Here is a 144,179-nt window from a genome sequence, read left to right as displayed (position 1 = left end):
AAAGAGATCTGGAAAAAATGGGAAAAACCAGTAGTGAGGGATATCATGAGGAAATTATATCTTGCAGACGGACTCACGGAAAGGCCCATAGGACTGCTAGAAAAAGTTGTTGTTACTTCTTGCAAATTGAGTATGAGAATACCTTTGCTATTGTTGACTTCGATAGGAAGAAAAACTATGACATCAATAGGAAGACCATTCATGAGGCAACTAAAAATGGTCTAGGACTAGGGTTATGACCATAACTACCTGAGACACATGGAAACCACAATAAGGATAAACTTGAAGGACCATAGTTAGAAGGACATGAACCAAACCCCTGCGGAGGAGTTTGATTCCGCTACGATAGCAGGACCAAAACTTCCAGCATGGTTGGGTAAGCCTAAAGAAATGTGGATGTGTGGGGCTTTGCAATGCAAAAGCTTAAGCGAGAGGAATGTATCCTAGAAAGTGAAATTGAAGATAAAGATTATATCCTAGAACCATTTCTTGAAGAGGCTTTAGAACCACTCAAATGGGAACACATCTTGGCTACTCTGGATGTGTGCGCTATTCAAGACGGTCCAACAACAAAGTTTTGTGATAAAGATGGCTATGATGTTGTTCCTTACTTTGCAGTGAGTGTGATTTACAAAAACAAAGAGAATCATTCATCAATAAGTTCTTGAGATGAAAAGAGAACAACGGAATGTCATGAATTAAAAGAAAAAGAAGAAGCCAAGTTCTATGAATTCAAAGAACACTTGGAGCTTCAAGAAGGTGTTGTTGATAATGAAAATCTAGACAACACAATAGATGACATAAAAGACACTTCAACAAATGCATGGTTTTATGATTTTCGAGATCAAAAACCCAAGAACCGATGTCACTACTACAAGACTAAAGTGCATCAGAAGTGGGTTCCAAAATCCTCGTTGGGAACACAACTGCAACAAGCATCCTCGTACATGGCTCCTATATAGGAAGAAAAGACTCAACTAAAAAGAAGACGGCCATGTCCACGGGATAACAATGCGCTCATCAATTGGATAGAAAAGTCATCCCAAAAACAACAATCTAGAAGCAAACCGATAGTAACTCTCCATAACCAGCCAAACCACCAAGGGAAAATGCTAGAATGCAACCTTGTTGAGTATAGCAGCGACAGTGATGATTCTTTGACATCCCCTACGAGAAACTCAGGTCATCACCCTCACTAGCATCGTCTGTAACAATCAAGGAAGGCCAAAAACAACTCAAAACCAAAAAATTTGACAAATCTAGATATGTTAGCAGGTCGCCGTGACGGATGTTTGCAGCATAGCTCTTTTGTACTAACATAATGTCAATATGCAAGGAAGCGACTCGGGATGGGGCAGGGAGACTTAATGAGAGTTTCAATATCACCAAAGTGAACTCAGGGGCTACTCGTTCTACGACAAAAGCAAATCAACCACTTCCTAGTCACACAATCAGTATGCGTCCAATCTCACCACTTAACATCATCACGCCTTTTTGGTATCCAAATGAACCCGGAATGCCACAAAACTTTTAACTGCAAGGATTCTGCTGCTGCTCTAGATGCTTCTTTTTTGTTGTCTTCTAACTCCAGCTCCCTTAGGTTGTAAAGAGCCCTTTGACATTGGAAATGCAGTTTGATCTGCTCTAAGTGAGTGTCAATGTCAAATGACTTAACTATCTCCGCTCCTTCTTTCATGGACGCTTGTGTGCGTGGCGATCTTGCCTATGTTGGTCTTTTCGGCTCTGATCCAATTGCTCAGCCACCTCAGCTTGCTTTTCTTTTTATTTCAAATCTTTTAGGGCATTAGAGGTTGTGGCAGGCTTTGTCCTGCTAGCATTAATGTTAGACCCTATCTTTAGAGTGTCACCTCGTGCAAAAAGGTGTGGAGCCTTGGTTAGCTCAACTCATTTGGTGTGTTGACCTTACTCTAAAGAGATCAAATCTTGCCGAGCAATTTTGGGCAACACGGGCGTACGTTAAGACAGATCAAAATTCACTTGTGTGTCGGGTCCTTTCCGTAGGAGCGTGTTCACATGATGTGTCATCACATCCCCTTTCCAATACAAAGAGGACGCCATAGCTTACATGCATTGAAATTAAGGTCTTTTTCGAGTCCATAGCTACCTATCCCGTGCTATTTGAAGGCACCCAGAGCTAAGTGCCTCTTACGTTAAGCCCCCTTTCTCACATGCTACATATCAAGCATCATCCACTACTCCGAAGCACTCGTTCTTGCGACCTTGCTTCCTTTGAACTTTAAGACCCTCAAGCTTGGAGTTCATTCCTGCCTACAAAGGTACATAAAAAAGGCTTGAGACTCATAAGAAGAGGCTCAACAAGTTTTCAAGAGGCCTTCATAAGCAAGTTCAAAAGCATCATTAGCACCAAGCATTAGCACAAAGCACATTTGATATGTATGTCGCATTTGTGTCCAAAAGCACAATGTGTACGGGTTTTAGACATTGCCCAAAGGAGCCCTTTGAGGTAAGACCGGCCATAAGCACACATAAGATGCACACCACATTTGCAATCTATGTGTGTTTTGCACCACTAGCCATGAAGGCCGCATCCTCAACAAATCGGACCAACAACATAATGAAGTTCAAAGAATTCAACATTACAAATGAAGATGAAGAAGATGACAACATGACAACAACAACAAATAAAGCCAACAAAATGAAGTTAAAGACGAAGAAAAATTTGTAAACACCATTAACAACACATTTGACTCTCTGACACTGGAGGAAAATAGACAAAATATATTTGAAAGCACCTTTTGTATTTTGCCCTACCACTTAGTTGCCTACAAATCTCTAGGGGAGGTGCACACTTTGATCCTACACCCAAATGACAATTCTATGGGGAGGATGTTGTGACTTTTAGGTTACAGACAGTTTTTTGACAAGTCTTTGGGAAGACACTTTTGTATTTTGCATGCTACATTTATGATTCCCATCTACACATGAACACAAGAAATCTTTGTAAACCCCAAGTTTGGAAATGACGTGTTCCAATAGCAAGAGGATGAAACCCACCTACCCAATGATTGTAAAGCACCAAGCCTATATAGAGATTGTTTTCTAATTAATCAATTGCACTTTGACTCTTATCAATTGTGTCTATACTCTCTCTCTATGCTCTTGACTTTGGCATAACCTAACCCTAATCACCATCTCTCTAACACTAACCCTAATACCATGGTTAAGCTAAGGCTTCACCCTCCATAACCTAATGCTAATCATCAGTGATTAGGGAGCAGCCACTAACCTATCAAATGAGAGTTTCTATAAATCCCCCACCTACAAAGAAAAAGATATTTTCTCATAAGGTGAGATTTTTGAGGGAGATTAGGAGAGCACATAAGTCCCTTACAATCGAAATTCCTATTATATTCTTTCAAAGGCTCTGCAAGCAAGTAATAGATCAATTTAAGATTGATATGAGGGGGACATGCAAGAGGCTACCAAAGGATTTTAATTGCGCTCTTCCAAGGTGCCTACATATGTGCAGCCCACTCTCATAGGGTCATCCTTATGGACAAAGATATAATTATCTTGAGGAGATTGAGCTCTTCCAAGTGACGGCCGGTTTTCGAAATCGTGGCCGCGAGAATCAACCCTACTCGGGGGGAGCCTAATAATAAACGAAAGGAAAAAAACCATTTTTTACCTGCCACCCCGCCACCTTCTTCCCTCCCATGCATGCGCCCACAACGGGCCGCCTCTCAGCTTGGCCACACTCTCTCCATCTCTCCTCCATTATCACCAAAGGACAAGCTCTCTCTCTCTCTCTCTCTCTCTCTCTCTCTCTCTCTCTCTCTCTCTCTCTCTCTCTCTCTCTCTCTGCGCCCACAGCGGGCCGCCTCTCAGCTTGGCTACACCCTCTCCTCCATTATCACCAGAGGACAAGCTCTCTCTCTCTCTCTCTCTCTCTCTCTCTCTCTCTCTCTCTCTCTCTCTCTCTCTCTCTCTCTCTCTCTCTCTCTCTCTCTCTCTCTCTCTCTCTCTATTCACACACGCACACACACACAGTCTCTCACCTTCCTCCCTCATCTCTCCCCTCTCGTCCATACTCTCTCATCCTCATCATAAAATATCTCTCTCTCTCCCCCTTGGCTTGCACCCTCTCCCACACACGCTCCCCTTCCCTCTCTCTCTCCCTCGTTCAGCCCCCCCCACCCTTTCTCCCTCTCTCCTTCTCAAAATGACAAAACTCCTCCCTCCTTCTTTGGCTCCCTTGTTGACCCTCTCTCTAACTCTCTCTCCGTGTCTGCCCTCGGCAACTACGAGCCAACAGGAAAATCTCTCTCTCTCTCTCTCTCTCTCTCTCTCTCTCTCTCTCTCTCTCTCTCTCTCTCTCTCTCAAAAAACGCAGCCGTTTTTTGACCTAGTGACAGCACTCCACTCTTTTGATCATAACTTCTTCATCCGAACTCCGATTTGGGTGATCTATAGCCTCAATCGAAGAGCACGAAGTCCTCTACACATTGATGTAAAGACAGAAATTTTCAAAGTTATGGAATGCGTTTCTGTAGTAGCATTTCCGAAGTGAACAGGTTCAACAAAATTGATTCTCATCTCTTATTTTACATACAATGTCTTCCGGCACTCGCAAGGGTTCTTCTTCTTCAACAAGGTCCACAACCATTGTGGAAAATGATCCAAAATCTCCTAAGTGTGGAGATAGAAACACAACCACCCAACCAACGACATCGGAAACCATGATCATGGCATACTTGGTATCATTGCAAGAGACAGTAAACAAACAAGGCGAAGACTTACGAGCACTTGCAATGGAGAATGGCATACTAAGGGTACTTGTGGTTGAGAATGAGAATCTCAAGAGGACACTTGAGATGCAAACAACACGTTTGATGCAACTTGAAGAGGAAGTCAAGGAATGTAAACGCTCTCTTGTGGACTTGAATGCTTTGAAGGAGCAGATGAGCAAAGTAGAGCATGACCATGTATTAAAGAGGAGAAATTTGACACTATGAGCCGGGATGTATGCGACATGAAAAATGTATGCACAAACAAGTCTTGGGCTGATGTATGTGGTAGCAATGTGGTTTCTAATTCCTCACTCATGCAAGCTATGGTTCAAACAAAGAATGTTGAGAATGTGGATGTGGAGGAGTTGAAGGAACGGGAGCGACATTCCAAGAACATTGTTATTCGTGGAATTCCCGAAGAGAAGTTAGAGACACCTCCTTCTCTTGCCATTGTTATTGAAGATTTCTTCAAAACCCACTTTGGCATGTCCGGAGTTATGGTCTATGGAGCACATAGAGTGAGGAAGCAAGGAGCTCCTCGCTCGGGAGAACGGCCAATTGTATGCACCATGCCGGATGAGACCAAGCGAAAGATTATCCTTGATAATAGTTGGATCTATTTGAGGGATACAAAATGTTTTGTATGTGAAGATCGCACTATTAAGCAACAAAATATGCGTCGCAAGGCATATGAGGAAAAGAATAATAAAAACAAGGAGATCTCTCATGAAGAAAATGTGCCCAAGGAGGAGGCAAGTCTCTCAAGCAAATAGGGATGCGTGACCTATGAGACCGAGTTACAATTGAAAATATGCTTTTGGAATTGTAATGGATACCCATGGAATGCGGGGGTTGGCATTGATGAACTAACAAGCAAAGCCGATGTTGTACTTCTTGTTGAAACTTGGGAGCATGATACACAAAGGATTAACGGCTTGGAGGATTACAATGTACATTCATTGATGTGGTCAAAGAATCTCAAGCAACGAAGAGGACAAGGAGGGTTAGCATGTATGGTTAAGAAAGGATTGGAAGATTTTGTATCAATTGTGAAAGATGACAAGTACAAACGTTATGTATGGCTGAAAATTATGACACCAAAAAGAGCACCCATTTTTGTAGCCGGTTGCTACATTCCTCATCATGATTCTCCCTTTTATGCTTGCATGGATAGAGATCAACCATTTTCTGATTTGGAAGAGGACATTGCTTATTTCAAAGGTGAAGGTGATGTTATTGTATTTGGGGATATGAATGCTCGCACAAAAACATTGCAACATGATACTCAACAATTTGATATGCCATACATTTCAAGGGAGTTGGAGGAAGTTCACTTGTATGATCATACTTCAATGGATGAGAAAGACCCGGATCACTATGGAAAGTTACTTTTACACATGTGTAATAGCACGGGTATGCTCATTGCCAATGGTGTATCTTTGTGGAGTGGAACCAATGGATTTACATGTAGGAGACATAATGGGGATAGTGTGATTGACTATATGCTACTCTCTGAAGCCATCATCTATCGCATAAAGAGTTTTATGTTTGGTCAATGGACCCCGGAATCCGACCATCGCACCTTATGTATTGACCTTTCATGTGGAGAAGCAACTAAGCATGATAATCTCAGCCAAAGGAAAGAGAAGTTATCACTATGTATAGATTTCAAACGGGCACCAATGTACATTGAAATGGTTGAGAAAAAATTATGGATGACAAAGCTTCAATGTGATGCACCATTGGAAACTAAATGGGAAGCTTTCAAGAAAGCTATTTGTTCTTGTGCGGAAGAATGCTTTGCTATAAAGCATCTCCATGGTATCAACAAAGATAGATCATGCAAAAGGTGGTGCGATAAAGAATGTCAAGATGCTCGAAAGTCCTTGATAAAGCTTGATGCAACTATGGACAAAGACAACTATCAAAGTCATTTGCATACATACAAGGCATTGATTCAAAAGAAGAGAAGATGATGGGAAGTAAAGCAACAAGAATTTCAAGTCCAAGAAAAGGCACATGCATGTGGAAGATTTTGGAGAAACTTGAGAGGCAAGCGGGTTGAGAATTTTGGTAACTTGAGTCTAGTGGATATGTACACACATTGTAGGCAATTATATGAGCAAGTAAATACTGAAAAAATGCCATTTTATGGTTCACTCCCATGTATGCCGTCTTTTTTTACTATTGAGGATGTATGCGGTGGGCTTGAAAAGTTGGCCACTCGCAAAGCGGGAGATCTTCAAGGTATCAAGCCGGAGATGATCAAATGGACGGGAGATTTTACCCATGAGTGGATGTGTGATATGTTCAACCTTGCACTTCAACATGGTATGCCTTATGATTGGAGTACTAATTGGGTTAAGCCTTCGCATAAAGGAGGGGATGTAAAGAATGTAAGCAACTACCGGACTATAATGATTGGGTCTCTTATGGCAAAGTTGTTTGGGTGCATAATGGAGATGAAATTGAGTGATTGGGCTGAAGAGAATGACAAGCGTGCAAAGGGACAAGCGGGTTTTCGTCGATGCCATAGCACCATTGATCATCTTGTCACTCTTCGTGTTCTCATGGAGGAAAGTCAGTTGAAAGGCAAGCGATTGTATTGTTGTTTTGTGGACTTTAAGAAAGCCTTTGATATGATTCCACGTAACAATTTGTGGAGAAGGATGGAAGAACTCCAAGTGCCAAGTGAGTTTATGCTTGCGGTTTCTCGAATCTATGAGAAGGTGATTTGTCAACTGCGCATGGGAAGAGAAATTTCAGAAATTTTTATAAGCACTATTGGGGTTAAACAAGGATGTCCATTGTCACCAACTCTCTTTGGTATATGCATCGATCAATTGGAACAAATGGTACTTGACTGTCACTATTTGCAATGCGGTAATCATGCTTTTGTTGTATGCGGATGATGTAGTGCTTCTAGCACACACTTTAGAAGATGCACAAAAGCTTATGGTTGTCCTTGAGAACTTTTGCTTGCATAGTGGGCTGATTGTAAATGAATCCAAAACAAAGGTTATGCTTGTGAAAACCAACCATAAGGAGAAGCCATGCATTGTGTACAACAACGAGACACTTGAAGTTGTTGAGAGCTTTAAGTACCTTGGCCTTGAGGTTCCATCCAATCACAAGTGGCATGAATGTGCTATGCATCGTTTGGAAGCGGGAAAGAGAGCATATTATGCATTTGAGAACATGTGTAATGTGGGAAACATCAAGTGTTGGGTTCTCAAGAAGTATCTTTTTGATGCATTGGTGACACCGGTTCTTCTTTATGGAGTTGAAGTGTGGGGCGGGAGCATCTCAAAGTCTACTTGGAAAGAGTTTGAGAATGTCCAAAAGAGTTTTCTTACAAACTTTCTCCAAGTTAAGACACAAACACCATATATGCTCCTACTTCTTGAGTCGGGATCTCTTCCAATTGAGGTTATGGGCATGGAAAGGGTTGTGGAGTACATGATAAAGATGCGTCAAAACCCCTCACATCGACTTCCTACAATTGCATGGGAAGCAAGCAAAAAAGTTCAAAAGACGCATAAAAGCAAGATCTTGAGCACGGGATGGATGCAAGACATAAAGAAGTGGTTTGGGAAATGGGATGCATTACACTTGCTACATGATGCTTCAATTGACTCTCAAGTGAATGAAGCTTTTCTACAACGCCAATGTATTACGGCTTGGGAGAAATCCGGTGGGTCACGCTTCATACATTACACCACCTATATTGCCCCCAACTACAAAACCATGTTCTTCGCTGAGAGAGGAAACCGTACTCACACTTACATGCTTGAGCCTATTCCCTTGTCCGCGATACGCACTATCGCAGCAATTCGGCTTAGCTCCCATTTCCTTCGATGCGAGATAGGGCGTTGGGGCAATGAAGAAGAGTCAAATCGATTGTGCACATTATGCTCACTGCAAGTTCGAGAGTCTGAGTACCACACACTACTAGAGTGCTCAGCTTTTGATCACATCCGAACTTGCTTCTCTCACATTTTCAGCCATAACTTAGACCTACACACTTTCCTCTCCCAGCCAAAGTGTGGGCTCTCCAGTGCGACTCTCATCACTACAATTTTGGAGCATCGAGAGTCACTCATCAGCCATACACATACTACATCACATGTAACTTTGGTCCCATAGGTCATATTTGACCTCCAAGGACAATAATAAAATCTATCTATCTCTCTCTCTCTCTCTCTCTCTCTCTCTCTCTCTCTCTCTCTCTCTCTCTCTCTCTCTCTCTCTCTCTCTCTCTCTCTCTCTCTCTCTCTCTCTCTCTCTCTCTCTCTCTCTCTCTCTCTCTCTCTTTTCCCCCTTCATGTGTAAGCCGCCATGCGCAAAAACCTTCTCTCTTGCTCGTTTCTAACACACACACCTACACACATACCCCATCCCATTCCCCTCACCCCCTTAGCCCCTCGCTCTCTTCCCATCTCTCACTCCCGCCCTCTCTCTCTCCTCCCCCTCGTTCAGCCCGAAGCTACAGCCAGAGAAGCCTCTCATTATCTCTCTCTATACACATACCTACACACACAAAGATGCACCCATACACACCCATACACACCCACACACTCACCCCAGCCCCTCTCATCCCTCAACCTCTCGTTCTCCTCACTCACGCCCTCTTCTCCCCTCATTCTTTGTGGCTTGCACGTAAAAAATTTATTATAAATAAATAAATAAATATATATATATATATATACATAATAAATATATATATCTCTCTCGTTCCCACACACACACACACTCGTTACACACAAACACTCTCACACACTACCTACTCTTGCCCACACACACACACACACACACACACACACACACACACACACACACACACACACACAACCCCATAGCACATACACACTCGCACACTTACAAGCACACACAAACAGTAACATACGCACTTACAAGCATGCACACATACACGCATGCACACATTCAAATAAACACATGCACACCATACGCACGCACAAGAAGTAGAAAGAAAATACCATTAGAAATCGACATCGACGAAAAAGAAACACCAAAAGCACGAGAAGGCAATGCCAAATCAAGAAGTGATGCCGAAGGCATGCCGCCCCGAAACTGGCGAACGCGCTACACCGACGCACATCAAAGCTCACAATTCACCTGCATCTTGTCCACGACACATCTCCATAGTAAATATCCGTAGGGTTATCTATTTTCCCGGTTTCAAGCCAAAATCTTGTATAAAAACCCAATTGTATATTATCACCTCTCTCTAGGTGATGGTCACAAAGGCCCACCTAGGAGATATCATTTTAAAATTTCTCCTAAGACAAAGCAAGGGTCAACCATCTGGGACCCAACTCCTTGCTTTGTCTCTCTTGATTAGGGCCCTAACCTAATCAGATTATTCTAAACTAATGCAACATGCACCTATAAAAGGGCACTGAGAGGTCACTATCAGGGGGTGGCACTTGAGCACTGGGGCTTGGGAATTTAGCACTATGAGAAGGAAGTTGTGCACACACCCTGACTCCAAGGGTCGCCACACACAAGAGTAGAACCTCCGGGTATATGGAATTTCCTCTAGAGAAGGCACTATAAGCTCTCTATCTCTCACTATCTCTATCTATCACCACAGTCGCCATCTTGTCGTAGCTAAGGTTTCTATAAATATCACTTTGAATCAAGTTTCCCTCACATCTTGAGGGGTTTTCATCACATCTGTGTGTGTGTGTGTGTGTGTGTGTGTGTGTGTGTGTGTGTGTGTGTGTGTGTTTGTGTGTGTGTGTGTGTGCAGTATTTGTGCTATTTTAAATTAACGTTGTCCGCGTCGTCCTAGTCGCTCAAAGCTAGGTGGTGTCCCCTTTTCATTTCCCGTGATGAGCTTGACATGCATGGTCCTGGCGCACACGCCGTTGGGGTCCGTTTTGTGCTTTGCACTTGTCATTTGGTGCCCCCACTAAGGAGGGATTCTTGAAAACCTTCAATTTACAAGATTGAAACGATGCGCATCATCAATCATGGACGAATGGCTGCAAGAATTCTCCAATTGGAGAACGAAGGAGGAGAAGATTGAAGAAGCACTGACCGCCTTCATCGAAGTGATGTTGCCAGAATACACTGTCGTAAACATCCAAGAGGTAAATTCTCCGTCTCGCATCTCTCGCTGTAACCACAAATCAAGAGCCACCCGAGGGGGGGCTGCAGGCTGCTCTCATTGTCGTTGCTCATCGTACTCTTTCAATGAGTGCCATCAATGGAGGTAAAGAACAAGCGAAAATTCTCTACATTGACATCCACTGCAAAGAGGTCATCCATATCAAGGAAGGAAAAAGGTTGGTGAGGCCTCTCTTCCCCAAGGAATCTACAAACAAAGGTATAGCCTCTTCTCCTAAGTGGCCAAAAGGGGTTGCTCGTGCCAAAGGGAAGGAAGGACTAGGCCATTCCTAAATCACATGACCCCAAAGGAAGAAACACCTGACCACATGACTACTTCAAGTTTGGGAAGCAGAATCGTGCCTAGTTTGCCAAAAAGAAGGTCATCCGAGGCGAAGCGGTGGAAGGTTGGATTACCACCACTCTTTCAATGTTTCCATTTTTATCCTGTTTTAAATCTATCCACCCAACCCTCTAAGAAATCTGCTATAAGTCGATGAGTCATCTGTGACATACACACACACACACACACACACACACATACATATATTTTTTTATTTTTATTTTTTTATATTTTATTTTCTCATTGATTTACCACCATGGCAAGTGTCTCTTTTCCCACATTCAGTGGAAAAAAGGGAGAAGATATCACCACAGATTTTCTGGAGGACTTTAACATCGCTTGTGTGGTTTCTAACAAGGATGACAATGCCTCATGGCTATGAATCTTTCCTTTACTGATGAAAGTAGAGGCCAAGTCTTGGTACAATTGCCCCAAGCTATCCTTTACTAATGAAAGTAGAGGCTAAGTCTTGGTACAATGCTTTGCCCCAAGCTACCAAGAATGCATGGGACGTACTATGTGCTACCTTTGTGAAGAGGTTTGGTGGAGGCACAACCTCAAAAAAGTTATGGCAGCTGCTAACAGAGTTAAAGCAGGGAGGTTTGCTAGAGTATGCCACTTATGAATCCAAGTTTGTGGATTTGTGAGAGCGATGGGTTGCCTCCCTGGAGGAAGGTGAAGGAGAACCTAATTTCTTGATGAAGGACCATTTCATTGCTGGCATGTGGTCGTCGCTTAAAGAGAAGGTGAAGGAGCGATTCCCTGCAACGTATGAGTTGGCAGTGGAAGTAGCCTGCCTTAAAGACGAGAAGCTGCACATGCAAGCAAGAGTCAACGAGTCAGATGAAGTCAAAGGAATCGAGCTCGGTCCGACTAACCCCAGTGACTACAATAGCAGCTCAGAGAACCCAACCACGAGAGGCATTAGAAGAGCAGCAAGACATGTTGAGTCGCATCACTATTCAGCTTAAAATCTATCCGTGCATCTGGTGCAGCAAGGACATGCACCTATCAGAAATCCAGAGCAAGGGAGAGGACAACAAAGGAAAAACCAAGAATACCACTGCTACAATTGTGGGGAGGACAGCCATGGTATGTATTACTGCCCACATCCAAGAAGGCAGAACTTCAATAGAGGAGGAAGACAGAATCAAATCTCTCCACCAAGGGCAAGACCACCACCACCCAGGAAACCAGGGCCAATTCCACCGGTCCAAATCCTTCGACCACCTGTACAACCACCACCACCACCACAACCTCTCATTCCACTGCTACCTCCACCACTTGTTGAAAACCAAGCAGTGAGTGTCATTAGATTGGAAGCTAAAGGGAAGGCAAAGGTAGAAGAGCCGGTGAGAGATAATAACAAAGGAAAATGAAAAGTAGAAGAAGTGGATGCCATGGGAGTGAAGTGTGCCAGGCATGAAGAAGCCTCTCCAAGGGAGGAGACGATAAAAGGAAAAGGTGATTCTAGCAAGCATGCATCTAAGCCTTGGTGGAAGATCGACATTGTGGATTTTTCACCGGGTGAGTATGCTAAACCATATGACCTAGTTCAGGATGTATTGATGCAGGGTCCGAAGATAACCTGGCCCCAATTACTCCATCTTGCACCAAGTATGAGGAGACAATGTACGAATATGGTAAGTACAATAAAATCAAGACCAAGGATAGCTAGGGCTATCTTTGGGAGGAATCTTGACAAAATCCTACCGATCATGGATTCCCACATCAAGGGGAAACATATCTCAAATGTCTACATAGATGGTGGCGCATAGATATGCATCATGGATTAGAAAATGATGCACCATGTAGGCCTAGAGGTAAGTAGTCCGACACCCTACTGAGCTAAAATGGCAAATAACGTCAGAGTGAAGTGCGTAGGCATTGTGAATGCAGTCAAAGTGAAGGCATTCAACACAAAAGTGGAGGTAGACATTGTTGTCATGCCACACAAAGGAGAGGGCTACCCTATCGTTCTTGGAAGACCATGGCTCATGGCTATGGAGGCTAAGCAAGACTGGAGTACCGTCCAAATGAAGGATGCTAAAGGGAAGTCCATTTTCTACAACATGAGGACTGGGAAGCAACACAGCATGATCTTGGAGGCATTGAAAGATGAGTTCACCAGTGACTCTTTGACCACCTTTGGAGAAGAGATGACAACAACTGAAGAGAGTGACAGTAGCATCAAAGTGATGGGAGTCATCCTCAAAGACCCAAAAATATTGACACAATCTAAAACACCACCGGAGAACCAAGAGGGACCATCAGGTACGCAACCCTTGGTGGATACAAGTAAGTTACATCGGATGCTCTCCAATGAGTTAACTAGTGAAGAGAGAGAAGAATATATCTCTATGCTAGGTAACTTCACCACATTTTTCATTGATGGTTATGACAAGACCACAGGCATCACAGTGGTACAACACCACATAAGACTCAAGGAAGGAAGTAAGCCTGTAGTGCAAAAGCTTAGAATACTTGGGGTAATTCAACAAGAGGCATTGCTCAAAGAGGTAAGGAATTTGCTACAGGCAGGTTTCATTTACCTCGTCGAGGACTCAGAGTGGGTCTCTCTAGTGGTAGTCACACCAAATAAGAACGATAAGTGGATGGTTTGTGTAGACTACAAACCTCTCACTGCAGCAACAAAGAGGGATCATTTTTCCCTCCCATTCCAAGATGAAATTCTCAATGAGGTAGCAGGTCATGAGAGCTACACAGTATGTGATGGCTACTCATGCTACTTTTAGATTAGCATTGCAGAAGAAGACCAAAAAAGGAAAACTTTCATAACACCATGAGGATGTTTTGCTTACAGGGTGATGCCTTTTAGCCTCACCAACCCTCCGGCCACATTCCAACGCTATGTAACTTTTGCCTTCCAGCCATACTTTGGTAAGTCAATACGAGTTTTCGTAGATGATTTTTGCATCTACAATTCTCACTCCCTCCATTTGAGCAAGGTCTATGATGTCTAGGCTATGCTACAAACCTTGGGTGGCCAGATTAACATAGATAAGTGTCACATTGGTGAAAGCAAGGTCACTCTTCTTGGCCATGTAATTTCAGCAAAAGGAATTGAGGCTGACCCTAGCAAGATTCAAGCTTTGGTATCTTTGTCATCACCCACCACAGCTAAGCAATTGGTCTGTTTTCTTTAGAAGGTAAGGTATTTGAGCAGGTTCTCAGGTGGTTCTCCCTCTACAACAAGTCACCCATAAAGATGTCTTCCTATGGAGTGAAGAAAATGAGCAATAGTTTAGCGAAGTGAAACAGATCTTGGCTACACTTCCCACCATTGCACCCCCTAGATAAGAGAAGCCATTTTATGTTAACCCCAGTGTAGGAAGTGATACACTTGGAGCCGTACTAATGCAAAAGGACCCCTAAACCTCTTTCATGCATCCTATCTACTTCTCTAGTCGCGTCATGACCCCATCAAAAAAAGGATTCACCGTAGTAGAACACATGGTGCTTGCGTTGATGTTTGCCACTACAAAGTTCCGGTCTTATCTATTTCCTAGACCCTTTGTAATTCTAACAATGGAAGAGGTCTTTTCGTATGTGATGCAACACATGGATGTCTCATTTAGAATCTCTAAGTCGCTTTGTTAGATTACAAGAGTTTGATTACACCATGCAGGTAGAAAACTCCACTAGGGCTAGTCTAGCAGGTATTCTTACTCATTGTCACTATGCGAAGAAGCTAAAGGTCAACACAGAAGGTAAAGAAGTGACACCAATGGTAGAAATTCCTAAGCTAGAAAGAGCTCATTCTCTTTTCTTTGATGGAGCATACAAAAGAACAGTGGGCGAGCAGGCTGCAGCTGGCATCATCATTTTCAATGAGCAAAAGGAAAAGGTATTCTCTATTAAGCAGCTGTTACACTCCCACTCCTACAATGAAGCAGAGTACGCGGCTTTAATTCTTGGATTAGAACAATGTGTTTTGCAAGGGGTTCAATGCCTAAATGTGTTTGGCGATGCCATGCTTTTGATAAAGCAAATAAATGGAACTTGGATTTGTAAAATTCAATTTTTGCTTGGCCAATTACGCCAAGTTAAGGATCTTTTGAGAAAGTTTAAAGTAGTGCAGTTATTTCATGTCCCTAGGGTAGAAAATCAAGAGGCAGTTGTTGTAGCCAAGGAAAGAACACAAGATGTTCCCATAGGAGCAATCAAACTGAAGTTGCCCCTCTTTCAGGGTAGCGATGCTATGCCTAAAATCATCATCTTCTTAGATACAAGAGAATGTCTTGAAGGGTATACCAAGGGCCAGAAACAATGGCTTGTCCGAAAGGCAACAAGATACCACCTTGTAAACAGCAACTTATATTGCAAGGGCAAAGACTAGATTCTCAGGCGAGTGCCAATCTCCAGTGAGATCACGGAGGTAATCTCAAGTTTCCATCATGGTGTTTGCGGTGGCCATTTTGCTCTAGATATTACCAATAGGAAGATTCTACAGGCAGGATTCTTGTTTGAACAGGGATGTTCATCATTGGTGTAAAACATGCAAATCTTGTCAAGTGTCCAGTGATCATACATTAACCTATGAGCCACAGACTCTTATCATCTCATATGGCCCGTTTGAGAAGTGGGGAATAGATGCAATTGGTCCTTTACCAAGGGTCCAATCAGGTAAACTATACATTCTAGTTGGTGTAGACTACATGACCCGATGGGCGGAAGCAGTAGCCACCACACGGATTACATCCCAAGAAGTACGAAGTTCATATTTGAGCACATTTTTTGCCGCTTTGGCACACCTCTGGAGATAATATCTAATAGAGGGCCAGGTTTTAGAGGCGATTTGGTGGGAGAACTGATGAAAATTTAGTCATAACACGCCGACACTCCACCCCATACTATCCACAGTGCAATGGTCTAGTGGAAAAGGTAAACGACATGATCTGTAAGATCATCACAAAGCAGGTGAATAACCACACAAGTGATTGGGATAAGCATCTCATGGACACTCTTTGGGCCTACCGAACGACATTCCAAAACATCACTAGGTTTCGCCCCTTTTCATTTGGTATATGGGAAAGATGTCATTCTAACCATTGAGGTACAGATAGCCAGCTTGCGAGTTATGGCTAGTCAGTTACAGTGCCCAATTGCCCATCTCTGCAACCACACCTTGAATCTAGAAAGGCTTCAGCTAGATAGGAAAGATGTGATCAATCACTATGTAGCGCAAGCAGAGTGACGCCAATTATCATTCAATCAAGGGCTTCAAGAAAAGGGTCTGAAGAAAGGCATGTTAGTGTTGAGATATGACAACAGATTTGACACTAGGAAAGATAAGAAGTTTCAACCCAGATGGGAAGGACCATTTATTATCAAAAAGTGATATGCCAATGGCAGCTACAAATTGATGGAAGCGGATGGTCATGGTCAAATTCACAAGACCAAAGTCAATGGATGGAGGCTCAAAAGGTACTTCATAATATTTAATCCAGAGTTCATGCTAGATATTCCAGAGGAGGGAGAACCCTCCAACTCCGCTGTTAGGGAATCAGAAGCAGAGCTAGAACCATGAATGCCTCTAGCCAGAAAGGAGGGCTAATGACGGCCAGTTTTTGAAACCGCGCCCACGAGAACCAACCCCACTCGGGGGGGAGCCTAATAATAATAAACGAAAGAAAAAAATCATTTTTTACATGCCACCCCGCCACCCTCTTCCCTCCCATGTATGCACCCACATTGGGCCACCTCTCAGCTTTGGCCACACTCTCTCCATCTCTCCTCCATTATCACGAAAAGGACAAGCTCTCTCTCTCTCTCTCTCTCTCTCTCTCTCTCTCTCCCCCCCCCCCCCCCCCCCCCCTTGTTCCTGTGTCACCAAGCCCATAGGGCACATAAAACAAGTTGCCTCCCTCTCAATCGTCAACCCACAAGGCGAGCCTCCATGCATGGGAAAAGAGTCTCTCTCTCTCTCTCTCTCTCTCTCTCTCTCTCTCTCTCTCTCTCTCATTATTCACACACTCTCACACCTTCCTCCCTCATCTCTCCCCTCTCGTCCATACTCTCTCGTCGTCAGCATAAACTATCTCTCGCTCTCTCTCCCTCGGCCCGCCATGCATAAGCTGAAATAGCTCTCTCTCTCTTTCTCCCATCCCTCACCCTCTCCCACACACACTCCCCTTCCCTCTCTCTCTCCCTCGTTCAGCCCCCCCAACCCTTTCTCCCTCTCTCGTTCTCAGAATAAAAAAACCCCTCCCTCCCTCTTTCGCTCCCTCGTTGACCCTCTCTCTAACTCTCTCTCCTTCTCTAGCCTCAATAGCTGTGGGCCAGCAATAAAATCTCTCTCTCTCTCTGTCTCTCTCTCTCTCTCTCTCTCTCTCTCTCTCTCTCTCTAAGCACCCACCACACACACACCCTCTCCCTCCCTCTATTCCCCTATCACTTTCACTCACGCTCTCTCTCTCTCTCCTCCCTTCCTATGTAAGCCACCATGCACAGAAACCTTCTCTCTCGCTCATTGCTAACACACACCCCTACACACATACCCCATCCCATTCCCCTCGGCCCCTCTCTCTCTTCCCATCTCTCACTCTCACTCACTCTCTCTCTCTCTCTCTCTCTCTCTCTCTCTCTCTCTCTCTCTTACCCACACACACACTCGTTACTTACACACAAACACTCTCACACACTACCTACTCTTGCCCACACACACACACACACACACTTACACACACACAACCCCATAGCACATACACACTCGCACACTTACAAACACACAAAATTCTCAGTTTTTTAGTGTGTGTAACTCAATTTTGGTTTGATTTGATGATGTTGTGCAAGTATTTGATGCTAATGTTGAGTTATGAATACCTCAAACCCCTAATTTCACTAATTTCATACTAACCCTTGCTAATTTTGCTTCATTTCCATGCTAATTGTACTAATTCCATGCTAATTTTTACTAATTTTTTATTAATTTGCTAATCTAACCGCTAACATTGAAGTGTAATGTATGTTAAATCTCCTTTTAAGAGGTGGGATCATCACTCTAATCAAGTTAATTGTACTAATTTATGCCTAATTTGATTATTTGAGCCTTTGATTTTTTGCCTACAATGGTCAATTTTGGAGCCGATTTGATGGTGAGCACACTTGTGTGTGCACTGATGCATCTTCGCGTGGAGCAAAGGAATAGCTTGGAATGTGATTACGATGTAAGTGCACTCACTTGCTCATGTGAAATCTTGATTGATTAATGTGGTTCAATGTTGCTAATTATTTGCTAAAATTAGGTGTGTAAGTCAATTGACCTACACTTTGCACCTAATTTGATTCACTTGGAATGAAATTGATGGTCAAACTTTGACTACTGAACCTTGTGTGTATCAAAATAATGCTTAATTTTCATCAAGAATTCATGTGTGTGGATAAAAATCATTGTGTGTATAATGCACCAAAGAAGGAAAAAACTATCATCTTAAAGCACACACCTAAAAATACACCTATAAAAGCGTGCACACAATCCTTTGATGATGGCATACCCACTTGCAGACATTGTACCCGTTATCAGTGGCCCTTATTGCTTGGCTCACCGCGCGAGCTCATTCACACACACGCGCATGCGCACGCTCGTGATTACTGGTCCCACCCCGCCGTTGTTGCATTCATTAGCCACTGTGTGCAAACCCCACAAAAAGATACACACACACACACACACACACACTCTCTCTCTCTGCTTTGTCACGTTTGATGCTTGTCAGCTTGACTCGGTGTTGATCATAGGATCCCCCCCACTCACCAAATCCACCATTTGCCTCAAACGCCCGATTTTTATGCACTCATTAATGCAAGTCCACACCCACTTTTGGCAGGTTTTACTTTTTGCTACAGTTTTGTTTGCTTTTGCCCCTGTCTTTAGCTTGCAAACAAAGCTCATATACTCCTATCACATGGAGTTTGGCCCACAAAATCAGTATTCTTAGAAGTGAACGGTGGCTTAGCCTCTCTGTTATAGATTTTAGTAGACCCACCATCAAACAGACATGCCAAATTGTTGTGACCCCAGTAGCCAGTGCCAGTACCAATACCAATACCACTACCAGTACCAATACCAGTATCAAAGAAGGTCAAAACCAAGCGAAGGGAGACATTGGGTAGCCTCTAAACCCCCTATTCGCCTAGTCTTGACCCTGCTGCAAAACTGGCATCCATTAAAAAAAGGTCAGGACCAAGCAAAGAGAGACATTGGGCAACCTCTAAAACCCCTATTTGCCTAGTCTTGACCCAACTACAAAACTGGCATTCATCAAAGAAGGTCAGAACCAAGCGAAGGGATACATTAGCCAGTCTCTAAAACCCCTATTCGCCTGGTCTTGACCCCGCTGCAAAACTGGCATTCATCAAAGAAGGTAAAAACCAAGTGAAGGGAGACATTGGGCAGCCTCTAAACCCCCTATTCGCCTAGTCTTGACCCCGCTACAAAACTCGCATTCATTAAAATAAGGTCAAAACCAAGCAAAGAGAGACATTGGGTAGCCTCTAAAACCCCTATTCGCCTAATCTTGACCCCGCTGCAAAACTGGCATAAAAAAGGTCAAAACCAAGCGAAGGGAGACGTTGGGCAGACTCTAAACCCCTATTCTCTTAGTCTTGACCCCGCTGCAAATGGCATTCACCAAAGGCATATCAAAGAAGGTCAGAACCAAGCGATGAGAGACCTTGGGCAGCCACTAAACCCCCTATTCGCCTGGTCTTGACCCCGCTGCAAAACTGGTGTTCATAAAAAAAGGCCGGAGCCAAGCGATGCGAGACCTTGGGCAGCCACTAAACTCCCTATTCGCCTGGTCTTGACCCTGCTGCCTGGAAAACTCTTGGTGATATGTTTGGGCATCTTTTGAGAGTTATATTGCACATGCAATAATGCTTAATCGAGACATTCTATGTACTAAAATTTGGGCTTGACATTGATTGTACATTTTAGTGCTTGTTCTAAATAAAAAATCCTTGCATATCACTAAAGTTGAGATTCTCTGAATGATCATGGGAGAGCAGTAAAATTTCGAGCTTGTGATTGACTGCTAATTCCTTGAGCGCTTATGTTGAATTTTCAGAGGCTTAAGAGCACTGATGATTTGAGTTGTTTTGAAGGGTTGTGGGCAAAAGTGTACTTTCATTGATCCAAGAAGGGGTCATCATTGCAATATTGGCTAGTTAGAGCCATTCCAATTATTTGGATTAAAAGTTGTATACATGCTAGCTCATAGCTTGGTCTAAAAGTGAAAATGTTTTTTGAGCTAGTGTTTAGCCAACTTTTTTGAGAGATTTCAAGTACAAATTTTGGCTATTGAGAGCCGTTTACTTTCATTCCATTAAAAGTTGAAGTCATCTCTAGCTCATAGCTTGCTCTTAAATTGAAAACTTTATGTGAGCTAGTTGTTAGCCAACTTTTTGGAAAGCTTTAAATTGGAAAATTTGGCTTTCAAGAGCCGCTTCATTTCATCAAAGTTGTATTATTTTTATGTTCTTGGCTTGTTTTAAATTCCATATTTCAAGTGAGCTAACACTAATCAACTTTTTGAATCATACATGAGAGGGTTTTACAAGTAAATTTGCTTATGTAGAAGCATTTTATCTCTCATTGTTGTTATGTATGCATAAATTTGCTACTTTAGAGCATCATGTGCATAACCAAAGGCACTTTTTTCCTTCAGGTTTTTTCCCTTTGGAAAATTCGGGTATGCAAGACCCTAATTTTAGGTTTTCATTAATGTTTTTCTTGTGTGTGTTTTTTGTGTGGCTTTCAATAAATGGCCTTTAGAGCTGGTGTTTACACTTAGCTTCAATCAGCTTGGATTGTAATAAATAGATCAAGAGACTTCTCTACACAAAGGATGCTTTCTCAAGGATGCACAAAAAGCATGAATAGGTGTAATCCTTCCATGATTTTTCTCTTTTGTTTATCTCTTCATTCTCTTGCTTGGCTTAAGTGAAATCTTGCTTCTAAGCTATGGTTCTTTCATGTTCAAAAGCTAGGAATCCTAACGTTTCAACACTTTTCTTTGTGAAAATTAACTCATCAAAAATTTAGGTTTTATGTATGTTAATCATAGGTAACTGGCCTTGACTCCTTAGGTTAATGTAGGTTCATTTCTCATTAGTCATAGACTCTTAGTGATAGTCTTAATACTCCATTCATTTTTAACATGACATAGGGCTATGATTAGGCTTTACTCCTTTAATCCAATTTCCATTAGCATCTCATAATGGAAGCAATAAAAAAGTGCTAACAAATGAAACAATGAAGCAAAAAAGTGTCAAAAAAAAAGTAGCAAAAATGCTACTAGACACATGAAAAGAAAATTTCTATGTTATGTTGTGTCTTGTGAGGCATAGCGCCTTACTGGAACTTAGCAGACAAGGGCAATCACCTCCGCTCGGTTGGTCAAGGCCCTAAACCAATGCCCTGGGCTGATAGGGGTTAGCCATCGCCTTGGTAGGCTAGTAGGCTTTTGGAACACCTTCTTGAGGGTTCAAGGAGCCGAGAGTCGCACCTAAACTTGCCTTGGGGTGGTAGCCTTGTGTTGTGGTTTACTTTTTTCAATGAATAACAAAAACAAACTTCCATGAGCTTCAAAAAGCTATCACAATGTACTAATAGATTAGGAGCTTTTTTATAGCCCGTAGACACGATAGACTTGAATGATTTATTAAGATTGTTCACATAGTTTTTAGGCTAGTATGTTTATGAACTTGCATTAGCCTAGGGTCATAATTGATTGCTTGTGTTTCATGCATAAAACTGAAATTTCAAGTGGTTTAATCTTCATGATAGTTTGAGTGTTTTTTTGCTTTGTGTTGTCTAGTTTTTGACTATGATTCACCCATCTTTTAGAAGCAAAAAATTCACTTTGCACATGATTGTTCATTGTGCTTCATGCTTTTATCCTTGTTGGCCTTTGATGCTCATTACTTGTTCTTATGTTTTGCAGCTCAACATTTTTTCCATGGACTTGCTTTCTACCATGTTATCGTGTTTTGCTTCACCGGCACACGAGGATGTGCGCCAAATTAAGAAGGGGAAATATGAGCAGCGGCTAACACGGGCTACACCAAATATACATCAAGCGGGAGATATGGTATGGATGTGCATAATATTTCCAACTCACTTTGTATAAGTCTTGGTCTCATTGAGAGTTCCAAAGTTGTATATGCTAGCTAGAGGGCTCAAACTTAAACCCATAGTAGAAGGGATTGTGGTGAAAGTCTTTAAAAGGAAGCCTTTATGCAAGAGAGGCTTCATTATTAAGTATCCACTTTTGAGAGCTCCCTCTCTCTTGAGTGTTATTCTATGGATGGCCTAGCCTTGAGCTTAATGCCCATGCTTAAGAGGCTAGGACCAATCCATTGTAATTAGAGAAGCTTGATTAATTTAGTTCATATTTTCTCATTAGTCTACTTCTTCTCTACATTTCATTATGTCATGAAGTAGTATTACACTCTCATTATTCTAGATTTGAGAGAGGTATGTACTTCTTGCTATGAACCACTCCTATTCTTCTATAAGTATTCAATTTGTGATATATAGCATCACTAGTTAAGTTGATTAAGTTGGGTCTTAATCTTGTAATTAGTGTGTGTGCCCTATTGTTTGCTTGTGTGTAGATACGTTTTATGAAACTCTAGCACCATTCACCTCGTGTGTAGATATTGATGAAGTGCCTTCATTTGGCATGTGGTGATTAGAGAGGCCAATACCAATGCAACTTATCATTATTGTGCTTTTGGGTTTCTAGTCTATGGTAAGTCGGACTTTGATGGGCTTGATGTGTGTAGGATTTGATTGATTAGTGATTAGAGTATGATTAGAGTTAGTCTTGCCATAGCTAATCTCTACTTACATTGGATGAGCATACTCATGAATCCTCTTATTCCATTCATCTGATGCTCATGCTTCCATGCCCTAGCTGGGTTGCCAATCCACCGATTTGATGATTTTGTGTGGGTTGTGATTAGGTCGTTGCTACAAAGCCTCCCAACAAGAAGCCATGTTATCCAACAATTTCTAATTACTTGAAAGATCTTCCTCTCACAAAGGCTACATGAGAACCATAATATTTTTTCCGTAAACATTTCCCTCTTTTCATCATTGAGGACAGAAATCTCTTTGAAGGGAGAGAGGATATTAGGATTAAATTTTAAAGGTTGTCAAAAGTACTGATGATTTGACACAAGCATGGCAGGCTACCAATTTTGTTAGGAAATAGGACATAACTAAGTAGATTTTGGAGTAGTTTATTTGATGGAGAGAGATAATTTTCGCACACAAGAGATTATAGAGTAGAGGAGAGAGAGAGAGAGAGAGAGAGAGAGAGAGAGAGAGAGAGAGAGCACATGAAATATGTGGTTCGCCCAATGTGGGCTACGTCCATAAAGCAGCCACTCAATGGCTTTAGTTTTTCAAACTAGAAGTAGGTTACATAGGGAATATACCCTTAATGGAGCTCCCGCCTTGCTTCACTCTCACCACCTCACATACACCTTGTTTCATCAACTTCACAATGCATTTTTTGTGTAGAAGAGGCCTCCTTTTATAGGCCAAAAGGGCTTTCCTCTCTCATGAGAGGCCACGTGTAGCCGCCCTTGTGTAGACAAGTTTGAATTGAATTCTCCCATGCGCCCATGTGTGGTTGCCCTTGAGAAGACAAGTCCACCTAGAAATTGGCCACCATCGGTCATTGACTATCGGGCACTAGCCAACCGATGGACGATTTTTCGATCACTTTTCGATCGTTGTCTGGCCATAATATTCCGGTGAAAAGGGAATATTTCGGTTAGGACGTGAATTTTTTGTTTTTTGACGAGTAATTTTTATTACTCACGATGGCTTCTCCTCATAATGGGAGCCTTACAAATGTGTTTTTTTTAGACTAAAAGTTATAAGAGGTAAATCAGACTCCATACTTAACAATCTCCCACTTGGAGACTGATCTCTACACCAAACGTGTGACTGCTTACCATCTTGGCTTCTTATCCTTGAATTTCAATTGCAGATGAGCAAAAGCTCAACTTCTCCCTGTTTACCACCTTTGTAAACATGTCTGCAGGATTCTCACTTGTGCGCACCTTTCCTAGCTTTAGAAGTCCCTCTTCCAAAAGAGTACGTATGAAGTGATATTGCACCTCAATGTGCTTTGTCCTTGAGTGAAATGATAAATTCTTCACAAGATGAATGGCGCTTTGACTGTCACTGTACAAGACAAAATTGTCTTGCTTCCAAGCTCCTCCAAGAATCTGTGAAGCCACATAATTTCTTTGCTTACCATCCATGTCAGTACACATCGTGCAAGACACGTATGGCATCTGCTCACATTAAGGAGACTGTCATTGAAGCCAAGGACTTATCACACTATTTTTTTGATATGCATGCAAGGCAAAGCCAGTATTGTGGACTCATTCCATGAAAGCATGGTTTATGCTTCCACTATAACATTAACTACTCTGTTCAAAACGAGTTGATGCTGGTATATTTGCTTGTGATTGTTATGTATGGCTAAAGTGGTGGACAATTTCTATGCACAAGGTTTTGGCAATACATATGATGCTTTCTGTAGATAGCAAGTAGGCATGGCCTCGCTATCAAGAAAATAATTCATGGATGACATGAATGGACTAAGAGAGCCTCAAATCAGAGGATCTCTTGTTTGAAAACCCAAGAAAGTTTAGTATGAGAAACTTCTTTGTTGTGTTAGACATCTTTCTCTTCTATTGATGGAGAGTTAAGATTATTTCACGATCTAGTTGCCAATAAGATTCCAATTGATAAGATATGTTGCGTAGTTGCAACAGTGATTATGTCTCTACTAGGAGTGGTATTTTCAGGGGTATGACTCAACTAATATACAATCACTCCTTAGGTGTTGATGATCACAGTTTCATCTCATCATAGTTGTACTTTCAAGGAAAGAAATCTGCAATCTACCAAGGGGTAGTGGACAAGTTCAACTTCCCTAATTGATTCCAATCACTATTAGACACAGTAGATTGTGTTGGTCACCATTGGCTACTAGTTTGAGCAGTTTACATGCAGAATCTAATCAAGGGGTTTATATTTTCAAGGAAACACCCAGGGTTACCAATTACATGTTGTACTTTTCAGATTATACCTTTGAGGTTTGGCTAGCGCACTGAACTTCGGGTAAGTGGATACTATCTTTATTCTCTAGGAAAGCCTATATTTTGATTTCATTTCATTCTTGCATATGATTTGATTAAGTTTTTCAAGTGGGATGAATATGCTAGAATGCTTTCATCCACTTTTTTCTTAAGACACATGACGTCATGTAGGAGAAATAATTTTGGGATAATAGTGTACTCAATACATTTTTGCATCCTGTAGTTATAGACCTACATGGTAGGATTTGTTTGGCACATGTTGTCACAAGGGGTGCAACATGGTCTATAAGCTTATGGAGTTTGGTTTAGCCAGTGTGGAGCAAAGTTTATGAGGGTCCCTCTCACTTATGTCACTAAGTGTTTACAATTACCTCCATACATCAGTACTTCTCGTACTTCATGAATATAATTTTTTGGGACATCTTTCTATGAGACATATTCCACATGTGGAGAATATGAGTCTCTGGGACTACCACTGGTGCCCATTACTTCAATTATCTGTCACGACCAAGTCCCTAGCTGCTGGTTGGATCCGTTTGTTGGACCAATCTAAGCACATTGTATCATGAATAATTTCAGTGGCAATTTCACGATACCTAGGAAGACTTGTTAAGGTTACAAATATTGTTAAACAACTTTAACGGATGGTTGCTCACACATGCAGCAAAGTTATGCTTTGTTCATGAGTGAATATATTATATTGTTGGCACCTAGATGTGATTAATTTTCACATTCTATTATGGTCCACGTAAGTTAGCACAACTTTCACATCATTGCAGGGGAAAGTATTTAGTACTGTTGGTTATCTAGAGAGGATAGCCAGATTACATTGAGTGTTAAAACTGTGTTAAAGGATATGCTAAGCAAATATGTTAGCTCTAAAAAATCCAATTGGAATGAATATCTCTCTAGTTGGGAGTTTCTTACCATAAGGCAAAGCATATTTGCGACTAAGCTTAGTCTCTTTATGTTTAAATCAGGTTCTCAACCTTGAACACAAATTATGTTGGGGCTGCCTACAGATGAAGAATGATGACAATTCAGGGACTTATCCTTTGCTGATGAGTTATGTCAACCAGTTGCTTTCATGGAAAGTGAGAAGAGGTATTCTTTTGGAAACCTCTTAGTTGTGACAACTCGTTTAGAATACTCAAATGAGCTCAAAATGGAGTCTATATGCTATGTTGTATATGGACCGGTTACACAAGATGGTTGCAAAGGGACAACAATATGAAAAATCAAGATGTTCTTCTTTATTTCATTGAACCTCCTACTGAATCGTGTTTTGGTCAAATGGACAGCTGAATCCATGGAGGATTCCACTGTGGAAAACATTAGTGTTCTTACAAAGATATCACCACTTTTATTTTTGGAGGACAAAAATGATTCTCCAAGGGGGGAGTAATGTCAGACCTAAGGTAGGTCTGGATAGTAGGCCAAGGGTCGAGACGTTCATACAGGTTCACGGGGCTATATTTTACAGGCCAAGGGTCTATGTATAGCACAATTGGGTGGTGCCATAAATGTGAGCTTATATCCTCTTTTACTGCCAAGCATATGTGCCATTATCTTTGATCCTAAGTCAAGGAATAGTATTGTGGCATGGAATATAATCCTTCCTTCATTGTAAGTCTGTCAAAGCACTTTTCTTTGCACAACAGAGAATCTTTTTTCAAATGAAATGTTAAAGACAAAAATACAAGTAGAACTTGAAATTGTATAACCTTGTTGCCCCTCTGAGAGCAGTTGCCTTCGCTTAAATGTGGCTTGTAGCCATGTATGCTAAGAAAATTAGAGCTATCGGATGTACCTTGTATGCCTTTGAGGCTTGGTTCATACTGACCTCCAATAAAAAACACGTAGACATGTTGCCAAGTTTTCCCAAGTTTGTATGTTACTAGCATATTCCAACCTGTGAAAGTTTCTAGGAAAAATGTCTCAAAGTGAAGCTTTTCTTCACATAAGTTCATCAAGGAGATGAGACATAATTGAGTGTGATTGCTCTTAGCTAACAGGTGCTCTGATTGACACACAAATGTCAAAGCAAAAAAATCATGAGATTGACCAATATTAAAAGATAAAGCTTAGCAATCAAATTTCATCGAACTACCAAACTCTGCTTGACCGAAGCAACATTTCCTTGTTAAGTTGGCATTGTAGAAAATCCTGCAAAATGGAATAAGTTCAAAATTGAAACTTAAATTTAAGGTACTTACTATTTTTTTGTAATCACCACCCCTAGCATCAGAAGTCGGAGCATCCTATGGCATGATTGTGCTTTCAATGTACTTCGTGTACTTATTTTGCTTGCACTCTGGCAAGTTGTAATTGCTTTGGAAAGATTATGCATCAAATGCATATACATAGATATGGAGTCGTGCTCCTGGAAGCCTTGCTTTTCTCCTTCGCTTGATAGCACAAGGAGGGCATATGAAAGGGGTACTAGCCAACAAAATCTATGGCCAACTAAATCTATGGAGTGTTGCTCCTCTTTCTTGTATGACCAAAACTAGCAACAGATCTAGCAGTGACAGCAGATAGTTACTTGCTAAAATCCATTCGTAGAATCCTGTAAGAAACCCTTAGAAATGAAATAACATACCTGATGACCATAATCATTTTTACTAAATCGAGCTCAACAAAAATTGCATGGGAGCCTTGCCCTAGCAAAAGTGAAACCTCAAATTCCGAGGAGGTAGAGAAATATATATGTCTGCTTCTTGAACAGAAAGAGCTGCGATGCCAAACATCTGGCACCCCCCATGAAGGCTAGCAATAGGCCTTGCCTTTGCATCATCATATCCTTGTCATGCTTCCACTTTGGATATTTTTGCATTAATGTTTTAAATGCAAAAATGAAATCTCTAATTTAAACGTACTTACCGTCCATCCTTCAAATATATGAGCTCTGCCCTCCTTGAGAGCGATACTGAGAAAAATTTATGCTTGACAAGCTGTTACTTCGCATTGTACTTCTAATCTTGTGAAATCATAAGAGTTTCAGAACAGCCTGGGCTTGCGTATGCAAACAAGCAATGCCACCATCTGCAAAATTCGACATCATCAAAAAAAAAGATTTCTAAAGGAAATGTGTCTAATGGGAATCAGTTTGATTCTAGTGCTTCATTGAATTCCGTAGATTGACAGCCTTTGCATGTCCATCCCTATTTACGACCACCACCATGCCTTGCATGGATCCGCAATTGTGGATTGTTGTAAAAAGTTGCATAAGATGTTTTGCTTTCAAAATTGCCACATGAAAGTGATTATGGTCTTTGCCATTGCACAACCGACATGCTGTCCATTGTCGGCACCTTGCCCCGTTCTTTTCCATTATCGACTACTACTACGCTTCATGTACTCCTCGCCCACAACTTGGTTGGCAGTTGTCATGTGGAACAAGCCTCATAGATTTGTGTGTGTCTCTAAAAATATGAACTTTAAAAAAAAGTGTCGCGATGGCGGCAGCAACGAGCAGAGCGAAGAAGAGCGCCTCGCACAGAACCATGCCGCCCGCGTTTTAGGATCTGCTCCAGAATCGAGAAATGCTCCACTCGGCAGGACGCTTCTCTTTGGAGCTAGTTCCATCGAATTCCATGCAGGTCGCCATGCGGCCTTCAAGAGCCGGTTCCCCTAGCTTCCTCTTTCCACAATTGCCTCGTTGTGGCGAACTCTGTGTATTCAAGGGAGCTCTCCCGCTACCGTTTTGCCCACCACAGCTGCTCGAAGACGAGAGTATAAAGAGAGAACGAGATAGATAGATCCCCAAGAGAGGCCATGCTTCATGGAGAGGGAGAGAGAGACCAATCGAGAAAGAGAAATCCTTCACGCTTCCTTCCTCTTTAAAACGCCATAGCCTTCTATGGACGAGAGAGAGAGAGAGAGAGAGAAAGAGAGAGAGAATCCATGCACCACGCCCCCCACGCCGCTTCTCCCCTCCTCCATGGCTGCCTTGCTCCACCTCGCTTTGATAGTAATATGAGACAGAGGGAACTGATGCATGCAACTCTCCACCCAACCACGCTATATATAGGCTCTTGGCTTGTCAAATATAGCCCCCTAAACCGCATGAGCGTCCCTGTCCTTGGCCTACTACCTATATCTACCTTAGGCTTGAGAGACGCCGCACAAGCTATGTCAGGAAAACATCGTGCATGATAGAATGGGAATGAGTGAGGACATCCTAGCAAGAAATATGAAGGGAAAGAGCACAAAAAATGATTTTTTTTTTAAGGGAAAAATAAGGTTAATAAATGTGGTAGGTAAGCTGCAAGGGAAAATGTAAGAACTGCAAGGGTTAATTCCCATCAGCTCCAACCTTCAATATGCTCAACAAAAGCCAGCAGACTTCTAGATCTATATTACGCCACACTGAGTCGGTCAAAAAAACTAAATATTCCATTGATAGAATTATTCGAGAAGTAAAAGTGAAGATGATGTCAAGTGCAAATAAACCAAAGTTATATGCAGGTGAAAAATCATCAATTCCAATAAGTATAACAGAAGCAAGGGAAACGGCACGAACCTTAAGCTACAAAACAATACTCATCAACTTCATCATGTAACAAGTGAGCAAGTGAATCCTCGTTTAACATAGGTGCATCAATATAATGTGTGTGTCTCAAGGATGAAGAGTATAGTGACCATGTGTGTGCACGCACGCTCCCACACTTACCGAGGCACCAAACTCAATGTTAAGGCAGCATTGAATATGGACCTATTGCCTCATCAAATTGATGAGAGTCAAGTTTAAAACTCATAAGAGATGTACCACATCAATAATGTCTTCACAAAAGACTGGAGTCCGATAGGAGATTTAAGATTGTGTTAGCCACTAGAAAATAGTGTAATGTCGTACGTAGTTTTTAGTGAAAGTTTTCTATAATTTTTGCCTATTTCTCACGATCATGGATAATCTTCACAAGAATGGTCCGTTTAAAGGTGATATATTTCTAAAATCAAAATAATCTAATTACTTACACATGGATAAGTAACTTTGGATTAAACTCCAACCTAAAACCAACAAAGTCAAAGACTACAATAGTTGTGAGCAAGAACTCCTTCTATAGACAAGGAAAGAGCACGTAACAATTGTCAACCTAGCAAAGAATTATAGACAATGGGTCAATCATAGCCTAAAGACAAAAAATAATATAAAGCAAATGCCCCAATCCACCCAATTACCTGAGAGGACCTTGTGTTTAGGACGTGTTACTGCACAAAACATAATATATATACACAAAAGAACATAATGTTAAAAAAAAAATTGGCTTTAGGTAGCTAGACAAAGATTTGTACAAAAATGACTCAATCAATGTGTGTCAAAGATGCAACAGTCATAGCAGAGTAGAGTGATCATGTGTGTGTGTGTGTGTATGTGTGTGTGAGAGAGAGAGATCATTGTCAAAAGTCGTGTAGCCATTGCAGGATAGTCTACTTTTACTCAAACCAATAACATCTTATAAAATCCAAGGAATGTTATATATGATTAAACATCCTCAATACATGAGTTTTACATAAAATTCCCAAGGAGCCCGTTCATCATCCAAATAACATAATGGAAGGTGTGGATAGATTCGTCTTAACATTAAGATGAAGTCAAGGTGCATCTAACTCAGTTGATATAATCGAACGTCTTCTCAAAGATGGATCTAAGATGGAGGCATTATTAAATAAGCAAAAAGGAATGAGGTATCTGGAAGACATCCTTCAACCCAAGTACCCCAAGAGAGTATGTCTCAAAAAGACTTCCCATTTGTCATTTGAGTTATGCAAGGAAACTTGCAGGTGCAATTGTTTGAGGGGGGGGGGGGGGGGGGGGGGGGGGGGGGTCTTAGACTCCGGGCAATATGCAACTTAGCAATTAATGAGGACCTAAACCATATTTAGAAACCAAGTCAACCATCTCATGGATTAGGCTCTATTAAAACAAAAGTAGGTTAAAAAGTAGTGACATGTTGTGGTGAGGAACAATGGAAACTGGATTATCTTAGATGTTGACCAACATAGGTCACCGTAATCATGATTAAATCAAGAGTCAGAGTACAGCCAAAACAGTTTGAGATGCCCAAAACATCCCAAACCAAGAACACGTCTTTGTATGAGTCAGGAGAGATCAGACTAGCCAAAATCAAAATTCGGATTAGGCTTTAGTTCCATTAAACCAGGACCAAGTGCAGACCAAGTATTCTCAAAGTTGGTATATTCCACTGTACATTTTATTTTTTTTAAGTCAGTCAGCATCAGAACAAATCCACATATGTAACCCAATCAATGCTCAAAACATAAGCAGGTATGTGTATTAAAATACAAAAAAGAATAGAGCTTAAAACACCGTGACCAAAAAAGTTAAAGCTTAAAAAGAATAGAGCTTAAAACACTGCATTAGATTTCAAGGAGGTAACCCACACAAGACACCAAAATAACTGGTCCAGCTGTGTATCTTTTAATTAATATACACAAACCAGTCAAGACCGTAGAGCGCACCGGTGGCAGCTTAGATTCTAAGAGTTATTGTAATACAACATGTTCCGGCTCAATAATGCTGCCACAAATTATATAAGTCTGAATCAGAAAAAGTATCAAAAACAAGTATGATAATCTCAGTAAGAACAACACCTGGACCAATTGTACACAAAATCAAGTAGGATCAATCCCTAACAAGCCCTCATCCCAACAGGGCAGGATTCAGCCCAACATATTTTAAAATTGAACCAGGAATTGAATAGTACCGGTTACAAGCCCTAGTCCTGCAAGTATCCAAAGATAAGTCCATCTTATACTGCAGAGATAATGATAGTCAATTTCCAGTAAATGTATGAAAAACCACTTTAAGTTGTACAAAAGGCTCAATCAACAATAAGACAATCATCAATCCGTAATGTTCGTTTTGTAAGCTGTGATACCCATGCTGTGTATTAGTATTTAAAACATCAAGTGGTACGAACCAAAGGCCATATTCAGCCAGAGAGATATTTCTTCATCATTTAAGGGCCATAGAAACTCCCCAACACAATATGACCACACAGTAATGAACAATCTGAGCATGAGATCGCATTATGGTATTCCCATAAGCCCAGTGAAAGAAATAATAATAATAACTCTGCATGTACCTTTGAAGAGGTCGCCACAACCAAATCCCCTTGTTTCGCCAGTTGATGACGACCCTCAGTGTGCTATGGATTTAAAAGTGTTACAAAAGATTAAGTGAGCAAGTGTTGCTTACCCTTTTGTAACCGGAGCCATCTACAAAAGACTAAGAAGCGAGCTCCTAAGTCGTAACCCTCGTCATCCTCATCATCACCATATGCTATACATAGGACTTACCAGCAGCGCAATCAAGAAACATCTAACATACAGGGATGAATTCACCTTCTCCAACTTCCATGTGATGAGAGCCCTTGATATGTTATGTTGGCGCCAACATAAGCCTAAAAGCCACAGACATTTATAAGCAGTCGACTAAGCTCATCTCCTTCTTTAATGCACCCCCAAGGAGCCACTTCACAACGTCCACTGCCGAAGCTTCTAGTGCTGTGGGATTCTCTGGCATCTCTACAAATGGAGATCGAAGGCCTAGAAGCAAGTATAGCAAAGCTCCCTTCAAGCCCTTCTTCTGAGACACTACTTCCTTGTTATCAACCATGTGTGGAAAATCACCGACTCCAGTGATGATAATCATCTTCTTCTTGTCCACTAAACCATCAGACCGTAGCTCATCCACACGATTCAGCCACTCCGCTACTGCAACTTTGGTCCCTCCAACAGAGAGCCCCCTCACATCAAGAATCCACTCAGTGCCATTCTCTGTCGGGCAAGTGCTTGCAGCACATCCTTTCCTTGCTTTCTCCAGAAGAATCTGAGCAGTTCGCTTCAGACCTCTTTGCCAGAAACAATCAAAAAAAGCATTGTAAATGGCACGTGTATTTGCATTCTCATTACCAGCTTCCACTCTATCAAAATAATCCCCTAGAAATTTCTGAAGACTAGAACTCATCCTAGGCCCTTGCCTTGTAATCAGAGACAGAGAATTGAGCAACTTGCACAAATCGAATTTACTGGATTCAATTGCCTGAACCAAGGGAGCCATGTCCTCATTAACATCACCAAATGCTCGAATCAAAACACCATGTGCAGCAGTATCAAGGTTAAATCCCTCTCTTTCTAACCGCTTGAATGTAGTGGCCGCATGTTCATACCATCTGCCTTCAACATATAGTGCTAGGACCGTAGAATAAGCAGTCTCTGTCATCTTAATCCGAGCCTTTCTCATTGCAAAATACAACTGTAGCCAAACATGTAGCACTTAGAAACTTTGCAATGTCCTTTTGAATAACTTAATGCAATTCAAAATCTCTCGTGGCATGCATGCAAAAGATACCTCACGTCCAAGTCTTGTCTTCTTGCACTTCATATAACAATGAATCATCGTTAGATATATATGTAAGTTTGGTTGAATGCCCTTGATCAACATTCTTTTGTACAACTGCTCTGCTTTTTCAAACTTTCCAACAGTGACCATGGCTGATATTACGGTGCAGTAGCTTACAACATTAGCCTCCAGACCAGAGTTGCATAGAATCCCATAGTAATTCAGTACTTCTTCATGAAGACCATGCTTTCCACAAGCATTCATTATCATGTTGAAGTTTACTAGTGTTGGTTTAGAGCCAGTTATCTGCAAAAAGATGAGGAAATAACACATTGTTAGGTGAGGACCACGAAGCAGCCATACCTATACTGGTAGTTGTATGCAAGGACACTCAACTATTAACAACAGTCTTTCTGCCCCTTCAAAAAAAAAGTAAGCATAACGAGCATTGACTGCATATAAAAGGAAATTACATGTGTGTGTGTGTTTGTGCACTCGACTATTTACATCAATCTTTCTGCCCCTTAAACAGATAACGAGCAGTGACTGCATATGAAAGAAAATTGCAACGTGCGCGTGTGCGCATGTTCATGCATCCGTGTATGTGTGTGTGTGTGTGTGTGTGTCTATGTGCACGCACACATGTCTATGGGAAAACTCTGCACTCCTAAGCACTTTGGCAGGTTCAATATCTTGGACTTGCACATGCATGTTGTTGCCAACTCTAGTGCAATAAACTGAGCCTTGGACTCTTATGATTGCCTCATTGTGCCAACATGTTGTTACTCCCTCATTTGGTCATTGGCAATCATCTCTATGGGAGGTCGTGTTTAGCAAGATGGAAGAGCACATTCCTGGTTGTTCTTTTTGTAATGTGCAACGAATGATGGTGTAAGCTCAGTATGAGTGATCAGTGAGTGCCGACACCAGATGGAGTCCCAAACCCCCCTCCAAGGGTCCCCCCTCTCTATTGCTAGAGAGGTATTTGCTATGGATTGCACAAGGTCTGGTACGATGCTTCTAGATGTGGTACTTGACGACAATGATGTCGACGATGGCTAAGGGCTGAAAATGAAAAACGCTAAGGCTGATGCTGGCTGAAAACTGATCGCTGGTCTAGGTCTGAATCTGCAATTGTGCCGGTGGCGACGACGATGACGATGACGATGACAACGGCCACGACGACGAGGCTATGCAAAAACGCAGGTGGCTGAAATCTGAAGACGCTGGCTGGTTTGACGGCGATGGGCTGATTTCCGGCGAGGAACTGGTACGGGAAATGGGTGGATCTATGAGGCTAAAGGCTGAAAACTGCTGGGGATCTGGCATTTTGCACAAGGCTGAAAACGCTGGGCTGATCCTTGCAAAAACGCTAGGGCTGATGCTGAGAAAACGCCAAAGGTGCTGGTCCTGCGGTGCACTGCTTACATGTGCTCCTTGGTCTTCTGACTCGGTATCTTCTGCCTCTAGATGGTGCCCCCTGGCCTCCTTATATAGCTGCAGCAAGCTGGGTCAGGCAGCCCTATAAATCCCCCCACAATTCAGTAGAAAAAAAGTCACTTATTAATAAATAAGTGCCAAATAAGAGGTGGTTCATATGCAGTTGCAAAAAGGGGTTCATGCGGTAGAATGTGTTCATGCTGGGTACTAGGTATTGATGCTAATGACATGGGTTGTGCAATCAGAGGGTATGCAGTTACTCTAAGTGCCTAGACATGCACGTCCTGGGTACAGGCTCACAAGGGTGCCAGAACACTTCCTAGGCTACCTAAACCCTAGAAGTAGGTATAGCTTGTCCACATGCACATAGGGTTAGATGTGAACGTGACATCCCCCTCTTTTCAAGGTGAGGTATTGGTACCGAGCTGTATGGCTTCCATATTGTCCGCCAACAACTTATGGGAGTCTACAAAGTACTCTTCGCCAGCCCACTCTGTGGCACGGGTCCCGCGATACTTGAACTTCAAGAAATTCTGTAGACTTGCTTCTTTGGGCCGCGCCGAAAGCAACACACACTAAGATGTTGCGGCTCCATGCCTGCTACTTCCTTTACGATCTCGGGTTCAACTTCTTCAAGAATCTCCTCTGAGCAATATCCCTGAAACCATTTGAAACACAAAACCATAAACATATATGTTCCTTGTCGAGTGACTGAAAAAAGACTATTCTTCCTAAATGACTTCGCATGAAATGCAGATGAACAAAGTGACGGAGTGCCAAAATGTTCACCAAATACATTCCAAAAGTGAGACCTAAACTTGACCTGTCGTCCGAAAGCTATCAATTGTGGTAGACCATAACAAAAATGCCAATGCTTGATGGACAATCGTGCTCGTGCTTTTTCTATGACTGTGTCATGCCAAGGAATGAACATGCAAAACCGACGGACAAAAAGGACAATCGTGAAACATTGTGAATTCCTAGAATGCAAACTTTTTATCTTTTCTAGAGTTATTTGCATACATCCGTGCTCATCCATGAGTGTATCATGTGCATCGTGCAATACGGCATGCCGATGAAAAGGTAACACATAAAGACACAGATGAAAATACAAGAGATCTTCACGAATGATGACAAACTCGAAAAATGCGTACTGACTAATCATGCGAACACAAAATACTTCCTGAATGGGTTCATTGGACCTCGACTCGAGAGCCAAGATCGGTCATGCGTGACTAATCGTAACTGCAATGAGGTTAGCTGTACTAAAAACACAATCATTGAAACCACCAAATTGCTCGACAGTAAAAGCGGTCGAGACATTCTTTTCTTGGCATACTTTGAGGAGAGATGTGGATGCCATTGTGCGAGCATGCGTGATTTGCCAAAAGGTCAAGTTTGACAGGCAAAAGGCACCAGGCTTATTACAGCTACTGCCTATTCCAGATAAGCCATGGGAAAGCATTGCTATGGATTTTATCTTTGATCTTCCAAGAACGCCGACAAAGAATGATAGTATATGGATCATTATTTGCAGGTTCAGCAAGCACGCCCATTTTATTCCTATTAGGAAGAAGATAAAATCTGACCAGATGGCACGGTTGTTTATGTACTGTCACGTGACACATCCAACCCTATGTGTCTATGGACAAGCTACAGCATGATCAGGGTTTAGTCAGTCTAGTCAGTATAGATTTAGAAGTGATCTGGCACTTTTGTGAGTCTATTCATAGACCGTGCATGCCCAGTCACTTAGTGTAGATGCATATCCTCTGGTTGCACACAGCATGATCATCAATATTCCCTTTAGAATCCATCAGATTCAGTCAGGGGAATTTTCCAGTACACTTAGCCTATTTTTCCTATTTTTGGTATTTTTCGCTTATTATTTTTAAGTGACTTTCCAACAAAAGTAGATAGGACAATTTTGCTAAGAAAATATATAAGCAAACCCAAGTTAGCACTTTCTGACAGAAGAGGCAGCAGGAGCTTCCCGCTCAACAGGCACCTTCTCAGCAGGAACCCCCATCAGTACCCCCAACGTTTTTGGTTCTCTTCATCGCCAAGACTTCACTCAGTCTAGCGTTTGCAAATTTCCTTCATCGCCACAGATACACTCAGCCCTAGCGTTTTCACATATCGCTAGCACTTCCACAGCCTGGCGTTTTCAGCCTCCCCACCATCTCCAGCATCTCCAGTTGCCTAGCGTTTTTGCTAGCACCACCCAGATCTGCCAGCGTTTTGGTTTTCAGCCCATTCTGCAACAGAAGAGGCAGCGTTTTCAGTAGTTAAACACAGCAGCAAATTCAGCCCTAGTTGGTTGCAGAAGATAGCCATTTTCAGCCCTCGAAAACGCAGCCAAAACAGTCATTTTCAGCCACCGAAACAGCCCTGGAATTCAGCAGTTAGAAGATCATAGATTTCAGCCCTAAAGTCGTCGTCGTCGTCATCGGCATAGTCCCAAGTTGCATCAGTCCATTGCATCCACATTGTACCACTTTGTGCAATCATAAGTAGACCACTCTCGCCGACGAGAGTGGGGCCTTCGGAGGAGGGTTTTACAACGGATGTCGTATCTCTCTATCTCTCACTCTCATTCACTTGCACACACAATGTCCATTCACTTTGTTTGTGATCATAGCACTTTCCATTAAGAACGGAAGGCTCTACCTTCCATAAGAACTAAAAGGAACCTTGAGCACAGTTCGGAGCACTCATCTTGAGCAAAGCGCAAACAATCATTCCGCTGCACCTAACATTGGTATCAGAGCTTTGGCACTGTTCTGTATCACTCAAGGAAAGAACCACAAGAACCACAAGAATTTTTTTTGCTTGTTGAGGTCGCACGAACCCAAGTTCGCTTGGGCGTGTCGATTCCTAATCGTGTTTTGTTGAAGAGTGACAGGAATCCCAAGAAAGAAAGGCTTGTCCAGCCTCCCCTTGTGTCTCTTTTCACTCATTGAGAGCAGACCGTGCACTTAGCGGCCGGCCAATCGACGTGAGGTGGGAAAAAGCAACCTTGGTGTGAGCGCAAGGCCGCCAAGGGTTACGCCCGCAGAAAGAAGTAGAACTCGGGTGAAAAGAAGATCCTTCTCAAACACGGTTTGCAAGCGAAAGAAAACCTCAAGAACCTCAAGAACTCAAGAATCCAAGTTCCTTGTTAACTTAAGAACCCAAGACCACAAGAACCCACAAGAACCCACGACTTCAGAATGATCATCACTCGAAGCGGAATGGATGCTTCGCTTGGAGGTGATGAGCATGAGAGAGGCGAAGAAGAATTTTTCCCACCAGGCGGTTTTTCCGACCCTCCCCCTTCCCCATCTACGACACCGATTGCACTAACTCCAATGGAGGAATTGGAGCTGTTGTTTATGGAACAGAATTCACAACGCGAAGCAAGAAATGCCGCAAGAATGGCAACCATAGCGCGTGAGCACGAGCAAGCACGCTTGGAAGCCAAAGAACGACAAGCCAAATTGGATCGTGAATGCAAAGAAAGAAAAGCAAAAATGGAACGCAGACACGCAGAAGACAAAGCAGAAATACAAGAAGAGAACAAAGCAAGACAAGCAGAATTTGATCGCGAGATCAAAGCAAGAAGGGAAGAGTTCTTGCGACTCTTTTCTCAAGCTCAGGCACAGATGCAAGAGATTCGGAAAAAGGAGACTCTCTCAATCTCTTCTTCTCCAGAGCATGATACACAGGCTTTGCATGATTGTGTAGAGCATGATGATGATTTGATTGACAATGACTTGCATGATGTTTTGATTGACAATGATAAGCACAATGATTTGCATGATGATAAGCATGATGATTTGAATGACAAGCATGATGATTTGCATGAAGATGATGTGATTTCTCACAAGCATGATGAGTTGCATGAAGATGATGTGATTGTTCACAAGGATGACGTGTTAGTGGATGCTTTTTCTAGCGAAGCTAACCTCGTAGATTCGATCAATCACGAAGAACCCATCTTGGCTTTCGAGTCGAGGTCCAAAGAACCCCCACAAGACGATTCGATCATTCAGGAAGAACCGATCTTGGCTCTGGAGCCTTGGTCCAAGGAAGCCTCACAGGAAGTGTTATGTGTTCGCATGATTGATACGCACGCATTGTTCGAGTGTTTCATTCGTGATCGTTTCCTGTATTTAAGTCAGCGTCTTTATGTGATCCCTTTTCCTGAGCATGACATATTGTACGTTGAGCACGTTTCACTCATGGATGAGCACGAATGTATGCAGATTTTTCATGAAAAGCTGAAAAGTATGTATGTCAGGAAGTCACATTCCATGTCTCTTCCTTGGCATGACACAGTTTCCGAACAAGCACATGAAAGTATGAGCACCAAGCATGGGCATTTCCGTTGTGAATTGCCACAGTTGATTGCTTTAATTCAAAAGAGAAAGACTCGATCTCATTGTTTGCATGTGTGTGGTGAACAGTTTGGCACTCCGTCTATTTGTTCATCTACATTGCATGCACAGTCTATTAGAACGACAAAATTTTTTTCACTCACTTTACATGGAATAGGTATGTTCATGTTTTTGTGTTGGAAGTGGTTTCAGGAATTTTCACCCTTGGAAATTCTTGAAGAAGGTGGACCTACGTCCATAGACAAAGTTGAAGCATTGAAGGAGCCACAGGAGACTTTGTGTCGCTTTCGGCGCGGCCCAAAGAAGCAAGCATTGCAGACCTTTATGAAGTTCAAGTACCGCACGACCCACACATCAGAGTGGGCCCGCCAAGAGTCCCTTCCAGGATTCCGGATGCTATTGGCGATCTCCCTCGACGCCATACAGTTCGGTACCAGTACCTCACTTTGAAAAGGAGGGGATGTCACGTGACACATCCAACCCTATGTGTCCGTGGACAAGCTACAGCATGATCAGGGTTCAGTCAGTCCAGTCAGTCTAGATTTAGAAGTGATCTGGCACTTTTGTGAGTCTATTCGTAGACCGTGCATGCCCAGTCACTTAGTGTAGATGCATATCCTCTGGTTGCACACAGCATGATCATCAATATTCCCTTCAGAATCCATCAGATTCAGTCAGGGGAATTTTCCAGTGCACTTAGCCTATTTTCCCTATTTTTTGTATTTTTTGCTTATTATTTTTAAGTGACTTTCCAACAAAAGTAGGTAGGACAATTTTGCTAAGAAAATATATAAGCAAACCCAAGTTAGCACTTTCTGACAGAAGAGGCAGCAGGAGCTTCCCGCTCAACAGGCACCTTCTCAGCAGGAACCCCCATCAGTATCCCCAACGTTTTTGGTCCTCTTCATCGCCAAGACCTCACTCAGTCTAGCGTTTGCAAATTGCCTTCATCGCCACAGATACACTCAGCCCTAGCGTTTTCACATATCGCTAGCACTTCCACAGCCTGGCGTTTTCAGCCTCCCCACCATCTCCAGCATCTCCAGTTGCCTAGCGTTTTTGCTAGCACCACCCAGATCTGCCAGCGTTTTGGTTTTCAGCCCATTCCGCAACAGAAGAGGCAGCGTTTTCAGTAGTTAAACACAGCAGCAGATTCAGCCCTAGTTGGCTGCAGAAGATAGCCATTTTCAGCCCTCGAAAACGCAGCCAAAACAGTCATTTTCAGCCACAGAAACAGCCCTGGAATTCAGCAGTTAGAAGATCACAGATTTCAGCCCTAAAGTCATCGTCGTCGTCATCGGCATAGTCCCAAGTTGCATCAGTCCATTGCATCCGCATTGTACCACTTTGTGCAATCATAAGTAGACCACTCTCGCCGACGAGAGTGGAGCCTTCGGAGGAGGGTTTTACAACGGATGTCGTATCTCTCTTCTCTCTCTATCTCTCACTCTCATTCACTTGCATGCACAGTGTCCATTCACTTTTTTTGTGATCATAGCACTTTCCATTAAGAACGGAAGGCTCTACCTTCCATAAGAACTAAAAGGAACCTTGAGCACAGTTCGGAGCACTCATCTTGAGCAAAGCACAAACAATCATTCCGCTGCACCTAACATGTACAATGTGTTCAAGTACCATGGTATGCCATAGTCTATTGTCGGTGATCGTGATCCTCGTATGAAGAGCCTGTTTTGGAGAGGCTTGTTTGAAACCATGGGTACCACGCTTAAGTTTTCATACTCATTTCATCCACAAACTAATGGACGGTCAAAAGAGGCTAATTCTACTGTCTTAGATCTGTTGAAATGCTTTGTCTCAAAAATAAGGCCAAGTGGAAACTATATCTACTCATGCTTGAGTATGCGTACAACAATACGGTGCATTCTTCAACAGGCAAGGCAAAAAGGTTCCTCCCATTTTGCACGCAGAGGACCAAATTTTCGATTGGTGAAGTTCCGGAACTATCCCCCTATGGATGCAAAGTGGATGGAAGAGTGAACTGCTAGAGTCACCGAATGTATTGTAGCTTTACCTTGAGGCTTTTGGGTTACAACCTATGTATGCCCCAACCCAACATGTTCGAAAGAGGGGTGATGATGGAGCTAGCTCATCAAATGTACATACAGATTCAGTGCAATAGAAGTCGACACTGCTCTACAAATGCTAAAGGTATTATGCTCACTTCTATCGTAGATAAGAATGACAAAAGTATGAAGGTTTCATTTAGTCATTTGTATTTATGTTTCATGACCTTTAGGGTGCTAATCACACTAAATCATCTATGGCATGTATGTCTGGCATGCAATCAAGGACCTTTCTGGACATCATCCAGGGGGAGGAGGACCATAGAGGGCAAAGATTTAACTTTGCCAATGCAATTCGTTGCTGCTTGTTCTAAACTAGAAATAAAGCGTAGTACGGTGGCACAAATCTATAGTTTCAAATAAAAAAAAGGATAAATTGTCAGAGATAGCATAGTCCGATGAGGCAGTACATAGACATATGTTTGGAGTTGGAGATTCCAACCGAGGAAAGATTGTCTCACTATTTTTTGAGGTTGTCCAATCACAAGTGGCATGAATGTACTATGCGTCGTTTGGAAGCGGGAAAGAGATCATATTATGCATTTGAGAACATGTGAAATGCGGGAAAAATCAAGTGTTGGGCTCTCAAGAAGTACCTTTTTGATGCATGGTGACACGGGTACTTCTTTATGGAGTTGAAGTGTGGGACGGGAGCATCTGAAAGTCTACTTGGAAAGAGTTTGAGAATGTCCAAAAGCATTTCTTACAAACTTTCTCCAAGTTAAGACACAAACACCATATATGCTCCTACTTCTTGAGTCGGGATCTCTTCCAATTGAGTTTATGGGCATGGAAAGGGTTGTGGAGTACATGATAAAGATGCGTCAAAACCCCTCACATCGACTTCCTACAATTGCATGGGAAGCAAGCAACTTACTACAACGTAAAAGTGAACGAATTTTTTTCGTGATTGTTTTGAATGACTGTCCTTTCTCAACAAGTAAAGAAATAAAATGGCACGACTGAACAACAAAATCAGATTTACGAGAACAAAGGTGAGAAAATCTAAACAGTTGCGAACAAATGACACCATATTTAGCAAAAAGAGAGATGTTCAAAGAAATGTGAGGCATACTGATAATATTTAAATTCGTATTTTCCAATTCAAGGCATTTATCATAGATATCTACTTCCAAATGCAAAGGAGTTTGAAATATCTTAAGGTCTAAAAAGCCACAACAATCACTATTTGTGGTACAATTATGTTCACAAAACTCCTTGGGATAACTTCCTCCACCTATTGAACTTGAATCAAAGTACATAGAATCTTGAGAAAAAAAAAGTCATGAAAAAAGAAAACAATGACTAAGCCATTTGGAAACCTTTGTTAGAGAGGTGTTACATGAAGCAGCTATGAATCTAGGTTTAATAGGATTTTTGTGGAACATCCAAATAGTATACATAAATGGTAATTTAGGATGGCACTTAAAACCAGAAGACGTTGTGAGCGGGATGAAAACACACACAGCGCCTCTATAACGACCCGACACACACTCTTGGGAAGATACACACACACTATGGGGCACCACTCGGCTTACACAACACACCTGGCCGAGACAGGGAACACACCTCTGGAGTGAGAGGAGAGAGACTATCCACTTGCCCACTCCACACAGACACACACATACACACACACACACCCAAAAAACTCAGCTCAAAAGAGGAGAATTTCTTATGTTTAGATACAAATGAGCTTGGGCCAACACCAATGGGGCAAACAGCTCACACAATATGGGTAAAAGATACCAGATACAATCACAAATTGGAGAAGAAGCTTCACTCACCGGAGAAGATTACACAGAAAAACAGCAGAAAAAGAGTGAGGAATTTGGCAAAATGGACAGCGCCATCGCGTCCGGAACGGCCCAAAACCCCAGTCTACAATGTCAAAGTGCTCAAATCCGACCTTGGATGAGCAGTTTACGGCCAAAACAGGCTCCAAAATGAGCAAAAACACACCTGCGGCTGTTCCTCCTCTCTTCTCCACGTTTTTTCTGGTCTTCTCTCTCTTTTTTCAGTTCCCACACTTAGATTTTTTAGTTGGGCACCCTTGGCCTTTTAGATGACCTCAAACGGACCCCGAACAGGCCAAAAACTGACCTCGCAGTGCATAGTTGTCACCTTTTTGCATCATTCGCACACCTGGCACTCAGCTTTTTTCCAATAATGCATCTCGCCACCACGTGAAGTGGCCCCAAAAAAAGGTCCTCATTATGACCTTTTTGCATAGCTCTCACCAGAAAACACCCACGTTGTGTTTGTCCTCATCCGCGTGCAAATATTGACCTCGTTCGCCCTCCTGACGCCACTAGATGCCATCTGACGCACCTGCTGACCTCACGTCGTCGACCCGCGGATAGCTTCCTCGAGAAGTTTTACGTGCTATAAACTCCTCATTATTGTAGAAAAAACACACTGGTACTGGTAATAGTGAAAATCGATGAACTATGTACATGCTGTCCTACCTGTACACATGTGGGCCCCACGTAACCACCTGGCTCTGGAAAATGGGCAATTCTTTATTTGATGCACCATGCATGTGTATGTACATATGCGCAATCCCTTGCTCCAAAAAACTCCTGACATAATTTGCCCACCCCCTAGCCTGCTAGAGCATTCATGCTCAGCAGCAGTAACACTAGTAGATGCTCATTCCACCTGGATCCCACACAAAAACACTTGGCATTCCTTGCATCAAAAGCTTAATCAAACTTTCACCTGGTTCCCAAGGAAAACCTGTAGAGATGCCATTTATCAACCTCCCATCAAGAAAATCATCAATTACTTTGGCATAGACCTGCATGTACAAATATATCTCCTTCTCCATAGCTGAGAGGTCTCCATTGATCATTTGTGTCATCAATTCCTGCTTCTTTGAAAACTCAACCTTGGTTTGCATCAGCCCTTCAATCACTTCATAAGGCCCTTCACTTTCATCCTCATTCGCAAATGCAACTAAACCATCCTCCTGGATTTCTTTGTCCATAAAAAGAAATGAAACATCAGCATCCTCATCACTGCTGGTAGTGCTATCACTATCCTCATCTGTCACCGTGGAAGAGTCTTCATCACTAGAATCATCCTCATCTTCATAAAGCTCCTCTAATCGTTTCCTTGTGTCCATATTATAAAGCTTCTTGGTACCTGTCTTTCCATAGAGGCTAATCGAACCATGTCGCCAATCTTGAACAGCTCCCACTGCACGTAACCATGGTCTGCCCAGTATAATAGGATATGCTCCCAACCCTGCTGGCATCACATGAAAATCAACCACTGCCTTTGCATCATATGCCTCCACTTCTAAGCTCTTTACAACACCCAAGCATTTTACTTTTTGATGGTTTGCCAATCTGATCCGAAAACCTGACACCCCAGCCACTGTGAGACCCATCTTCTCAACGCATGAGTGTGTTATGACGCATATTTGGGCTCCGCCATCCACATAACCTTGTCCCAAATTTTTCCTTTTATGCCACACATCTACTATTGGACAAATGTCTGGTAGCTCGTCCATTGCCAACACCTTCACTGAACCTCTCTCTGGCTCTTTCTCCATTGGGTTAACCATCCTCTTCCACTGTCGCTTTAGCTTAGGCACCATCTCTATAAGCTGTCCAAAAGTAACATCTGCCTTCCTGCTCGTCAGATCCTCCTTCAAGTCATAGCTTAATTGCCCATCCCCTAGTGGAAAATCTGAAACATGAAACTTTCGACGAGCTCTCCTTTTCCTCTTGGCCTTGACATCCTCGCCTTCATGGCTCTTTCCTTTCTTCTTACTAGGACCTGGGGCACTTCTTCCTTCCTTATCCTCTGTGGTCCTCTTCCCAATAGGCATCACTAATGTATCCTCTAGCTTTGATGCCTTCTCCAAGGTGACTACACTTAGCACTTTTGTCTTTCCCTTTTCCTCCTGGGTCAGTCCACTGGTTCCTTCGTCTCCCTTAATTTCGATGCCATAATCATTTGATCTAGTTAGCACCTGTCTTGGCAATGGATACATGTCTCCCCCCATCCTTGGTGGCTTATCACATTGCGGGCTGATGTGACCCAACTCTCCACAATTATAACATGTGGGCATCTGCCTCCAAAACCTACTATTACTTTGTCCAACACCATTCCTAGGTCTTTCTTCACCTCCTGGCTGATTTGCAAACCGCCCTCGACCTCGATTATTTCCCACTTGACCTAGCATGTTTAGGCTGAGATTCTTCATCAGATCAACCACTTGCCTCATGTCTTGCCTTAGGCCATCATCTTGCACTGCTGTAGTGACCACTGCTGGCATAACCTGAGTAGTAACAGGAACCACTGGTTCATGATGAACCCCTGACATGCGCCCTTGTAAAGACTCTATAGGCTGAAATTCAGACCTCATTGGCAAAGACTCCACCCCTAACTGGCTCATTTTCCTCAGCTTCCACTCTTTGTTCCTTGCTACCTCTAGTGCATCTTCATATGTCCTAGGCTTCTTTAGCTCTACTCTCCAACGTATATTCTCCCAAAGACCAGCCAAGAACCTGTCCTTCTTCATCATGTCAGGCGGGGGTACCTGTGGTGCTAAAGCCTTGCACATTCGCTCCCATGCCAATGAAAACTTACGTATGTACGCATCTACTGGCTCACCTTCCTTTTGTACCAAAGCCTGTACTTCTTGCCACACTTTGTCAGGATCTTCTATCTTCACAAACTCCACTTCCAATCCATGCCTTAGATTGTCCCAACTCAATCTTATAGGTGGATCAGCCATACGCAACTCCTCTTCAAATGCTTTGGACCAAGCTCGTGCATCACTCTTCAAACAAATTTGGAGAAGGCGTAACATTTGCGTAGGGTCATGAATCTGGTTGCTAATGCAGACAACCTCCATCTTTTCCAGAAAGTCCTCCACATCTTCATCACTTCTTCCATGAAACTCCGGATAAGAGAAAGCCATGGCTAGAGAACCCCTTCAAACACACGTGCAAGAACCCAAAACTTTTCACTACCCAATCCCCAGAAACTTCAATGGAGCTCAACTTTAGATGAGAACAAACACATGCACATCAAATGAGTTTTCATAGTTGATCATCGGAATGACAACAGGCAAAGGACATTCCAGGATCTCTCTCAATCTTCTTGGCCCAAACATAAAGACTATGCGCTGCTGGAAAAAGATCTTCCTGGACACATGAACATTAATCTGAATTCTTTGAGTTAAATGAAATGGAGTGAATTGAGGGCCATTTTGATCGTCCATTAAAGCCAACCATGAAGCTCCCAAGAAGGCACACCTGACTCAACCTCTGATTTTGCCAAAATTTCAGCAGCATAACAGCATAAATGGCTCAAAATACCAAAAAACCAGCCATCATAACTTGGGAAAATTTCGACAGAGTTTCCCCAGAAGTAGAGCAGTAGGAACCCAAAATATAGACTGTCTATGTACGCATAAACTGTCAAGAATAGAATCCAAGCATCAAGTAGGACTCACTAGTACATAGCCTATGGCGAGGTCACGAAAAGGGTGCTCCAGCTACCTGTATCACCGAAAGGATCTCCACATTTGAGAATCCCCCAGCTCAATAAAAACCTCACGCTATCGACCCTCACACGAAAGCTAATGCAAATCGCGTATAGTCAAGTCTCAGAAATGACTATCTTCCAGACCAAGTCTCAGAAATGGCTGGGACTGCCAAATAAAACCATATATGGCTCCACAAAGGCGTACAATGGCAGTTTCCACAAGTAACGTACAATCCAGCAGACAATGCGCTCACATAGGCGCCAAGTGATGCATTCCCACAACAACTGCAAGTGACATCATTGCTAGTATATCACTGTACTCCAGCTACCTGTACCTGTGTGAATCACCTGTACCTGTACCTGTCCCTGTAACCTGTAACTTGTAATCTGCAATCCCGAAGCTCGAAGCTCGAAGCTCGAAGCAGAAGGTACTCGAAGAAGATCCTCCGTGGGGGCGCCAAAAGAATGTGAGCGGGATGAAAACACACACAGCGCCTCTATAACGACCCGACACACACTCTTGGGAAGATACACACACACACTATGGGGCACCACTCGGCTTACACAACACACCTGGCCGAGACAGGGAACACACCTCTGGAGTGAGAGGAGAGAGACTATCCACTTGCCCACTCCACACAGACACACACATACACACACACACACCCAAAAAACTCAGCTCAAAAGAGGAGAATTTCTTATGTTTAGATACAAATGAGCTTGGGCCAACACCAATGGGGCAAACAGCTCACACAATATGGGTAAAAGATACCAGATACAATCACAAATTGGAGAAGAAGCTTCACTCACCGGAGAAGATTACACAGAAAAACAGCAGAAAAAGAGTGAGGAATTTGGCAAAATGGACAGCGCCATCGCGTCCGGAACGGCCCAAAACCCCAGTCTACAATGTCAAAGTGCTCAAATCCGACCTTGGATGAGCAGTTTACGGCCAAAACAGGCTCCAAAATGAGCAAAAACACACCTGCGGCTGTTCCTCCTCTCTTCTCCACGTTTTTTCTGGTCTTCTCTCTCTTTTTTCAGTTCCCACACTTAGATTTTTTAGTTGGGCACCCTTGGCCTTTTAGATGACCTCAAACGGACCCCGAACAGGCCAAAAACTGACCTCGCAGTGCATAGTTGTCACCTTTTTGCATCATTCGCACACCTGGCACTCAGCTTTTTTCCAATAATGCATCTCGCCACCACGTGAAGTGGCCCCAAAAAAAGGTCCTCATGATGACCTTTTTGCATAACTCTCACCAGAAAACACCCACGTTGTGTTTGTCCTCATCCGCGTGCAAATATTGACCTCGTTCGCCCTCCTGACGCCACTAGATGCCATCTGACGCACCTGCTGACCTCACGTCGTCGGCCCGCGGATAGCTTCCTCGAGAAGTTTTACGTGCTATAAACTCCTCATTATTGTAGAAAAAACACACTGGTACTGGTAATAGTGAAAATCGATGAACTATGTACATGCTGTCCTACCTGTACACATGTGGGCCCCACGTAACCACCTGGCTCTGGAAAATGGGCAATTCTTTATTTGATGCACCATGCATGTGTATGTACATATGCGCAATCCCTTGCTCCAAAAAACTCCTGACAACGTCTTCATGATTACAAAATCACAATGAAATTTCCTAAGAGAATGATAATCACAAGAAGATAAGCTATTCCTTCTTGACGAAATGTTCTTAGAGCAAGAAGCCAATTTCAAAGAAACTTTCTTGAGGACGGCAGACTTCCAATATGAACAACCACCTTGAACTTCTAAAGACTCCTCAAGCTTTACTAGAAACTAGTAATTCCCTTCTCTATGGCTTTGAGAAGGCAAGAGTCATCCGAGGAAGGGAGCCAATATTTAGTACTTCTAGAGAAGAGGTCTTTGAGGTAATCAAAGGAAGAATAAAGCAATCGACAGTAACTACATGACCCAAAGCTCCATTCACGTACGAAGAAACGGCAACTTTACTATAAGGACAATCAATACCAAAGATTGCTAGCCTCTCTTGCGCTTTCAGATTACGCTCAATGTCATTGTGGTTAAAAGCCTTTTGTCCTAAAGTTTTCACATATTTGAAAGCTACGACGCGATGGTTCCATACCTTTCTCACACAAGGAGGGAGAGCATCCAAAGCTTCTTGAGATCTCAAAATAGAGCTTCATCCAATCTTGTCTAAGTCACAGGAGATAAAGATCGTTATTAACAAATCTTTCTTAACAACCAAGCGATTCTTCAAAAATTTGCCTAACAGTACTCGTAGTTGAGTGCTATGAGGCTTTCTTGATTCTAAATCTTCATGAGAGTAGTTCTCAAGGGTGTACAATGAGAGTAGTTCTCAAGGGTATACAAGAGCTTAAAGAGAATGCTTGTATTATACCTCTCAAACTCTTTATAAGAAAAAGAACCAAACTCCATTACTCTAGATAGGTGAATCATCTTTGTTTGTAATCCTTGTATGCAAAAACTCTATGATGCCAACACTCTCAATCCTAGAGTTTAAGGTCCTACGAAAATCTTGCACTCTGTAAGAAATAGTGCTATGAAAGAAAATTGGATTGATTTGAGGGATAGAAGGTGGATCTAAGCAAGAACCTTTAGGAATCCAAGCTATTTTAGACTGCATTTGCTAAAGCATAGGTTTCTTGTGGTAATTTGTCTTATTTTTACGTAAAGAAGCCTTTCCTTCCAAGTTAAAGGTTGGGGGCCACGTTGATTTATAAAACTCTTTAGCGTTTCTAAAATTTTACCCCCTATGTGCTCAATAGGAAAACAACGGAAAGATTCAAAGTCATGTTTTGCTATCGCCGCATACAAAGGTTTCACACTTTCATGTAAAGTGCTTTTACTTTGAGCTTTTCTCGCTTCTCTTACGTGTTCCTGAAAAGGTTTGCCCAGCATACATCATAGACTATCATGATAGCAAAATGCCACTTACGCTTTTGCCATGTAGATATGCACTTACACTATTAGGAAACAACAGAAGAGGAGAGGCCAGCCAAAAAAATAACAAGCATTCATAGCTTTTCTATACCAGCCATCTCATTTTCAATAGGAGTAATATACCTTCATCTGCTACTCACAAAGAGCTGCAATTCACTATCAATTATAAGAGTAATACTCTCTACCTCATGGTACATACATTAGGAGCTCACAAAGACTTCCAAAGAAAACGTTCTCCATGTGACATACCTTTTGAATATTCTTGAATGATTCTTGAGCCTGCTTCAACAAACCAGCTTTGCAATACGAATGCAGCAAAAAACCGTATGCGGTTTGAATCTGTTGGATGCCCAAGATTCTCAGCAAGTTGAAAAGCTCCAAATTTCTTTCATAATTTCCTTTGCGCCCATGAAGTTGCATCAGCTTATTTATAACCTACACAATGATGAAATAATCCATTCACAAGGTTTGAACTAACAAAAAAATTTCTTTAAGCTAACACAATTTCATAAAACAAAAGATCATGCAATAAAACGAAAGAGGATAGATTCACTTTCAGTGTTTGAAATGAAACGAAACAACATTAACATACAGAGATTGGAAACTTAATAAATACAACTTTTATAACAAATCACCTTTAAAATTATTGAGAAGGACAAACATAAGACGAGAGAAAATTTTAGCCTAAAATAACCTATTGACTAATATAACATTCTACAAAGTCCAAACCTGGAGAGAAGTGATACTCAACCAAATTGAACACTGTTAGGGTAAGCCCAACTTGTGGCACCATGTGGGAAAGCCCTCTAGCCACCTAGGAAGAGATAATTGACGACATGGTCCAATAGCAAGAAGGTGCAACCTCTCTAGCCAATGATTGGAAAGCACCAAGCCTATATTAGAGGCTATTTTCTAATGACGCATTGCACTTTGAATCCTATCATTGTGTCTATACTCTCTCTCTCTATGCTCTTGCTTTTGGCGTAACCTAACCCTAACACCATGGTTAAGCTAAGGTTACACCCTTCATAGCCTAACGCTAATCATTGGTGATTAGGGAGTACGCTTCCGCATCGACTAACCCATCAAGTGGTATCACATTTGACAATTCACTCCCAGGCATTAATCTCTATGCTAGATTACATTGGCGCCCTCTCTCTCTTAGTCATCTTTGCATTGCACATTGCATACACTAATCCTTCTCTTTTGAACTCTATTAATGATGGGATACGTACTGTTGAAGGTCACCACCCACATTGATAGAATTAGAAAGAACATGATTAGGCTCCTTTTCCATCATTAAATAGATCAATTTTGCACAACAATTTCACTAAATTTCTTGCATTTTTGCACTAGCAATTAACCTCTCCTTAGTTTTTCATTTCCTTTTGTAATTTGTATGTGTTAATAACCCTCTGCATAAGCTTTGTTTGGACTCCTTAAACTCCCAAAAATCCAATTTGATTAGCCTACCTAATTGTCTTGCCGAGTTTAGGTGTGTGTGTGTGTGTGTGCCCGCATATGAGCTCTTGCTAGCCCGGGTACAAAATTCCATTCTTAGGAAAAGCTCCACCTGCAAGCAAGGTAGTCATGATGGTTAGCCTACCAAATACAATGCATTTGTTGACTTGATGGAGGTTCAAAACCTAGCAGGCTGTTTTTGGTAAACATGGACAGACCCGACGTCCGAATTCCAAAGTAATTAATAGTGCAAGGCAGGTCTGCGAACGGACCTCACCTGACCGGCCGCCCGTAGATTGGTCTTCGGTCACCAACCGACGACTGCCGGTGCTTCTTGCAGCCGATGCGCCAACCCACCTCCCCGACCAAACCAGACACCTCCGACCGCCTTTGGTCCACCCCGACCTTTGGTCCAAGCCCGCCCCAAAGGGCTCTTCCCACGGGCTTCTTCTCCAAAGATCAAACCCCCTTACCAAGGGGCAGTCCCCGCGAGCAAAAGGGCAGCATCAGCAAAAACTTCAAAGGCTCCTCAAAGCAAAAAGCCTTGCACTCCAAGACAACAATAAACCTTCAAAGACTTCTCCTGAGCACCTAAGCAACATCAAGCAAAGAATTCTCTAGAGCTCTAGGAACAACAAAGGCCTTTCATCTTTAAAGCTCGTCCCCTTTCATCTCTAAAGCTCAAGTCCAAAGTACACTTCAACATATATAAATCACATGTGCACGAAGCTCACATTGGAATTTATGGAATTTATGCACGAATCCATGCTTTGGCATCTATGCACACTTTTGTAGACGGGTACAGACACTGCCTACACTATGCGTGTATGGTAAGATCGCCCCTTGCCATGAGCACACACACAAGCGCACAAAATGATGTGTATGTGCGCGTTACAACATTGGCCATGAAGGCCGTATCCATGACATTTCGGACCAAAAAAAATCAAGAAAACAAAGCACAACATCGAGTTATGCATGAAGATAAAGAAGAAAACAACAACATTAAGATGAAGATAACGACAACAAACAAAGAAACCCGTTGCAGATTTGTGTGGGGGAGAAATTCCTCCAAACTATAAACAACAAATAACCATGTGAATCTGTGTGCACTCAGTTGTGTGTCACCCTCATTTGTGATAGGAAAGCTTTGTGTGTCTACCCTTGTGTTTGGGAGACTTGTGTGCTTACCGTTTTGTGCCAGTGGAGACTTGTTAAGGTGCGGGGTTTGTTGCACCACAGGAACACACCCTGATGTTTGTGTACCTACACCCTTTGTGTCTAGGGGAGACAAGTTTGCGTTTGAGGGGAGACAGATTATGTGAGTGCAATACCTTTTGTGTTATGTGCGACAATACCCTTATCTGAACCTGTGTGTCAGCCATGTGAACCAAAATACATGAAGTCTTCGTAAAACTCCAAGTTTAGCTTAAGGGGACGATTGTTAGGGTAAGCCCAACTTGTGGTACCATGTGAGAAAGCCCTTCTAGCCACCTAGATAGAGATAATTGATGACATGGTCCAATAGCAAGAGGGTACAACCTCTCTAGCCAATGATTGTAAAGCACCAAGCCTATATTAGAGGCTAATTTCTAATGAAGCATTACACTAGAGTCCTATCATTGTGTCTATACTCTCTCTCTCTCTCTCTACGCTCTTGCTTTTGGCATAACCTAACCCTAATTACTATCTCTCTAACCCTAACCCTAACACCATGGTTAAGCCCTCCATAGCCTAATGCTAATCATTGGTGATTAGGGAGTACGCTTCCGCATCGATTAACCCATCAAACACAATCTTTAAACCTTAACACCATTGCTTGTCCAAACCGAAAGAATAAGATCATTATCTTTATCGTGCATCAGTTGAACCTTAGCTATGCCATCCATACTCAAATCATCAGAGCCAAGGAGTAGGAGTTGGAGTAGGTGTAGGCGCATATATATTTTGTTCATGATTACAATGATATCAAAAGAACAAACTGAGTTTCTATTGCACCCATGGAGGTGATGGGCAAACTCGCCCATCATAAAGGTTAGCAGTTGCCAAGTAAAAGCCAATATATTAAAAGTACAAAAACAACAAAGACAGCTGAATACAAAAGAGAGTGTCAGTAAGCTAAACAGTTAGTGGGCTTTTGAAGTCCCCCTTCTATTGTATATACTATGGAACGTATTGAACCTTCCACAAGAAGAAACATAGAAAATAAACTTCTTACACAAAAAAAACGATCAAGCTGTAGTTAGAATGCTTTTCAACAAATATCCTTTTTCAACAACTAAAGAATTAAGCGACACAATTCAACAACAAAAGCAGAATTACAGAACAAAGCTGAGATAATCTAAACTACTGACAGAAAATAACATCATTTTTAGGAGAGAAATGTTGGAAGTGATGCCAAACATACAAATCATCTAGAGATTGGCAAGGATTGGGTTTAAGGCCTTTAACATAAATATAACTTCCAATCTCAAGCAGCTTAAAATATCTTTAGGTATAGAAAAGCTGGAGGACTGGAAAGCTATGCCAGATTCTAGAAGAATTGAGCCACGAAGGAGAAGATAGTTGCAAAATAAGCAAAGTCAGAACTAGAATTTGTTTACTAGACATGCACCCTTAAATAGGCTTTCCTCCAAAGTCTCAACGGAACTACAACTTTCCTAGACAGGTACATCATAGATGGCATACTAGGATATAATTGGATAGGGGGAGTCACATAAAGGGACAGGTCAGGCTCACCCAACAACCACAAGGATTCTACAGACTACAAAAATAACATGAGTAGCCATAAGTAAGTCCAACCGACTACAACACCATGGCTAACCTGATCATAATGCCTCCTACAGTAACAAAAAAGGTAGGAAACAGTGGATTCTCACAACAATAGGAAGAGTAATAATGACACGAGAATGTGTAGTCCCCACAACAGTGACACCCGAATAACTACAGCCACTCATTACCACAGGATCAAGCGGACTACGATTGCAATTTATCAGGTTGTACTACCCCATCATATAGATATGCATGAAGATGGGAAATACAAACTTACTTGAGAGTCAGCCAACAATGGCATATAATTGCATTGTTGTTTTCGTTTCGTTTTTTGGTTGGTTGTGTTTTATATCGTATTTGTGTCCTAGTTCACCCATAGACTAGGTGGTGCCCCCTTAAGTATGTTTTGAGGCTGTTTGAGGGCCAAGCTTGCTCTTGAGCTCACACATGGGAGCCAACCTAAACATAAACTTAATCTCAAACTTTGCTGTAAAATGCAAACTGCAACTAAGAAATAGAGACCAGCCACTTCGGCTGCCTCTGACCAGCACCAATGCCATATTCCGTACCGCAGTTTGCTAACGTACTAGCACATGCTACACATTTAGGTTTGTGTTGGCTGGTAGGATGGACGTCTAGCCTAATGTGAGGGAGAAAGAGGAGACCGGATATAATTGTCACCTGTCAATATGTGAGCTTTAAAAAAGCCCATGTTGTGACCTAATGCCCATTTCCGAGACTCTCCTCCTGCTAAAACCTGACATATTGTCCATTTTTAAGACTTCTGTCGCCAGAACCAGACGATTTGTCTTTTTTCAAAAGGCTGCAATCACTCTACAAATTGCATGGCATCTCAAACCACAGGTACTAGATCAATGCCAGCCTCATTGGCTGAGATAAAAGATCTGTGCAAACACTTTCACCCAGCAAAATAATCTCGGACTGCAGAATCGATGTCAGTTCTTACTGAAAGGACCTCAGAGCTTCTTAAACTCACCCGACTGGAACAAGCACCGCAGTCTCCAAGGGAGGAAAAAAGATAGAATGTTACCAGTCTGAGAACCTCAAAATATTGTACAATCGTCTGATGAGACCGCCAAAATCACAGTAAGTAACAAACAGCAAATGCATGCCAATGCCAATAAAGTAGGGAATACTCAATCCCCATATTAATATGATTGTAAATGCAAGCCATGGTGTGACTTATGGCACAGCATGCTCATTTCCACTTGTAAAGAACCCAGGTCAAAAACAAACAATGAGACAAACTACCCAAATCATTTCCCCTTGCAAGAGCTGAAATTAAAAAACCATGACTACAAAGCACCACACTCACTTCAGGTTTTAAGTGGAAGGCGAAAGTTATCATGCCTTCGAGTCGGGAAGGTAGCCTGCATCCTGCATTGAAACAAAAACTCTCTCGGCTCCTTCTGCGTTGTTTGCTTCCCAAAACCCATTTATAAGCTTTCTAAATATATTTGCACTGACAGGCATTCCTTCTTTCGTCATGTTTTGTAAAAGACTTTCCGCCTTATACAAATCAAGGGCTTCTCCACAAAGGTAACCAGTAATAAGCTGTTGGAACCCAAAAAAAAAAACATAATACCAAATCAGACTTATTTGATTTCAATCACATCACCAATGCACAGATATAATCAATCCTACCAATGGTACACCTAAACATATAGCTTGTCTGATTCGAGAATCGCATAAAGCATGCACAGATATAATCAATCCTACTAATGATACAAGTCAACGTACTAGGCCCATGGGAAATCCGCATGTTTGATCTCAGCAACTGTCATTATGGTGATGACCTGCTGTTGATGTATTCTTTAACAAAGCTACATATAGAATGTGTGCTAATGGTGTATAGTTTTGTTAATGCGTTACTTTGTCCTTTGATATACTGATATTACTTTCACAGCCACCACAGGCCACTTCTCAGCCAAAGATCTAAATTCTATGACTGCATCCAGAGCAGCTCGGAGATTGGCTTGGTTGGCAGTGCTTAGATGTCGGGGAAAGCTGCGAGCCCAATGAGCCTTTAACGTGATCCATAACATAAAGCAGCAAATCGTGGTAAAAAATGTATCCTGCAGATGGAGATCAAACAGATGTGCAATGGGTGGAAGCATATCAAGAGTGCCTCATCTGTAGCCCAAAGATGTGAGTAAGAAAACTGGATCTATAGGAGAGCCCTCAAATAAAGTGTGTGAGCCCCGATACGCAGTAGACTTGCAATTGCTCCCCACGTCACAAACCCGTCGGGAATGCCAACTCTGATAAGTAAACAACATACCGCTCGCCAAACTGGCTATGGGCATATCCAAAAGCAATGGTGTAGGAACTCTTTTTGCAGTGTATTATATCGCTAACATGTCCATTCGTGTAGAGGCTCTCTGGACAGAGAGCTTGGACAGGCAGGATTCTCTTGCTAACAGAGTGGCCTCAGGACTAGCTCAGATTAGTCGTTTCTTTCTCCAGGAGTCTTTGGCTCGCCGGGCTGCAGCGAGAGAGGAGGAGCAGCGTCTCAGACAGGGCATTGCTTCGTTGCAGAGGATGCAGGAGCAACATCCAGACAGTCCTTGGTCGGAGGAGCAGCTACAGCAGGCTCGCCAGGAGCTTGTTAGCACAGAGGAGCGGCGACATGAGTTTGCTTTCCACCGACGGGCATCTCAGCGGACACAAGTGGGCGACAGAGTGACTGGTGCTTTCTTTGAGGCAGTGGGACCTCGGCATTCGCATGCCAAGGTCAGCCAATTGCGGAGGCCCGACGGGTCAGTTGCTTCTGAGCCCGAGGATAAGTTGCTTCTGAGCCCGAGGATATGCGTGCAGTTGCTACTGACTTTTACCGTGAGTTACTGTCTGCAGAGCCTCAGTCGGAGCGTCAGGATGCATGCAGGGAGTAGGTTTGGGCACAAATGCCTTGCCTTCTGACTGAGGAGATGCGTCAGAGGCTTGAGCTGCCACTTCAGCTTGAGGAGTTGCACACGGCTCTTAGGGCCCTCCCCCGTGGTAGCTGTCCAGGTGAGGATGGGTTGACTCCCAGTTTTTTCTTGGAGTACTGGGACCTGCTTGGCCCAGATCTCTGTAGTGCTTTTCACTACATTTTGCACACAGGAGTGATGCCTGACAGCATGAGTGAGGGCTTGATCTACCTCATTCCCAAGGAGGGTGGCTCCTTGGATGAGATTCGACAGTGGCGCCCCATCACCATCCTCAACTCAGCCTACAAAATTCTTGCCAAGGCTCTGAGTTTGAGGATTCAGCCACTTCTAGAGAGCCTTATACATGGGACTCGGGCTCTTAGGACCCTCCCCCGTGGTAGCTGTCCAGGTGAGGATGGGTTGACTCCCAGTTTTTTCTTGGAGTACTGGGACCTGCTTGGCCTAGATCTCTGTAGTGCTTTTCACTACATTTTGCACACAGGAGTGATGCCTGACAGCATGAGTGAGGGCTTGATCTACCTCATTCCCAAGGAGGGTGGCTCCTTGGATGAGATTCGACAGTGGCGCCCCATCACCATCCTCAACTCAGCCTACAAAATTCTTGCCAAGGCTCTGAGTTTGAGGATTCAGCCACTTCTAGAGAGCCTTATACATGGGACTCAAACAGGTTTTGTCCAGGAACGCAGTATCCTTGACAACATCTTTACTTTTTGGGAGGCTTGTGTCCTAGCACGGCTCCGTGGTGAGGACCTAGTGATTCTTCTCGATTTTGAGAAGGCATAAGACAGAGTTGACTGGGACTTTCTAGAGGGCACTCTACGCAGGATGGGCTTCTCCGATGCTTGGATCAGAGGGGTGTCAGCTTTGTACAGACATGCTCACAGTCAGGTACTTTTGGCAAGAGGTAAAGGTGATCGCTTCATGCTCACACGTTCGGTCAGACAGGGCTGTCCTCTTGCCCCCTTCCTCTTTCTGTTCTATGCGGAGGCGATGAGCAGGTTTTTGGTGTCGCAGCAGGTTGGTCTACGGGGCTTAGCACTCCCTATTCGGGGAGATGAGCTACTAGACGCTGAGTTTGCCGACGACTCAGCCTTGTACTTAGATGGCCAGGAGGCCAACCTTCACAAGTGTGAGCAGGCTCTGGAGACCTTTTGTTGTGCATCGGGCGCACTGATCAACTGGAAAAAGACAATGGCTTTCTCGATTGGTAGTGCTCCTGTGCCCGATTGGATGCCAGGAGAGGGTTTTAGGTGGATTCCCCCAGGGACTGCAATTCGGTACTTGGGTTGTCAGGTTGGTTTGGACTTGTCTCCCGAGCAACAGATTGCTCCCCTCCTCCTGTCTATCAGGAGGAAGTTGTTACATTGGAGCTCAGCACGACTTTCTTTGGCTGGCAGAGTAGTAGTGGCCAACCAGGTGTTGTTGGCGACTATGTGGTACATCACTTCTTGCTGGATCTTCTTGAGTTCCTGTATCAGCCAGGCAGAGAGGCTGATCAGGAACTTCCTTTGGTCAGGACGTGACACTCAAATAGCCCGAGCCAAAGTGGCTTGGCAGGTCATCACTCTTCCTTGTTCACAGGGAGGGCTTGGGATCATTGACCCAGCACAGCTGAGCAGAGCCCTTCTTGGGAAGTTCATAATCAGAAGACTTCTTCCAAACGAGGAGCCCTGGAAGGAGTTCTTGCTACAACGGCTTCGTGCTAGGGTGCCTCAGGCTGGAGGCCCCTGGCAACCTTCGACCAGATGGATCTTCACAGAGATGCGCAGAGTTGGTTTGAGCAAGAGACTAGAGACCGCTTCGCTGTGAGTTTGCTTCGATCTTGGGAGCTCTTGCGGCGAGGCCTGGAGCAAAGACAGCCTACTTGCACGGAGGAGCGCCTACGGCAGCCCCTTGTTTGGAACCCCATGGTTAGCACTCAGAGAGGCCACTTGGTTGGTAGTCGACCTCATGTTTCCTAGGGTCCCATGGCAGCGGGTCCAGCACGCTCTTTAGGTGACTGGTTAGAGTTTTCAGGCTTGTCAGAGGAGGTGCAAGGTTTCCAACTACAGGGCATGAGAGGGGTGCAGAGCATGTGCCAGGACATCTCAGAGGCAGTTCCAACTGAGTGGCTCGCGCCTCTCGAGCCAGTAGCACCCAGGTGGATAGGAGCCTTGTCACGAGTCTGTGGCAACTTTACTTGTTGATTTCTTTTTGGGGGAATTTTATTTGACTTGTTTTAAAGCACCCCTCTGGAAATGACAATGCCCGAGTTGCATGGTGTGAGGCGGACAATGAGAGTCTAGGCCGGACGGCCAGTGAGCATTGAAGTTGACCAAATGGACTAAGGTTAGCCACGGTGGGGCTACGAGTGTAAATCACCTGATAGCTGGCCGACATTGCATTTTCCGATGTGGTTCCAGTGGTGATTGATGGTCAGACGACCACTGTGAGTGCCGTGGAAGCATCTCCTAAAATTTAGGGAACTGCTATTTTGGGCCGTGAAATGTGTTCGCGTCATTAGCTCTGGAATGACAAGGGGAACATTTTATTGCTCTGTTGCCAAGTCAACTGACGCACTAGTTGAGATATTTTTAGGCAAATTGGCCAAAGTCGGAAACTGGGCGAGGTGTCAGCTCCTGAGCAAATCTGCCACTATGGGAGAGCTGGGCGAGTTGTTTATCAGCAAAAGGGGCGCCATTTTCAGCCACAGGCGGATTGCAACAGGTTGAGAGCTATGGAGTGCTTCCTTTCCCTCTTATGTACAGTGCGGTGCCAGGAGTGATGCCCTGCACGCTACGCATTGCTCTCTCTCTCCCCTATGAGCAGTATGTTATGCCCCTCTAGTGCGCTTTTCATTTGACCAATGTACAGTTATGTGGGTTCATGCGCGATTGCCGAGGGAAGAGCCTCTTGCACAAGTACTGGATTAACTAGTTGCTAATCCCCCGCAGGTACAGGTGAATTTGGAGAGGTTTCACGTGAGAAATCTCGTCCGATTCAAAGGGCAAGTAGCCCTACAGGTGCGGGAGCTCGAGGACTTGCTACGGATGCGACCGGCACGCGAAACGGAGCCCGAAACAGGGAATTACAGCCTGCTGTGTATTTTTGCAGGTTTAGGGTTTCGGCCCTAAACGGACCCTAATACCCCTAGGAGGTTCGGGGGCGCGAGGGGACCACTGAAGAGGTGATCTGGCGCATTTTCGGGGCAGAAAACAGAGAATTCAGCATGCTGCAGATTCTCGCCAGGTCTTGCAAAGTGTCCGTATGCGTCGGGAAAGTCATCTAATGCGTGGGGATACTGACTGTGAAGGATCCTAGTACAGTTATGTTGCCGAATCGGGCCAGAACAGATGGAATTCAGCCCGGATTGTGCGGGGCAGCTTGTAGGGAACCACAGGTTTTATTCCCTCTAATAAAGAATAAAGAAATACCGAAAGGGGCGCCAACCTTTGGGGCCTACAGGTGTCACTGTCTGCTTGGAAGCATTCTAGCTTCCTGGCCGTGCTATTTGTTTTGAAGTGTAATCCTATCCCCAGATACAGGTTCCTTTTAAGTCATTGCCTTGTGTCGTAAAGTTAAGTGTTAAAGAATCGGGTGAAAGCTAACGCCTACCGCCCCACGGGCCGGTTTCATGGTTCTGTTGCCAGGACAAGATCACTTTTTCCTTAAGAAGTGAACCTTGGTTGGTTTGAGGCGAAGACACAAAGCACAAGAACTTGGAATTACACTATGGCTGACAAGACAGACAATGCTAGAGAAGAGGGTTCCTCTTCCCAGGGTAGACAGGCTACTCCTTTACAGCATGAAGTTGGCGAGAGTTCACGACCGCCACTGTCTACGACTTTTGTTCGTGTGAATGCACAGCAAGAACAAGTTCAAGGTTCATGATTGGGCACTTTGAAGAGGATGCGTTCAAGACACAATTAGTTGTTGCTATGAATGTCTTCACTCAGTTGGTGCAGAAGCCCAGGTTTATGGATTATCTGCAAGCACCATTAAAGTCACAGCAGGCAAGGGAATGCCCTCAACGTACAGAGCCCGTTGAGGCTCAAGCCCGGGTCCCCCATGCGACTGAGCACGATAGGGAGCATTCACATGTTGCGGAGTCACGTCAGGCTCCTAGACAGGTCCCTCCTGACCATGAACAGGTGGCGAGGAACCCTACTCCACAGGTTTTGCCAGTTCAGCCCGCCACCTTTCAGGGTCAAAATGTTGCATTCAAAGGACAGGGAACCAATCTCCAGGCAATGCGTCAGGTTTTTCCACCACCCACGGTACATCCTGGGTATTTCGGGGGTGGATCCGTGTTCCAAAGTATGGCTGGTTATGCGCCTGGAAACCAGCAGTACATGCCTAGAACAGTGTTTGGGGGTATGCATGGCATGACGCCAAACCCCATGTATGGTAACATTGATATGCAGCAAGGCCTTCAGAGCAATCAGGACCAGTTTGGGGTGCTACAGGTCAATTTTGGAATGGTTGGTTTTTTTGGACAGCAGCCAGATATGACACCTTTAATGCAGAATCTCAATGACCAAGTGTCACGTGACACATCCCAACCCTATGTGTCCGTGGACAAGCTACAGCATGATCAGGGTTCGGACAGTCAAGACAATCTAGATTTAGAAATGATCTGGCACTTTTGTGAGTCTATTCGTAGACCGTGCATGCCCAGTCACTTAGCATAGATGCATATCCTCCGGTTGCACACAACATGATCATCAGAATCCATTAGCATCAGTTAGGGGAATTTTCCAGTGCATTTAGCCTATTTTCCTATTTATTGGGATTTTCACTTATTATTTTTAAGTGATTTTCCAGCAAAAGTAGGTAGGGCAATTTTGCTAAGTTAATATATAAGCAAACCCAAGTTAGCACTTTCTGGCAGAAGAGGCAGCAGGAGCTTCTCGCTCAACAGGCAACTTCTCAGCAGTACCCCCCCAACACACCCCAACGTTTTTGGACCTCCTTTGCGGGGATTCCCATCAGATTCCATCGCCAAACATCCCCCTTCATTGGCGTTTTCATTCCCAGCAGATCAGCCTTATCCGTGGAGTTTTCCCGCGACCAAACCATCTCAGCCTTAGCGTTTTTGTTCCAGCAAAACTCAGCCTTTTTTGCAGCATCTCACTAACGCTAGGAACTGCATCAGATTCAGCGTTTTGGGATCTCAAGGCCTCAGCATTTCAGCGCTTTGCAAGCATGGAAAACACTGCTGATCCAGCGTTTTTCAGCATGCAACAGTAGCATTAAAACGCAGCCTAGACAGTCAGCAACATCAGCGTTTTCACCCTCAGCATGACCCCCGACCAAGACAGTCATTTTCAGCCATGAAACAGTAAGAAAAACAGTCATTTCAGCCCCGACACAGCCACCGAATTCAGCCCATAGAAGATCACAGTTTTCAGCCACGAAGTCACCGTCGTCGTCATCGGCATAGTCCCATTGCATCAGTCCATTGCATTCGCATTGTACACCTTTGTGCAATCAAAGTAGACCACTCACGCCGACGAGAGTGGGGCCTTCAGAGGAGGGTTTTACAACCTCTCGGTGTCGTATCTCTTCTCTCTCCTTCTCTCAGTCTCATTCACTTACACGCACAATATCCACTCACTTTGTTCGTGACCACAGCACTCTACAAGACGGAAAGCTCTCTCTTTCCCTAAGAACTAAAAGGAACCTTGAGCAATAAAGATCACTAATCTTGAGAAAATACAACATTCATTCCGCTGCACCTTACACCAAGGGGCACAGATGGTCCCTACTACAGTGCCCATGCTACAGATGCTTCCCTATGACAATTTGGGGCCAATAGAGAAGCCAAAACCATACAAAGAAGGAGGTGCAGCAGTGAAGTTCAGCACCTTTAGTGGCTTCGAGGATAAAGCAAAGGCTCTTACTTTCCTCCAACAGTTTGATACAACTTATGCAGGAGGGAATTTTGCGGAGGCCTCTAAAGTAAGAAAAGCTGCCACTTTCTTAAAGGACAATGCGCTCACATGGTGGACGATATTGTTAATGCAAGGACACGCACCCCCCACTTGGGTTTACGTCAAGCAAATGTTTGCATCTGCTTGGCTGTCAAATGAATTTGAAGCGGACGTGATGACAGATTGACACCAGCTTACTTCGGCTACATGCAAGAGCTTGCTGGAGTACAATAGGAGGTTCTGTAAAGCGTTACTCTCAGTGATCTCCTACAGATTTGTGCCATTGACAAAGCAGATAGAGAAGTACTGTCGTGGGTTACCTAAAGGGCTTCGCGATTACTGTACCAAGAACAGAGTGGCTACCCTCACTCAGCTTATGGAAGTTGCTAACACTAGTCTTGCCTTGTTGAAAGGAGAAGACAGTGGGTTTCGGAGCAATGAGAAAGGAGGGCAGCAAAAGAAAAATTCAGCAAAGCAGCCCTTTACGAGAGCGGCTCCGGAAGCGTCCCAGGAGCCAGCTAGGTTCAATAAAGGCAAAGGTTCAGCCGAGACTTCTAGAGCGTAGGCAAGGAAGCACAAAAGGAAGCCTTTTATGCGTAAGACGCCCGAGGAAAAGGTCTTGATGGCTGAAAACAAGTGCTTTATATGCAAGCAGACTGGTCATTTTGCAACCACAAAAGAAAAGGCCAGCTAACTCAGATGACAAAGAGGACAGGAAAGGAAAGAAGCCTATGCCCTCGACAAGTTTAGTGCCAGACATGTTGGGCGACAGGCCTAGTACAGATGCCCATGAGCTATGCAGACCGTGGGGTAAAGTTAGAGACCAGATGGCACTTATCTTCTTTGATCCAGGTGCCAAAGCGAACTTTATTACGCTAGAATTAGCTATGAAGCTGGGCATCAGAGCTGAAGAGATGGGGTATACCGCAGAGGCAGGATTGGCATGTCCTGGCCACTCAGAGTGCGTTACTCCCATCATTGGAAAGCTGCGTCTGCATATTCAGTCGTATGTGGACACAGAAGAGTTCTACATCATGCCGCTGGAAGGATGTGATGTCTTGTTGGGGATCCCGTGGATGTTCCGAATGCATGGAGTCTTGGATGCCTACAACAAAAAGATCACTGTACAGCATAGGGGCAAAACTCACATCTTGGATGTAAAGCTAATAGGAGAGTCAGTCCCTATTGTATTTGCTTCTGCTATACTTCTGTAATAAAGAATCATCTTTCTGCGTACTTGGTTTTTGCACGTGATGTTTTAGATAGTTGCCAATCAAATTTATCTGTGTTAGATAAAGACAGGCTAGCATTTTTGCAAAAGTTTAATGGCTGTTTTTCTGATTCATTTCTGTCTCAACTACCGCCGGAGAGGCCCGAGGATCATGCGATTGATTTCGTGCCAGGTTGTAGCCCACCAAATAGGCCACCGTATAGGGTTAGTGAGGCGCAGGGGAAAGAGATTATGAGCCAAGTGGAGGAGCTCTTAGAGAAAGGGTTGATTCAGCCTAGCTCGTCACCCTATTGCTCTCCAGTGCTCTTAGTACAGAAAAAGGATGGCTCGTGGCGCATGTGTATTGACTACCGTGCATTGAATAAGAATACCATCAAGAATAGGTTTCCTATTCCAAGGATTGATGATATTCTTGACCACCTAGAGGGTGCAGCAGGATCGACCTTAAAAGTGGGTACCATCAGATTCGAATTAGGCCTGAGGATGTGCATAAGACTGTGTTTAGAACGACATTTGGTCTCTACGAGTTCTTAGTGATGCCATTTGGTCTTACGAATGCTACTGCTACGTTCAATAGGATCATGGATATGTTCTTCCGTCCATATCAGAACTTTGTTGGCACATTCTTTGATGACATGATAGTCTACTCGAAGAATGAAAAGGAGCATAGGCATCACTTGACCATTGTGTTCAAAGAGTTGCGCAGGAACAGATTGCTCATCAATGGCAAGAAAAGCGAGTTCTTCTTGGAAGAGATCTTGAAACCGGCCCGTAGGGCGGTAGGCGTTGGCTTTCACCCGAAATTCTTTACTTTAGACACACACAAAGTACTTTGCAAAGGTAACCTGTAACGGGAATTAACACTTAATCACACACACGGCTCGGAAGCTAGAATGCTCCGAGCAGACACCGACAACCTGTAGGCCCCAAAATTGGCGCCCCTTTCGGTATTTCTTTATTCTTTATGAGGGTAAATTACAAGGTAAGGTCCTGGGAATCCTTCACGCGTATCCACCTAGATACCATTCGATTTGGCCAAATTTCGGCAACATAACAACCCCGAAACTTGCGCGAAACCAATTCCCTTGCTAGAACTCACTTGCATTGGCGTATACCCTCTGATTCCTGCCCAAAAACAGTAAATTCAGCACGCTGTATTTATTGGTTTTTGCCCTGTTTTCAGCCCCAAACAGTCCCCTAACTGTCCTCTGCCAGAGGGGCACGATTCCCAAGTGTCCTGGCGTCCGTATGGCTGAAAAACAGTCAAATTACAGCACATACACAGCGCTGATTTTGCACCTGTATGGTGAGGTTATGACCCTCACCAGTGTCTGCTTTGGAGTAGCAATTAGCTACGCCTGTTCCTGCTCAAGGAGGCTCTTGCCTCAGCACGAAAGCATGAACCCACACAGCTGTACATCAGTCAAATGAGGAGCCCTCTTGTGGGGCATCACATAACTGCACGTAGGGGAGAGAGAGAGCAGTGTGTAGCGTGCAGGGCATCACTCCTGGCACCACACTGTACATGAGAGGGAAAGGAAGCACTCCATAGCTCTTAACCTGTGACAAAAGCTAAAATGAGGCCTTTCCCAGCTTAAAAATCAGCGCCCATTTTTCTATAGGAGGAAAGTCCATGAAAAACTGACACTTGGCGCATTTTCAAGCATTTTCCCGTTTCGGGTTTGCCGCTTAAAAATATCTTGACCGGTTGCCCAGTTGACTTCGCGGCAGAGTTGTAAAATGTTCCCCTAGTCATACCAGAGGTAATGACGCGAACACATTTCACGGCCCAAAATAGCAGTTCCCTAAATTTTAGGAGATGCTTCCGTTGGGCTCCCACTGGTCTTCTGACCATCTATCCTCATTGGAACCGCATCCAAAAGTGCAATGTGGCCCAACTGTCGGATACTTTTAGTTGGTAGTCCCACCTTGACTTTACGCCTTAATTGAGTTCACTTCCTGGTATCCACCAACTTGCTAAGTGCGACGGGGGGACCTATATGATCTTGCTCTGAGCCTAGACATCCTCTTACCATACGAATTCCAGTGCCGACCACTTCCCGTCTGCGGGTGAAACTACCGTTCACAGTGGCCATACAATGTCCGACCGTTTGCTACTTCAAAAAGAGGGTCTCAAAACAAATAAAATAAACCCCATTGGAAAGAAACCAACAACCAAGGTTAGCAGTAGCCACATCCTTGTGACATGGTTAATAACTGCCACGTCCTCGTGACATACCCCCCTCTTGAAATCGCAAACGTCCTCGATTGCATACCATAAGCACACGCCACTGATGATCTTGTGTTATTAACACCCTTTTATCATCGCATGTATCTGCAAGAAAGGTCGTAACATACATGGATACAAATGACTTAATGAGACCTTCATACTTTTGCCATTTCCATCTATGGCACTGAATTCATATGTACATTTGATGTACTAGCTCTATCATTACCCCTCCTTTGCACACGTTGGGTTGGGGCATAAGTAGGCTGTAACCCAAAGGCTTCAAGGTAAAGCTGCAATACATTTGGTGACTCTGACAGTTCATGCTCTTCCATCCACTTTGCATCCATAGGCGGATAGTTCTTGAACTTCACCAAATAGCGTCTTGCAACTTGTCCTTCAACTTTTCTGTCCTTATGTGCCAAAACTTGCTCAGGTACCAGGATCTCATCAAGTTCCTCAACTTCTGGCTGATCCTCAACTGGCATATCTTCTGGCACATCACCCACGAAGGGTCTTAGAAGACTCACGTGAAACGCATTATGAATCTTCCATGCATCAGGCAATTTCAGCCTGTAAGCCGCATCGCTGATCTTGTCAAGCACTTGAAAAGGCCCATAGTAACGCATGCTGAGCTTAGGAAACAATCGTTCCTTGCCCTTCATCTTCTTTAACCTTGCCTTTTCGAACCTTAACAGAACCCAATCACCAGGTGATAACAGCAATTCACGACGGTGACGATCAGCAACCTTTTTCTGCTTTGCCTGAGTCTTCTCCAAGGCAACTTTAATTTTCTTATACATCTCATCCATGTTCTCAACATATCGATCTGCCTCAAAGATCTTGTCCTTTGTATGCAAAATGGGAGGAACCTTTTTGCCGCCTTCAACAATCTCAAAAGGTGCTTTGCCAGTAGACGAATGCACCGTATTATTGTACGCATACTCAAGCATAGGCAAATACTGTTCCCACTTGCCTTTATTATCTGACACATAGCATTTCAGCACATCTAAGATAGTAGAATTAGCCTCTTCTGACTGTCCATCAGTTTGTGGATGAAACGAAGACGAAAACTTGAGCGTAGTGCCCATGTTCTCAAACAATCCTCTCCAGAACAAACTGGTCATGCGAGGATCACGATCACTGATAATCGATTGTGGCATACCATGGTACTTAAACACATTGTACATGAACAAGTGTGCCATCTGATCAGATTTTATCTTCTTCCTGACAGGGATAAAATGGGCCTGCTTGCTAAACCTGTAGATAATGGTCCATATACCATCATTCCCTGTTGGCGTCCTTGGAAGATCAAAGATAAACTCCATAGCAATGCTTTCCCATGGCTTATCCGGAATCGGCAGTGGTTGTAACAACCCTGGTGCCTTTTGCCTGTCAAACTTGACCTTTTGGCAAACTATGCATGCTCACACAAAGGCATCCACATCTCTCCTCAAGGTAGGCCAATAGAAGAATGTCTCTACCGCTTTAACTGTCGCATCAATGCCACGATGCCCTGCATACGGTGGGACATGACTCTGTGCCATGACCTTATGTCGCAGTGGCCTAGTGACACAAAGTCTACCATGCATCATCATAAAACCATCTCTAAGGAGGTAGTGCTCGTGATGTTGCCCCTCTTGGAACTGTTCAAAGATCCTTGCAAAATCTTCATCAGCAATATATTGTTCCTTCATGTCATCTAACTCATGATGATAGGGAATTGACACAGCTGAAATTTGTGGCTTTCTTGATAACGCATCAGCCACAACATTCTTCTTGCCTTCCACATGCATAATCTGGAAGTGGAACATGGAAAGAATGTTTGCCCATCGCATATGCTTTTCGGATAACTTTGACTGTGTCAAGAAGTATCGCAAGGTCTGATGATCTGTTTGGACAACAAAATCAGCACCTAAGAGGTAGTGCTTCCAGCTAGAAAGCGCATGAATCACGGCCAAGAGCTCTTTCTCATAGAGTTGCATAGTCCTCTCTGGCCCTTGCAAAATTCGGCTTTCATAAGCTACTACCCGTCCATCTTGCATTAGCACTGCTCCGATGCTACTGCCACACGCGTCACACTGGACCACAAATGACTTCCTGAGATCTGGCAAAACAATAACTGGATCTGAAGTCAACTTTTCCTTTAAGAGACTAAAAGCTGAAATCTCTTTTTGGGTCCATCTGAAAGTGACCTCTTTCTTTTGCAATGCGTGAAGAGGCGATGCTATCTCTGCAAAATTTCTGATAAACCTTCTATAGTAGGAACACAATCCCAAGAAGCTTCTGACATCGTGCACAGTCTTCAAGTCTGGCCATGTCTTGATAGCTTCGACCTTTGCGGGATCCATTCTAACACCATCCTTTGAGACTATGTGGCCCAGAAAGTGGATCTCTTCGAGGAAGAATTCACTTTTCTTAGGATTGACAAGTAACCTGTGACTGCGCAGCTCTTCAAACACAATGGTCAAGTGACGCCTATGCTCCTCTTCATTCTTCGAATACACTATCATGTCATCGAAGAACGTTCCAACAAACTGTTGATGCAAGCGGAATCCGGTCTATCATTCTGTTGAACGTGGCAGGAGCATTTGTTAGCCCAAACGGCATCACTAGAAACTCATAAAGACCAAATGTCGTTCTAAACGCAGTCTTGTGCACATCCTCTGGCCTTATACGAATCTGATGGTACCCACTCTTAAGGTCTATCCTGCTGAAAATTGCAGCACCCTCTAAACGATCGAGAATATCATCAATTCTAGGAATAGGAAACCTATTCTTGATGGTATTCTTATTCAACGCACGGTAATCAATACACATGCGCCATGAGCCATCCTTCTTCTGCACTAGGAGCACTGGGGAGCAAAAGGGTGAAGAACTAGGCTGAATCAGCCCCTTCTCTAATAACTCCTCAACCTGGCCCATAATCTCTTTCTACTGCGCCGCACTAACCCTGTAGGGAGGTCTATTTGGTGGGCTACACCCTGGCACCAAATCTATCCGATGGTCCTCAGGTCTCTCTGGCGGCAATTGCGACGGTAATGAATCAAAAAAACAATCACTAAACTTTTGCAAAAATGCTGACCTTTCTTTATCTAACAGAGATAAATTTGACTGATCACTATCTAAGACATCACGTGCAAAAATCAAGTACACAGAAAGATGATTCTTTATTACAGAAGTGATAGCACAAGCAGATACAATAGGGACTGACTCTCCTTTAAGCTTTACATCCAAGATGTGAGTTTTGCCCCTATGTTGTACAGTGATCTTTTTGTTGTAGGCATCCAAGACTCCATGCACTCGGAACATCCACGGGATCCCCAACAAGGCGTCACAACCTTCCAGCGGCATGATGTAAAACTCTTCAGTGTCCACATACGACTGAATATGCAGACGCAATTTTCCAATGATGGGAGCAACACACTCTGAGTGGCCAAGACATGCCAACCCTGCCTCTGCTGTGTACCCCATCTCTTCAGCTCTGATGCCCAGCTTCATAGCTAACTCAGGTGAGATAAAGTTGGCTTTGGCACCTGGATCAAAGAAGATGAGTGCCGTCTCATCCCTAACTTTACCCCATGCCCTGCATAACTCTGCCTCTGCTGTGTACCCCATCTCTTCAGCTCTAATGCCCAGCTTCATAGCTAACTCAGGTGAGATAAAGTTGGCTTTGGCACCTGGATCAAAGAAGATGAGTGCCGTCTCATCCCTAACTTTACCCCATGCCCTGCATAACTCACTGGCATCTGTGCTGGGCCTGTCACCCACCATGTCTGGCACTAAACCTACCGTGGGTTTTGGCTTCTTGCCTTTCTGGTCTTCTTTATCCTCTGAGTCAGCTGGCCTTTTCCTTTGTGGACAATTGATAGAAAAGTGACCAGGCTGCTTGCATATAAAGCATTTGTTCTCAGCCATTAGGACCTTCTTTTCCTCGAGCGACTTGCGCACAAAAGGCTTCCTTTTCTGTTTCTTTGCCTGCGCTCCGGACATGCCGGCTGAATCCTTGTCTTTGGTGGCCTTTTCTGACCCCTGTGACGCATCAGGAGCCGTTTTCACAAAGGGCTTCTTCGCTGAATTTTTCTTTTGCTGCCCTCCTTTGTCACTACTCGGAAATCCACTGTCCTCTCCTTTCAACAAGGCAAGACCAGTGTTTGCAACTTCCATAAGCTGAGTAAGGGTAGCCACTCTGTTCTTTGTACAGTAATCGCGAAGCCCTTTAGGCAGCCCACAACAGTACTTCTCTATCTGCTCTGTCAATGGCACAAATCTGTAGGAGGTCACTGAGAGTAACGCTTTACAAAACCTCCTATTGTACTCCAGCAAGCTCTTGCACGAAGCTGAAGTAAGCTAGTGCCAATCTGTCAGGACGTCGGCTTCAAATTCATTTGACAGCCAAGCAGATGCAAACATTTGCTTGAAGTAAACCCAAGTGGCGGGTGCCTGTCCTTTCATTAACAAGTCGTCCACCATGTAAGCGCATTGTCCTTTAAGAAAGTGGCAGCTTTCCTGACCTTCGAGGCCTCTGTAAAATTCCCTCCCGCATAAGCTGTATCAAACTGCTTGTAGGCTGGCTGTGGGGATATGCCTCTGATGCTGCATCGTGGAGCATCTCTGTTAGAATCTGGGTGAGCTCATTAACGTCTTCAAAAGGCCAAAATGACCTATGAGACCAAAAGGTTACATGTGGTGAATCTAATACCAGGTCTAGGTACAAAAAGTACAAAGAACTGAAAAGAAAACAGTGGGTATGGGTGGGGTAGAAAGCTCATACAAAGGGAAGACAAAGGGTGAGCTGATACAATGGACCTCTCTCTGGCTGAAGCTACTGGTGACACCGATCTTCATGTGACTAGAAGGCGGGAGTCCGTGCAAGTGTAGTCATCGCCACACAAGCAGCCTCCTTGCTGTCCTTCCCTAAGTACTTATCACTACTTTCCTCCTATTGCTTGCTTTTACTTTGTACTCCGTAGAATCTTTGTCTTTGCCTTTGGATTTGCAATCCTTGGTCAAATGACCACGCTTTCCACATTTGTAACAACGGTACTTCCTCCTCTTTCTGGAATCCGAAGCAGCAAGTGCTTCACTATGTGTTTCCACTGTCTCAAAAATCTGAATTTTGCCTTGAGTTGCCAACACGGCTTCCTCCTCAATGAGAAAAGAGTTGAGATCATCAGATTCCGGCTTTTCCTTCGTGACTTGTAGCCGAAGTGTCCTAGCCAACGTTTCATACTCTTAAGGAAACTTTGTGAGAACCAAAGCAACTAACTGGGTACTCATCAGTGCACTCTTCATAGCCGGTAGTTGATTATGAATAACTTCGGTCTTCATAAGAAATGATTGCATGGAACTTCCTCGGGGAAAGTGTATAGCAAACAACTGTCCAAGAAGGGTGACTTGTTAGGTGCAGCGGAATGATTGTTTGCGCTTTGCTCAAGATGAGTGCTCTGAACTATGCTCAAGGTTCCTTTTGTTCTTATGGAAGGTAGAGCCTTCCGTTCTTAATGAGAGAATGTTATGATCACAAACAAAGTGAATGGACACTGTGTGTGCAAGTGTATGAGACTGAAAGATAGAGAGAGAAGAGAGATACGACACCAGAGACGTTGTAAAACCCTCCTTCGAAGGCCCCACTCTTGTCAGCTAGAGTGGTCTGCTATTGATTGCACAAAGTGGTACAATGACGATGCAATGGACTGATGCAACCTGGGACTATGTCGGTGGATGACGACGACGACTTTAGGGCTGAAATCTGTGGTCTTCTATCTGCTGTCCATAAACACGCTATGGCTGAAAATCTGGGACTGTTTTCAGTGGCTGAAAATGACTGTTTTGGCTGCATTTTTAATGGCTGAAATGAGGTTCTTCTGCATGGGACTAGGGCTGAATCTGCTGCTTCTAATGCATGCTGAAAACGCTGAGCCTTCTGCTGCAAAAGGGGCTGAAAACCAAAAACGCTGGCTGGCTGCTGTAGCGTTAGTAAAACGCTGGGCTATCTAGGAATGACGGCAACACTGTCATGCTGAGATCGCCAAGGCTTGGTGCTTGATGCGGTGGAAATTGCTAGGGACAGAAAACGCTAGGGTAATGAGGGTGTGGGCGATGAGGAAAACCAAAACACCAGGGGTATTGATGAGGTTCTTGCTGAGAAGGTGCCTGTTGAGCAGGAGCTCCTGTTGCCTCTTCTGCCATTTAGTGCTAACTTGGGTTTGCTTATATATTAACTTAGCAAAATTGCCCTACCTACTTTTGTTGGGAAGTCACTTAAAAATAATAAGTGAAAAATGTCAAAAATAAGGAAAATAGGCTATATGCACTGGAAAATTTCCCTAACTGATTCTAATGGATTCTGATGGGAATACTGATGATCATGCTATGTGCAACCAGAGGATATGCATCTATACAGAGTGACTGGGCATGCACGGTCTACGAATAGACTCACAAAAGTGCCAGATCACTTCTAATCTAGACTGACTAGACTGACTGAACCCTGATCATGTTGTAGCTTGTCCACGGACACATAGGGTTGGATGTGTCACGTGACATGACTGCTCGCATCGTAGAATCCCGATCAAACATACCTACGAGCTTGAAAAACATTTCGTTGGCAATCTTCAAGGTCTAAATAGCTGGAGATAGGTCCTTCGTAAGAGATTCCGCAATGGCCGACATTGCCTTTGCATTAGCCGCACCCCAATCGACACACGATTTGAGATATTCGTCGTCTCGAAGGCGACTGTACTTGTTGTGGGGATCCCTCGTGGGACAAGGCTCCGAGCCGTCAACAACATCCCATAAGCCTTTCCGTGAGAACCATAGTCACATAATCAAATTCCAATGAGTGTAGTTATTCCCGTTCAATTTGTCGTTGGAGCTCAAGCAAGGGGGGGCCATGGTGAAGTTTGCAAAATCTAGTAATCTGGCACCTTGCACGAATCCCAAGCCGCAAAATAATCTCCAATCTCCTCGCCTCTTCCAAGCCGTTCATGTCCTCCTCTTCGTCTCCCATTAAGTGTCTTCATAGCGTTTTAAAAACGCTAAGTAACAACAAGGGAAGACCAACTCACTTTCAGGAGGGAAGGAGGGGGTTTGCTGTCAAGTGCGGTGTTTCAAAACGCGGGGGAAAAAAGGGAACAATGCACGTCGTAGGTGTTAGGAGCAACTGGCCGGCAGACAGCGTTTCAAAACACCATGAGGCAAGGGAGGTGTTGTCGCTAGCGAAGGAAGGGCGACACTGTCCACATATAGCAAACATGCTAGCGTTTTAAAACGCAAGCATGACACACTCAATAACCGACAGTAGGGTATGGAAGTGCGGTTCTCCACAGGTGGCGAGTTAAAACGCTGCTGCATGAGAGGGGGGTTCCAAAACGGGAGGCAACGGGTGCTCTCCGGCGCCGGGGGTATGCGTTTTAGAACGCCGATTAGGGGGGAGTGGACACTGGCGACAAGATCTCTTCTTCTCTTCTTTGCTGCTCCTCCACCAAGGGCTCTTCAAGCACCGAGCTTTACCAACAGCTATGATACCATGTCAAAGTCGAAGATGCAAAAGCGTAGAAACCAAGGGGAGTGAGCACGAGAGAGAGAGAGAGAGAGAGAGAGAGAGAGAGGTTCGGCTGTCAGTAGAACCTCAGGCATCCTAGCGTTTTCTCAAGAGAAGACCAGCGTTTTCATCAAGAAGACCAGCGTTTCAGTTTTCAGCCCTTAGCCTCGCGAGAACCTGCAGGGTCTGTTGCATATCCTCGCCGTCACGACCCCAACACCCAGATCAGCCTAGAGTTTTCAGTTTCCAACACAAACCAGCCAGCATTTTGCAGATTCAACCCAGATCAGCCAGCATTTTCTGTTCTCAGCCTTTAAGCAGTCAGCGCTTTTGCAGTCCTCGGCCTTGCAAGCCTCGACGGTAGCAAATCAACCCTTGCCTTGTAGCAATAGCAGATCCACAATAGTAGATCTCAGCATTTTCAGATTTCAGCCATTGTCGTCGACATTGTCATTGTCGTCAACATTATCGTCGTCGTCAAGTACCACAACATCTAGAAGCATTGTACCAAACTTTGTGCAATCTAAAACAAATACCTCTCTAGCAATAGAGGGGGGCCTTTGGAGGGGGATTTGGCATAGTTACCCGGAACGCGGAACGGGAACGGCAACGGGATCCCTGCGGAACGGGGGAACGGCTAGGGGTCTGAAACGGGAACGTCGCGGAACGGGAGGTATAAAAAACACCCAAATAGTGCAATTTTTAGCTCCTTGTGTTTAAATACAAGGAGTATTAGAGTGCTTTGACTCTAATACTCACAAAAAACTCGTTTTGAAGACCATTCAACCTTGCTATGACTAGATGATGAGAGAGAGAGAGAGAGAGAGAGAGGGAGAGATTTGAGAGAGTGGGAGGGAGAGGAAGAGAGCTTGAAGGCTGGAAGCCTTGAGCCTTGAGAGAGTGAGTCTTGAGAGGGAGAGATCTTGAGAGTGAGAGGGAGAGAGCTTGAGCCTTGAGGATTAGCTTGTGAAGAGAAAGGGGGAGGGGGGTGCATTTTATGAGTCCTTGAGGCCTTGCACACTTTCAAAAGAAGCCCAAACATTTACTTCAATTTTTTCAATTTTTGCCAAATTTGTTTGTAGCCGTTGGCCGTTCCAGGGGCATTCTAGAACGGTCCGGGGGCGTTTCGGAACGTTCCGGAACGGCCGTTCCAGTTTGCATTGGCCACCCGGAACGTCAGACATTCCGGGACGTTCCGGAACGTTCGGGAAGGGAACTGCCCCCCGGAACGCCGGAACGGGGGCTAGGGGGCGTTCCCCGGTAACTATGGGATTTGGGACCCCATCTGGTGTCCTCTCTCTCTCTCTCTCTCTCTCTCTCTCTCTCTCTCTCTCAAGTTGTATTCCACTCTTGTTTTGGTCATTGCACATTCTCTCATTATGTCAAGGAAGGCTCTCCCTTCCCATCAATAAAAGGAACCTTGAGCACCCACTAAACACTCATCTTGAGCCATACATATTACACCATCATTCACTTCCACTGCACACTACACACAAAGTTTGGTACAATGGTTCTAAATGTTGTGATGCTTGACGATGATGATGTCAACGACGTTGTCGAGGGTAATGGCAAGCATCTGCACCAAGTACCCATTAGCATCTCAACGTCTCATCATTTGGCATCATTGTATCAGCATTTGTGCAAGTAATAAAGCAAGTACTTGCTCTGCTAACAGAGCAAGGGGGCCCTTGAGGGTGGTTGGGACCCAACATAAGGTGTCGTCTCTCTTTTCTCTCTCTTTGCGTCTCTCTTGTTCATCGTGTTCAGTTCAATTTCTCTTTGTGGTTTTGAGTTGTGGAGTTTGGTGATTCTTTGTCTTCTCCTCCTCCTCCTCCTCCTCCTCCTTAGTGTTTTAGATTTAGTTCTTTGTAACTCTGTAATTTCCGTACTCAGACATGGTATCAGATTCACCAATTGTAACTTTTTGGTCTCATAGGCCATTTTGGCCTTTTGAAGATGTTAATATAACATTTCATTTCATTCTCTCTCTCTCTCTCTCTCTCTCTCTCTCTCTCTCTCTCTCTCTCTCTCCGCTTCTGCACAAGCACACTTTCACATGGTATCAGTCACCTAGACTGGCCCCAGCATTTTTGCTTGGGGATTGTGTTTTTTGCCAAGAGGAGAGCACTTCCGGCCTATTGAGATTTACCCGCTTCTGATCTAGCCAATTTACTCTCCTTGTGCCTGTTCAGCATCTAGTGCCTTTACCAGACGAGGTTTTCATTTTTGGCACTACTAACCATACAAGAATGCCAATAACCATGAAGCAACTGACCATGAAACTCTAACAGCTTCCACCAATTCAACCGTCGCGTTCCCTTCCTATTGTCTGGTTCTTTCACTTGATGAAAGCAATTGAACCAGAAAGAGCAGAATACCTTGATAGAGGGCTAGCGTTCCTTGGGTTCTCATGAGATTGTCAAGTGCAACTAGAGAATGGTGGGGCACAACCACATCTTGACATCTAGTGAAACCAAGCTTGGTCATGCGATTGCTTCACCATTAGACTACATTTAAAGCTCAGATGTCTTTACCTTGTTAAACTTGTCTACTAACACTCCTCACACCAACACCTTCTTTTTCCTCTGTATAAAGGGGAATGCACACTCACTGCTGTGGTCTTAACATAGCTACCAAGTAAGTCAAAAGAAATAGCATCAACAATCAAAGCACAAATGGAGACATATACCAACTCATGAGTCAGCTGGTCCGGTCTGATGCCAGCTGCCTCCATGTCAAGCAGACCTTTTGATATTTCATCCACCTGTCCGTGATCTGCATACAATGTGAAGAGAGCATTGTAGAATGCAGTATCACGAGGAATGTTATTTTCCTGCATCTGCTTCTGGAGGGCTGCAATCTCTTCTTTTCTTTGCTTCTTGGCAAGGAGTCTTACTAAAGTGGTGCAAAGTTTCGAGAGGACAGGAGCATTATCACCCGCTGATTCGCTCTCATGCAACAGCCTGTGCCAAAGAGGACTTTTTTGCTTGAAGGTGTAGAAGACTCGAACAGAACTACTCCAGCTTCGGGAGCCGACATCAGCAATGAGAACGTTCCAGTCTTCTGCAGTGAGGAGCGGCAGCCATGGATCTAGAATGACCGGCACCTCTGCAGAGGAGGCAGAAAGGAGCTGAGAGAGAAGAGGGGAGAGGTGCGAGAAGCGCTTTGGGACTGACGCTGAGCTGCTCAACTGAGAGTCGACAGTGCATGGAATGGAAGTGGAAGCAGCAAGCATCGACATTGTCGACTTGGAAAGAGGAGGCTTCCAGGCAAAGAAGAAGCTGCAGTTGACGCCATGGCCACACCAAGCTTGGTTGATCAACGAGCTCGCCATCTCCTTCCCCCCTCTCTTTAGGAAGCTAGATATATAGTGGAGACATTAGCATATGTTCCTCGAGGTTTTTATACATGAAATTTCATGTTCAAATGAATATAAACATGATACAAATCAACCTCATCAATTGGTGTAAATGTAGATCACAAATCTATCTTTATGTGAAACGACAATGTTTTGCAACTTCCAAGAGTATGCATATGACATAAGAAAGAGAGTATGATTGCATACCAATGCATGAAGCTTGGTCCTATATAGTAGATGATTGCCCTATCATCTCACTTTCCTTGGAGAAATAGGTGTTTTTGAAACAACTTGTCTTAAGAATGACCAAAGCAATTCCTTCCTATTCCATTTAGACTCTTCAAAGCATTTCCTTCTTGATTTCTCAATCAAGTACATGGTGTTCTTTGGAAGTTATACCTTCCACTTACAACATGTTTTATCATTTGTAAGGTATTTATCTATTATAAAACAGATGCAATGCTATAACTTTAAAGAATTTACACTAAATGTAAAGATTAATAACCCGCATTGGGTTGATCCAAAGTAGGAATTTGTTGCGACATTTGTGCAAGAATGCTTTCATCGGTGGGGACACTACTTTGACTAGTCTCGTAATCATGCATGGCTCTAGTCCTCTTCAGGGAGACCTCCTTCACTAAATGAAAGCTCAAACGTGTCCTTTTTGAAGCCATATCTACTATTCTTTTTTTTTGTTAGCTCAATAGATTTTTTCCTATCATAGTGAGTTTGAGTATATTCTCTAAATCTAGAGAGGGTTTTGACAGGGTCTTTGAATCTAAGTAGCTTTGTGAGACTTGATGGCCTTTTATAGTTTTCTGTCGGTAAGCTCGGGCCAAGTTGAAGCTGGCCCTAAGCTTCTCTAGCACCCCCTATTGCTACATTTGGCCTATACATGACTTGTTATCACTCCCTAGTACCTGCCCAACTTGAAAATGAAGCCATGCTATCTTGGTTGCATTCCCTACTTTAACTTAGAATAACAGCCCCATGTGATCAGGGCCATGTGTTTATGATATCTACTAAGGTCTCAAATTATGTATATATCAATTTTTTTAATTTCTAGAGGTTATTTAGGGCTCGAGCTACGCTTGATTTTGATTCAAAAAATTCTTAGCTAAGGTAATATTGCGCTTAAGATTCAAGAAATAACAAGTGCGATTACTTTTATGATGAGGATTTAACAATTTTTGAACCTAATATTTTTAAATAGGATCAGAACACATTTTTCTTATATAACGATGGAAACCTTACAATGATCACATAACAATACATATCCTCCGACAGGTAGCCACCAACGCAGCCATGTCCTCCCTCTCTCTGTACTCTGCCATGAGTCAACGCAATCACGTCGTCATTTTCTCTCTTCTCTCTCTCTCTCCTTTGCGCGTCGATAGCGCACGTGGGAGTGGTCCTCTCTCTCTCTCTCTCTCTCTCTCTCTCTCTCTCTCTCTCTCTCTCTCTCTCTCTCTCTCTCTCTCTCTCTCTCTCTCTCTCTCTCTCTCTCACACACACACACACACACACGGGACGCCACCAACTCCTTCTCTCTCCTCTCTCCTCGTCGCATCCGCAATTCACGCGCCTGCGCAGTGCACCCGTGCTCGACAATGCACCCTCTCCCTCTACTCTCTACGCAATCATCGTCGCCTTCGCCATCGCCATCAGGTAAGTAGCCAATAACCATATCAGTTTAGTTTAGTTAGTGTAAATTTCAATTTTTTGTTTTTTGTTTATTTTTATTTAATAAAACCCCCACCAATTAAAACAAAAGAGGGAAATAATTCTTAAATTCAATTTAAAACCAAAAAAATCGTTTAAAAATTTATTTAAAAAAGGAAATAAGAAAATTTCATTAAAAATTACAAAAAATAACTAGAAAAAATAAAAAATAAGTAGGAAACAATCCAAAAAATAGGAGAAAATCTTTGAAAAACACAAAAAATAGTAAAAAGCCATTAAAAAATCATAAAAATAAGAAAATTAGTTTTAAAATTCACAAAAAAAAAGCAAAATATTTAGAAAATTCATAAAAACCTTATAAAAATCCATTTAAAATGTATGTAGAAAAATCACAAAATACCAAAAAGACATAAAATTCAATACTTTCACAAAAATAATTTAAAAAAAGGAGGAACGTGCCAAAAAAGCAAAAAAGTCACAGAGGAACTCACGAGCCATGAGAGCCAACCAAAGAACGCCTACAAAAGCGAGAAAAAGAGACCGAATCAAAATCGAGCCTTGAGACGAGCAGAGAATTCAAAATTTGTCAAAAATGAGTAAAAACGAAACCACAAAAAATGGAGAGATCGAAGCTGTGTCAAAAGCCAACCGGCTACGACACGTTCACACGAAAACTCAATTTAAAATTGAATTTCAGTACAATCCAGCATTAATGCAAAATTCATGAGCCAAATTTATGAATCGGGGCTGAGATTAGCAGGTTTTGGAAAGAACTGGCTGAATTTGCATTGTAAAACTCGCTCACATTCAAAAATTTGACCTAGAGTTAGGGAAAACCCTTGGAAACTAGAACCTAATCATTTCGGCCAAGAACATCAATGTTTTATCCAAATTCGGAAAGTGATTTCACAGTTCAGCCAAAGAATGCCAGAGGTTAGAAGTGATCGTGTCGACAATAAAATGGTGAGTGCAAGCAATTGCATTGCAAATTGAGCTTAGGATCGGATGAATAGGGGCACAACTCACATTGGATTGCAGACTAGGCTATTCAAAGCACAGATTTTCATGATTTCAAAAGGCTATAGTCAAGTTTGACACAATCGAGCTACAATCAATCAACTCTTGTGAGATTGAAGTGCATTCAAACGCCAAAATTGCTTTGGTCCAAGCAGTGTTGTCAACCCGAGCAGGAGAAATTCTGTTGAGCAATATTAGGATTTGCTAGCTTGACAGTTTTAGAGACCAAGCCAACATGGACACAAGTCGACCCGAGAGTTTGAATACACCAAAAGTAGCCAGTAGCAGTGGTAATGAGCAAATTTTATAGGTCTATGGCTACATTGGAGACAGAGTCTTATATGCAAATTTGAAAGGCCATAAGTATCTAATGAGCAGCAAAAGTAGCATAGGAGCCAAGATCTTATTGATCAAAGTAAAGCCAGATTCAAATAACTCGCAGTTGTTTACAGATTTCAATGGATTCAGATATTGCAAGCTCACAGATGAGGTGCAGATAGAAGTTCATAAAGTTGATCCAAGTGTTTATCCATAAATTCTGCACAAGCCAACAAAACCATATGGTTGGTGCATATGCAATCAAGATAATTGTACATGGATTACAGTGGTCACATCTATAGTGGAAAGCCAAAAATAGAAAATCCAACATATCAATTAATAGAAGCAAGTCTTATCGGAGAACCAAGTCAGAGGCAATACAAAGGTCAAGATGGAGCAATCTATAGCCTAATGCTTAGTGTTCCAACAATTTAGCCAACAGAAGCAGAAACTTTTCAACAAGAGCTTGAGATGGATGAACCGATTGAAATACCACCCATGATGGTGTACTCCTTAGATTGTGGAAGGAAAGGTGGACATTTCCAGAGGATTCTTCAAGAAATCCGGACAACTGGGATACAACAACTGCAAATCAAAGCATAGAGAAGTCTGAAGAAGAAAATTCCGATGTAAGTGCATCTAACTTATCATTTTTTGTGCAATCGTATGATTCCGCATCACCATTAGAAGCACTAGTAAAAGCACTACAAAGTCAAAAGTTGTATGAAGATGCACGGGCACCTGAAAAGCTTACAATTGATCCTTTGGAAAACAAGTTCCTGCGTGAATTTAGCCAAAGTGTCCAGTTAGCACCAAAGGTCGAAAAGTGTTAGGTTTGCAAGAGATCCTGCATCCACTGCCACTAGTGTGCAATCATTCATGAGTCTAAGGGACACATCAAAGAGAATGTTGTTAGCATTGTATGGTACACGTAATTCCTATGCACACTATGTAGACTTATAAGGGAAATTGTACAAAAAGAGCCGACCCAGTGTTTGAAAGGCCCACATGCCAGCTCATAGAATTGTGCCCAGTGTTAGATCAGGAAGGATGGTTCATTTCAGAGGAAAGAATCTATTACAATCCATCCTCTCTAGAGCTGAGTGACATAACGCGAGTGAACCCAAAAATTTGTTCAGAGCCAAACTCTCATCCATCAGAAGTCAATCTTTGATGTTGTGACCAAATGAGCATTCATCCTTGGGTCCTGAAACCACAGAAGCTCATATCATAAGAGATCTACGAGATAGACAATATCAAGGTGAAGATAATGCTATCTACAGCTTGACTTAGGGAATAACTTTTCATGTGTCATGGAGGTACATAAAAAACTATGCAGAAGGTTTATAGATGTCAAACATCAACAATGCTTCCCACTATGTCTTTGCAGTCCCAAAATGTGAGACCAAATCAAAGTCAAACAGTCTTTAGCCAAGCTCATAGAGAAAGCTACAGTGATCACCCTAGGAAGGGGGGAGCTACAAATCCATTAAACTTAGCTCTTGTACCACGAATCACAATGCCAATTAGAAGTCATAGACCTTCTAGCCAGACCCTTCAAAGCAGAAGCAAGTAAAGGATCATATGGTTGTTGGAAGTTTCCATTTGATCGAGATTCCATCAGAATATGTAGACAAGTGCCAGTATGAAGATCACAAAGGAAAAAGGTTCCAACTGATCTCCACAAGTGAAAGTCAAAAGCCAACCAATCCAATAATGTTCAAGAAATTGCATGTGACCAAGCTCACATATGCATATTGAGATGCAGATGGCAATGAATACCAGCAAGTTCATGACCTTGTACAAACCCCTATGGATGGTAAGTCAAAAGTCAAAGACCACTTCAAGATGGTGCAAAGCCTCGAATTGCTAGAATAGGTGAAGAATAGCTCAGAATCAACGGAAGCTAAAGCTCAGAAGGTCACAGAAAGGTCACCACCAAAATCTCCTCCAAAAAGAAAGATTATGCCAGAAAGTATAGTGGATCTTTTAAGATCAAAGGTTACTCAAATGCAGTCAGACAATGCTCAACATTTGCAAGCAAAAGGTGTAGTATCACAACCAAATGAGTCAACATCTATTGAAGTAGGTGTTCAAAGCAAAGAAGATAGAGAAGGAGTTTAATTCGGGGACACCGCCACAGCAAGATCAATCAGTATAGAAACAAATCCTAAGAAGATCAAGTGCAACATTACTGGCGAAGACGAAGAAAAGTTGTCAAGTGAAGTGAAGCTAGACTTTCATCTAGACAAGAACCTCATGTCTTTTTACACTTGGAAAAAATGTGGCCAACCACAGCTGGAAGATGCTCCTGATGCATATATATATATATATATATATATAGCATATCTAGAAACAAACTAGCAGGATGCTAGGGAATCATTACCATCATCATTAAATAGGTTCAAAGACCCTTATGGCTCAATTTCATGTGATGACAACAAAAGATATAATGGAAAAAATCATATTGGGAATGCCACTGGCCCAAAAGGTTCTAAGAGATACAAACTTCAAACAAGATGCAGTCTTCAAAGACAACCAAGAATGGAGACTAGTCATCGACAAAAAACAACACAAGTACAGTTAAAATGGAGATCGATGCCAAAGCACAGTGTATTGAAGATGTTTCATCTCAAACCAACAAAACCTTCGAAGAGCCTAAGGAAGATCTGGCATCAAGAAGTGCAATTCAAATAGAGCAGACAGCAACCACAAAAGCCAATGAGATGGAAGTAACATCAAGATAAGAAGTAAAGAAGATTGAGGTTGTAGACAAACATGAAGTAATAGGAAGTCCAAAGGTCAATCACTCATTGCCAATTGAATCAGCAAATGGAAGTCGGAGTGGAAAACAAAGTCTCAAATTACCTTCTTTAGAGACCAAGCTAGATCAAGACGAGACTATGGAAGAATCTTCAAGAGAACCACCAAAGATAATATCTATAGTCCTCGGCAGTGAAAATGGAGTCAAGAGGATACAAAACAAAGATGGATTTCAAAGAATATTCCTCTCGAACAAAGGCTATACAAAGATTTGGGTACCAATCAATCAAAGGCCAACTGCAATTACGACAAAATTGCATGAAGATCTCAGGGATTTGGATTCCTAAGTCTTCCAATGCTCCTAGTCAGAAATTAGATGCTCACACTCAACAAAGGCCTACAACAACATCAAAGGCTCCTTACAATAGGCCTAATTGGAGAATCAAACAAACAATGGAGTCTTCAAATTCAAAGAAGGACAACCCAACCAATGCATATGCAAATTCAAAGATGATAAAACAAGTATGTGAAAAGAAACCTTCAATGTCAACTTGGTCCTTCACTAATCAACTCTTTGAGAATTCAAGCTTACTTTCACCTGAAGAAATTTTTGTAGTAAGCACAAGAATGTAAAAAGTCCAAAGTTTCTAGGGTGCAAAAAATACTCTTTAGCATAGTTAGAGCTGGGTTGTTGAGCCATTAAATGAGCAAAGTGTTAGTCTCAAGCTTCAAGTTGTAATAAACTATGTGCTAAGAGTCATAGTTATTAGGCTTACGCTCAGCTGGAAGAGTTGAGCTATCGAAGTGTCGCTCATGTTGGATGAAATGAGTATAAGAGTCAAAGTCTATTAACTTAATCATGGTGGAGTGACGTAGAGTCCAACATTCATGCACAGTGCACAGTAAGATGAGAGCACATATCCTCGACAACAAAAACCCTTCTTAAAGGGGCGCCAGCTTGTAAAGCCACATCATACTCTTTCATAGCTATACATTATGTATAAAGAACCCCTCAAAAAATTTTCTGGAAGCATATTGTTTTCCATACATTCCTGTGTATGCATATATAGGATGTCCCATCATTGGATATATGCATTAGACACTCTTTTTTGCTTCCATCTATGCACCTTGAGTGAACTACAATAGGAAAACCAACTTCCCATATTGCTACCCTCGTCTTTGCTACCCTTTTATTTCCACATCCATCAGCGAATAATCCCTTCAGTACTTTATTAATATTTCCCATGCTAATAAGTACTCCAATGATGTGCAAATCCAAAGGCAATTTTTTCCCACTGGTTTTCTCCCTTTGGTCATTCAAATATTAGACCCTAATTTAGATCCTCATCGTTCTACTTCCCTTTGTACATACTCTTAATAAATAAACAAAAGCCTCACCATATGCTACTACAACGAACAAATGCGAAATCATCTCTCACATCAAAGACAATTTCGGACCAATGAAGATGCTACAGCGGAATAAACCTCATCAACAAACTCAACAACAAATGAAGACAATATAGCCCATCGACAACCAATCAAAAAACTTCCACGGCCTCCATGGACACTTTTCAAAAGTGCTCGAGGACGGGCATTAAAATTGGAAGGGGGGGATGTTAACTGAGCTGACCTCAATTAACAAAAGCTGCTAAAGGCCCAAGCCTTACGAGTACACATCAAAGATGAATACGAAGAAGTAGTAAAGATTGGGTTACACATTTTTTACGTTTCTCAAAATGGCTATGTAATGTAATTTCCCGACTTATTTCGAGCCATTGTAATAATTGTAACGTGTTATGCGTTCAATGAATTCTGCCAATTCAGTGTGGCTTTATAAGTGCGTATCAACGGCACTCCCAGAATTATTGCCTCATTAAGGTCTGTATCTGCAACTACATGAAATTGACGAGGATAAACATTTCCATCAACAGTTATTGTTGGTAAATTGACATGTCCCAGGTTGTTCATTGTTCCTTGGCTGGCCACCTTGAACACAATAGTATTTGGCGTTAGAGGTTCCCTTGTCAATTTTAAAAATGTTGAGTAGTTGACAACATTTGCTCGTGCCCCAATGTTCACTAATGCGCGCTCGCTGGTACCATCTTGTAAAATTCGTAGATCTATGCCACCTAACCATGTAGGCTCCATTTGAATTGATGCTTTTGGAGGAGGATTGATGCCTTTGTTCTGTCGCCAATTTCCCTGAAGGTTTGCTTGTTCCTTTCGCTTTAATATTCTGATCCTGACTTCTTCTTTAGCTTGTTCCTGAATAGCATGAATTGGTTGGAGCTCTTCTGGTGTCAATGGGAGAAGATATTTTTTTAACTTGCATCCACTTATCCAATTAGGCATCTCCTCACCTGCCAATGTTGCAAGCTTGATGGCACCACTTTGCGATATATCATGTATTACAAATGGCCCCATCCCTCGCTTTTTGAGTTTTTTGGAGTGTTGCTTTAAGGTATACACCAATACATAGTCCCCTTTTTGGAAATCCTTGCTAATTACATGTTGGTCATGTAAAGCTTTTATTTGTCATATTTTAGCATATATTCTTGCTACCACCCTCATTCTAGTTTTATGTAATTGCTCCAAGATGTCTAGTCTTTTAGATAGTTCATCTCATGTCCATCCTAACTGTGTCGCGACTCAGTGTGTTAATCAAGAATTCCATGGGTAGAATTGCATTAATCTCGGAAACAAGGTTAAATGGAGTGGTTCATATAGACATTTTAAATGCTACCCTGTAAGCCCATAATGTTGAGTGTAGCTTTTGGGCCCAATGAGTTCTTGAGTCACTCACTATTTTGGTGAGCACCGTGCATAAGATTTTATTGGTACTCTCGGCTTGTTGTCCATTAGCTTGGTGCTGATTTGCGATGAATCACCATGAATTTGTCGAGTAAGCTTTCAAGTACACAAGTGCTGCTTCTAGATATACCTAGTAAACTAGTTCAACCATGGTAGTTTATGGTTAATTATATCAATGTTCCTTTGCTATCATAGCGAGCAAACTAGCTTCATTGTATGGCGTAACTGGTCTTATAGCTTGCTCCTCCACTTGTCTTTCAAGATGCATATACTTGAATGGTGTTGCATTGTTTCTTGGGAGTGGTGGTTGTTGACCTAGCACAAGTTGTGGTCTCTCCATAGCCATGTATGGATTTTGCATTTAGCCCATGTTAGGTGGATACCTATACATAGGTTGTTCCTGTGGTATCATGGATACATAATAGATATTTTTGTCGTAATTTTGTCTATTATAGCACTTTTTTGTCTCATAGTTTGTCCACTTACTCTTGATATCACACCCTCGTTGGTCCCATGGGTTGTCCTTGTGATGTACCTTGTCTTGGCCCTCTCAATGGCATTCTTTGCATGTTATCATCATGTTGTTGATTCATTTGAGCATGTCCTTTATGATGTTTTGAGGTGCTACCATAGTTGGACCTACTTGTGCGGGCACAATAGATGTAGTTTTCTCACTCGCAATATCTCTCATGGTGCTCTCGTCACTAAAATTTCAGTCTATCACATCAAGGATATGCGCTTAAATGGTAGTATGTTTCTTGCTATAAAGAAAAACATGTTACTTCTTGTTGAGTTGACCTTCAAGGAACAATGAGACGAGTATTTCCTCAGCTAGTATTTCCAACTCTAGGCATCTATCAATATATTTCCTCATTATGCTTACACAATCTCTCACGGGCTCTTCGTGTTTTGGTTTAAAGTTATAGATTTTTGCTAACGAACTATGCTTGATTTCCAGTTTTGAGCAAGCAAAAATAAATCTCTTAGCCAATGTTGGTAAGCTTGTAATTGAACAAGGAGGTACGGTTTGAAACCATGTCAAAGACTTACCTTCTAAAATTATTCTAAATCACTCAGTATGGAAGTCAAAAATTCTTTCTACTCTTGGCACTTGCTTGAAGCTAGCTTAATGGTTGTATGGATTCTTAGATCCACTATATTTTCTGATCGATTTTTGAAAATTAGCTAGGCTGACTCTTTGATTATGCTTGGCACCTTCTGTTGGGGTATAAAGCCCAATGTGGTCGCCCAGGTAAGTGGGCGGGCCGCAAGGTATGTACACATATTCTTTTGTAAAAACCTAATAAGAACTCACTATGCTCTACACATTACAGTAGAGCGAGTTCACCATATCGTCGTGCTCTTCTTCTCGCACTCTCTCTCGCGTCGCACTTCCGCTCGTACTCCTTCAACTGGTATCAGAGCTCAGATCGAGGCTCAGGGCAGCACTGCAGGAGGCTAGAGTCACCAGCTCATATTGGAGTGAAATTCGACAGGCGAAGACACGGCCCCAAATCTTGTGGGTGTCCCCAAAGGGCTCGGTGTTCTCAGAATTTCATTCTGAGGTCATCTCGGCCACCGTTCGGCTTCGACAAAGGTCTGCGCAGGCCATTTTCGACTACGTGGTCTTGGCGGGTGCAGATCCGACTCTGCAAATTTGGAGTTTTTCGGCCTACGACTGCAAGTGCTGAGGATATCAACACTCCCAGAGTGTTGATTTGTGGCTGTCTACACATCGAAGGACGGCTCACAGTTCTTGGAGGCGTGTCACATACGACACGGGCGCATCTACACACAGACTGTAGGCGACATCCACTAGTTCATCAAGTAGCTTGTGTTTGCTGCTTGATATTCTAGATTTCATCCTGACATTGCAGGTACTTCCACATGGGATGTATTGTCAGAGATGATGTATGTCTGTTGAGGGTTTGCTGGCTGTGAGTCACGCAGCAAACAACCGCCGCAGCGGTTACAGCATACAGTGGGAAATTTGTGCATGTATGACTTTGTGGGAAGTCTATGTACTGTCAGATTTACTGCAGCCTTTGTTGAGGGTCGAGTGAGGTTTTATTGAGCCGGGGGATTCTCAAATGTTGAGATCCTTTCGATGATACATGTCTTGGAGCGATCCCTCGAGCACCCTTAGATAGGCAGCTAGGATGTATTGATTGTGAGTTAGACAGTTGGGATTGCATCTTTGCTTTACTGCCGTTGAGGCATTGTCGCAGTCTATGCTTACAGGACAGTGACAGGACAGTCAGAGACAGTACAGGTGCAGGATAGGTTTACCCGCAACTTACAGTGTCAGAGAGACAATGTGTTTTTTGAGCTGTTTTTCAGTACACCATAGCCATTTTACAAAGGAGACTCTGCCGAAATTTATGCAGAATCTGAAGCTTTCTTGGTTCATTTGACAGGTTGATATTGGTTCAGAGGTCAGTTTACAGGGGAAACTCTGCCGAATTTTTCCCAAGAAAGTAAACTACTGTGAAGCGTAGCTATGGTTGGATCACAGGACACTGCTCTTTACAATATCAAGAAGCTGGATGGAACCAATTTCCCATTGTGGAAGAAGCATATTTGGCACGTGTTGGTACAAAAGAAGCAGATAAAACCTATAAAGCTCAAGGGGATAAAACCACAAGATATGGACGAAGATGAATGGAGCGAAATGGATGAATTGGCACTTTCTACCATTATACTGACTTTGGCAGAAGCGTTTACTTCAATGTAGCAGACGAGATGTCGGCTTATCAAGCATGGTTAAAGCTGAGTGATCTTTATGAGAAGCAGAGTGCAACTTCACAGGTATACTGGCTTAAGAAGCTTGTTGACTTGAAGATGAAAGAAGGGACACCTATGTCGAATCATCTGAATCAATTCAACACAATCTAGAGTCAGTTGTCAGCTCAAGGTGTCAAGTTTGATGAACCTGTTAGAGCTATGTTCGTGTTGATCACATTGACGGAAAGTTGGGACACTTTTGACACAGCTTTGAGTAATTCTGCACCTCCAGATGGTTTGACCCTAGCAGGTGTAGAAGGCAGTCTGCTTACTGAAGAAACCAACAGAAAGACAATGGACAAAGGCAAAGGAACAACCTTAGTTGTCAGGGGAAGGACCAAAGAAAAGCACAAAGGTGGAAAGAGGGATCAGTCTCGTAGCAAGTCCCGCAATGCTAAAGGCAAGAGTGACATAGAATGCTACCATTGTGGCAAGAAGGGTCACATGAAAAGAGACTGCAGAGAATGGAAAGCAGAAAAAGGCAAAGAGAAAGTTGAAGACCATGGTGAGAAGAACAAGTCCTCAGTGAAGATTCAAGAAATAAATGTGACAAACACTGTTGCAGAGGATGACAGTCTAGTGTCAGGAGACATGTGCTTCTTGAAGAATACACAGGACTCAGCTCTTCTTACAGCATCTGATGGAAATGCACTGTGTGACTGGATAATAGACTCAGGGGCATCACTTCATGTGTCTCCAAACAAGGAGTGGTTTACTTCTTATGTGACCACTAAAGATCATGTTCGGCTAGGCAATGGGCAGACATGTGAGATCTTAGGTGTTGGAGATGTTCAATTGAAGTTTCAGAATGGCTCTTCTTTCACGCTGAAGAATGTGAGACATGTTCCCGCAATTACAAAGAGCTTGATCAGCACAGGTTTACTTGATGATGCTGGCTACGTCACCACTTTTGGACAGAACATGTGGAAGATATCCAAGGGTTCTATGACAGTAGCACATGGAGTAAAGTATGGAGGACTTTACATGATTTACGTATCAAATGTCTCTAAAACTGTAATCAATGTAACCGAGCAGCCGAACGTTTCTTTGTGGCATAGCCGGTTAGGACATATGTCCAAGAAGGGAATGGAAATCTTGTCTCGTTCTGGTTATTTGCCTGGCTTTTCATTTAATGATTTTGAATTCTGTGAACATTGTCTGTATGGTAAGCAAACACAACAGCCACATAAGCATAGAAGCAGTAGAAGAGATACACAGTTGGCACTTGTTCATAGTGATTTGTGTGGACCTATGCCTAACCTATCTCTAGGGGGAGCTTCTTACTTTATGACATTTATAGATGATTACTCGAGGAAAGTATGGGTTTACTTTCTCAAGCACAAGGATGAAGCGTTTAGTGTTTTCAAAACGTTTGTGACACTTGTGGAGAATCAGAGTGGCAAGAAGCTTAAATGCTTACGCACTGACAATGGTGGAGAGTATGTTTCAAAGGCCTTTCAGGACTTTTGTGAGTCAAAAGGTATAAAACGTGAACTTACTGCTCCTTACAATCCTCCTCAAAATGGTGTTGCTGAGAGGATGAATAGGACCATACAAGAGAAGGTCAGAAGTATGTTGTCTAATGAACAACTGCCAAATGGGTTTTGGGCTGAAGCTGTATCAACAGCTGTTCATCTTATAAATAGATCTCCTAGCAAGGTTTTGTAGAAGGATTCAGTCGGATGCGCCAATAATGGGCCGGAGAAGTCGGGCAAGTGGACAGTGAGCAATAACCTTTTTGTCTTCTTGGGTTTGAGAAAAAACTCACTAAGGAGGCATTCCCGCGATGAACTCAAGATTGGGCTTTCACAATTTTGTTCTCCATACACATAAAAGATTGAGCGAGAAACGGGCTAAGCCCAATTTTTTCATATTTTTGGTTAATTATTGATGTGGAAACTCTATAGATCATGGTCATGTATTCAATTTCAATGCACTTTTATGCCCAGCTTGATCACTCATATGAAATCGAATGTACAATTACCCAATTTCCGATTTGAAACCAATGCAATGTACATACACAAATTAAGTTTTGAAGTCCATACATTCTCTCTTTTGCTCCGGGGCGGTCACTTTTAAGAATGTGTATGCTATCACGTGAGTTAACCAGAGAGGATTAATAAAAGATCAAAATGTATACATACAGAGGGGGGGTGGGGTTTTTTAAATAGGCACGTAGTGTAAATATAGTATGTATATTGAGGTATTATTAATTGTTGGGGTATAAAGTCCAATGTGGTCGCCCAGGTAAGTGGGCGGGCCGCCAGGTATGTACACATATTCTTTTGTAAAAACCTAATAAGAACTCACTATGCTCTACACATTACAGTAGAGCGAGTTCACCATATCGTCGTGCTCGTCTTCTCGCACTCTCTCTCGCGTCGCACTTCCGCTCATACTCCTTCAACTCGTATCAGAGCTCAGATTGAGGGTCGGGGCAGCATTTGTAGGTAGCCAGAGTCACCTGCTCATATTGGAGTGAGACTCGACAGGCGAAGACACGGCCCCAATTCCTGTGGGTGTACCCAAAGGACTCGGTGTTCTCAGAATTTTATTCTGAGGTCATCTCGGCCACCGTTCGGCTTCGACAAAGTTCTACGCAGGCCATTTTTGACTACGTGGTCTTAGCGGGTGCAGATCTGACTCTGCAAATTTGGGGTTTCGGCCTACGACTGCAGGTGCTGAGGATATCGGCACTCCCAGAGTGTTGATTTGTGGCTGTCTACACATCTAAGGATGACTCACAGTTCTTGGAGGCGTGTCACATACGACACGGGCGCATCTACACACAGACTGTAGGCGACATCCACTAGTTCATCAGGTAGCTTGTGTTTGCTGCTTGATATTCTAGATTTCATCCTGACATTGCAGGTACTTCCACATGGGATGTATTGTCAGAGATGATGTATGTCTGTTGAGGGTTTGCTGGCTGTGAGTCACGCAGCAAACAATCGCCGTAGCTGTTACAGCATATAATGGGAAATTTGTGGATGTATGATTTTGTGGGAAGTCTATGTATTGTCAGATTTACTGCAGCCTTTGCTGAGGGTCAAGTGAGGTTTTATTGAGCTGGGGGATTCTCGAATGTTGAGATCCTTTCGGTGATACAGGTCTTGGAGCAATCCCTCGAGCACCCTTAGATAGGCAGCTAGGATGTATTGACTGTGAGTTAGACAGTTGGGATTGCATCTTTGCTTTATTGCCGTTGAGGCATTGTCGCAGTCTATGCTTACAGGACAGTGACAGGACAATGAGAGACAATACAGGTGCAGGACAGGTTTACCCGCAGCTTACAGTGTCAGAGAGACAATGTGTTTTTTGAGCTGTTTTTTGGTCTGTTTTGAGTACACCAGAGCCATTTTACAAAGGAGACTCTGTCAAAATTTCTGCAGAATCTGAAGCTTTCTTGGTTCATTTGACAGGTTGATATTGGTTCAGAGGACAGTTTATAGGGGAAACTCTGTCGAATTTTTCCCAGGAAAGTAAACTACTGTGAAGCGTAGTTATGGTTGGATCACAGGACACTGCTCTTTAGAATATCAAGAAGCTGGATGGAACCAATTTCCCATTGTGGAAGAAGCAGATTTGGCATGTGTTGGTACAAAAGAAGCAGATAAAACATATAAAGCTCAAGGGGATAAAACCACAAGATATGGACGAAGATGAATGGAGCGAAATGGATGAATTGGCACTTTCTACCATTATGCTGACTTTGGCAGAAAGCGTTTACTTCAATGTAGCAAACGAGATGTCGGCTTATCAAGCATGGACAAAGCTGAGTGATCTTTATGAGAAGCAGAGTGCAACTTCACAGGTATACTGGCTTAAGAAGCTTGTTGACTTGAAGATGAAAGAAGGGACACCTATGTCCAATCATCTGAATGAATTCAACACCATCTACAGTCAGTTGTCAGCTCAAGGTGTCAAGTTTGATGAACCTGTTAGAGCTATGTTCCTGTTGATCACATTGCCGGAAAGTTGGGACACTTTTTGCACAGCTTTGAGTAATTCTGCACCTCTAGATGGTTTGACCATAGCAGGTGTAGAAGGCAGTCTGCTTACTGAAGAAACCAACAAAAAGACAATGGACAAAGGCAAAGGAACAACCTTAGTTGTCAGGGGAAGGACCAAAGAAAAGTACAAAGGTGGAAAGAGGGATTAGTCTCGTAGCAAGTCCCGCAATGCTAAAGGCAAGAGTGACATAGAATGCTACCATTGTGGCACGAAGGGTCACATGAAAAGAGACTGCAGAGAATGGAAAGCAGAAAAAGGCAAAGAGAAAGTTGAAGACCATGGTGAGAAGAACAAGTCCTCAGTGAAGATTCAAGAAATAAATGTGACAAACACTGTTGCAGAGGATGACAATCTAGTGTCAGGAGACATGTGCTTCTTGAAGAATACACAGGACTCAGCTCTTCTTACAGCATCTGATGGAAATGCACTGCGTGACTGGATAATAGACTCAGGGGCATCACTTCATGTGTCTCCAAACAAGGAGTGGTTTACTTCTTATGTGACCACTAAAGATCATGTTCGGCTAGGCAATGGGCAGACATGTGAGATCTTAGGTGTTGGAGATGTTCAATTGAAGTTTCAGAATGGCTCTTCTTTCACGCTGAAGAATGTGAGACATGTTCCCGCAATTACAAAGAGCTTGATCAGCACAGGTTTACTTGATGATGCTGGCTACGTCACCACTTTTGGACAGAACATGTGGAAGATATCCAAGGGTTCTATGACAGTAGCACATGGAGTAAAGTCTGGAGGACTTTACATGATTTATGTATCAAATGTCTCTAAAAATGTAATCAATGTAACCAAGCAGCCGAACGTTTCTTTGTGGCATAGCCGGTTAGGACATATCTCCAAGAAGGGAATGGAAATCTTGACTCGTTCTGGTTATTTGCCCGGCTTTTCATTTAATGATTTTGAATTCTTTGAACATTGTCTGTATGGTAAGCAAACACAACAGCCACATAAGCATAGAAGCAGTAGAAGAGATACATAGTTGGCACTTGTTCATAGTGATTTGTGTGGACCTATGCCTAACCTATCTCTAGGGGGAGCTTCTTACTTTATGACATTTATAGATGATTACTCGAGGAAAGTATGGGTTTACTTTCTCAAGCACAAGGATGAAGCGTTTAGTGTTTTCAAAACGTTTGTGACACTTGTGGAGAATCAGAGTGGCAAGAAGCTTAAATGCTTACGCACTGACAATGGTGGAGAGTATGTTTCAAAGGCCTTTCAGGACTTTTGTGAGTCAAAAGGTATAAAACGTGAACTTACTGCTCCTTACAATCCTCCTCAAAATGGTGTTGCTGAGAGGATGAATAGGACCATACAAGAGAAGGTCAGAAGTATGTTGTCTAATGCACAACTGCCAAATGGGTTTTGGGCTGAAGCTTTATCAACAGCTGTTCATCTTGTAAATAGATCTCCTAGCAAGGTTTTGCAGAAGGATTCAGTGCCAGAGATGGTATGGTCAGGCAAAATGCCCTCATACAAGCATCTCAGAGTCTTTGGCTGTGAGGCATATACTCATGTTCCAAAGGAATTTAGGAACAAACTTGAGCCAAAGAGTAGAAAGTGCATCTTTCTAGGCTATGGTAATTCTGGTGAGATGGGGTACAGACTTTGGGATCCCGAATCCAGAAAGGTTGTCCGTAGCAATGATGTTCACTTTAATGAATCTAAATATCATTCTAAACCAGAGAGGGTTGATGAGATTAGAAGAGTTGTCTTCCAAGAAGATGGACCTGCACGTGCAAGACAAAATGTCAGGGCTCAAGAGGAGCCAGGACAGGATAGAGTGGAACCACAGGTTGTGGCTGAGCCTGAGCCACCTATTGTGCGTAGATCTGGACTTGTCACGCGACCTCCTGATAGGTTTGTTCCATCTATGAACTATGTCATGTTGACTGATTGCAATGAGCCTTCATGTTACAAGGAAGCAATGCGAATGAAGGACTCCGGGAATTGGCAATTGGCCATGCAGTCAGAGATGACAACTCTACATAAAAACCAGACATGGAAGCTAGTTAAATTACCACGGGGAAAAAAGGCTCTACCTTGTAAATGGGTTTACAGGTATAAGATCACCGCTCATGATAGTCAGCCAAAGTACAAAGCAAGGCTTGTTGCCAAGGGCTTTAAGCAAGAACAAGGGATTGACTTTGATGAAGTCTTCTCTCCGGTGGTCAAGATGACTACATTGAGATGCTTTCTTGCATTGGTTGCCATATTAGATTTGGTGTTGCACCAAATGGATGTCAAGACACCGTTCTTGCATGGTGATTTAGATGTGGAAATTTACATGCAGCAGCCAGAAGGGTTTGTTGAGAAAGGCAAGGTAGATTGGGTATGCCAGTTGTTAAAGAAGATTGGGTATGCCAGTCTTTATGGCTTAAAACAATCACCGAGGGCATGGTACCATAAATTCCACAAGTTTATGCTTTCTCAAGGCTACAAACATAGTGAGTTCGATCACTGTCTATATACAAAGAAGGCTAAGGATGGTAGTTGGCTGATCCTTATTTTGTATGTGGATGACATGTTGATTGCTGGCAAGCACTTGGAAGAAATTTCAGCTTTGAAGTCAAAGATGGCAAAATCGTTTGACATGAAAGACATGGGTGAGGCAAGTCATATACTTGGTATGCGCATTGAGAGAGACAGATCAAATAAGTTGATTTGGTTATCTCAAACAGAGTATATTGACAAGGTTTTGCAACGTTTCAATATGGAGAAGGGAAGGGCACTGAGTGATCCATTGCCACCATATGTGAAACTTAGCAAACAAGATTGTCCTGTGTCTGAGGAAGAACAGGCTGAAATGGATAAGATTCCATATGCGTCTGCAGTGGGTAGTTTGATGTATGCAATGATTGCTACTCACCCTGACATTGCATTTGCAGTGGGAGTAGTAAGTCGATACATGTCAAACCCAGGCAAGAAACATTGGGAGGCAGTGAAAGGAATATTGAGATACCTGAAAGCTACAAAGAGTATGCGTATATGCTATGGGAGTCAGGAGCTAAGTGTAAAGGGTTTTACAGACTCAGATTATGCAGGTGACTTAGACAACCGAAGGTCTACGTCAGGGTATGTCTTTACATTGGCTGGTGGAGCAGTATCATGGCGTTCTAGATTACAAGATTGTGTTACTCAGTCTACTACAGAGGCTGAATATGTTTCAGCATCAGAGGCATGCAAAGAATCAAGTTGGCTTAATCGACTAGTAACAGATTTGGGAATCAAAGAAGAGATGCCTGTGTTATATTGTGATAGTCAAAGTGCTATACAATTGGCTCGCAATCCAGTTTATCACTCAAAGACAAAGCATGTGGATGTGAAGTATCATTTCATCAGGGAAATGCTCGAGGATAAGCAACTTCAGCTTGTCAAAGTTCACACCACAGAAAATCCTGCTGATCTACTTACAAAAGGACTTCCCTCAGAGAGCTTTGCGCATTTTCGCAAGCATATAGATGTAGGGTAGTACATCACTTCTCTACATCTCTTGTATATTAGCTTGTATAGTAGCTTCTTTCACACTTAAAGTACCACATTGGACTTTAAGTGGGAGGTTGTTGGGGTATAAAGCCCAATGTGGTCGCCTGGGTAAGTGGGCGGGCCGCCAGGTATGTACACATATTCTTTTGTAAAAACCTAATAAGAACTCACTATGCTCTACACATTACAGTAGAGCGAGTTCACCATATCGTCGTGCTCTTCTTCTCGCACTCTCTCTCGCATCGCACTTTCGCTCGTACTCCTTCACCTTCTCTTCTAGCCGATGATTCTCCATATAAGCCTTCAAACCACTTACTTGGTTGTGGTGACTCATTTAGCCCTTTACTGGCTCTTGTGTATGTTGGGGGTACCATCGTAGCATAGCTCCAATGACCAACAATAAATGTCAACTTGGAGAGATGAGCTACCCAACTAGGGTATGGAAACACTCACCAATTAGTGAGCTAATCATGGTAGCACGAATGGTGACTCTATGAACTGAGATTCTCAGCCTATGGAGGAGCTAAGCCACGATGTCTGGCAATCTCCAGATCCACTTCTCTTCACCTCAAATCAACCCAATCACATATACTAACAATTGCAAAGATGCACTTGTCACTAATTCCATCATGCAACACACTAATCACAAGCACACACACATAGATCTATTGAGCATCCACACTCCAATCAAACCTACATGCACACACAAAAAATAGAGGGAAATCACACAAGATTAGAGTGGGAGTAACCACTAATTAGTTATGATCTAGTTAATCAAGAATCATTATCAATCACAAGAGATTATGAGAGAGGCATAATGAAAGAGAGTTAAGCATTGATTAGTGTTAATCAAGTCACATGAGCAAGGATAAGCTCAAGGACTCCATAGCCACACACCTCATGAGCTCTCACCAAAGAGTGGTTTCAACAAATGAGGTTGAGAACCCTAATTTCATTTACACACTGCCTTATTTACCTAGGATAAATATATGCAATGTCCGGATGCCCAAGGCCTTCAGGGCTCCACAAATTACTGAATCTGCAACTTAGGTACACTAACTGAACTATTCTTTATAACTTAGAACTAATACCTTACAACTCATGTTAGTTGACACATATTTTGCCACACCATTGCAAGTCAGATTACCTATGGGAACCTCTTCTACCACTCCCTGAACTGATACCACAATGTTCTACAAAGGTGATCACGAAATATGGGTTAAAAATCCATTATGAAAACCCATCGGATGAAAATATGGATACCCAAACGACGTTGTACTGAAATTCAACCTACGCCACGCCAACCAATACCAAAACCCTAACCACACCAAAACAAAAAAAAGCTACAAATTTTGTCAAGACAACAAAGCCAATACAATCAAACCATCAACAACCAAAAGAAGTCATTTGGAAATGGAGACCAGAACCAATTTGCGAACTGGATGACTCGAAGTTAAAATACACATCAAAGCAGTGTAAAAACTACCAGGTTTCACTGTCAAAGACAGAGCACGTCTTCTTCAACTTCTTTTGTTTGACCACTTTGAAGTAAACTTGGCATCACGATCACTGACAATCCTCTTGAGTAAACCATGGATCGTGAAAATCTCCTTCACAAAGAGATGAGCAATATTTGAAGTTGTAAAGGTTGTCTTGATTGGGATTATGTGAGCCACCTTAGTAAGCAAGTCAATTATGACCATGATTGAATCATAGCCAGCTTGAACAAAAGGAAACCTGATGATAAAGTCCATGCTAATACATTCCCATTTCATTTGGGGGATATCTAAAAGATGTAGTTTGCCTAGCATCTTTAGTCTCTCCACCTTAATCCTTTGACAAGACAAACACTGCTTGACATGGCGAAGGATATCACCCTTCATACCTTGCTAATAGCAACTTTTGCGAACTGCATTGAGGGTTTTGGCATAACCTGGATGTCCTGAAGTTGGGCCATCATGTGCTCCATATAGGATAGCTTTCCTTAGTTTAGAATCCTTAGGTATGTATACTCAATTCCTATAGTAAATTTTTCCATCTTCTAAGGGATAATGAAGAGGTTTAGGCTGATTTGATGATACACTCTCTTCACGTAGTGAGGTGGTCCGGGGCGAGCAACAAGAGAGGGGACCTCTAAACACCCCTCAAGGCTCCCGTGCTGCTCAATTGGAGTTGGGACAACCAGAAGCACAACACAACAATAAACCCACAACCAAACCCAAACAAGATAGGGGCACCACGTAGTTATGGGATGCGAACTAGGACGCAAGAGAGATTTTGTCACAACCATGAGGAGGTGCAACAAAACACACAAGCAATCTCACATAAAGATACACACCAAATGGCGCAAGAGAGAGTCAGAGCAAAATTAAGAAAGAGAGGAATGGAACTTGCATAATACCTTGTTTGTGACTTGCAAATGGAGATACTATCGTAGACCTTGTACAAAGCTAACTCAATGTTTAACGAATAATAAACATTGCCAACACACACACACTGTCTTAGGGTGTGGGAGACCTCTCACCACAATACTCTCTTACAATGGACACAAAATTGGCAATGAAAACACACAAACACTTTCTTAAACAAGATCAAATAATAGAAACTTAAAATACACAAGTCATTTGGAATTCACCAAACCGTATTGCACAACTGGAAGAACAAAGATTTGAACATCGACTCACGCCTTTGATGCACCGAACCTCAATTTATTGATGATGGAGGAACATATACAATAGTGGTTTTGAGATTTTGAACCCACACTCTCTCACTTGCAATGTGTAGCTTGAAAGCTTCTCTCACATCAAAAGTGAAGCTCACAAAGTGGTTGCTATGCCTAAGTCTCTCCTCACGTATAGAGTGTTTTGGTGCTATGTGAGATATTGGGGGCTAATTTACAAGAAGGAGAGGGGCCTATTTATAGTTTGGAGACCTCTCATTAAGATTATTAGAAATCCTAATTTACGAGCTAACAAATCAAGATTATGATTTTTTCTGACATGGATGTAGACTCAAAAGAGAGCATTATTGATGGTAGATAAGGTGAAAGTAGAGTTTTAAGGAAGGAGGGAGGGAGAGAGAGAGTTATTATGCATATATAAGCTTGAGGTGAGGTGTCTTTATGGTTAGGTCAATGGCTATTTTGTGTTAGTATGTTAGTGGTTAGTGTTAGTAGTTTGTAGTTAGTAGGATGGGGTAAAATTACATGGCATATGCACTCAAGGTGCATTATATAATTTATTCAATGATAAAAAGTAAGAGAAGGATTAGAATATACACAATTTGATGAAAACCACAAGATGGAAAGAGAATTTTCCACCTATCTCCTCCAGTGAATGAGCGGCTGTAGAAATCTGTCGGTGTAGTTCTTGTGACCATGAAAAGTTGAATTTTCCATGATCAAACTCCTCCTTTTGTATAGCTTGAGCTTGATTATTTGCTTATTTTTTCTCTTTTTGTAAAAGGATGAAGAGGTTATGGTAATATGAGTTTGATTCTAGAGAGAGAAATTGAGCTATATGTGTGTAGGGTTGATAATTTTGAGCTATGGAGTAAGGGAGAGATGGAATGGTGAAAAAGATGAAAGAAGCCATGAAAGTTGCAGGTTTGAGTGAGGGATGGAGAGGAATGAGTGTGTGTGTGTGTGTGTGTGTGAAAGTAGGAAAGGAGGTGAGAGAAGACTATGGGTTACTTTGTGAGAAAAGTGGGCAGACTATGGTCCATTCAAAAAATCATATCTCATCGGTGGTAGCTCCAAAAATTATCAGAATTTTTGAAGTGATTATTCAGCTCTTGGTCCACATTTTCCCTTTTTGACTACTGCTTCAAATTCGGAGCGTAGATGGATATAAAAAATCCCATGAAAACACCTGGTTTCTTCACAAAAAAGTATTCAGTGACCCCCTTTTTGTTGAATTTGCATATTGCTCCAAAGGTGAGCCCCTCCTTGCATGAGAGCATGACTTAATTGATTCTTAGGGGTTTGAAAATATGCATGGTTGTGGATTATGCATAAATATAATATATGAATATAATGAAAAAAACAGGTTAGTATACAAACAATTCGTGGAATGTAGAATAGTATCAGCTATATATAAATATAAAATGGAAAAAGAGATATATGAAAATATAAGAAATCAAATGAGGGGACCCTCATTTGTTTTTTAGTGATGTATATTTATTTACAAGAGGTAATAAAATACCTATAGGAAATAGAAATTTAGTGAAAGGCAATGACTGATGGTGAAAGGTATTTTTGAGGTTTTTCCTTGGAGTGGATTCACACAAAAAATAAGAGAAGTTTGCACGAAAATATTTCTATAAGGAGTAAAGAGTATGCAAAATGGTAAGAAAAATTGTGGTATTGGTGAGTCAATGTACATAGCATACATAGGCAAATGACACACACCTAGGTAGAAACACTACAACATAACATGAAGATATCGACGCATCATATATCGACGGCCATGCCTTTCCACGCATATATCGACGGAATTAGAGTACGTCGATATAGGCGTCGATATCCGCGTCGCAAAGAACGTCGCTATACGTATGGGAAGGCTTTATTTGCCACGTTTATATCGACGCAGTCACCCACGGGTATATCGACGCTCATTGCGATGCCAAAAAATTTGGGGAAAAAAAGAAAAACCCGCGCACGTAGGGGCCATTTTCGCGTGCTCAAATCGTGGCTGAAACCTGCTGCGCAGGTATTATGTCACTCCCCCCCCCCCCCCCCCCCCCCCCCCCCCCAACCCCTCTCTCTCTCTCTCTCTCTCTCTCTCTCCATCGTGTGTGTGTGTTTGTGTAGGAGAGAGAGAGAGAGAGAGAGAGAGAGAGAGAGAGAGAGAGAGAGAGAGAGGTGTGTGTGTAGGAAGAGAGAGAGAGAGAGAGAGAGAGAGAGAGAGAGAGAGAGAGAGAGCGGTGTGTGTGTGTATAGGAAAGAGAGAGAGAGAGAGAGAGAGAGAGAGCGGTGTGTGTGTGTGTAGGAGAGAGAGAGAGAGAGAGAGAGAGAGAGAGAGAGAATTAATGTATACGCGTAGAAAATTAAAATTAAAGACAAAAAAATTAAAGAGAGAAATGAAATGAAATGTTATATTAACGTCTTCGAAAGGCCAAAGTGACCTATGAGACAAGAAAGTTACAATGTGGTGAATCTTATACAAAGTCAGAGTAAAAAGATGACAAAAAGACAAAATAAAATATTATGGAATCCTAAACTGTTGGGTGTGGACTAAACGGCTAAAACAGCTAGCTGGGATAGGTAGATCATAGGAGATCCAGCATCTGTCGTTGGTGGATCTCATCAATCAAGCTGAAGTGACCTGGATCGTCTGATGCAGCCTATGATTCTATGCCTACCGAAACCATCCGTAGTCCATTAGGTAGTCTTTAGGCAATGTCAAGAGCGCGTATGGCAAGCCGTAGGTCAAACGGATAGAAGAAACACCAAATACACAAGCTGTAAGTTAAATCCGATTGCGTTTTTCTACGGAAAAACGTAGACGGACTTCGGAAACTGATTCTACGCCTACCGAAACCATCCGTAGTCCATTAAATAGTCTTAAGGCAATGTCAAGACCGTGTATGGCAAGCCGTAGGTTAAACGGACAGAAGAAACGTCAAATACACAAGCCGTAGGTCAAATCCGGTTGCGTTTTTCTACAAAAAACGCAAACGGACTTCGGAAATGGCTTCTATGCCTACCTACACCATCCGTAGTTCATTAAGTAGTCTTAAAGCAATGTCAAGAGCACGTATGGCAAGCTATAGGTCAAACGGATAGAAGAAATGCCAAATATACAAGCCGTAGGTCAAATCCGGTAGCGTGTTTCTACGGAAAAATGCAAACGGACTTCGAAAATGGCTTCTATGCCTACCTACACCATCCGTAGTTCATTAAGTAGTCTTAAAGCAATATCAAGAGCGCGTATGGCAAGCTATAGGTCAAACGGATAGAAGAAACGCCAAATACACAAGCCGTAGGTCAAATCCGGTTGCGATTTTCTACGGAAAAACGCAAACGGACTTCGAAAATGGCTTTTATGCCTACCGAAACCATCCGTAGTTCATTTAGTAGTCTTAAAGCAATGTCGAGAGCGTGTATGGCAAGCCGTAGGTCAAACGGATAGAAGAAACGCCAAATACACAAGCCGTAGGTCAAATCCGGTTGCGTTTTTCTACGGAAAAACGCAAACGGACTTCGAAAATGGCTTCTATGCCTACCGAAACCATCCGTAGTTCATTTAGTAGTCTTAAAGCAATGTCAAGAGCGCGTATGGCAAGCCGTAGGTCAAACGGATAGAAGAAATGCCAAATACACAAGCCGTAGGTCAAATTCGGTTGCGTTTTTCTACGAAAAAACGCGAACGGACTTCGGAAATGGCTTCTATGCCTACCGAAACCATCCGTAGTTCGCTTAGTAGTCTTAAAGCAATGTCAAGAGCGTGTATGGCAAGCCGTAGGTTAATGGGTTTGAATTAACGCCAAATACACAAATCGTAGATCAAATCCGGTTGCGTTTTTCTATGGAAAAACGCAAATGGATTTCGGAAATGACTTCTATGCCTACTGAAACCATCCGCAGTCCATTAGGTAGTTTTAAAGCAATGTCAAGAGCGCGTATGGCAAGCCGTAGATCAAACGGATAGAAGAAACGCCAAATACACAAGCCGTAGGTCAAATCCGATTGCGTTTTTCTACGAAAAAACGCAGACGGACTTTGGAAACTGATTCTACGTCTACCGAAACCATCCGTAGTCCATCAGGGAGTCTTAAAGCAATGTCAAGAGCGCGTATGGCAAGCCGTAGGTCAAATGGATAGAAGAAACGCCAAATACACAAGCCGTAGGTCAAATCCGGTTGCGTTTTTCTACGAAAAAACGCAAACGGACTTCGGAAATGGCTTTTATGCCTACTGAAACCATCCGTAGACGATTAGGTAGTCTTTAGGCAATGTCAAGAGCGCGTATGGCAAGCCGTAGGTCAAACGGATAGAAGAAACGTCAAATACACAAGCCGTAGGTCGAATCCGGTTGCGTTTTTCTATGAAAAAACGCAAACGGACTTCGGAAATGGCTTCTATGGCTACCGAAACCATCCGTAGTTCATTTAGTAGTCATAAAGCAATGTCAAGAGCGCGTATTGCAAGCCTTAGGTCAAACGGATAGAAGAAACGCCAAATACACAAGCCGTAGGTCAAATCCGGTTGCGTTTTTCTACGAAAAAACGCAAACGGACTTCGAAAATGGCTTCTATGCCTATCGAAACCATCCGTAGTTCATTTAGTAGTCTTAAAGCAATGTTAAGAGCGCGTATGGCAAGCCGTAGGTCAAACGAATAGAAGAAACGCCAAATACACAAGCCGTAGGTCAAATCCGGTTGCGTTTTTCTACGAAAAAACGCAAACGGACTTCGGAAATGGCTTCTATACTTACTGAAACCATTCGTAGCTCATTTAGTAGTCTTAAATCAATGTCAAGAGCGTGTATGGCAAGCCGTAGGTCAATGGGTTTGAATTAACGCCAAATACACAAATCGTAGGTCAAATCCGGTTGCTTGGAGAGATTTTAATTTAATGTGGCTTAAACAGGTTGTTGCGGGAGCAACTTCTCCCGGCTGGCAATGAAATGTCCCCCTCCAGATCAGACACAAATCAACTATTGACCTCAATTGGCTTGGACTACAACAAGATTCATGCATGTCCAAATGATTGCATTCTTTTTCGCAATGAATTCACAGATTGTCTGTCATGTCCTAAGTGCGGAGCAATGCGCTACAAACAAGATGCAGTTGGCGAGATAGTGCCAGCTAAAGTGTTGCGGCATTTCCCTATTATTCCTAAGATAAAAAGCATGTTTCGTTGTGGTTCCATTGCAAAGTTGATGCGGTGGCATTCTACGAATAGATCCATTGACGCAACATTTAGGGTGCCTACTGATTCAAAGGCCTGGAGGCACATTGAAGATACCTGGCCACATTTTAAGAGTGAACCACGCAATTTGCGTTTGGGCATGGCAATGGATGGAGTCAATCCATTTGGCTTGAGAAGCTCGTCATGGAGCTTGGCCTGTGTGCCTCATCAATTACAACCTCCCGCCGTGGCTTGCCATCAACTAGGGTCATTTGATATTAAGCTTGATTGTACCTGGTAGGTTCAAGGCAAAAAACATGGATGTTTATCTAGCTCCACTAGTTGACGAGCTCCGGGAGTTATGGCATGGGATCGACATAGCAGATGCGTTTGAACCAATAGGACAACAACATGCAAGGATCCATGGACTTCTTATATGGACTATGCATGATTGGCCAGGATACGAAGAAGCTTCTGGTAATGGTTCTTGATTTACAAAATTTCTCGCTATTCGCAAGCACTTTGCCTTGGCCTGATTCATGCTTTAATATATGCAGGGCTAACAACTTCGGGATACAATGCATGTCCAATTTGCGGGCAGTCTTTGGATGTGCGCTATTCTGCCTCTCTTCGAAAGACAATTTATCAAGGCCACCACCGTTATCTTCCAGATGGCCATCACTTGCGCGAAGGTCAGCTTGGTCGCATCAAATGCCATCCTATGCATGTACAAGAGTGGCATCGTCGATGGGAGCAACATGAGGGGAAACCTGTTCCAGGAATGAAACGTTTTTCCATTCTCCATTCATTGCCGTACTGGGGTGATCTACTAATTAACCATTTGCTGGATCCAATGCATATATTTAAGAATGTGGGAGAGCTCCTCTGGAAGACAATCATGGGAATGAAAGACAATCGAGCTTCACGAAATGATTTGCAGTCAGTTGGAAAGATGCCAGAGCTGTGGCCTTTCACCAATGCAGCTGGCCAAACAAAACTTCCAAGAGCGCCATGGGTATTGCTAAAAAACAAAGAGCGACAAGTTAAAAGGGTGATTTCAGAGTTCAGGACGCCAACAGGATATATGCGATGTCTCAAGACAACATTCACCCGTGACGATTAACTGTCAGGACTAAAATCGCACGACTGGCATAAGTTCTTGCAATTCATTCTTCCAATTGCGATCAAGGGGTGTTTAACGGAGGAAGTGCGGACCTGCATATACCCGAGGGTTCGACTTCTAGGGGGGGGGGATGCCTAAGGGAGGGGGGACGCCTGCTTCTCCCATCACGGCCGCTTCGACACCTAGGGGTGGGGCAGAGGCGGGTACATCCTCATCTCTGCAACACAGGCGCACTCGCCAATCTCGGCGATCGTCAGGTGGAGGTGTTGGTTGCTGTGGAGGAGGGTCCACAGATGCTTCGACCCCTCCTCGCTCACGACCCCCGTCCTACCCAGGCACACCTCTCGACACACCTCTTGGCACACCTCGGACACCTTGGGGGGCACACGATCCTAGTGCCTCCAAGCTCTATACTGTACGGCCAGATGGTTCTGTTGACATGGATAGAGTCGGGACTGAGAAGAGACAGCGGATTCGCCAGCTCGCGGCGCTACAATTTTCGACCAACATTCTGACGTCTTGGGATCAGCAGGAAAAGGACAAAGTCACTTACATAGTGGAGACCATCCTGGGAGAGTACCAGCCTGCTCCGAGTTTTGACGTTGTTCCGAGGAGGTGGATCAAGGGTGTTGCACGAGACACCGTGAAACATCGACGAGATGCAGCTCGGAAGGCTTTCAGGACCGGCTCGCCGAAGCCTTCGGGTATCCCACACGAGACGTGGTTGTGCAGATCAGGGAGGATGAGCGGACAACGGCCACGCGGTTCAGAGAGCAGCGTGAGGCCGCGCAGATACGACAGACGACCAGGGGGACATCTCATCTTGGCAGCGGAGGCTTCGACACCTTTCGCTATGAGTTTGTGAGTTTCTAATCCAATCTTAACTATGGCATTTTTAAAACGCGATGAATCATGTATTCTTATTACTCTGATTTTTGTATAAACGCAGAATCTTGCGATGCATCGAGCCCCGACACGTCAGGAGGAGTCAGATGGATATCGCAGAGGTATCTACGAAGTATTGAATGATCTTGATGCTTTAGGAGAGCCCGTAGACTGGGCGGCCTTACAGTCTCGCTGATCGCTTGAAGTGAGACGTTAATATGTGTGAGTTGATTTAATTAAGTAAGTATATGTGAAATAATATCAATACTAATTTTGTGAGTTGTCCTATGTGTAGGTTGTGATGCCTACTCATCAGTGGACAGGATTTCATATATATGCTTTGTGAGACACAGACACGCTTTTGTGTCTCTTTTTGTATAGACATATATATATGGTTATGATTATTGTTTAGACAGTTATTGTTTTCCTGACCCTCATGGTTATTGTCATTGTCATTGTATAGACATGGTTATTTCTCCTATTCTTGTATATACATATATAGTTATGGTTCAGGTTTTGTTTATGGTTATGTTTAACTTTCTGGTTATTGTTAATTTTGTTTCTGGTTATGATCAAAGTGGTTATATTGGTCGGTTATGGTTTTAAGTTATGGTTATGGTTCGTTATGGTTATGCTTTTAAGTTATGGTTATGGTTCGTTATGGTTATTTCTCCTATTCTTGTATATACATATATAGTTATGGTTCAGGTTTTGTTTATGGTTATGTTTAACTTTCTGGTTATGCTTATGGTTATTGTTAATTTTGTTTCTGGTTATGATCAAAGTGGTTATATTGGTCGGTCATGGTTTTAAGTTATGGTTATGGTTCGTTATGGTTATGCTTTTAAGTTATGGTTATGGTTCGTTATGGTCATTGGCCTTAAATCTTATGTGAGATCCTACATGAATAGCATGTAGGAGGCGTATATACATGATTTTTTTTTTGAAAAGTTTATGTAAAAACGAAGGGAACTCTGTCGAAATTTTTGTGGAAGCACGGTTGATTTTGGTGCTGCTCGCTTTCTTGGGCAAAGGGCAGGAAGTCTGGCTGTGGTGGCTGTGTCCATCTTTTCACTGGGCACAGGCCAGGCTACCTGCCCTCTGCCCAAGAATTTTTTTTCTGTTATGGTCGTCGATATCTGCGTCGCTATATATGTCGATATCTGCGTCGCTATATACGTCGATATCTGTGCTGCAAATGAAGCCTTTCCACGCAGATATCGACGCAAATAGCGACATGTTCATAGGGACGTCTATATCGACGCAGATATCGACGAGGTGCGTCGATATATGCGTCGATGACAGCTTGTTTTGTTGTAGTGAAATATTTAAATAAATACCAAAATAATTATGAAAAATCCTTATATTTAGGCCTTATATACAATGAAATATTTACACACAAATGGGCCATAATATATTTTATTTACTTTTTTGGCTCAATTTACCCAATGACTAGCTAGCTGAGGATTTTAAGGAGATATGGGGAAAGTCCCCTAACTCACACACGCCTATGTACAATGAAATGGTAGGGATAGCCAAAGTGTTCAGGTAATTTTGGTAGGGAGAGGTAGCTCACTATGGAAATTACGGAGAGTTGAAAAACGGCTATCACTTGCACATTCATGTACCATCAAAAGGCATATTTTCCAAATTGAGTGGTTCTGAGTCCTCTATGATATTTGGTCTCTTGAAATGATTTTCATTGTGTGGCTTCTTGTCACATTCATGCTCCATGCAACAAAACTTACAGGAGATAGTAGATCTTTGACAATTCTTTGGTAGATCCTTTGGTAGAAGGTGACTCAAGTAGCGCTTTAGCCGATACCCGTTTACCTTCCTAGAGTGCTCTTTACCATTCAAGTCCATGAGTTGGTAATAACTTGAATTGAAAGTCTTTTTGACAATATATGGCCCCTGCCATCTAGTCTCAAACTTGGCATAAAACACAAAGAATGTGTACTCCCAACAAGGAGGCATAAGTGTTGGTAGTTCTGACAGAATGACTTTGATGTTACAAAAATATTCTTCAAGCTCATTAGACCAAACAAACTCGACTTGTTGTGTCAATTTTTGCAAGGGGTGAAGTAGCTCCGAGGTTAAGTGAATGAAGCGTGACATATACTTCACCTTTTGAACGAATGAGATGACCTCTTAAGACTCTTGGGGGACGGTAACTCATAAGAGCCTTTGCCTTTGAAGGATCCACTTCGATGCCTTTGTAAGAAACTTTGTGACCAAGCAAGATCACTTCATCCTCACCTATGTGGCACTTATCGGGGTTGAGTTGACCTCTCATGTCGTAGATTTTTTTCAAACCCTCTTCTACCTTTTGTAGATGCAATGAATTTGAACTATAAATGCAAAAATCCTCAATAAAAACCCTTATGGACTTTCCAAAGAATTCTTGAAACACCATGTTCATGAAGCGTTGGAAAGTTGCAGGAGCATTTGTCAGGCCAAATGGCATGACTCTAAAAGCATAACAACCCCAAGGAGTGATGAAGGTTGTTTTCAATTGATCCTCCAATGAAATACCTATTTGAAAGTAACCCGAGTAGCCATCACACACAATGTACTTCTCATGACTAACTATCTTATTTAGTATCTCATCCTGAAATGGGAGGGGAAAGTGATCTCTTTTTGTTGCCTCATTCAGTGGACGGTAATCCACACACACCCTCCACTTGCCATTTTTCTTGGGAGTGACAACAATGGGAGAGACACACTCCGAATTCGCCACTAGATAAATGAAACCTGTTGCTAGAAGCTTTCTTACCTCCTTGAGTAAAGCCTGCACCTTGATGACTCCTAGCCTTCGTAACTTTTGAGCTTTAGGTGTGGCCTCTAGCTTTAGCTCGATCTTGTGTTGAACATCATCTACTCCATGCACGTCGATATAGTCTTTAGCAACAAGCCTAGGAAATTTCCTTAACACACCTTTGAACTCCTCTCTTTCATCCTTTGTAAGTGTTGTCGACAACATACCTTCTAACATTCCTTCATCTTCCACATTTTGGTTCTCTTGAGGACCTACCTCCTCCAAGCCTGGGCAAGAGGTTTCTTGGTTGCTTGGCTTAAACCTTACCCCCATGACTTCAATGGAAGACTCCTCTTTTGTAGTGCTACCGCTACCTTCTTCTTCTGAAGTGCGATCAGCCTAGTCTTCCTCCGTCTCGCTTTGCGATGATTCTTCACGGAGCTCCTCTTGACGTTGCTCCTTCATGTCAAAGACAACCTTCTTATGATTGTCATTCCTGTCGATCAACTTTCCACTTTCCCAATCCTACAAATCTCGCATTTTCATTAGCCATGGTCTTCTTAGGATAAATGGATAGCCACTTCCCTTGGTTGACATAACATAAAAATCCACTGCCTTCTTAATGCCAAAGGCCTCCACATTTTTTTTTTTACAAATGCCTACACACCTAGCCTTGCTATTGTTTGTCATCTTAACTTTGATTTCAGGTGTCTCATGGATGTGCATGCCTAGTCTTTGCATGAGTCCCTCTGTCATGATGCAAATTTGTGCACCCCCATCCACTAGCCTTTACTAACTAACCCTCCTTTGATGTAACAGTCTAGCACCGGTGTAATGTCCTCATTCATTTCATCTTGTGCAATTTTTACAATAGGCACACTCTCTTTTACCTTTCTCCTAGTGCTAACCACCTTTGTTAAATCCCTCCTAACTTGTGGACATAATGCAAGAAACTGAGGCCACGAGATATCAGGGCCCTTACCTCTCATGTCTTCCAACAAGTTGTATGGAGCCATACCCATGTCCAAGAGGAAAGTCTTGGAGGTTGATACGACGTCGCGTCCTCTTGGTTTCCTTGGTTTCCTTGGTCTCCTTCGTTTTCTTTTCTCGTCCATGGTCACTTTGTGACGTAACTCCTTCTTTCTCCTTACCTTTTCCTCGGCCACGCCTAATGCCATTTGCTTCCATGTCAACCTCTTTTGAATTTGTCACCTCTACCACATGAACATTTGGGTCTGGCAAAGGTGGAACTCCTTCCACTCCTTGTGGAGGTGGTCTTGCTCCATTTGGCCTTTGTAGAAGCTTGGTTGTTGACTAGTTCCTTCACCTGCATTCATCACTGAGTAATTCAAGTTATGTCTCCTTGGCTCCCCACAGGGCCAAGGAAAATTATACATCCCATGTCTAGACTCTCCGCAATTCCAACATTACAAGACTCTCCTAGGTCGTGGCTCTCGCTCCTTGGCTTTCTTTGTTTGTCCCTTGGGACCTACAAGGTGGATTGACAAGTTGCTTAAGGATTCAATTAGCTTCTCGATAACCTCCGTTGTTACCTCAGGAATCTCTCTAGATGTTGATGCTTGCAATTTCCCCTTTGGTCTAGGACCCTCTATTGGAACTTCTCCTCTTAAACACTTGAGTTTCCTATACTTCTTAGTAGCCCTAGTTTCAGCTGCATCAAAGGTAGTAGGTGCACCCGCCTCAACTTTTATCTTGAGTGTGGGAAAGAGATTGGCTATGAACCTCTCCTTCTTTAGGATCTCTGCACCATCACCAGGGCTAGCAACATTTCTCACCCATACAGCCCAAAGACATAGAAACTCTTGTTTATACATATAGTAGTCATCTAAGTCTTTTTTTTTTTTGTGAGAAACGATGTCTTGCCATAGCTTTTGAGTGTTTTGGGGGTCAAAGAAATATCTCTTGAAATGATCAACAACTTTGTTATAGTTTCCCTTAACCTCCAGAGATAGAGAGTCAAACCAAGTGCTAACATCCTTCCTCAGAACTACGTCAAACATTTCTAAGCGTTTCTCATCTCCTATCACTCTTTTTATGCGGCAAGCCATTTTGAAATTTGCTAGAAATAGTTCGGCATCCTCGCCAGACTCTCCAAAAAAGAGAGGATATCCTGACATTTGGTGTTGGGCCTCCATTGAATCAATTTCAAAGTAACAACACGTTTTTGTTTGTCTTTCTTAAAAAGATTTACACAATAATATTTTCTAAATTGCAATCTATTCTACAACAAAATAAGAAGATGCACATCAATGACCTATGATAATCAACAAGAGGCATGATGACAAGGTTTTGTGATGCGAGAATTTCTCCTACTCTTTGGGCACCAAACATGAATACCATACGTTGTTGAAAATGGATTTTTTTACTAATTGTAATGTTTAGTCTAATGTGTGGAGTGAAATGAAAGGGGAAAACCTCTATTCCTAGGCTATTATCCATAGTGTATGTATGATCTAATGCTTAAAACAAAACAAAAATATAGACGTCCAAACTAAGGTCGTACCTAATGAGAGACAAAATAAAAGGATTTACTAAAGTGTTTATCTCGGCCAACCTAAGAGGGCCCAAAATTCTACAAATTACTTGTTGAAATTGTAATTTTTGTGCTTATAATGATATACACCTTTTGTATTGCAATAGAAACAAACGGGTCATACAAATCTTTGTGATTCATGCAAGCTACTTGATTACTATAAAGACTGAGTACTCACAACAACATACACAAGCCCTCCTTAGTGGGGGCACCAAAATTGAGGCGGTCCGGGGTAGGCAACAAGGGAGGCGACCTCTAAACACCCCTCAAGGCTCCCGTGCTGCTCAATTGGGGCTGGGACAACCAGAAGCACAACACAACAACAAACCCACAACCAAACCCAAACAAGATAGGGACACCACCTAGTTATGGGACACGAACTAGGATGCAAGAGAGATTTTGTCACAACCATGAGGAGGTGCAACAATACGCACACAAGCAATCTCACACAAAGATACACACCAAATGGCGCAAGAGAGAGTCAGAGAAAAAGGAAGAAAGAGAGGAATGGAACTTGCATAATACCTTGTTTGTGACTTGCAAATGGAGATACTATCGTAGACTAGCTAACTCAATGTTTAACGAATACTAAACATTGCCAACACACACACACACACACACACACACACACACACACACACACACACACACACACACACACACACACACACACACACAGTCTTAGGGTGTGGGAAACCTCTCACCACAATACCGACACAAAATTGGCAATGAAAACACACAAACACTTTCTCAAAGAAGATCAAATAATAGAAACTTAAAATACACAAGTCACCTTGAATTCACCAAACCGTATTGCACAAGTGGAAGAACAAAGATGTGAACGTCGAATCAAGCTTTTGATGTACCAAACCTTAATTTATTGATGATGGAGGAACATATACAAGAGTGGTTTTGAGATTTTGAACTCACACTCTCTCACTTGCAATGTGTAGCTTGAAAGCTTCTCTCACACCAAAAGTGAAGCTCACAAAGTGGTTGCTACGCCTAAATCTCTCCTCACGCATAAAGTGTTTGGGTGCTATGTGAGATATTGGGGGCTAATTTACAAGAAAGAGAGGGGCCTATTTATAGGTTGAAGATCTCTCATTAAGATTATTGAAAATCCTAATTTACGAGCTAACAAATCAAGATTATGATTTTTTTAAAATATCAAAACATTGCGGGCCTTCTTTGTGTGCTTGAGTCATGGATGTGGGCTCAAAAGAGAGCATTATTAATGGTAGATAAGGTGAAAGTAGAGTTTTAAGGAAGGGGAGAGAGAGAGAGAGAGAGAGAGAGAGAGAGAGAGAGAGAGTTATTATGCATATATAAGCTTGAGGTGAGGTGTCTTTATGGTTAGGTCAATGGCTATTTTGTGTTAGTATGTTAGTGGTTAGTGTTAGTAGTTTGTAGTTAGTAGGATGGGGTAAAATTACATGGCATATGCACTCAAGGTGCATTATATAATTTATTCAATGATAAAAAATAAGAGAAGATTAGAATATACAAAATTTGATGAAAACCACAAGATGGAAAGGGAATTTTCCACCTATCTCCACCGGCTGTAGAAATCTGTCGGTGTAGTTCTTGTGACCATGAAAAGTTGAATTTTCCTTGATCAAACTCCTCCTTTTGTAGAGCTTGAGCTTGGTTATTTGCTGATGTTTTCTTTTTTTGTGAAAGGATGAAGAGGTTATGGTAATATGAGTTTGATTCTAGAGAGAAATTGAGCTATATGTGTGTAGGGATGATAATTTTGAGCTATGGAGTAAGGGAGAGATGGAAATGGTGAAGAAGATGAAAGAAGCCATGAAAGTTGTAGGTTTGAGTGAGGGATGGAGAGGAATGAGTGTGTGTGTGTGTGTGTGTGTGTGTGTGTGTGTGTGAAAGTAGGAAAGGAGTGAGAGAAGACTATGGGTTACTTTATGAGAAAAGTGGGCAGACTGGGGTCCATTCAAAAAATCATATCTCACCGGTGGTAGCTCCAAAAATTATCAAAATTTTTGAGGTGATTATGCAGCTCTTGGTCCACATTTTCCCTTTTTGACCACCGCTTCAAATTCGGAGTGGAGATGGATATAAAAAATCCCACCAAAATAATTGGTTTTCTTCACAAAAAAGTCTTTAGGGGCCCTCTTTTTGTTGAATTTGCATATGGCTCCAAAAGTGAGTCCCTCCTTGCATGAGAGCATGACCTAATTGATTATTAGGGGTTTGAAAATATGCATGGTCGTGGATTATGCATAAATATAATATATGGATATGATGCAAGGTAGTATATAAGCAATTCAAGGAATGTAAAATAGTGTCAGATATATATAAATATAAAATGAAAAAAAGAGATATATGAAAATATAAGGAATTAAATGAGGGGACCCTCATTTGTTTTTAGTGATGTATATTTATTTACAAGAGGTAAGAAAATACCCGTAAGAAATAGGAATTTAGTGAAAGGCAATGACTAATGGTGACAGGTATTTTTGAGGTTTTTCTTTGGAGTGGATTCACACCAAAAATAAGAAAAGCTTGCATGAAAATATTTTTATAAGGAATAAAGAATATGCAAAATGGTAAGAAAAATTGTGGTAATGGTGAGTTAATGTACATAGCATACATAGGCAAATGACGCACACCTAGTTAGAAATATTTAAATAAATACCAAAATAATTATAAAAATTTCTTATATTTAGGTCTTATATACAATGAAATATTTACACACAAATGGGTCATAATATTTTTTATTTTTTTGGCTCAATTTACCCAATGACTAGCTAGGTAAGGGTTTTAAGAGATATGGGGAAAGCCCCCTAACTCACACACGCCTATGTACAATAAAATGGTAGGGATAGCCACAGTATTTAGGTGATTTTGGTAGGGTGAGGTAGCTCACTATGGAAATTACGGAGAGCCGAAAAACGGCTATCAATGGGATACTAGCAAACATATGGTAATCTACATCTCTGACAGCAGCATCTGAGACCTTGTGTAAAATAGAGTTGTTAGCCATGGAAATTGACCCCATAAAAGCTTTATGGCTTAGGTCATCTGCCAGAACATTATCCTTACCTAGTCTAAATTTAATATCAAAATCATATTCGTGCATGAACTCTATCCATCTCCTTTGTCTCATGTTAAGGTTAGGCTAGGTAAAAATCCACTTAAGGTTCTTGTGATATGTTACCAATTAGAATTTGTGTCCCAATAGATAATGTCTCCATAGCTTAAGAGCATGAATAAGTGCTAGCGATTCTAAATCACGTGTAGCATAATTCACTTTATGAATACTAAGATTCCGAGAAGTGTAAGCTACATGCCTTCCTTCTTGAGTAAGGACTCCTCCTAATGCAAAGTTACTAGCATCCCTGATCACTTCAAATTCTTGGGTGAAGTCTGGAAGTTTTAGAAGAGGTTCTCAAGCAAGATACTCCTTAAGTTGTTTGAAGCAGGCTTCATGTTGTTCTTCCCAAGTATCGTAGCTCCTTTTTTTAGCAAGCCGGTTAGTGGTGCAGCTTTAAGAGCATAGTCTTTTACAAAGATCATGTACCACCCTGTGATACCTAAGAACCCTTTGACTTTGTTTTGTGAAGTGGGTTGAGGCCATTCCACAATATCCTTGACTTTGTCAGGGTCAACAGAGACTCCTTTAGGTGAAATGATAAACCCTAAGTAATAGACCTTAGGGGTGAAGAAGGTACATTTGCTTTTCTTTGCGTAAGGCAAAGATTTTTTTTCCAATGGGCTTCAATCTTGGGATAGTTTCCTACGATGTTAAAATCCTCTTTACTTGGTGAGCCAAAGGCTCCTTTTCCAGTATCTAAACGCAGAAGCCACCACGTGGCATTGAATTTATTTATTTATTTTTTAAGCGTGAAAAGCTAACCAAGAGAATAAAATAAAAAAAGTAGTTCGATCTTCTCCACAAGGAGTTCGCAGGTTCCCAGAAGCAGCTCGAAGCTTTGTTTGCAGGTTTGTCTCTGTCCACTCTTTGAGAGAGAGAGAGAGAGAGAGAGAGAGAGAGAGAGAGAGAGAGAGAGAGAGAGAGAGAGAGAGAGAGAGAGAGAGAGAGAGAGAGAGAGAAGGCTATGATGCTAGCTGTATTGGCACCTTATACCTATTCACATGAAAGCGAAGAGCCATGAAGAAAAGCCTACCTTGTCGACATGAGCCTCGACATGACGAGAGCATTCTTCAGTAACATAGAGTCTGTAGGCCAAGCTCCTCCCTATTCATTCCAGTAGTACAAGGTCGACAATGTCATTGTTTGCCCCATCGGCATATTGGAATCGGCCTTCTTTTGCAGTGAATCCTCAAAACCTATTAAGCCTACCTGCACACTTCAACTACCTTACTCAGCTTGTTTCTGCAGGTGCAACTAGTGATGGCCAGCATTATGATGCTCCAAGTATAGTTCATGCAGATTCAACAACCCTGTGCCCTCGGCCATCCTTGAATGTTCATGGAAATGATATGCATTGGAGGGCCGCCAGGGCTTGAGAAGGAGAGTTGACCGCATTGGGTGGTGGCGGCGACATCGATTGGACTGAACATATGGAATCTGGTTGTATGCAAAAAAGGGCTAGATTTCTCGTAGGCTTCATGCCACCACCTCAATTGCATCATTAATAGAACTACTAGTACCTCTGTCATAAGCACTGGTTTATGCATTTTTTGGAGGGATCGTACCTTTATAGCCTTCAAGTTGCATCTTTTGATTAGAGATATTAGTTTCTATTGATGGTTGTTGCGCCCCCTGCGTGTGGAAAGTGGTTATTGGAGGCCCAAAATTGATGGATCTTTAGAGTTGTTTTTTGCTCATTATTGCTCAAAACACGAGACTCACGAATGTTCAATCAAGCGGACGTTCAATGCAAAAAACAAATCTATTGCTCTTGAAAGTGAGATCGTTGTTAAAGGCATCGATAGATCTTTTACAGTTGTTGGTGAGGAGCTTGAGTATACCGTCTCTATGGCCACAACAACACACTCATTACACCCTCACCTTCGGCGGCGTTGAAGAGAATTGCTACTTGATTGAGACCTTGATTAAAATCCCTTGGAAATAACATTCGTCAAACGGAATGACAAATTCAATGTTCTGTTGACTTGAACCGTAGGTTCATGTGTTGAGAAGTATAGCGTGGGGTATTTTCAAGTTCTAGTTGTTCATAGCTTGCCACAATGCCTAGTAGGAAATTGAATGCAAGGTAGTATGGGCTTCATAACTGCTAAATATGAAAACTTTCCCACCACTTTTTGGCTCTGCTTTGAAGATGAATGATATCAAGCAAAATGCCAGCTGTACTAATGCCCGTGAGCGTCACGTATAAATAGTAGTTCGCAAGATGCACGTTTGGATTATTGATGAGCAGACTGAATATAGTGCCTTCCACTATGGGGATGCCAACCTCAAGATGCCCATTATCATGTGCAATTAGGAAGCACGATACATAACGCAGGTTAGTCAACAAGGAGGCAAGAAGACATAATTGCTGACCGATCAAGCAGCTTACAACACACACACACACACACACACACACACACACACACACACACACACACACACACACACACACACAAAGAATGTAATATCGATCAGAGGACATAGAACATAAAGTTACATCTGGGAGAGAGAGAGAGAGAGAGAGAGAGAGAGAGAGAGAGAGAGAGAGAGAGAGAGAGAGAATTAATACTCATCAGAGGACATAGAACATAAAGTTACATCTTCGTGTTTTGTGTATGGCAGAAAGGACATATATTCACAACATTGCACATTCCAATTACACAAGCGCGACTCCAACTTGACAACACTACAAGGTCCGTTATCTGCATCCAATTTCCCATGTGCATGTGTTTGCTTGGCGCAATACATAAATGCTACGGGGCAGGGCATGGCTTACGTTTCTTATAATTTTTTGGAGAGACCACAGTGCCAACTCTCCACCATACTTTTGTATGATGTGCATTGTATACTTTGCACTTTCAGTCTGTGACGTTTCATTGCAAGATGATGTGTTTAACTATTCACATTACTTTTTTCTGTAGCTTGACTCAAATATCGACATGTAGGTTGAACAATCAAAAAGCATCAGAACAACATTGCAGGTCACTAAAGCACCTCATTTATTGTTGTTGCACTTCATTTATGCTTTATCTATTTGCTTGTTTTAGAAATTTTCGCATTGCTTTATTTGGATCTTGTTTTCAAAACTATACACTTGACGTTGATCAACATCTGTACATGTTAGTTTACACACGCAACTCTTTGCGTAAGGTTGCTAGCCAATGCATGTGATGTATTACAGTAATACACAAGTAGTGAATGCATGTGGTGTATCGCAATAGTGAATTCACCTTGTGCATCTTTACTTTAGCTCTAAATAATTGATAACATACTAGGTGCCTAAATAATTGATACCATACTATATATGTCCTCGTTTGTCCCATACTAGGTATCAATATGAAGTTCTCAAGACTTAGAAGATTACAGTCCAAGCGTCAATAAGCTAGGGAGAAAACTGCAGCCAACTTGAAACTAGCTTATCATCCATATGCTAGCTCATGGTTTGAAACTAGTGTATTGTATAAAAATTGGAGCATGCAATGTGATATCTTTGCTCACAAACTAGAAATATGTCCCTCCTGCACGGTAGCATACCTCACATATATAGCGATAAACGAGGTCGACACACAAATGAAACAGACACTTCTGCTGCCCTCACTTTTGTATTATTGTTGGACGCTTTGCCATCGCAGCGACAACAACAAGACTTAGCAACATTACATCTACAGTCCATTACCAGTTCAAGATACCAACCACGAATCAATAGTATCCCTTCTCTATTCATGAGACTGATGAGTGATATTTGGACATGAAGAGGCAAATATTATAATTATAGACGAGCTATCCATGTTAATCCAAACGACTTTTGACCTTATCATAAGACAAAATGTTAATGTAACAAGCAGTAATTGGCAGATCCGTTCAACAACAAATGTGTTCTCTTGCTCGGTGATCTTGCCCAATTACCCCCAGTTTGTAGTCACGCATGGGAGATTTGTAACACATGCCATATCACAAGTTCGGTCCACTGGCTACATGCAACTTTGTACAAGATGTCATGCTCTGAAAGACATGCAACGGACCTTGAAGTGCTTTAGTTCTTGACCATTATTCGTGAAAGAAAACCAGCCATAGATGAGATCAATTGTACCTTGGGTGCATGTATTATAGATGAAGTGCATGTGCATGACTACATCAACAACTCTACTACAATAATTTTGAAATACTTGTCGTTTGCAAGAATTTACATGTAGCACATATACTAGAAAAAACATTCATTAGTAGACATAGTAGTACAACCTCGCTTGGATATAATCTCAACCGTAACCCCTATAATCTCTAATAATTGATGCACTTAACTTTGCCTCCTCCCATAAAAATTATAGCATTTTTCAAATGTATATCCCTTTCACTTAGTGCCGTCCTTGCCAAATTAGTCATTCTCTTGTTCCCTTCTCTACTAGATGCTAAATGTCAATTTGCATATGTCCCGTTATATTCTATAGATGTTATATAGGAAAGCCCACCAAGCAAGACTGGTTTTTTTTTCTTCTTCTCTCTCTCTCTCTCTGTGTGTGTGTGTGTGTGAGAGAGAGAGAGTTAGAGAGAGAGAGAGGGAGATATTTTCCTCTCTCACGTGTCTCTTGCTACAAAAGGTGATGCCATGTAGGTAGCGCTTGCAGAGTCTGGGGTAGCCGACTTATGTGCTTTGAAGGGGAGCTCGAGGGTGCATGAGCTGGAGACATTTGCACATGAGACGAGCCAGTAGGCAATCTCTTCTCTCTCTCTCTCTCTCCCCTTCCTGCACGCGCCCTCCCGTCTGTTAGTGCGTCTGCGCAGGTCGGCCGCCAGGTGATGAGCTTCCATCCATCGGCGTGATATTGAGCCAAGTGACAGAGGGGTGTTTTTCTATGCTTCCAGCATGAGGGCGACAAGGAGAGGCAGAGGGAGTATACGATGTCTGCAAATGCCAAATGGCTTTGTGTCTTGTGGTTGAGAGAGTAAGGGCAGAGCTTCCCCTCCAAGAAGCTTGAGTTCCATGGTCAACGAAGGGTGTTCAGGGGGGGAGACAGAGAAGGATGTCAGCCCGACTCAGCCGTAGTTGTGGAGAGAGAGAGAGAGAGGAAGGGAGAGAGAGTGGAGTGGAAGATGGACAGCAGGGGGGAGTGTTGCTGCAGGTATCCGTGCATGCATGCTTGTTTATGCTCGTGTGATCCAGAGGTGTAGCTGTAGCACGAGAGTGACCTGGGGGTGGGTGAGCGATTTGCTGCCAAGGCCACCATGGAGGGCGATGCAGAGCCATGGGCCCATGTGCAAGAGCGGAAGCGCATGTCTGTGTGCGTGGGAACTGGGGACAAACGGAGCGTTTTACTCGGTCCAAAGTTCACTTTTTCATTAATTTAGCCTGAAGATTCCGTCTCATATGGTGAGCATATGGCGGCGTTCAGCCATGCGTTCGGCCTAAAAGTGCCCTCCACCTCAACAAGCCCTACCATGCCCCTGTCCTTGAAGCATCGGATACTGAACGACTTCAATGTTATGGAGCCTCCCCCCCCCTTCATCACGTTCTCAAGCGTTTCTCCTATGTTCGTGAGACCGGGAACGATTCTGAGTGACTTGCAGACCTGCAAAAGCTGTAGCGGGCTGATGTGGAGCTCATTCATCATCTTTTAACCTGCACACGGTCTGTCAGCAGGGAATTAGCAGCAACGATCGCAGCGGATCGCAGCACATGTGCGCAAACAGGCGATCGGTGAGCTGCGTTCCTAATATCAACGCACGCTCCTTCCATTGTCTCATGTGCGAGCTACATTAGAAGCTTTGGCAACACTAGTAGGTAGCATTGCATTACTATTTCAAAGTGTGAAAGTAAAGACATGATAAGGGCGTGGTCACACGAAGCTTAGTTATATGTAGGCCTACGAAGCTCTGACTACAACAGGTGCGGCAGTTCAGAACATCATCAGGAGCAGCTAGTAGTGAGAGGATGATGAAGGTGCAGACAGGAGAGAGAGAGAGAACGAGGGTTGACCGCCACAAAAACCGCTTAGTTTGAAAACTATGGCAAAAAAGGCATAGTGACAACACTACGTCGGTGGAAAGCTGCACGCTGTCAGGCTTGGTCGGGGCTTATAATAGACAACTAAGCTTTGCGTGACCACAGCCTAACACCAATATGTCAGTGTTATATGTTGGTGGATTTTCACCTCTTTTAAAACCATCCATTTTTGTAAACAACCAGCTTGTAAACTTTTGCACCTCAAGGCTCGATCCGAGCTGAGGTTGGTTATGTAATATTTGATGTGGTTAATACAATCCACTCACAAATTGTGAGTTTTGTCCAAAAAAACAAAAGCATCCATTCTTTTCTACATTAACAAGGTGAGGACTCACAGTGGCCTGTGCAAAGGGAAAATTGGAAGGGATAGATTTAAAGCATTAGTAAGTAGATGAGTGATCTGACCAGTAGATGTAGTTAATGTAGGGTTGTTATGGAGAGAGAACCTAACAATCAAACACAAAACTTGAGTCTTCTCGTACTCATTTGGAAATCTAAGGTTTCTTCCCTTAATAGGTGTAAGGCTAAGGCTTTGAAAGCATCCAACCTCTTTTTTTGCGTTTTGCCTCATTCAAATCTTCCTCCTTAAAGTTGTGAATAATTTCGTACATAGTCTAACTTGATAAAAGCTTGGATTAATTTCGCTTGCAAGTGCCATGTGTTCAGTGGCTTGATGATTTGTTTACCTTTTGAATGGTTGCTTGGGAGAGACGCCTAGAAATTGAACACAACGAAGTCAATGAAAGTACAGGTTCCAATTGTGAGTGGCTTTGTTAACTTGCTTCAACGGTGTTGTTTGTTCTATGGGTGCAGTAGTAGAGGTGGCCGCCAGTGGTAAGAAAACCCTTCAACGGTGTTGTTTGTTCTATGGGTGCAGTAGTAGAGGTGGCCGCCAGTGGTAAGAAAACCCTTCCTGAAGTTCTTGTGCAAGCCGAAGTCAAGGTTGAGCTTGTCTTGTCACTTGTTGTGCCTACTCAATCTTGAGCAGAACTTCAAGCAATCCAAATGTGGCTCAAACAACAGCAAGGCCGATCTGGGCACGACAAAAAATACCAGTCCACTGCATATGGCGGCTAGAGTTGACGCTCATTCAAATCTGCTGGTCTCCTAGACAATTTACTCAACCAAATTGAAAGGGCATGATGTCATGTTTAGTGGGCGTTCATGGAATCTACACAAGAAACAAAGTATTTATGACCATTATTCACTACCCACCATCCACACACAAGCTATGCAAAGAACCAGACAAGCAAATCAATGAAGAACACCCAAACAAAGATCCGAACACACGTGGAGGTTAGAGACTAATTGCCCCAGCTCCACATACTCCATAAATCACACTAGTAGACATTAACCACACTTAGAGAATGTCTCGCAACAGTGCCAATATGGAAACCACAACGTGTATATGCCACCTAGTAAATGCAAACACAACCTCAGTAGCAAACATCTTGGTCACTGAGTTGATGAAGCCCAATGTGTTCTTGATAATGGCACCGCCATCAATGCATTGAACACCACATCATTTTCCATCAAGCTGTCCACTCATTTGTGGAGCTCCTAACACCAGGAATGTGACTCGCTATGGCAACAAGCTGTCAGGTTTCAAAACTTGCAAGTTGCATCTGAGAACCAGCAAACATTCCATGCACATGGTAATGTTCTCCAGTGATTCAAGTATCTACAACATTACATGCAACAAGTATCTACAACATTACAGGCAACATACACTTTCCTCAAGAACAAAGCAGTGAGTAATGGGGATGAGAACAATGTTGCAGGCAGTAGAGGCACTTCTATTTCTATGTCTCAGAAGGTGGACACAACAGGGAATCTACCTATTATCCAAACTGAGGCAGCAACCACATCGGAAAATCAGACCAAACTCTCAAATATATCGTCAGTTGTTGAAACAACTATTGTCTGTTTGAAAAATGAATGTATAGAAAAGCAAGGAAGCTGCATTCAATTAGTGGCAGAATATTCGTTGGTACAAAAGGAAACAGAGCACATAAAGGAGAGACATCACATGGCTGAAGTTAGAATTATGGACTCCTTGCCAACAATGACACTTCCTTTCAATGCAAAAGGCATCACGTAGAGCTCAAGCAAGTAATCAGGTGAGCAGCCACATAGGCAGGAAAGGGAAATGGGGAGCCCGAGCTTGCTTGGGAATATGGGCATAGGGTCGAGTTCTCTGGTAGTAGAGACTTCCTTTCAGGATGCTAAAGTTCCATGGGAGGGCTTACCCATGCTCTGCTGGGTTCAAGATCGTAATGGTTCTCATCATGGAGACAGAGGGTGATGATCTCAACATGGAATACACCAAAAGGGAGCAAAACCTCAGGCAATTTGAACCATGCATACAAATTCTCATACATACACCAAGCAACAACATTAATACATAAACATGGCGTCTTTCGACCACATCAGTACATCGATGCATCAATCATACTCCAAACTCTGGGAGGTTGTAAGCTCGACACAACGTAGGCGGTGAGCAAGTTACTGAATGACATAATCATGTCCAGACAAAGTAGCATCACAACAACTTGACAAAGCTAAACAGTTGCCGGTATTCACAACAGCAATAAAACGAATGCATAACACCACTTCTACCCCTCACTCTCCCTTTCATCGAAAGCAACACCATTCACCTCAACTAACCTTCATGAGGTCAAATTACAAGTTCACTCGCAACCAGCAAGACGTTAAAAAACCCATGCTGAAAGACACAATCGGCCGAAGTATAGAGTAGCAATATCTACAGCATCAGGGCAACTAACCAAAATTAGGATATATTTATGGCATTCATAGTGAGAAGGAACTACATGCTTGAATAGGCTTCTCACCCCCCACAATGCCACTCCTGTTGCCAAATGACCTCCCAAAACCTCTGTTGGCAGGCATTGTAGCACGACCTAATCGCAACCCACACAAAATTATCAAATCCGTGGATTGGCAACCCGATCGGCTAGGGCATGGAAGCATGAGCATCGGATGAATAGAAATATAGGATTCAAGAGATCACCTCTCCAATGCAAGTAGAGATAAGCCACGGCAAGACTAACTCTAAACTTACTCTGATCACTAATCAATCAACTCCTACACACATCAAGTCCACCGAAGTCTGACTTACCATAGACTAAAAACCCCAAGCACACTAATAATAAGCACACACTAATTACCACATGTCAATCACGGCACTTTATCAATAGCTACACACACGAGGTGAATGGTGCTAGAGCTTCATAAAACCTATATACACTCAAGCAAATGATAGGGCACACACACACTATTACAAGATTAAGACCCAACTTAATCAACCTAATTAGTGATGCTAAATCTCACAAATCAAATGCTTATGGAAGAATAGGAGTGGTTAATAGCAAGAAGTATATACATCTCTCAAATCTAGAATAATGAAAGTGTAATACTACTTCATGACATAACGAAATGTAAAGAAGAAGTAGACTAATGAGAAAATAGGGATTAGATTAATCAAGAAGAGCTTACTCTCAATGGTTAGCACTAGCCTCTCAAGCATAGACATTAAGCTCAAGGCTAGGCCATAGAGTGAACACTCAAGAGAGAGGGAGTTCTCAAAAGTGGATCCTCAAGAGTGCACACTCAAGAATGAAGCCTCCTTGCATAAAGGCTTCCTTTTAAAGGTTTTCACCACAATCCCTTCTACTATGGGTTTAAGCTTGAGCCCTCTAGGCTAGCATTTACAACTTTGGAACTCCAAGTGAGCCCAAGACGTATACAAAGTGAGTTGAAAATATTATGCACAACCATAGATATCTCCCGCTTGATGCATATTCGGTGTAGCCTGTGTTAGCTGTTGCTAACATTCCCCCCTTCCTAATTTGGCGTACGTCCTCATGAACTAAAAATATACAATGAATGCCAAGCATTAAAAATCAATGCTCAAGCACAAATCTCATCCATGCAAAGTATAATGGGCTACTACCGCTTCAAATAATAGTTGAATTTAGTGACCTCGAGATGTCAAAAATTTAAGATTCTAGGAAAGCCCGTTCCTTTGAGCTAATTCAAGTTTTTAATGGTCCATCGAAGGCTCGGATGTTGCCCGCCTTGCTAAGTCACCGTTTTAGTGGTCGAAAGCATTGATGGGGTGGGAATGCTTGCTTACAAAAAAAAATATTATTTCTTTATTTCCTGAAAAAACTTTGCTGACAACGAGCTGCAGCTATGGGGCCGCCAGAGAGAGAGAGAGAGAGAGAGAGAGAGAGAGAGAGAGAGAGAGAGAGAGAGAGAGAGAGAGAGAGAGAGAGAGAGAGAGAGAGAGAGAGAGAGATGATGTGGGTGATGAGATTGTGTGTGTGTGTGTGTATTTGCCAAAATTGATGGGTTTTGTGGGCTTTGAAGGCCTGAGAAGGCCTCATAAGGCAGCGTGTGTGTGCGTGTTTTGGTCGGATGCGCCAATAATGGGCCGGAGAAGTCGGGCAAGTGGACAGTGAGCAATAACCTTTTTGTCTTCTTGGGTTTGAGAAAAAACTCACTAAGGAGGCATTCCCGCGATGGAACTCAAGATTGGGCTTTCACAATTTTGTTCTCCATACACATAAAAGATTGAGCGAGAAACGGGCTAAGCCCAATTTTTTCATATTTTTGGTTAATTATTGATGTGGAAACTCTATAGATCATGGTCATGTATTCAATTTCAATGCACTTTTATGCCCAGCTTGATCACTCATATGAAATCGAATGTACAATTACCCAATTTCCGATTTGAAACCAATGCAATGTACATACACAAATTAAGTTTTGAAGTCCATACATTCTATCTTTTGCTCCAGGGCGGTCACTTTTAAGAATGTGTATGCTATCACGTGAGTTAACCGGAGAGGATTAATAAAAGATCAAAATGTATACATACAGAGGGGGGGTGGGGTTTTTTAAATAGGCACGTAGTGTAAATATAGTATGTATATTGAGGTATTATTAATTGTTGGGGTATAAAGTCCAATGTGGTCGCCCAGGTAAGTGGGCGGGCCGCCAGGTATGTACACATATTCTTTTGTAAAAACCTAATAAGAACTCACTATGCTCTACACATTACAGTAGAGCGAGTTCACCATATCATCGTGCTCGTCTTCTCGCACTCTCTCTTGCGTCGCACTTCCGCTCATACTCCTTCAACTGGTATCAGAGCTCAGATTGAGGGTCGGGGCAGCATTTGTAGGTAGCCAGAGTCACCTGCTCAGATTGGAGTGAGATTCGACAGGCGAAGACACGGCCCCAATTCCTGTGGGTGTGCCCAAAGGGCTCGGTGTTCTCAGAATTTCATTCTGAGGTCATCTCGGCCACCGTTCGGCTTCGACAAAGTTCTACGCAGGCCATTTTCGACTACGTGGTCTTAGCGGGTGCAGATCTGACTCTGCAAATTTGGGGTTTCGGCCTACGACTGCAAGTGCTGAGGATATCGGCACTCCCAGAGTGTTGATTTGTGGCTGTCTACACATCTAAGGATGACTCACAGTTCTTGGAGGCGTGTCACATACGACACGGGCGCATCTACACACAGACTGTAGGCGACATCCACTAGTTCATCAGGTAGCTTGTGTTTGCTGTTTGATATTCTAGATTTCATCCTAACATTGCAGGTACTTCCACATGGGATGTATTGTCAGAGATGATGTATGTCTGTTGAGGGTTTGCTGGCTGTGAGTCACGCAGCAAACAACCGCCGTAGCTGTTACAACATATAATGGGAAATTTGTGGATGTATGATTTTGTGGGAAGTCTATGTATTGTCAGATTTACTGCAGCCTTTGCTGAGGGTCGAGTGAGGTTTTATTGAGCTGGGGGATTCTCGAATGTTGAGATCCTTTCGGTGATACAGGTCTTGGAGCAATCCCTCGAGCACCCTTAGATAGGCAGTTAGGATGTATTGACTGTGAGTTAGACAGTTGGGATTGCATCTTTGCTTTACTGCCGTTGAGGCATTGTCGCAGTCTATGCTTACAGGACAGTGACAGGACAGTCAGAGACAGTACAGGTGCAGGATAGGTTTACCCGCAACTTACAGTGTCAGAGAGACAATGTGTTTTTTGAGCTGTTTTTCAGTACACCATAGCCATTTTACAAAGGAGACTCTGCCGAAATTTATGCAGAATCTGAAGCTTTCTTGGTTCATTTGACAGGTTGATATTGGTTCAGAGGTCAGTTTACAGGGGAAACTCTGCCGAATTTTTCCCAAGAAAGTAAACTACTGTGAAGCGTAGCTATGGTTGGATCACAAGACACTGCTCTTTACAATATCAAAAAGCTGGATGGAACCAATTTCCCATTGTGGAAGAAGCAGATTTGGCACGTGTTGGTACAAAAGAAGCAGATAAAACATATAAAGCTCAAGGGGATAAAACCACAAGATATGGACGAAGATGAATGGAGCGAAATGGATGAATTGGCACTTTCTACCATTATGCTGACTTTGGCAGAAAGCGTTTACTTCAATGTAGCAAACGAGATGTCGGCTTATCAAGCATGGACAAAGCTGAGTGATCTTTATGAGAAGCAGAGTGCAACTTCACAGGTATACTGGCTTAAGAAGCTTGTTGACTTGAAGATGAAAGAAGGGACACCTATGTCGAATCATCTGAATGAATTCAACACAATCTAGAGTCAGTTGTCAGCTCAAGGTGTCAAGTTTGATGAACCTGTTAGAGCTATGTTCCTGTTGATCACATTGCCGGAAAGTTGGGACACTTTTTGCACAGCTTTGAGTAATTCTGCACCTCCAGATGGTTTGACCATAGCAGGTGTAGAAGGCAGTCTGCTTACTGAAGAAACCAACAGAAAGGCAATGGACAAAGGCAAAGGAACAACCTTAGTTGTCAGGGGAAGGACCAAAGAAAAGTACAAAGGTGGAAAGAGGGATCAGTCTCGTAGCAAGTCCGGCAGTGCTAAAGGCAAGAGTGACATAGAATGCTACCATTGTGGCAAGAAGGGTCACATGAAAAGAGACCGCAGAGAATGGAAAGCAGAAAAAGGCAAAGAGAAAGTTGAAGACCATGGTGAGAAGAACAAGTCCTCAGTGAAGATTCAAGAAATAAATGTGACAAACACTGTTGCAGAGGATGACAGTCTAGTGTCAGGAGACATGTGCTCCTTGAAGAATACAATGGACTCAGCTCTTCTTACAGCATCTGATGGAAATGCACTGCGTGACTGGATAATAGACTCAGGGGCATCACTTCATGTGTCTCCAAACAAGGAGTGGTTTACTTCTTATGTGACCACTAAAGATCATGTTCGGCTAGGCAATGGGCAGACATGTGAGATCTTAGGTGTTGGAGATGTTCAATTGAAGTTTCAGAATGGCTCTTCTTTCACGCTGAAGAATGTGAGACATGTTCCCGCAATTACAAAGAGCTTGATCACCACAGGTTTACTTGATGATGCTGGCTACGTCACCACTTTTGGACAGAATATGTGGAAGATATCCAAGGGATCTATGACAGTAGCACATGGAGTAAAGTCTGGAGGACTTTACATGATTTATGTATCAAATGTCTCTAAAAATGTAATCAATGTAACCGAGCAGCCGAACGTTTCTTTGTGGCATAGCCGGTTAGGACATATCTCCAAGAAGGGAATGGAAATCTTGTCTCGTTCTGGTTATTTGCCTGGCTTTTCATTTAATGATTTTGAATTCTGTGAACATTGTCTGTATGGTAAGCAAACACAACAGCCACATAAGCATAGAAGCAGTAGAAGAGATACACAGTTGGCACTTGTTCATAGTGATTTGTGTGGACCTATGCCTAACCTATCTCTAGGGGGAGCTTCTTACTTTATGACATTTATAGATGATTACTCGAGGAAAGTATGGGTTTACTTTCTCAAGCACAAGGATGAAGCGTTTAGTGTTTTCAAAACGTTTGTGACACTTGTGGAGAATCAGAGTGGCAAGAAGCTTAAATGCTTACGCACTGACAATGGTGGAGAGTATGTTTCAAAGTCCTTTCAGGACTTTTTTGAGTCAAAAGGTATAAAACGTGAACTTACTGCTCCTTACAATCCTCCTGAAAATGGTGTTGCTGAGAGGATGAATAGGACCATACAAGAGAAGGTCAGAAGTATGTTGTCTAATGAACAACTGCCAAATGGGTTTTGGGCTGAAACTGTATCAATAGCTGTTCATCTTATAAATAGATCTCCTAGCAAGGTTTTGTAGAAGGATTCTGTGGCAGAGATGGTATGGTCAGGCAAAATGCCCTCATACAAGCATCTCAGAGTCTTTGGCTGTGAGGGATATACTCATGTTCCAAAGGAATTTAGGAACAAACTTGAGCCAAAGAGTAGAAAGTGCATCTTTCTAGGCTATGGTAATTCTGGTGAGATGGGGTACAGACTTTGGGATCCTGAATCCAGAAAGGTTATCCGCAGCAATGATGTTCACTTTAATGAAGCCAAATATCATTCTAAACCAGAGAGGGTTGAGGAGATTAGAAGAGTTGTCTTCCAAGAAGATGGACCTGCACGTGCAAGACAAAATGTTAGGGCTCAAGAGGAGCAAGGACAGGATAGAGTGGAACCACAGGTTGTGGCTGAGCCTGAGCCACCTATTGTGCGTAGATCTGGACGTATCACGCGACCTCCTGATAGGTTTGTTCCATCTATGAACTATGTCATGTTGGCTGATTGCAATGAGCCTTCATGTTACAAGGAAGCAGTGCAAATGAAGGACTCCGGTAATTTGCAATTGGCCATGCAGTCAGAGATGACAGCTCTGTATAAAAACTAGACATGGAAGCTAGTTAAATTACCACAGGGCAAAAAGGCTCTACCTTGTAAATGGGTTTACAGGTATAAGATCACCGCTCATGATAGTCAGCCAAAGTACAAAGCAAGGCTTGTTGCCAAGGGCTTTAAGCAAGAACAAGGCATTGACTTTGATGAAGTCTTCTCTCCGGTGGTCAAGATGACTACATTGAGATGCTTTCTTGCATTGGTTGCCATATTAGATTTGGTGTTGCACCAAATGGATGTCAAGACAACGTTCTTGCATGGTGATTTAGATGTGGAAATTTACATGCAGCAGCCAGAAGGGTTTGTTGATAAAGGCAAGGAAGATTTGGTATGCCAGTTGTTAAAGAGTCTTTATGGCTTAAAACAATCACCGAGGGCATGGTACCATAAGTTCCACAAGTTTATGCTTTCTCAAGGCTACAAACGTAGTAAGTTTGATCACTGTCTATATACAAAGAAGGCTAAGGATGGCAGTTGGCTGATCCTTATTTTGTATGTGGATGACATGTTGATTGCTGGCAAGCACTTGGAAGAAATTTCAGCTTTGAAGTCAAAGATGGAAAAATTGTTTGACATGAAAGACATGGGTGAGGCAAGTCATATACTTGGTATGCGCATTGAGAGAGACAGATCAAAGAAGTTGATTTGGTTATCTCAAACATAGTATATTGACAAGGTTTTGCAACATTTCAATATGGAGAAGGGAAAGGCATTGAGTGTTCCATTGCCACCATATGTGAAACTTAGCAAACAAGATTGTCCTGTGTCTGAGGAAGAACAGGCTGAAATGGATAAGATTCCATATGCGTCTGCAGTGGGTAGTTTGATGTATGCAATGATTGCTACTCGCCCAGACATTGCATTTGCAGTGGGAGTAGTAAGTCGATACATGTCAAACCCAGGCAAGAAACATTGGGAGGCAGTGAAAGGAATATTGAGATACCTGAAAGCTACCAAGAGTATGCGTGCTATGGGAGTCAGGAGCTAAGTGTAAAGGGTTTTACAGACTCAGATTATGCAGGTGACTTAGACAACCGAAGGTCTACGTCAGGGTATGTCTATACATTGGCTGGTGGAGCAGTATCATGGCGTTCTAGATTACAAGATTGTGTTACTCAGTATACTACAGAGGTTGACTATGTTGCATCATCAGAGGCATGCAAAGAATCAATTTGGCTTAATCGACTAGTAACAGATTTGGGAATCAAAGAAGAGATGCCTGTGTTATATTGTGATAGTCAAAGTGCTATACAATTGGCTCGCAATCCAGTTTATCACTCAAAGACAAAGCTTTGGTGCATTACACACATAATGATTTTTATGCACACACATGAATTCTTGATGAGAATTAAACATTATTTGGATACACACAAATTCATTAGTCAAGATTTGACCATTATTTTCATTCGAAGTTACACATCTAATTTTAGCAAATAATTAGCACATATTGAACCACATTAATCAATCAAGAATTGACATGAGCAAGTGAGCGCACTTACATCGTAATCACACTTTAAGCTATTCCTTTGCTCCACACGAAGATGCAGCATTGTACACACAAGTGTGTGCACCATCAAATCGGCTCCAAAATTGACCTTTTGTAGGTCAAAAATCAAACACTCAAATCATCAAATTAAGCATAAATTAGCACAATTAACTTGATTAGTGATGGTTCCACCTCTTAAAAGGGGATTTAACATACTTTACACTTCAAATGTTAGTGGTTAGTTAGCAAGGTTAGTAAAAATTAGCATAAAATTAATGAAATTAGCATGGAAACGAAGCAAAATTAGCAAGGGTTAGTATGAAATGAGTCAAATTGGGGGTTTGGGGTATTCATTTATAACTCAACATTAGCATCAATTTCTTGCACAAACATCATCAAATCACACCAAATTGAGTTACACACACTCAAAAACCGAGAAATCAGTACTGAGATTACTTTATTTTACACATCCTAAACTCACTAGCTTATGTTATCGATCCCTGGCAACGGCGCCAAATGTTGGGAGGCATTGTAGCACGACCTAATCGCAAGCCACACAAAATTATCAAATCCGTGGATCGGCAACCTGGCTAGGGCATGGAAGCAGGATCATCGGATGAATAGAAATAGAGGATTCAAGAGATCACCTCTCCAATGCAAGTAGAGATTAGCCATGGCAAGACTAACTCTAAACCTACTCTAATCACTAATCAATCAACTCCTACAAACATTAAGTCCACCAAAGTTGTGAGATCCCCAACCCGCCAATACCAAGATCGGGATGGGATCCTTGACAGGTCTCTAGGTCTAATAAAAATCAGAGTCTCGAAACAAGAAAAATCCAAGGAATAGACCTTTATCATTGACAATGGCTTGGGTCTATAGCCTTAGAGGAAGACCTAGTCCTATCTCGCAGCGGAAACGAGACAACGTATTAAAAGTCCAAAAAACTATTTCGGCCCTATAACTGCCACAATTGGGCTAAGGTATCCTCAACCAACGCTTTTCCCCCCCTAACAGTTGTGAGGGCTCCTCTTCCAAGTGAAGAAGTTTTCTAAACGTTTTAGTGCACAAGGATGGATAGTTACCTGACTAATCAGGTCCACCCGTCCATGATTGATAACCTTAGTCAATCCCCACTTACCTCCCCGCACTCATACATGATTCTTTTATTTTCTAATTACTATCATGTTCTTATCACAATTAAAATAATGATTCTTTTTATCCTTCATAACAGGATTTTATTAAAACAGCCCTTGAAAACAGTATTGAAAACATTCTTTTAGCAAACAAACATCTTTAAACTTAAAGACAGGGTACTGTCAATCAAAACATTGTCCATAATAACCATGACCAGTACTCTTCTTGTCTCAAGATCACCTAAGGGTGAAAAAACAACACCCATTCCTTATTCGTAATCCGGAGTGGATAAACCCCCACCCAAGGTTCCGGGTGCCCATACACCAAACCAGTTGCCCATACAACCGGGCGGGCCTCCTAGGATAAAAAACGGTATCCTATCTTATGTAGAAACATCTAGACATGACCCATAGTAGAAACTCAACGTTCATGGGGGTGACCGGCTTATCTGTATGATGGCCGGAAAGCCATCATTATCATCAAAATATACCAAGGAGTCGGAGGTGTCTTGAGACAAGTGTCTTGAGACAAGCTGTCTTAAGGATGATCAATCATATCTTTCCTAATTCAACCAGATTTAACCCAAAAAATTCTTTTCTACTTTATAAACAAATGCACGTTGGTTTCTTGGAAGTTACCTTTTGACCAACTATTCCTTTTCTGATTCTTACTCACTCTTTACGTATGCAATGTAACTTATAAAAGAACTTAAACTATTTAAAGACTTAATTGAATAATGGGAAACCCACCTAGGACTGATTGGCCATCTGCTGTTGCACTGACGCCGACTCCTCCGTAGGCCTATGACTAGGCCCGGCTTCATCGTCGTGCGACGCTCTAGTTCGTTTTGGAGCTACGTCCTCATCATCAGATGTAGGATTTTCTCTGGTCCTTTTAGGTGCCATAAGTTCTTATCCATATAAAAAGGATGTCTAATCATTAGGTAAATTATCCGAAAGCTAGACTTAACGTTTGTATCCAAATCTAAGTCAAATTTGTAGTCCGAATTGGTAAATTCTTGACTTAGTAATTTCTTATTTTCCTATATAGGCATGATAACTTTTCCCATAGCTTCCCTAAGGGTTTTCTAAGCTATCCTAACTTTCTTATAATTTTGTATATCTTTTTACTAACTTTCCCATCGAATTTTAAGCTTGGAATCTGCTTATTTTGAGCTTAATATTTATTCTATTTACTTTCTCTTAAAGATTTCATTTCTTCAATTTTATATCACAGGTTTACACTTACTATAATTTTCCTAAAAACTTTTGACCACGAACCCTATTTATTTTAATTAATCTTTTGCCAAAAATAGGACTTTTAGTCAATTATAATTTTTTAAACTCACTAATTAACTATGGTATAATTATCACAAGTAGAAAAGGATATTTTTGACTTTTAAAAATTATCTTATTATTTTCCAACTTAATTATCTAATTTCCATATTTAATTTTCAGCTAAAATTAGTATAATTTGACTTAAATAAATATTTATACTACTTTTCTAACCTTGACATAATTATCTAAAATAATTATCTGTGGTTAAATTCTTCTAACTCATCTGTTGCATCGTAGTAGAGGTCTGAAAAGACTTGTTGAACTTTCATTAAGTCCTTGGGTTCCTCATTTGCATCTTCAATGTAGAGGGTTGAAATCATTTGGCTGGGAATTATGCCATAGCCGTCCTCATTGCAAAATTGAGTAGGCATAGACGTATTCACACATACATCCACTGTTGCTAAAAATTTCAGTCCACTCAAATGGCTCAAACAAATGCTCTGGAAAGGGTTCAGGTACATAAGCTTCGTCTGTGCAATCCCTTTCTAAAATACATTCCTCTCGTTTTAAGCTTCCGTTTTCTGAAGCTCCGCATATCCAAATAGGAGTGTCTTTGTTCAACCACGACAGGTTATTTAAAATACAATTTACCTCTGATAACTATCTCAAAGAATTTTGAGTCAATTTGCTATTATTCCCCTAAAAACAATGTAATTATGTTGAGATAATTAGGAAAGCTAATTATCTGAGGTTATCATAATTATTATGGGTTTCATAAAATGTGATTAACCTGTGATAAATATCACAAAGCATTTTGAATCAATTTGCTATTTCTCCCCTTTTAATTTGTCCTAAAAATAGTGTAATTCTGCTAAAATAATTAGATAAACTAAATATCTAAGGTTAACATAATTATCATGGGTTTTTAAAGATTTAATTAACTTGTATTAATTATTTTAAATAATTTTGAATCAATTTGCTATTTTTCATGTTTTAATTTGTCCTAAAAAAGTGTAATTCTGCTAAGATAATTAGGTAAATTAATTATCTGAGGTTAACATAATTATCACCGGTTTTATAAAATGTGATAAACCTTTGATAAATATCTCAAAGCATTTTGGATCAATTTTCTATTTTCCCTCATTTAATTTATACTAAAAATAGTGTAATTATACCAAGATAATTAGACAAACTAATTATCTGAAGTTAACATAATTATCATGGGTTCTCTAAGATGTGATTAACCTCTGATAAAAATCTCAAAGCGTTTTGGATCAATTTTTTATTTTCCACGTTTTACTTTGTCCTAAAAACAATGTAATTATACTGAGATAACTAGGTAAACTAATTATCTGAGATTAACATAATTATCGTAGGTTCCTTAAGATGTGATTAGCCTCTGATAATTATCTTAAAGCATTTTGAATCAGTTTTCCATTTTCTCCCTTTTAATTTGTCCTTGAAACAATGTAATTCTGCTAAGATAATTAGATTAACTAATTGTCTGAGGTTAACATAATTATCACGGTTCCCTAAAATGTGATTAACTTCTGATAATTATCTTAGAGCATTTTGATTCAATTTTCTATTTTCTCCCTTTTCATTTGTCCTAATAATAATGTAATTCTGCTTAATTAATTATGAAAATTACTCAAAAAATTATAAGATAATTTTTCTAGCATAATGACAGTCCAACATAGCTCTGATAATTATCTCAATTTAATCTAAACTTAATTAGTATAATTCCCATTAATTTATGGTTAAAATGGATAATTTCAGCCCTAATATGATATAATAATTAATTAGCTTAATATCCCTAAGCTTAATCACAATAATCAGCAGAGAATATTTAAAGAAGAGAGGATTTTTGAGTATACATAGGATTAATCTTCAATTTATTAAGAAAATAGGTTAACCTAGCTTTGCTAATTAAGAAAGATTAGGCTAATTATCGTTTAATTACCAACTAGAGCTTGACCTCTAGTGATTTTTGCGTAGAGTTCTCTCTAGATGAGAGAGAATGTGCCAAGGCTCCGAGTCTCCCCAAATTCTGAAGCAAGGGGTCCTATTTATAGTTTTCTGGCACTCATAAGCTCTCACAGGCTGGAAAAAGCAGTTGCTTGCAGCTCAAGCAGCCCTAGAGCTCCAGATGGCATCCCTTGTTGCTAAATGAGTCCCTGGAAGGTCAGTGATGACCCTCCCATTACCTGCCAGCTTTTAAAATATCAATTCTGCTAAATTTTGACCTATTTTTGCTTAATTGGTAAATATCTTGTAAATATCTAGGAGACCTTTAGTAAAGTCTATGCTTAAATGATTACTGCAACCCTTCAATTTTTCTTAATAATTTAATTAACATGAATCTTTCGGAAGGACTAGCGGGGTCAGTTTTTGTTCGAATTTAAATCTGAAAATTTCTAGCTTGGGGTTTGCTATGCTTAAGATTCCAAAAAGACCAATATTTATTGCTTTTGAGATAGTGTTTTTACCTGATTGCCTGATCAATGCTTTCTCCTAAAGCTTAAGTTAATTCCCAACAGCTAGAAAGGTGGAGACCTTACAGAAGTCCGACTTACCATAGACTAGAAACCCCAAGCACACTAATGATAAACACACACTTATTACCACATGTCAATCACACTTATTGAAGCTCATGGAAGTTTTTTTTTGGTCAATCATTGAAAAAAGTAAAACACATCACAAGGCTACCACCCCAAGGCAAGTCTAGGTGCGATTCTTGGCTCCTTGAACCCTCAAGAAGGTGTTAAGAGCCTACTATCCCACCAAGGCGACGACTAACCTCTATTAGCCCAGGGCATCGGTTTAGGGCCTTGACCAAGAAAGCCAAGGTGATTCCCCTCGCCTGCCAAGTGCTAATAAGGCGCTAGGCCTTACGTAGACACAACATAACATATAAATTTGCTTTTCACGTGTCTAGTAGCATTTTTGCTACTTTTTCTTGACACTTTTTTGCTTCATTGTTTCATATTTTAGCAGTTTTTTATTTCTTCCAACATGAGATGTTTATGGCAATTGGACTAAAGAGACTAAAGCTTAATCATAGCCCTAGGTCATGTTAAAAATGAATGGAGTATCTAGACTATCACTAAGAGTTTATGACTAATGAGAAATGAACCTATATTAACCTAAGGTCAAGGACAATTACCTATCATTAACACACATAAAACCTAATTTTTTGATGAGTTAATTTTTACAAAGCAAAGTGTTGAAACTTTAGTATGCCTAGCCTTTGAACATGAAAGAACCATAGCTTAGAAGCAAAAGTTACTTAAGTCAAGCATAGAGAATGAAGAGATAAACAAAAGAGCAAAATCATGGAAGGACTACACCTATTCATGCTCTTTGTGCATCCTTGAGCAAGCATGCCCTTTGTAGAGATTCCTCTTGCCCTTTTTATTTGCAAAAATAGGTGATTTGAAGCTAAGTGTAAACACAAACTCCAAAGGCCTTTTATTGAAATCAAAAGCACAAAAAAAATTAATGAAAACCTTAAGCTAGGGTCTTGCATGCCCGAATTCGTATAAGTAAGAAAACCCAAGGGAAAAAAGTGTCTTTGGTTATGCACATGATGCTCTTTGATAGAAAATTTATGCATACATAACAACAATGAGAGAGAATGAGCTTCTTCATAAGCAAATTTTGCAATAAAGAGTCTCTCATGCATGATTCAAAAGTTTGATTAATTTCTAGCTCAATGAAAATATAGAAAAAACAAGCAAAGACCTGAAAATAATGCAACTGTTGAATGAAATGAAGTGGCTCTCGATAGCCAAATTTTACAATTTAAAAGCTCCAAACAAGTTGGCTAAACACTAGCTCACATGAAATTTTTCAATTTTTAGAAGCAATCTATGAGCTAGATATGAGTGCAACTTGATGAAATGAAAATGAATGGCTCTCAATAGCCAAATTTGTACTTGAAAGCTCAAAAAGTTGGCTAAACACTAGCTCAAATGAAAAAATTTAACTTTTGACCAAGCTATGAGCTAGCATGTACACAAATTTTAATCCAAACAATTGGAATGGCTCTAAATAGCCACATTTTGCAATATTTTGCAATGATGACCCCTTCTTGGATCAATGAGAGCACACTTCGCCCACATCCCTTAAAATACACTCAATTGTTAATGCTAAAGCATATGGTAAATTAACACAAGGACTAAAAAAATGTCATGTTCAATCACAAACTCAAAATGATATTGCTCAACTTTAGTGCCTTAATGATTTTTCATTAAAAACTAGCACTTAAATGGAAAGGCAATGATAAGTTTAAGCCCAAAATGTCCCAATTATGCATCAACTCATTATCAACAATGTGATCGGCATGGCTGCATGATTTGCTACCAAGCTTCGAATCGAGATGGCATGAAACCAATGCATCAGGCAAAAAATGATGCGTTCAAAGTTCATTCATGAAGTTCTCAATCAAAGTACACGTGAAACCGATGCCCATTTCCTTGTTCTTGAACTAGCAGGTAAGACATACGTAGGAAAGGAGAGAGAGAGTTTTTAGGATGAAGGAAATAAGAACGCTGTCAATTGATTAATCACGACCGAATATGATACTTCATGTCCATTCACAACTTTCAATTTTAGTGCTATGCAATGTCTTTCGTAGTTAAATCAAGCACTAAAAATGTACAATCAATGCCAAGCATTAAAAATCAATGCTCAATTACAAATCTCATCCATGCAAAGCAAAATGGGCTACTACCGCTTCAAAATAATAGTTGAATTTAGTGACCTCGAGATGTAAAAATTTAAGATTGTAAGAAAGCCCGTCCCTTTGAGCTATTTCAATGTTTTAGTGGTCCATCGAAAGCTCGGATGTTGCTTGCCTTGCTAAGTCACCTTTTTAGTGGTCGAAAGTATTGATGGGGTGGGAATGTATGGGAATGTTCGAAAGTTTCTTGATAAAACTTTGATGACAGCGAGCTGCAGCTATGGGGCCGCTAGAGAGAGAGAGAGAGAGAGAGAGAGAGAGAGAGAGAGAGAGAGAGAGAGAGAGAGAGAGAGAGAGAGAGAGAGATGATGTGGGTGATGAGAATGTGTGTGTGTGTATTTGTGAAAAGTGACGGGTTTTGTGGGCTTTGAAGGCCTGAGAAGGCCTCAGAACGCAGCGCGTGTGTGCATGTTTTGGTCGGATGCGCCAATAATGGGCCGGAGAAGTCGGGCAAGTGGACAGTGAGCAAGAACCTTTTTGTCTTCTTGGGTTTGAAAAAAAACTCACTTAGGAGGCATTCCCGCGGTGGAACTCAAGATTGGGCTTTCGCAATTTTGTTCTCCATACACATAAACGATTCACGAGAAACGGACTAAGCCCAATTTTTTTATATTTTTGGTTAAAAATTGATGTGGAAACTCTATAGATCATGGTCATGTATTCAATTTCAATGCACTTTTATGCCGAGCTTGATCACTCATATGAAATCGAATGTACAATTACCCAATTTCCAATTTGAAACCAATTCAATGTACATACACAAATTAAGTGTACAAGTCCATACATTCTCTCTTTTGCCAACCCATCCCCTATTATCATCATTGCAACTTGGGTTGCTTAATTCCAATATCCCATATCATTCAAGCCCAATGAGACTTTTCATTTAGGTTTGCATAGCTACACAATTGATTCCGGTATTTGCACATGCATAAATCAACAAAATTTTTACCACTTTCAATCAAATTGGCACAGTGATTGCACATAAATCATCTTCAATTGAGTACGAATGTATGGACTTGTACACTTAATTTGTGTATGTACATTGCATTGGTTTCAAATTGGAAATTGGGTAATTGTACATTCGATTTCATATGAGTGATCAAGCTGGGCATAAAAGTGCATTGAAATTCAATACATGACCCTGATCTATAGAGTTTCCACATCAATTTTTAGCCAAAAATATGAAAAATTTGGGCTTAAGCCCGTTTCTTGCCAATTGTGTATGTGTATGGAGAACAAAATTGTGAAAGCCCAATCTTGAGTTCCACCGCGGGGATGCCTCCTAAGTGAGTTTTTTTCAAACCCAAGAAGCCAAAAAGGTTCTTGCTCACTGTCCACTTGCTCGACTTCTCCGGCCCATTTTTGGTGCATCCGACCAAAACACGCACGCACGCGCTGCCTTCTGAGGCCTTCTCAGGCATTCAAAGCCCACAAAACCCATCACTTTTGGCAAATACACACACACACACACACACAAATTCTCATCACCCCCATAGCTACAACTCCCTGTCAGCAAAGTTTTTTCAGAAAATAAAGAAATTAAAAAAAAAAATTGTAAGCAAGAATTCCCACTCCATCAATGCTTTCAAGCACTAAAAAGGTGACTTAGCAATCCGAGCCTTTGATGGACCACTAAAACATTGAATTAGCTCAAAGGAACGGGCTTTCCTAGAATCTTAAACTTTTCACATCTCGAGGTCACTAAATTCAACTATTATTTTGAAGCGGTAGTAGCCCATTATACTTTGCATGGATGAGATTTGTAATTGAGCATTGATTTTTAATGCTTGGCATTGATTGTATATTTTTCGTGCTTGATTTAACTACGAAAGACATTTCATAGCACTAAAATTGAGAGTTGTGAATGGACATGAAGTATCATATTCGGTCGTGATTAATCAATTGAGAGAGTTCATATTTCCTTCATCCTAAAAACTCTCTCTCTACTTTCCTATGTATGTCTTACCTGCTAGTTTAAGAACAAGGGAATGGGCATCGGTTGCATGTGTACTTTGATTGAGAACTTCATGAATGAACTTTAAACGCATCATTTGTTGCCTTATGCATTGGTTTCGTGCCATCTCGATTCGAAGCTTGGTAGCAAAGCATGCAGCCATGCCAGTCACATTGTTGATAATGAGTTGATGCATAATTGGAACATTTTGGGCTTAAACTTATCATTGCCTTTCCATTTAAGTGCTAGTTTTTAATGAAAAATCATTAAGGCACTAAAGTTGAGCTTGTTTGATGGCCAAGAGAGCAATATCATTTTGAGTTTGTGATTGAACATGACATTTTTTAGTGCTTGTGTTAATTTACCATATGCTTTAGCACTAACAATTGAGTTTATTTTGAAGGGATGTGGGCGAAGTGTGCTCTCATTGATCCAAGAAGGGGTCATCATTGCAAAATATTGCAAAATGTGGCTATTTAGAGCCATTCCAATTGTTTGGATTGAAAGTTGTGTACATGCTAGCTCATACCTTGGTCAAAAGTTAAATTTTTTCATTTTGAGCTAGTGTTTAGCCAATTTTTTGAGCTTTCAAGTACAAATTTGTCTATTAAGAGCCATTCATTTTCATTTCATCAAGTTGCAGTCATCTCTAGCTCATAGATTGCTTCGAAAAATTCAAAACTTTAATGTGAGCTGGTGTTTAGCCAACTTGTTTGGAGCTTTTAAATTGTAAAATTTGTCTATCGAGAGCCACTTCATTTCATTCAAAAGTTGCATTATTTTCAGCTCTTGTCTTGTTTTTTCCATTATTTCATTGAACTAAATTGAACTAGAAATTATTCAAACTTTTGAATGATGCATGAGAGACTTTAGATTGCAAAATTTGCTCATGAAGAAGCTCATTCTCTCTCATTGTTGTTATGTATGCATACATTTGCTATCAAAGAGCATCATGTGCATAACCAAAGACACTTTTTTCCCTTGGGTTTTTTCCCTTTGGCGAATACGGGTATGCAAGACCCTAGCTTTAGGTTTTCATTCATGTTTTTTTGTGCTTTTGATTTCCATAAAAGGCCTTTGGAGTTTGTGTTTACACTTAACTTCAAATCAGCTTTTTTTGCAAATAAAAAGATTAAGAGGCTTCTCTACAAAGGCGATGCTTGCTTAAGGATGCACAAAGAGCATGGATAGGTGTAATCCTTCCATGATTTTGCTCTTTTGTTTATCTCTTCATTCTCTATGATTGGCTTAAGTAACTTTTGCTTCTAAGCTATGGTTCTTTCATGTTCAAAGGCTAGGCATACTAAAGTTTCAACACTTTGCTTTGTGAAAATTAACTTATCCAAAAAATAGGTTTTATGTATGCTAATCATAGGTAATTGGCATTGACCTTAGGTTAATATAGGTTCATTTCTCATTATTCTTAGACTCTTAATGATAGTCTAAATACTCCATTCATTTTTAACATGACCTAGGGCTATGATTAGGCTTTAGTCTCTTTAGTCCAATTGCCATAAACATCTTATGTTGGAAGAAATAAAAAACTGCTAAAATATGAAACAATGAAGCAAAAAAGTGTCAAGAAAAAGTAGCAAAAATGCTACTAGACACGTGAAAAGCAAATTTATATGTTATGTTGTGTCTACCTGAGGCCTAGGGCCTTATTAGCACTTGGCAGACAAGGGGAAACACCTTGGCATGCTTGGTCAAGGCCCTAAACCGATGCCCTGGGCTAATAGTGGTTAGTCGTTGCCTTAGTGGGCTAGTAGGCTCTTAACACCTTCTTGAGGGTTCAAGGAGCCAAGAGTCACACCTAAACTTGCCTTGGGGTGGTAGCCTTGCTATATGTTTTACTTTTTTCAATGATTGACCAAAACAAAACTTCCATGAGCTTGTGTTTAATGCATAAAACTGAAATTTCAAGTGGTTTAATCTTCATGATAGTTTGAGTGTTTCTTTGCTTTATGTTGTTTCGTTTTTTACTATGACTCACCCACCTTTTAGAAGCAAAGAAAAAAAAAATCACTTTGTAATTGTTCATTGTGCTTCATGTTTTATTCATTCTTGGTGGCCTTTGATGCTCATTACTTGTTCTTATTATTTGCAGCTCAACATTTCTTCCATGGACTTGCTTTCTACCATGTCACCGTGTTTTGCTTCACCTGCACACGAGGACGTGCGCGAACTTAGGAAGGGGGGAATGTTAGTAGTGGCTAACACAGGCTACACCGAATATGCATCAAGCGGGAGATATCTATGGTTGTACATAATATTTTCAACTCACTTTGTATAAGTCTTGGGCTCACTTGGAGTTCCAAAGTTGTATATGCTATTCTAGAGGGCTCAAGCTTAAACCCATAGTAAAAGGGATTGTGGTGAAAGCCTTTAAAAGGAAGCCTTTATGCAAGGAGGCTTTATTCTTGAGGATCCACTTTTGAGAGCTCCCTCTCTCTTGAGCGTTCACTCTATGGCCTAGCCTTGAGCTTAATGTCTATGCTTGAGAGGCGTGCTAACCATTGTAATTAGAGTAAGCTCTTCTTGATTAATCTAATCCCTATTTTCTCATTAGTCTACTTCTTCTCTACATTTCATTATGTCATGAAGTAGTATTACACTTTCATTATTCTAGATTTGAGAGATGTATGTACTTCTTGCTATTAACCACTCTTATTCTTCCATAAGCATTAGATTTGTGAGATTTAGCATCACTAATTAGTTTGATCAAGTTGGGCCTTAATCTTGTAATTAGTGTGTGTGCCATATTGTTTGCTTGTGTGTAGATAGGTTTTATGAAGCTCTAGAACCATTCACCTCGTGTGTGTGTGTGTGTGTGTGTGTGTGTGTGTGTGTGTGTAGCTGTTGATGAAGTGCCGTGATTGACATGTGGTAATGAGTGTGTGCTTATCATTAGTGTGCTTGGGGTTTCTAGTCTACGGTATGTCAGACTTCAGTGGACTTGATGTGTGTAGGAGTTGATTGATTAGTGATTAGGGTAGGCTTCGAGTTAGTCTTGCCATGGCTAATCTCTACTTGCACTAGAGAGGTGATCTCTTGAATCCTCTATTTCTAGTCATCCGATGATCCTGCTTCCATGCCCTAGCCGGGTTGCCGATCCACGGATATGAATATTTTGTGTGGGTTGCCATTAGGTCGTGCTACAACGCCTCCCAACATTCGGCGCCGTTGCCAGGAATTGATAACCTAAGCTAGTGAGTTTAGGATGTGTAAAATAGAATAATCTCATTATTACTTATTTTTTGATTTCTGAGTGTGTGTAACTCAATTTTGGTGTGATTTGATGATGTTTGTGCAAGAAATTGATGCTAACGTTGAGTTATGAATACCCCAAACCTTCAATTCCACCCCCAATTTTAATAATTTCATACTAACCCTTGCTAATTTTGCTTCGTTTTCATGCTAATTTTATTAATTTCATGCTAATTTTGACTAACCTTGCTAACCTAACCACTAACATTTGAAGTGTAAAGTATGTTAAATCCCCTTTCAAAACGTGGAATCATCACTAATCAAGTTAATTGTGCTAATTTATGCCTAATTTGATGGTTTAAGTGTTTGATTTTTGACCTACAAATGTTCAATTTTGGAGCCGATTTGATGGTGCGCATACTTGTGTGTACAATGATGCATCTTTGCATGAAGCAAAGGAATAGCTTGGAGTGTGATTACGATGTAAGTGCACTCACTTGCTCATGTCAATTCTTGAGTCATTAATGTGATTCAATGTGCTAATTATTTGTTAAAATTAGGTGTGTAACTTGGAATGAAGATAATGGTCAAATCTTGACTAATGAACTTTGTGTGCATCCAAGTAATGCTTATTTCTCATCAAGAATTTATGTGTGTGCATAAAAATCATTATGTGTGTAATGCACCAAAGAGGGGGGGAAAAAATTGTCAAAATTTTCAAGTGTGTGTGCACCTAATATTTAGTGTGTGCATGCGTATAAAGTGATGGAATTGATGGTATATGACTACGCAATCATGTAATTGATATGTATGCTAGGCTAATTCAACCATTCGA

General features: G+C 42.1%; 1 protein-coding gene across 2 annotated transcripts; it reads right to left on the bottom strand.

Annotated features, from left to right (window-relative positions):
- Positions 1–32,175: 32,175 nt before the first annotated feature.
- Positions 32,176–77,590, bottom strand: LOC147419883 (uncharacterized). Of its 2 annotated transcripts, XM_086505300.1 has the most exons (5): positions 76,905–77,590; positions 55,723–55,926; positions 50,371–50,556; positions 33,776–34,072; positions 32,176–33,679 (listed from the first exon to the last, which is right to left on the bottom strand). In XM_086505300.1, the coding sequence occupies exons 1-5, from the start codon at positions 77,547–77,549 to the stop codon at positions 32,843–32,845; spliced, it is 2,169 nt and encodes a 722-aa protein (XP_086361426.1). In that variant the 5' UTR covers positions 77,550–77,590; the 3' UTR covers positions 32,176–32,842. The 2 variants fall into 2 exon arrangements, with proteins under 2 accessions (XP_086361426.1, XP_086361427.1); XM_086505301.1 differs by lacking the exon at positions 55,723–55,926 and having other exon boundaries at positions 76,905–77,588.
- Between the last annotated feature and the right edge of the window lie 66,589 nt (positions 77,591–144,179).

The sequence above is a fragment of the Adiantum capillus-veneris genome, chromosome 29, assembly GCF_014529385.1.
Source record: "Adiantum capillus-veneris isolate H3 chromosome 29, ASM1452938v2, whole genome shotgun sequence".
Lineage (NCBI taxonomy): Eukaryota > Viridiplantae > Streptophyta > Polypodiopsida > Polypodiales > Pteridaceae > Adiantum > Adiantum capillus-veneris.
The sequence above is the reverse complement of the archived record's forward strand: the minus strand, read 5'-3'. Positions and strand labels throughout refer to the sequence as shown.

What these genes read in the sequence shown, in the direction of transcription:
- LOC147419883 (XM_086505300.1), bottom strand. Translation starts at nt 77,549, where the DNA reads ATGGCGAGCTCGTTGATCAACCAAGCTTGGTGTGGCCATGGCGTCAAC. An exon ending in GCTACCTTCCCGACTCGAAG is followed by an intron (nt 50,557 to 55,722) that starts GCATGATAACTT and finishes ATCATTGTGTAG; the next exon opens with GTTATAAATAAGCTGATGCA. An exon ending in CATTCAAGAATATTCAAAAG is followed by an intron (nt 34,073 to 50,370) that starts GTATGTCACATG and finishes ATCTTTTTGCAG; the next exon opens with ATAACTGGCTCTAAACCAAC.